The sequence below is a fragment of the Rattus norvegicus genome, chromosome X, assembly GCF_021556685.1.
Source record: "Rattus norvegicus strain SHRSP/BbbUtx chromosome X, alternate assembly SHRSP_T2T, whole genome shotgun sequence".
NCBI classification, from domain to species: Eukaryota; Metazoa; Chordata; class Mammalia; order Rodentia; family Muridae; genus Rattus; species Rattus norvegicus.
The window spans coordinates 160,386,695-160,500,146 of NC_141554.1; the positions used below are offsets into that span (position 1 = coordinate 160,386,695).

Genomic DNA, 113,452 nt, shown 5'->3' on the forward strand with positions numbered 1-113,452 from the left:
CCGTTAAAACTAACAGACCATAAAAGGAAAGGAATACAGAACAGACTAGGAGTACCGGATCTGGCAGGAAGGGATAAGTCCCTAGCCCCCCCGACATTCAGGACGTCCCAGCCCGCACGTACTCTTACCATGTTACAACCTCATTCGAATATGATTCAAACCTGCCAATGTGTGTAGCTATACCTTATTACCTCATCTTGTGAAATAACCAATCATATGTGAACATGTCTATATGCCTCGTTTAAATCCACCAATCCCCGTAACTATGCATCTGCTTCTGTACGCCCGCTTCTGCTTCCCCAAACCCTATAAAAGCCCCATGCTGGAGCTGCTGGGCGCGCAAGTCCTCCGAAGAGACTGTGTGCCCGCAGGTACCTGTGTTTTCCAATAAACCCTCTTGCTGATTGCATCCGAGTGGCCTCGGCTCGGTCATTGGGCGCTTGGGGGTCTCCTCCTGAGGGAAAGGTCCTCTCCGGAGGTCTTTTCAATGAAGAAATTGTAGTGAAAGCATGAACTGACTGTTTTATTGTTACATCTTATTCCATTATGGACAAGAAGGCTGTTAACATTTTTCTGAAATGAGGTGTGGGGTATCATGGAAGCTTTGTCCAGTTGCCTGGAGAGGGATTTGTCATTGTCATTGGTTTTCCGGTTAGAGTCTGTGGCTCCTGGGCCACTGTGCCTTTCAGTTCCTAAGAAAGCAAGACACTCTCTCATTCAGTGAAGCATCCAGGCTGCCCTGTTTCTCTGTGTTCTCTAGAAGTCATCAAAGCCTATAGAACCTTTGCTGAACAATTAATCTTATTCATTAACCTGTGTACCCTGTATAACTTGCATACATCATTATATTCTAGCAACTACCTTTGTATTATCAATCCTGGCAACCTCAATTGTTTTCTGATTCTGTAAGGGTATAAAAACTCTCTGATTGCTTACAATAAACTTGTCACAGCCTCAGTTTTGCTGTGATTTCTGAAGGAGGAGGAGGGGGAGGAGGAGGAGAAAGAGGAGGAAGAGGAGGAGGAGGAGGAGAAGGAACAAAACCAAACCAAACCAAACCCCTCAGTTTGGATTGACTTTTTCAACTTGGATCAGGTTTTGAGGAGTCTAATGCCAGGCAGTCCATTATTAGCATAATTAAAACTCAGTACAATTTGGGGAAAAGTTTCCAAGTAACAATCATTCCCATCCCAGGTTTCCAGGCAACAATCAGTTCTAGGTACACTATAAAGCTTAAGGTGTGACCACTTAGAAACTCCTTTAAAATCTAATATGGTCTCTGAGATAGCACAGAAGTCAGCAGGCCATGAAATACATGTGACATCTCCCCTAAGGATGAGTTTTAGTAACTGGGAGATAAGGAGGGAGAGTCTGGGATAAACATTCTGGGTAATTTGGGTAAGGTCTATAATAAAAGGTGGGTCAGGTCTGCCTTCACAGATAGCAAAAAGGCTATCAGATTAACAAAATCCACTCTCAGATTTCTGTTCAGAAAAACAGGTATTTTATCTCCACTATTGAGATATGTGTATGTTTAACATCCCTGTATGTTTAACATTCCTGGCTTCCTAGTGCTCTGTGGGCTCAAGAACCTTTGTGCCCCCAACAGTGTGGAATGTAAAAAAGTTTAACTTTATTGGGTGTGGTGGCTCATGCCTGTAATTCCTGAATTTGAAAGGTAGAGACAAGAGGATTAGGAATTCAGGGGTATCCTAGACTAAAAAATTGAATTTTTAGACAGGGAGGTGTAGATCAGTGGAAGAGCATAAGCAAGGCCCTGTGGTCCATTCCCAGTAAACAAACAGAAAATTGGATAGTCCCAGAAGTAGGGGGCTGAATGACGGTTGACAGGGGCTTGTGGTGCTGGAATGAGAAAAGGGGAAATGTCAGCTAAAGGGTGAAGTTATTAGATGAACAAGTTCTTGAGATCCACTGTATTGTAATTCTCATTTGATGATGATGATGATGATAAAAGAGATCAAAGGCTAGAGAAATGGATTAATGATTAAGAGCACTTAGTACTCTTCCGAAGGATCTGAGTTAGGTTCCCAGTACCACATCAGGTATCTTCATTGTAACTCCAGATCCAGTGTATCCATTGCTTTTGGGCACCTAATGTCCCATACACACACGTACATACTCACACCTACACATAAAATTAGGGGGTTAAGATCACTGGATGCTTTTCTAGAGAATATAGATCAATTCCAAAGCACTAACATGGCAGCTCACAACTATCTGTAACTCCAGTTCCAGGAGATCTGATTCCCTCACACAGATATATCTGAAGGCAAAAACACAAATGAAAAGAAAATAAAAATAAAATCTTTTAAAAAAATTTCTGGGTATAATGCCACATACCTTTAATCCTGGCACTCTAGAGGCAGAAACAAGAGGAACTCTGTGAGTTCAAGGCCAGCATGGTCTACAAAGTAAGTTTCAGGACAGCCAGGGATGTTACACAAAGAGATCTGTCTCAAAAAAATCATACATACATACATACATACATCTATACATATACATATGTGTGTATTTAAAAAAAGAACAGGCCAAAAGTCTGTTATCACACTAAATATAGTCCATCTGTTAGTTCTGCATTCATATTAGCACAAATAAAAAGCAAAGCAAAGCAGGGAAGAGCTTTGGCTCTAAGGAAAAAGGCCACAGGGTGGCTCCGGGGTGGAGGAAATCCTGTTCTCCAGCTGTCTGGCTTTATTATCATTCCTCAAGTGACTCCAGAAAGGGTTTGTGTTCTCTTTGTGTATTGACAACAAGATGAAAGAAACATATTTACAATTGAAAGCAGATGATCAAGGTTGGGTGTGGCTTCATCCTGGACTGCTTGACTGTATGGAGTGATGGGATTAACTGAGCAGTAATCTACTGCACCTGGTTCTGACCTACTAATTTTTTTCTTTTTTTTTCAGAGCTGGGGACCGAACCCAGGGCCTTGCGCTTGGTAGGCAAGCGCTCTACCACTGAGCTAAATCCCCAACCCCTGACCTACTAATTTTAATCATACTCAATGAATAATAAAAGAAAACATGCCAGTTGTGGTGGTGTATGCCCATAGGATATATTGAAGAGGCTAGGTTAACTGACTTCAGTTCCCAGACCCATATGGTAAAAAGGAAAGATTTTTTGTCCTCTGACTTTGATATCTCTCTCTCTCTCTCTCTCTCTCTCTCTCTCTCTCTCTCTCTCTCTCTCTCTCTCACACACACACACACACACACACACACACACACACACACACACCACATGATAGTTAAAAAATGTTCTTAAGACCTAGGTTTGGTTCCCAGAACCCATATAGCAGCTCACAACCAACTGTAACTCCCTAAGGCACCAGTGCTTTGTTCTGGTTTCTGTGGACCCTGCATGGACATACATGAAGGATATGACTTAAATAAATATCAAACGTAAAGAATAAAAAAATCTTAGTTAATTAGTGTGGTGGTACATGACTTTTAATCTCAGGAGGTAGAGGCACAAGGATCTCTGTGAGTTCAAGTCTAGTATGGTCTACATTATAAGTTCCAGGACAGCCAGAGGTACACAGTGAGACCATATGAAGGAGGAGGAGGAGGAGGAGGATGATGATGAAGAAAACTGAAGCCAGAGTCACATGTGTGTGCCAGTAATCGAAGCATTTGAGAAGCAGAAAGGGCAGAAGGAAGATGAGAAAGAGGACTGAAAATGTCCCTGTTTTTGCCCCATAGATTGCTGTTGCTACAAATAGCTAGGGAGCTAAGGTAAGTGCTGAGTTAAAGAATGTCAGGTGACTGATAAACATCTCTCATGGCTTTTCCTGTGGGTGGTCCCTGGGAAGGAAAGAATGCAGAAAAACAAGTTACTTTACCTTTGGGAACCAGATTACTTAGTTTGGGTAATTTTCATGGTTTAACTAAAATGGAGGAGGTTTAAAAATGGCATGGCCTTGCAAGTGGTCCTGGCTTGAATCTCTAGTGCCAGAGAGAGAGAAAGAGAGAGAGACAGAGAGAGAGAGACAGAGAGAGACAGAAAAACAGAAACACAGAGAGAAACAGAATGAGTTCCCAGACAGTAGACAGGCAAGACTACATAGTGAGTAAGGCCCAGTCTCAGTCTCAAAAAAAACACCAAAACACACACACACACACACAGACACACACACCTCCCCAATATATGCTAAGGTGACTTTTTACAAGGATACTGAAGCTACAAACTAAGGAATGACAGTTTTTTTTAACAAGTAGTTTCAGAAAAACCAGGTACCTACATGCAAAACAATGAAGTTCACGGCTCGTGAGATGACCTATCAGTTAAGAGCACATACTACTCTTGCAGAAAATAGTTCAGGTCATAAGTGCCTGTAATTTCAACTTCAAGTTATCCAATGCCATCTTCTGGCCTCCTCAGGCCCTTGTACTTCTCGCCACATACACAGAATTAGAAATAAAAAAATATTTTTTGAAGAATGAAATTAAGTTGGGTGGTGGCTGTTGTGGATTTGGTTTAATGCTTGCATTATGGGTTCCCAAAATTCTGAGGGTGAGATGCTGAGGGTCCCTGCCCCTCTGATTGGCAAATAAAGTTGCTAGAGGCCAATGGCAAGCAGCGAGCCAGAGGCAGGAATTTAGGATTTGCTGGCAAGGAGGCTGAGGAAGAGGCAGAACCACCATGTTGGGGAAGCAGGAGGACCACGCTTGAGAGCTGCAGAAGGGAAAGCGTATGAGCATGTTAGAGCTGGACAGAGCAGTCCCAGGGACTCCCCTGCCACCAACTGGGTCTGGGATGGGAGGCCTTACCAATGTGGAAGTTTGGGAATGGCCCTGCCATTGAGCTGATACATATTAAATATAAATGTGTGTGTGTTTCATTTGAGATTCCAGAGCATTGGGGTGGCTAAGAGCTTGCACATCTACTGAGGAGATAGAGAAGATTAATTAATTATACCAATAGGTGGTAGCACACTTTGAATCTCAGCACTCGAAAGGCAAAGTAGGTGGATCTCTCTGAGTTTGAGGCCAAGTCTGGTCTATAAAGTGAGTTCCAGAACAGCCAGCCTACATAGAGAAACCCTGTAATTCCCACAATGCACAAATGTGTGTTGCTACTGTTTAATTTTTATTTCATTTCATTGTTTTTATGTGTATGGGTGTTTTGTCTGCATGTATTTCATTTTTTACTTTTTAAAAAATATTTATTTATTTATTATATATGGCTACACTGTAGCTGTCTTCAGACACAACAGAAGAGGGCATCGGATCCCCTTACAGAATTACAGATGGTTGTGAGCCACCATGCGGGTGCTGGGATTTGAACTCAGGACCTCTGGAAGAGCAATCAGTGCTCTTAACCACTGAGCCATCTCTCCAGCCCTCATTTTTTACTTTTTAATGATTTATTTTATATATGTGAATATAATGTAGCTGTCCTCAGACACACCAGAAGAGGGAATTGGATCCCATTACAGATGGTTGTGAGCCACCATGTGGTTGCTGGGAATTGAACTTAAGATCTCTGGAAAAGCAGACAGTGCCCTCAACAGCTGAGACATCCATCCAGCCCCCTGCGTGTATTTCTGTGCACCATGTACATACATAGTGTCTACAAAGGCCAGAAAAGGGACTTTGATCCTGTGGAATTGAAGTTACAGTTATGAGTTGTCCTGTGGGTTTCTAGGAATCCAACCTAGACCCTCTTTTTTTTTTTTTTCTTTTCTATTTTTCGGAGCTGGGGACCGAACCCAGGGCCTTGCGCCTGATAGGCAAGCTCTCTACCACTGAGCTAAATCCCCAACCCCCAACCTAGACCCTCTTGAAGAGCATGCAGTGCTTTTAAATGATGAGCCATGTCTCCAGCCCTGACAGCTTATTTTTGATTTGTACTACTGCTTCACTTTTAAATAGTCTCCTTGTTACTTTACAGCCTATGTGTGCTTATTTCAATTCCTTGAATAAGACAACCAAGAACCTGGAAACAATCCAGACAGTAATCCTTGGTAATAGATTAGTCATTGCTATGGGTCCATGGGGAAGCAGAGTGTCTTAGTGACAAGATTATGAGGCAGAGGAGGCTATTCACGTCATAGTGGCCAAGAAGCAGAGAAAAATGAAGAGTAGAAGACAGGAACAAGTTATATCCTTCAAAGACCCACTGCCACTGACCAACTTTCTCCAACTAGTCTCACCTTCCAGTAAGGGCATCAAATTATAGGTCCATGTCTGGATTAATCCACTGATGATATCAGAAACCTCATGATTGAATCCCCATTGTTCTCAGTTTTTCTCAACTTGATACAAGTTAGAGTCATCTGGGGAGAAGAAACTTCAATTGGGGAAATGCATCATAAGATCAGCCAGTAAGGGGGTTAGGGGGAAGCTAGAGAGATGGCTCAGTAGTTAAGAGCACTGACTTCCCTTCCAGAGGTTCTGAGTTCAATTCCCAGCACCCACATGGTGGCTCACAACCATCTGGATGGTAATGGGATCTGATGCCCTCTTCTGGTGTGTCTAAAGACAGCTACAGGGTACTCATGTAGAATAAATAAATACATTTTAAAAAAGATCAGCCAGTAGGCAACTATATGGGACATTTTATTGTTTCAAGGCTGATATGGGAGGACCAACCTGGGAAAGCGGTCCTTGTTTGTATAAAAAGTAAGCTAAGCAAGCCATGGAGCGCAAAGTAGTAAACAGCACTCCTTCGTGGTCCCTGCTTGAGTTCCTGCATTGACTTTCTTCAATGATGGACTGTGACAAGGAACAAGTTGAAATAAACCCTTTCCTCCCCAAGTGGCTTTTGCTCATGGCATTTATGATAGCAACAAAGAGCAAACTATGACACCTGTCAACCGGCACTCAAGCCTTTAAAAAGATCCCTCAGAAGTTATTTCACATTTAACCGTAATATCATATTAAGTAACATTAAATGTATTTCTTTTGTCCAGTAGATTTTGCCTGCACCGACAAGGCATCAAAACCGGGCGTAAGCCTGCGGGATTAAAAAACACACAGGTGCGGGTTATTCATGTTAAGAGAGAATGTCAATTCTGTAGCTTTATTCACTGAATATATACCCCAAGTTGACCAGGTGGAAAATTCTAGGAAGCACAGTGGGAAAACCTGGCTTAAGGCTTCAGTAACAAAAGACCGAATATGTGCCCCAAATTTACTGGGGAGAAATCCAGGAAGACCAGCCTAAGTCCCAGGAACAAAGACTGAGAACAAAAGACAGGAACTAATGGATCATCACCCAGGTGTATGAGAAGGAAGAAAGGAAGGAAGGAAGGAAAACAGAAAAGAGTGCCTACAAAATAATATGGAAAATACATAGAAAAGTTAGCCAAGTAAGCCAAGCATGATGGTAGTCCAGTACTCTGGAGGCTAAGGCAGTAGATTAATTAAAGACCATCCTAGTGGCTATATTAGAATACAAAATGAGACCCTGTCTCAAACAAAACAAAACAAAAACACCGAAGTACACATACAAGGGCTAAGGATACATACAGTTCAGCAATACTTGCCTGGTATCTGTGAGTGTAGGTTTATATTTTTTCAACCTACTTTAATAAGGGTTCAATCTCTCCTCTAGCCCACCACCCACCAGAGATACTGGAACAGAAAATTTATTAGGCTATGAGAGAAATGGATTTGTTCAGTGCACGGAGCCATATTGGATTTGGGCCTAGCCACTTTTTGACTGCATGGTTCAAAGTGACTCTGGGCTGTTTGGCCACAGAGACTCACCCCGAAGATGACTGCCATAAATCTTAAGATTGTTGGATAAAGCCTCTCCCATGAATTTACGGCACAGGAGTATAACATTCAAGGGATGCCTCAGCTCGAGCAGATACCAGTTATCTCCTCAGTCAACACCCAGTGTCTCCACCACCTGACCTCATCGCCTGACTTCTTTGCCTCCAGCTATCACTGCCTATACCCTCATCTCCCCCTCCTTCATATTTCACAAAGGTCACTCCCCCTACCTGAAAGCCTTAAAAGCTGCAATGTTCATCCCAATAAACGAGACCTTGACAACAGAACTTTTGCTTGGTCTCCTTCTTCTCTTCACCCCCATTTTGGCCCACAGGTAGAAAGCCTCTTCGGGACCCTGAATAACTGGGTCCCCGTTGGCGGGGACAAGTGGCGCCCGAACACAGGGACCCCGAAGCAAGGCCGACTACAGGACGATGGAGATAAGAGAGCTGCAGCGGGAATCGAGGACTCTTCAGGCCGCATCGCTCGTGCGTCGCTGGAGAGGGAGGTAAGGACTGGTCGAATAATTGTCGTCTAATTGCCATGGGGAAGGTATGGATTTAGGAGGCTTGTTTCATAGGAGAGATCAAGCGCTCACTCAGGGAGAGAGGATTAAGAGTTAAGAAAAAGGATTTAATCAAGTTTTTTTGTTTTATTGATGAAAGGTGTCCCTGGTTAATTTTAAGCAGTGTGGGGCTAGCTTAAGTAAAACTTGTAATAAAAAAGGGACAAGGTAATGGTAAAGTGTTTTTGCATATGCGTTCTTTTAGAGTTATATTTTAGTCTTTGGATCCTGACTAGAGATAGTTTACACCCTAGACATGAGAGAGAATGGGTTTGGGAAAAACAGTCCTCCCGGACTCTCCACGGATGCTTTGGAGAAAGAGAAAAACTTTTCAGGGCTCTCCTGGGAACAGAAGAAAGGCAGGAGACGTCCTGCCTCTCTGCTGGCTCCTATTGGAGAAATGCTTATTTCTAGTTCTGGGTTCCATAGGTAGGATATGTGGGTCCCTATCGTGGGACACCATCTAGTTTTTTCCCTCTATGTCTATTGTGTGTCCTTGGTGCACCAAGCTATCCATGTCTGTCAGTTTATGTCTGTGGTCTTTGTTTCTCGTTGTTTAAATGTTTTATGTTTCGTGTTCAAAAGAAAAAATGATAAAAACTTTATCTGCCAGTCGTTCACACCTTGACTTGGTTTTAACTCGTTTCAAGAAGGGAACAATGCATAAAAAACAGTTTCAATTGGCTTTTGGAGCCTACATCTGTAGCTAGAAGCCTAAGTCTGCTGGACAAGCTCCCCAGGGGCTGGCTAAATGTTTATACTAGCTGATCCTAAAGACACCAGGAGCTTCACAGCTTAAAAGGTGTAACATTGGTAACAGAAAGTTGGCTTAAAACTGTAATTTGGATATGAGCCAACCTAGGGAAACAGGTCCAAATTGAGGTAATATTTTTATGGAATTCTTATTCTAAAAACCAGGCTTCTAAAAGATTTTAGGGCAATGTCTCTTTGTTGAGGTATTGGAGACCGCACCATCGTGCATTCATATGTAGGAATTGGCAATCATAGCCAAAGTTGTGGCTTGCCCTAAAGTTACTGTATTTTGATGCTAATTCCACTGCCCCAAGAACAGCTGCCTAGTCACATACTCAGAATTCAGGTGACTTTCCAAAGTTGTGGTTGTGCTCTGGTGTTACAAAGAGATCTTAAAGATTGTGATTAAAGATTGTCAGTGTTACATTGACTAACTCAAACTTATTTGCAATTAAGAAAAAATCAAACAGGTAGAGATTGTTACAAGATTTACGAAGGATTGATGAGGTTTTAGAACTTGTGAGAGCATTACAGCTTGTTTGCTTACTCCAACTGCCATTTCAAGATAGATTTAGAGGATTGTTTTTATGCAGTTTGTTTACATCCTGGCGATTGTGAGTTTTTATTTTGTGAGCTTGCTTATAATTTTAGAGAGCCCATGAAGTGATATCATTAAAAATTTTTTACAAAAGAGTGGCTACTAGCCTTATATTATGTAATTTTGTTGCTTCTTCAATGTAAGAAGTTAGAACTTTGAATCTTTCAGTGTATATGGAAGTTTTTACTACAAACCTTTGCTCTCAAAATGAGCTTTAACATTTGGGGAGTAACTATTGCTCCAGAGAAGATTCAATATTCATTTTTAATATTTAAAACTAATTTTAAGCTTCTAAGGATATGTTAATTGCCAAAGTACCTCACCTTACCAGAGGACTTAACTTTGTTATCCTCATTGGAGATAAAGCTTTTGTCATTAGTACAAAATTGTAGGCTAGAGTCATGGAAGTATTTTAAAAAGAAACCTGGTGAAAGATACCTTATTCCAAACAGCAATCAAATTGGTTATTACAAAATACTGATATTTGGCCTATTACATATACAAATTTCAGGCAAAATTGATAATTTTACTCCTTGCATGCTTTTGTATTTACTGTAAATTTGTGCATGCAACCCATAGAAAATGCACTTAGTGTATTTATAGGTGGTTCATCTAATGAAAAGGCTACATGTATGATTGGATCACTTGTTTATTCTCTTGAGTTTCCCCCGCTTCAACACAGATTATTAAATTACATTACGTGCTGTAGCCACTGTTTTTAAATGTTAAAAATCAAGCTTTCAATTCATACGCTGATAGCCAATGTGTGGCTTGTGGTTTTACAATTGATTAAAAAGTTTTCGTTCTTTTGTTTTTTTTTTTTAGATACTACTAGCCCTCAAATTTTACAATTACTTAATGCTATATTAGAGGCAGGTTTTCTACTTAAAATCAAAGTGATTTCAGTGTGAATTGTCTGACAACTCACTGTCCTTTCAGTGCTCTGGCTCAGACAACTAAACAAAACCATAGACCCAGCTCTTTGAAAATGGTAATGGAGTTGATAACACACCCTCTTGAAAAGAGGAAGACTCCATTTGCTTACTTTCAACTCCCAGCCTCACCTTGCCGGCTCAGGGATTTCTAGTACAGTATTTATAGGATTTGGCATCTCTAATTAATGCTTATGTTTAGGTAAATAAAGCTGGTGAGGGGCTGGAGAGATGGCTTAGTGGTTAAGAGCACTAAGTACTGTTCCTTTATAGGCCATTTAAGAACTCAAATTAGATTGCCTAGACCCCTTAGCAAGGGAGGACAATGATACCAGACAGATTATAGGCCTTACATAGGAACAGTTAGTAAAAAAATCTCATTCTTTATATATCCAAAACAGTAATGCTGGAGACAATAATTTGGTATAAAAGTAAATTTATAAATACAAGTGCTCAGTGTCCTCAATTTAATCCTTAAGGACTTATCTTAATAAATAATATTTTAACAATATTTTAATAAATAAAAAGGGGAGTTATCCCTGTATGCTAAAATATGCTCCTTTTATTTCAATTTTAAAATTTGGATGCCAAGGAACACTCTGAGTTTATGGCACCCTACAGCTAGGCATACTTCTGCCTAGGTGAAATAGAAAGATCCACATATTGGCATGATCCTGTTCAGATATTTTATATGGGGAAGAGGGAATCTTTGTGTTTTTTCTACAGGATGCTACAGGAGTGTGCCAGCTGCCCAAGTGGCTGGTGAGACTTGCTGATCCTGGGAGCATGAAGATTCAGCTCTCCTGGTTCGGGTCCCTGGAGTCATTCCTGTGTCCTTGGAGGAATATGGAGGATTCCCACTCATCTTTTGTCATCACAGAAATTCTGGCGTTGCTGCAGTCATTGTGTTCCGTCCCACCACAGCCTGCGCTCCGACCCTCTGTGCACTGTTGCTTGGTGGAAGCTGCTGTGGACTGGGGAACTCTGCCCTGTTTTGCAGATCTCAGACATGGTCCCATTGCCTGCTGGTTGTTCCAGAGAAGAATGACCGATCCTGAACTGTCCTGGGAAAGACCTTGGCATTTTCGCTGCTATTGTAGCAGCCATTACTGCTGCAGCCATTGTGTCTGCAGTGTCTGGAGCTACCCTCCCCCAATCTATTGTTAAGCAAGCACAGTGGGTGAACTTTCTGGAGTAGTTGCTAACAATTGGGAATTCTAAATTTTATTACAGGAGAGGCTTGACTAGGCCCTTGGTGGTATGGCCATAACAGCTGAGGAGAACCAGATGAGGTGCCTACAACTTATCGGGAGAGGCTCAATTTCCACAATCTCTTATATTAATGCCATCTGGCCCTTGCTCTTTCGCCCCTGGGCTCAAGTGAGAGGAATGAGAAGATGACCTGATGTAGCTATCCTCAGGGACGGGCAACTTCCTCTGACCCTTGACCAATCTAAGACAGGAACCTTGGGGGCGACAAGGTGATCCTATGACAGATAAGGCTGGGGTTTGAGAGGTCGATCCTAAGACAGAGGTGGCTACACCCCGTTTAAACGTGCGGGCCGGTCAAATGCTCCTCTGCCCAGTTTCTCCCCCAATAACACACACGTATAGCCCAGAACGGTGTGTTACAGCATAAGTTCATTCCTAGCCATTGGGGTGCAGTCCTAACTGCAAGAGTGGCTTGCCATGGCCGAGCTGGGCACTCTGTGAGGCATGTCTAATCTCTCTCAGACCACTACTTCCACCTAATGGTTTTTTTTTTTTTTAAAGAAAAATGGGGGAGATGCACGGAGCCATATTGGATTTGGGCCTAGCCGCTTTTTGACTGCATGGTTCAAAGTGACTCTGGGCTGTTTGGCCACAGAGACTCACCCCGAAGATGACTGCCATAAATCTTAAGATTGTTGGATAAAGCCTCTCCCATGAATTTACGGCACAGGAGTATAACATTCAAGGGATGCCTCAGCTCGAGCAGATACCAGTTATCTCCTCAGTCAACACCCAGTGTCTCCACCACCTGACCTCATCGCCTGACTTCTTTGCCTCCAGCTATCACTGCCTATACCCTCATCTCCCCCTCCTTCATATTTCACAAAGGTCACTCCCCCTACCTGAAAGCCTTAAAAGCTGCAATGTTCATCCCAATAAACGAGACCTTGACAACAGAACTTTTGCTTGGTCTCCTTCTTCTCTTCACCCCCATTTTGGCCCACAGGTAGAAAGCCTCTTCGGGACCCTGAATAACTGGGTCCCCGCTGGCGGGGACAGTTCAGCAATAGTTCTGTTGGAGTGAACTCTATCTTCATTATCAGTTTAGTCCAGTAGCAAATACCAAATACCAATCAGCAGCTGCAGTCCAGTCAACTCAGCAGTCACCACACACAAACCAACAAGGGCAGTTCAATCCTGAAGAAATTGCAAGGCTCTCCAACCAGCCCAAGTTGTGGCAAGAAATTGCAGAAAACTCATGAGCAGTTCTTTGGTGAGTTTCCCTCTATGGCATCACCACAAGTGGAGCTCAGCAACTCAATGTAAGGTGAACAAATACATGAATGTTGTTAGTGAAGAATAGTGAGGTGGAGCAAAGCAAACCAATGCTCTATCTGCCACAGTCTGTGGGGTCAATTTATACTCCTTCATGCATTCTTTCACATGTTTGTTATGGCAAACCATCCTTTCACGTGTCTACGTTAGCAAATATCCTTTTACCTTGTGACCCAGCAAAACATCATTTGATATAACTTGACTTTCCAAAGAAACCAGAAGTTTCTGCTTCATATTCCCACTTCTGTTTAAGAATTGTCCTTTTCACTAACATTAACAATCTATATACAATAGAAATGATTATCAGAACCATCACGTTTTAAATAAATGGTTTATGTACAATACAGTCAAACAATAGTCTAACAAAACCTTCAATTTCTATCAATATACACTAATTCAACAAAAAACTTAAATTTCTTTTTTAAAGATATATATATATATCTCCAGCCCTTAAATTTCTATTAATATACACTAATTCACTAACATTGAACTTTTGAGGACAATGTAAGAGAAGTATCTGTGGCCAGATCTGTGGCTGCACTTCCTCCTGTAGCATGTATAAGATCAGAAATACCTAATTTTGGGCTGGAGAGATGGCTCAGCGGTTAAGAGCACCCGACTGCTCTTCCAGAGGTCCTGAGTTCAATTCCCAGCAACCACATGGTGGCTCACAACCATCTGTAAGGAGACCCGATGCCCTCTTCTGGTGTGTCTGAAGACAGCTACAGTGTACTTATATATAATAAATGAATAAATAAATCTTTAAAAAAATTTAAATTTAGAAATACCTAATTTTAATTTTCTTGCTTGCTTGGTACTATCTGACTGACCAAAGGAAGACAGCTCGTATTGTTTGCTGTGGGGCCTCAAGCTGACGGGCCTGTTTCCTGATGGCAAGAGGTTACTTCATATGTCTCTCTTGGACCAGCAATCCATCAACCAGTGTTTGGCCTTTCCACAGCAGCTATAATATCCTGGACGCCTCTGTGGCTCATAGTAACCAGAACCTGTTTGTTCTCTATGATTACCATATTCTCTAGAGTCAATGTACCTGTTATTTTGAGCTCTGAATCTTTTAGCCTTATAATTTCTTTGGAAATACCAAATTTACCACAATTAAAACATAAAGCATTTTGGTTTCTGAAATTTCTAGCTACAATTTGCCCTATGATATTGGCATTATACTCCTGAGAACCAATACCAGTCGTTACCCTTATCCATTCATCTATAGGGACTCTACATGTGCTTTCAATGGTCCGATTGCTCTCTTAGATATGAGGGCCTGGGGCTGGAGAGATGGCTCAGCGGTTAAGAGCACCTGACTACTCTTCCAGAGGTCCTGAGTTCAATTCCCAGCAACCACATGGTGGCTCACAACCATCTGTAAAGAGATCTGATGCCCTCTTCTGGTGTGTCTGAAGACAGCTACAGTGTACTTATATATAATAAATGAATAAATAAATAAAAAGATATGAGGGCCTGGGATCACACACAAAAATATATGTAGAAGCCAGGTGGTAGTGACACATACCTTTAATCCAGCACTTTGGAGGCAGAGGCAGGCAGATCTCTGAGTTCAAAGCCAGCCCAGCCTGGTCTACAGAATAAGTTCCCAGATAGGCAGGACTACATAGTGAGTGAGACCCCATCTCAGTCTCACAAAAACCACCAAAACACACACACGCACATGAACAATTAAGCTGACTTTCCTCATGGGAGCCTGCTGTGCAATGGTTGAAAACTGGCAGGCTCCTTGGGGGTGAATTCACTGTTACCTATATGGATTGCCCGAAGGGAACTTGGAGACAATTTTCTGGCAGTTATTCAAATATGTGATTTCCATGACATCCCCAATCTGGGGTTCAGACAGGTACATGTGATACCTTATGAAATCCCCAGGTCAGAGTGGCCAGGATTCACACTTGTGGAGTTTGATCAAATCCACCTGGATCATGCTTTTGAATAAGGAAGATTTGTGGCTTCAGTAAGTTGAAGACGATTGAACTGAAGACATGGTCACTGAGAAACAGCTCATTCCTGGTGGCTGTGGTGCCAAATATATCACCAATCATGATCCCCTGGACAAGTGGCAGGCTCTGTCTTCTGGAGGGCTTCCACTGTGGTACTCTCCTATATACCACCAAATCATGTTCAGCAATAAATCTTGCATCCTGTCTGATTTAAAAAAAAAAAACTAGAATAAGAAGATGAAGAAACTGGAAGCTAGCCATCAAGCTAGGCCTGGTGGCACTCACTGGTAACCCTAGCATTCAAGAGGTAGGCAAGAGGGTCAAGGATCTTAAGTTTTTGAGATTAGCTTGAGCTACACTGCTGGATCTTGCCTCAAGAAAAACACAAAACCAGTGGGCTGGGGATCCAGCTCATTTGATAGAGTGCTTACCAACATGTCTACAGCCATTGGCTCCATCCTCATAAACTATGTAGTCATGTCTGCTGTGCAGTACTCTCTTCTGTGAGCCAGTCTTTCTCTTAACTTCAGTGCTTAAAATCCATACTTAAATTCCTTCAATAAACTCCAACTCTGCCAGGGATGGTATCAGATACCTTTTATCCCAGCACTTAGAAAGCAGAAGCAGGAGGATTTCTGTGAGTTAGAGGCCAGCCTGAGCTACAGATTAACTCCCAGGCCAACCAGGACTATGCAGTTGAGACCCTGTTTCCAAAAAGAACGTGCTGAATGTTGAGGCTAAAGAGATGACTCAGTCGTTAAGAGCACTGGCTATTCTTGCAAAGGGCCTAGGTTCTTCTGTTCCTAGCACCCACGTGGCAGCTCATAACTGTTTGTAACTCTCCTACCAAGGGATCTCATGCTGTCTTCTGGCCTCCATGTACCAGGTATAAATGTAGAGTACAGCCATACATGCAGGCAAAACAACCATATATATAAAATTTTTAAAAATTAGGGGCTGGAGAGATGGCTCAGCGGTTAAGAGCACCGGACTACTCTTCCAGAGGTCCTGAGTTCAATTCCCAGCAACCACATGGTGACTCACAACCATCTGTAAAGAGATCCGATGCCCTCTTCTGGTGTGTCTGAAGACAGCTACAGTGTACTTATATATAATAAATGAATAAATCTTAAAAAAAAATTAATGCCAAGTGCACTGGTGGTATTGAAGACAGCACATCTGTACAGTGTCAGTGGGATTTGGTAAAGGCAAGAAGTTCATATGTCTTCTGATCAGTCAGTGAGTCGCTTGGCAGCATCTGGAAACCCAGACACACAGTCAGGAGACGGCACCAGAGCACTAAAGGCTGCCTGTCTACTTGTCAATAAGAGTTGCATACAACTGCTCTGTGAAGGACTTGTGTCGAGCAGAGTGACACATCTGCAAAGGAAGCAGTCATGTGTAAGATGTTTGCTCCTGGAGCAAACAGAATTTCCTTTGTATAAGATGTTTGCTCCTGGAGTCAGCCTAGGTCACTGATGTTACCATCCGCATTTGTTCCTGTCTGCTGCAGGTGGGGTAGGGCATAGAAGAAGCCTGAGCAAGACATTCACATGTGCAGTTACAGAGAATGAGGCTGCTTGTCCATAGATGCATTTTCATCCATGAAGAAAGACACTCTCAAAACTGAACTGAAGATGTTTGTGTTTTCTTCTTTTTTTCTCTTCATCCTCCCTCCTTCCTTCTCTTTCCTTTCTCCTCGTCCTCCTCTCCCTCTCCCTCTCCCTGTCCCTACCCCCCCCCGTCTTTTTTTTTTTTTTTGATAGACTATCACTATATAGCTCTGGAACTTTCTATATAAACCAGGATCAGCACTCAGGTCACCTTTTTTTTTTTTTTTTTGGTTTTTTTTTTTTTTTTTTTCGGAGCTGGGGACCGAACCCAGGGCCTTGCGCTTCCTAGGTAAGCGCTCTACCACTGAGCTAAATCCCCAGCCCCCCACTCAGGTCACCTTAATCCAAGCTATCATCTCAAATCCAGAAGGCCTCATTAGCCATTCCCCCTTGCTTGTAGTCTTCATCATCTTTATTCTCACTCTATAGAGAAAGGACATCCCAGGGTAAAGTTCCCATATTCTCCCATCTTTGCTACTTGCACCTATTAAGTAACAGGCTTTCAAGATCTTATGTCTACACCATCAAACACATCTGTGATGTGTTTATTTCTTTCCATGGCCATAACATGTCTGCTACGTACTCTCTGTCTCAGGGTCCTCTGCTTATACATGACCAAATGCAGAGCTGTTGAGAAGCAAGCTCAAGCTCTGGAGCCCAGCAGCTGTGAGGATGATTTTCTGACCTTTGCATCCTTGTAGCCCATCCTTCACAAATCTTATGCTACAGTAAGAGAACAAATACTTGTTTCCTCAACAGAGCAGGGGCATGTTCCCCTCCCTGCCCTATACCTGCCAAGGTTCACATGGCCAGATGGATATAGGTTGACCATTTACTAGCTGTGAAACTTTCTCGCCTTGGTTTTCCCACCTCTTCCCTGGAAGAAATGACCAAAGCTCCTTCTGGAGTCATGGGGAGGACAAAAATTGGTTAATATCATTGCATATTAACCTTTTCTTTTTCTCTAGATGGTCAATGGGCACGTTATGTGAACCTAGGAAATGCCCACCTTGGATGGTGGCCTGTTTTTAGCAACTCCAGTTGTATACCTATTGCCAATCCTCTCATACACCTGCTGAAGCAAGCAAAGGGGATCAAAATCCTGCCTTGTGCCGTTGGGCAAAGGGGTGGGCCAGGATGGGTTGGGTTCCCAACCTGGGCCAGCTGGGATGTGTTGGACTAGGCATGATTGCACTGATGGGCAGGAGAGCTCCACTAGGACAGTTCCTGGAACAGAAGCTACTCCTCAGATCACTGGTGACCCACCAGGTAGGTAGGAGCTAGGGCTGGTGTAGGCACCTGTGTGGAAACAACTGGGCCTAAGGACACTGCTTCAAGGTTGCTAAGAACAGAAGCAAGAATCTGTAGAGCTGACTAAGTTAGAGACAAGAAAAGGTGTCAAGCAACACAGTGATACCTGTGTGATACCTGCAGGCATGATGTCCCCCGGGGGAGTTAACAGTGGAGCAAAAACCAAACTTCTGACACAAATAGAGAGAGCTGGCACCATCCTGGAATAGGGTGCAATGTAAGGAGGCTACCTGCTTGGTTCCCCCACCCCCACAGTCAACCAACTGGCTCAGCCAGATGGCAAGGGCCACCTTCTACTTCACCCTGGAGCTTGCTATTACTGTGAACTGTAGAAGTAGCAAAGACTCTAAACTGAGTAAAGATGTCCCTGTACAGTGGGCCTTTAGGCTAGTTGGCCCCAAGGTGCCCTATGAGAACAGCAAGGAAGCCAGCTGCTATTGGCATTCCCTTCCCTCCTATGGTGGAAGGATCCAGGCCCATCCTGGAAGGACTTTCCTGTCCTATGTCTGAAGCCTAAGGCTCAATTCTGGCAAAGTCCCCTGTGGTCTACCTGCCTCAGCCCTTCCCATGCATTATCCTCTTCTGGCTTTCCCCACTACCACTCTGTACCTGGCACGACTTTGCTAGTCCTTGGGGGTAGAACTGGGTGGGGACAGTCTTCTCTCAGGCCAGTAGGCAGGAGTGGGGAGGGAGAAGGTCTTCTCCATGGGCTGTCTTTGTCAGTGCCTCCTCTGCCTTAGCCTGGACAAAGGCAGGCATTGACAGCTGGGACTGGCACTTCAGCCAGGACTAAGGCTACTGAGGCTGAGGCTGAGGCTGAGGCTGGCATTTCAGGGGCTGAGTGCCTTTGGCCCTGTGGTGGGGGTTTAAGGGTTACCCTGTGCTCTTTACAGGGACTCAGAGAAACTCAGGGAGGGGGCACTCTGTACTGGCATAGGAGCTGTGGACCACATGGGGAAAATTGGCTCAAGGAAACCCTGTCCCTTTGTCTCTACATCCCAGGGAGGTTTTCCCTGGAGACGGGGAGTGGCAGGGAGCTCCCTGGCTAGAACAGCCAGAGTGGGGGTAAGAACACCAGATAGTAGGTCCCTGGCCTGGGCCTCTGGACAGAGGGGACATTGTTGGGGTGGAGGCAGGGCTGCCTTGGCCAGGCCACTATTGACAAAGCTGCCAGCTGTGGAGGAGCCCGGTCTCCAGGCCCTTGCCCCCTCCCCTGCCTCCTTCCTCCCCCAGGGCCACCATGAATGGGGCTGAGCCTCAACTGTCTCCCTCCCACTCAGGACAATGCCCCCCACAGCCATCTTGTGCCTGTTGCCACTGCCCTGAAGCAGCTGATGTGAGGAGACCCCATTTCTGCACTCCGTAGTGGTGGTAAGTGTTTGGGCCCTATGTCCCCAAAGGTGTCCCTGAGAGATGCAGAGAGGGATAAATTTGCCTGGACTAGAGCACAGAACAGCCTCCAGGGAGCTTCTATCTCCTTTGCCTTCTTGGATAACAACTCCCATCTCTTCCATTACACACACCCAACTCTGTCTTTTCTATCTGTGCTCTTGAGATAAGGGGACTTAGGGTCCTTCTGAGTAGCAGTGGGTGGTTTCTAGCTGGCACATGCCTACATGACTAACTGTACAGATCCAAACTCAGTTCAGGATCTGTCACCAGCTCCTGCCTTCTTTCTAGAGCTGTACTCAGGGTTAAATCTGTCTGAATATCACCTAATTAGGCAGTTGGTCAGTGGCTGCTGCTGATTGCTTTTGGAAGAGAGCTGGGGACTGGCACCTGTCTTCAGTGCCTCAGACACAGGGTCTCCTCCGCTCACACCTGGAGCTCTCTGCCCTCTTCCCCTCCCTCTGACCTTTTTCTCATGGCTCTCCTCATCAGTGTTCCTACATTGAGGACCCTTCTACAGCTAGGTTTTCCCAGACTCTAGCTGCTGGGGTCTATCATTCTTGTACCCTGAGCTGCCTCCTAGTGCCTCAGAGTTCCTCTAGAACCCCCCAGGCTGGCTCAAAGCTCTCCTGCCACCCCTACACTGGCCACCCAGTGTTGGTCTAAAGCCCTGGCCCTGGCTACCTGTTCATACTGTTTTGGGGTAGTGTGCCTACATCTGGCTGCATCTTGTCCAGAAGCCAGAGTTCTTCATGTCTTTTCCCATATCCCTCCCTTCTCCTGTCACTGACACTCCTGTCATGCCCATATGGCTTCTCAAGATCTGTCCTCTTTCTACATGCATATAAAGTAGAGGATGAAAGAATTCTTTCCTTGTGTGTGCCCCCATCCCCATTCTGTCCCTTTCTCCATCTCTAGGGCACTTCTTTGTCCTTTCTGTCCTCTTCCTGGCTGCCTCCCTCTGAGCACCACCCACCCTTCCTCTCTTTCTCTCTTCCTCCCCTCCCTACACTGTCTCTCTGGCCTCTTTTGCCTTCCTCTGGTCATGTCTCTTTCCTAATTTAAAAATTTCCACTTTTGCCCGTTGAAGAATGAAGCATCTTCAGCATTCTCCCATCAGGTCGTATGCTGACTGACTTCCTCCAGGCTCCTGTGATGGCTCCCTGGTCTCCCTTCAGCCTCCACCTTCTGCTGCTGTTCCTGCTGTTGCTGCCCTTGACCAGGGCCCATCGCTTCTCTGTTCCGAACGCCAGCTTCAACCACCTGGTGCTGGCACCAGACCAGGGCAAACTCTATGTGGGTGCAGTGAATCACCTCTTCCAGCTCAGCCCTGAGCTGGAGATGGAGTCTGTGGCTATCACTGGCCCTGTCATTGACAGTCCTGATTGTGTGCCTTTCCGTGACCTGGCTGAGTGCCCACAGGCCCAGCTCACTGACAATGCCAACCAGCTCTTGCTGGTAAGCAGCAGGGCACAGGAGCTGGTGGCTTGTGGACAAGTGAGGCAGGGTGTATGTGAGAAGCGGCGCCTTGGGGATGTTACTCAAGTGCTGTACCAGGCGGAGGACCCTGGTGATGGGCAGTTTGTGGCTGCCAATACCCTGGGAGTGACCACAGTAGGCCTAGTGGTGCCTTTGCCAGGCCGAGACCTCCTGCTGGTGGCCAGAGGCCTGGCAGGCAAGCTGTCAGCAGGAGTGCCACCCCTAACTGTGCGCCAGCTGGCTGGGCCACAGCCTTTCTCCAGCGAAGGTCTGGGAAGACTTGTGGTGGGTGACTTTTCAGACTATAACAATAGCTATGTAGGGGCTTTTTCTGATGCTCATTCTGCCTACTTTGTCTTCCGTCGCCGTGGGGCTCGGGCCCAGACTGAGTATCGCTCCTATGTAGCTCGCGTCTGCCTCGGAGATGTCAACCTTTATTCCTATGTGGAAGTGCCCCTTACCTGCCATGGCCAGGGTCTTATCCAGGCTGCCTTCCTTGCTCCGGACACCTTGCTGGGCGCATTTTCAGCAGGCACAAGTCAGGCACAGGCAGCCCTGTGTGCCTTTCCCTTAGCTGACCTGGACGGGAGTATGGAACAAGCCAGGCGACTTTGCTATACTACTGGTGGTCAGGGTCCCAACGGCATGGAAGAAGCCACTGTGGAGTATGGTGTCACATCCCGTTGTGTCACTCTGCCTCCTGTGAGTGGTGAGAGCCTGGCTCCCAAATTTTGACTTGGGGTTCTACCTTCACTTTCTGAGCCTTGCCTTGCTTTGTCAGCCCTTCTCTCTGTGATATGGGACAGAGTACTCTCCAGGAATAGCTACTGGTTCACCTCTTAGCTGAGTATATCATAGGTAGCAGATGGCTCTGTCTCAAAGCTCTGATCTGTTCTCAGCTTTTTGATTTCCTCCCAACTCCTTTTTCACTGGCTGTGGGGTATCCTCTGCTCCTACCCACTTTCCCCTGAGAATTGATTCTCTACACCTTGCCTATCTAGGACTCCCCCGAGTCATACCCCTGTGGTGATGAACACACCCCCAGCCCCATCGCAGGCCGCCAACCCCTGGAGGCCCAGCCTCTGCTGCAGCTGGGACAGCCCATCAGTGCAGTGGCTGCTCTCCAGACAGATGGGCACACGATAGCCTTCCTGGGAGACACCGAGGGTCAACTACATAAGGTGAGATCCTGACCAATGGGAGTGGTTTTGGATGGCCTTTACACTTTCAAGCTAGGCCTGGTAGCTCTGCTATGTGTAGTTCAGAAAGCCTCAGGATACTCAATCTCTCAGCTATGTCCTACCATGGGTCAGAAGGCCTCACTGCACCTGGGCATCTGGTAGGACTCACCTCCTCTGGTTCCAAAATGAGAAACTACCTAGGAACCTCTGCAGGCGGCGGTGCCTTCTCTAACCAATGAGGGTGGTGTTGAAGGTGGCTAGAGATGATATGTAGGTAGGCCCAGAGAACCTGATGCGCAGAAGTAGCCTGGACCCAGGATTCTCTCTAAGGTAAAACATACCTTCCAGTAAACTTTTTGTCTTTATAGCTGCCTTCCCATGTAGTAGAATGGCCTGGTGTTCAAGAGCCTTAGCCAGGGCTCTTCTGTTGCCCAAGTCTTTTACTTCCTGGAGAATGGCTTAACCTTGAAGGTCCTAAGTGGGAGAAAGTGATGTGTTTCTACCTTAACAGTCTATCAGGAGGGGATGTCTGGCACTGGGGTAATAGACTACTTCCTGAGAGTCTTTATGTCCATCTAAAGGAGCCAGGAAAACATGTGCCTTCAATGGCCAGGATTAAGCCAACAATAGAGCTGGCCTTGGCTTGGCAGGGTGGCTCAGTTTTATCTTTGTGCCCCTACCCAGGTCTTTCTAAACAGCTCCCATGGCCAGGTATACCATTCCCAGCAAGTGGGGCCCCCAGGCTCAGCCATCAGCCCAGACCTGCTGGTAGACAACAGTGGAGACTACCTCTATGTCCTGACTGCCCAGCAGGTAAGGCCTATCTCTGGGGCTAAATGGGATGTGCCTAAAAGGCCCAAATCTTTGTAACCACCTTTATCTCTCCCTCACTGCCCATCCAGGTAGACAGGATACTTGTGGCAGCCTGCCCTCAGTTTCCTAACTGCACTACCTGCCTCCAGGCCAGGGACCCACTGTGTGGCTGGTGCATACTTCAGGGCAGGTGAGCATGGGCCCAGGCTTGAACCAACAGGTACTGGGAGTCCAGGAAGCTGTCCATAGAAGCATATGTAGGTGTGATAAGAGGCCAACTTGGCTCAATGTTGCTGATCCTTGATACCGTCTCAGACCATTAGATCACTGTTTACCTCTCACTCCTGTCATCTTACCTCAAATCAGGTCCTAGGACCCATGACTTGCTGCTGATGTCCTTGGCCCACTCTAGCTTTCCTCCAACCTGGACTGTCAGCCCAGGGCTCATTTATGGAAACCTGAAGTATAGGCTAGGTATATAGCTCAGTTAGTGGAGTGTTTGCCTAGCATGCACAAAACTCTGGGTTCAACTCCTAACATATAGTTAGGCATGGTGCATGGCACATGCATGGTGGTGCATACCTGTAATCCCAGCACTTGGGAGGTAGAGGCAAGGACACTAGAAATCCAAGGTTACCCTCGACTACAGTTTCAGGCCCACCTGGCATACAAGAACCCTTGTTGGAAGAGGGGGAATGGAGAAGGAAGAAAGAAAGGAAAAAGGAAGGAAGGAAGGAAGGAAGGAAGGAAGGAAGGAAGGAAGGAAGGAAGGGAAAAAGGAAGGAAGGAGAGGAGAGAGGAAGCCAGTGTTTTCCTCTTATATTTAAGGCTACAACCTGCACCCTGGCCATGACGCCCTATGTTCCTTTCACTTCTCCTTACTGCACTCCACCCAGGCCATCCTCCTAACCCCATGCCAGGAAACCTGAGACTCACAAGGTAAATCAATGGGTCCTCTGCCTGGCAGGTGCACTCGGAGGGCCGAGTGTGGGAGAGCAGTTCAGCCAAACCAGTGGCTATGGAGCTATGAAGACAACCACTGCCTTCACATCCAGAGCCTGCTACCAGCCCAGCACCCCCGTCAGGAACATGGCCAGGTAAAACTGACACTGCTGGTCTTGTAGCTAGTGTGGCCATTCCCTGTGGGAACACAGTGTTAGCTATTGACTGTCCATTTCCGCCCTAGCTGCCTCTGCCCACAGCCCTGGTATGACACACCACTCTGCTGTAGATCCATTTCCCTGTATCTCTCTCACGTGTCACAGATCACTCTGTCTGTTCCTGGGCTGCCCAACCTGGCCATGGATGAATACTTCTACTGTGCCTTTGGGGACTACAACAGTCTAGCTCAGGTGGAAGAGCACCATGTGGTCTGTGCCACCCCTCCTCAAGATCGGATGCCACCTAATCCTCCAGGCTCAGGTGAGTGGACCCTTGCTAGGTATTCCAAGGTGGAACTGCAATGGGAAAGAGCTACAAGATCTTCTCTGCCACCACTGTTCCCTTCCAGATCATGTCACCTTGCCCCTGGCCCTGATGTTTGAGGATGTGGTATTGGCTGCCACCACATTCTCCTTCTATGACTGCAGCGCTATTCAGGCCTTGGAAGTGGCTGCCCCGTGAGTTCCTGGGCCTGGCTCCTGATGGGTGAGGGTGGAAATCCCAGATGGCACCCAGCCTAAAAACACCCCTGCCCTTTCAGGTGCCGCACTTGTGTGAGCAGCCTGTGGCGGTGCCACTGGTGCCCCCAGAGTAGCCACTGTGTATATGGAGAGCGCTGCCCAGAGGGTGAAAAGGCTGTCTACAGTGCCCAGGAGGTGGGTCTGACTGACATACAAGCTCCTTGCACCTGATCAGTCCAGAAGGCAACCACAACAGGACAGTACCTGAGCTACCCAGGAGTAGTCCCATGCAATTTTGAAGAGCTAAGGCTGTCCTTTCTCTAGGTGGACATCCTGGTTCGTGGCCCAGAGGCTTGCCCCCAGGTTAAGGGTCTAGCAAGTCCCCAGTTGGTGCCTGTGGGCTGGGAGAGCCATGTGACCCTGCACATTGAGAACCTTCACTATTTCCGAGTGAGTAGTCAGGTGGATGGGGGAATGATAGAAGACTATAGAATGTCCATAAGACTAACATTATGACATCTGCACCTTCTAGGGTCTGCCTGCCTTGTACTATTGCTGGCTAGAACTGCCTGGAAAACTGCGAAAGCTACCTGCCTTCCTAGAGGAGACATCCAGGAACTCTGGCCTCATTCACTGCCAGGCCCAGCAGGTGAAAGGCTGCTTGGTGCTTAGGCAGCCCTCATCCATTCATAAGAAAACACACACACACACACACACACACACACACACACACACACACACACACACACACACAACTGTGCCCAGTCCCTCTTTCTCTTACCATTAGTTACAAAAGCCCACCCTGTGCCAGGAGCAGTGTGCCTGCAGCCTCTGTCCCTCTATTTAGAGATACAGAGGACTATCGCACCCATTCTAAGGAAGGTATTATAGAGGAAACAGTGGGCAGAAATATCCCAAGTCAGGGGTGAAGCCTGAACCCTGCCCTCTGCCCACAGTTCCACCCCTCTATGTCTCAGTGGGAGCTCCCAGTGCCCATCTATGTAACCAGGGGTGAGATCCAGCGGCTGGACAATACCGGTGATCTTCATGGTGAGCCCAGAGGTGACAAAGCAGGTGACGGGGGGCAGGATGTGCAGCTCATGGGTATGGCTTAGCATGCTGCTCCACCTTCCCTAGTGACTCTATATGACTGTGCCATGGGTCACCCTGACTGCAGCCACTGTCAGGCAGCCAATGGGAGCCTGAGCTGCTTGTGGTGTGGTGATGGCCAGCCTGCCTGCCGCTACGGGCCGCTGTGCCCACCAGGTGCTGTGGAACAGCTATGCCCTATACCCAGCATTGATGTGGTAAGACTCTTCCCTGTAGACTCTAGCTTCCCCACTACCCAAGGTCCTTGCCTCCACTGTCTGATACTCCCCCATGTTGCTTCCACTGTCTGATACGCCCCCATGTCAAGCTGCCTGCTTCAGACTCACAATCTCTAATAGTTTGGTCTAGACATTTTCCAGTAGTTGGCTGACTGGGCACCACCACTGCAGAGTGAGATGTGGGTTTGGAGAATTGTGTCTGCCATCCTTCTCTGCTACAGATTGAACCCCTGACTGGTCCCCCAGAAGGTGGCTTAGCCATCACCATCCTGGGATCCAACCTGGGCCAGGCCTTTAATGATGTGCGAAATGCTGTGACTGTGGCTGGCCAGCCCTGCAACCCTGACCCTTCTCTCTACCGCATCTCTGCCCGGTGAGGCTCCTAAGCAGGCTGGGGAGGAGAGGGATGCTATCCAGAGTAGGCCTTCAGAAATTGGTCACCAATAAGGAGGGGAGGCTTTAAGCCAAGAAAAGTGAGGTCCTGGGTCAGAACACAGAAGGGAAAGAGGCAGCAGAGGAGGAACAGGCTCCAGGTAGCCCCTGACAGGCTGCCCTAGGCTCCCCCAGGGCTTGAGCAGCTACCACACCTTGATTCACTAGGATTGTATGTGTCACATCTCCTGCTCCCAATGGCACTTCTGGACCAGTCCAAGTGGCCATTAAGAGTCGTCCTCCTGGCATCTCGGCCCAGCACTTCACCTACCAGGTTAGTAACTCCTCTTAGGTGGGAAGGAAGAGTATGTAAAGATGTCAAACTGGATCCAGAGGGCAGTAGGAAGCACTGCTGCTGTGTCCAAAAAGGAAGCCACATGATCTCAGTGGACAGCAGCCTGGGGACAGTGTTGTGATGACAAGGACACTGTCACTGGCAGCTGTCCAGGACGCAGGCAGGCAGTGCAGAAACAAGAACAGCAGACAGCCAGGGTGAAGAGCACATAAAACTTGTTCCAACCCTGGTAAGGTATGAGGCGAAAGTGGGGAACCTTCAGATGCTAGCCTGAGCCCTGGGCACATAGACCACTATGGAGTGGAAAGCCACGGGTAAAAGTAGGAGGCAGGGGTGGGTTAGGAGAGTTCTGCTACAGTGCCCGAACTTGGTGACTGGATCCCAGAGCTTAGAGCTTGGGAGGCCCCAGGTGTAAACTGCTCAAGAGGGAGAAGAAGCAAGGACAGAGGTAGACGGGAGGGAAGCTAACCTATGCATAACTGAAGAAGGAAAAGCATGGCCCTTCAGAAAGGAAGATGCAGTTGACTGAGACCCCTGATCAACTCATGAGACCAACTAGTGGGCCTGTACCTCAATGCTGGAGAGCCTTGAGGATGGACCCTGTGTCTACTCTAGCCTACCCTGTTCCCCAGGACCCTGTCCTGCTGAGCCTGAATCCTCAGTGGGGCCCCCAGGCAGGGGGCACCCAGCTCACCATTCATGGGCAGTACCTCCAGACAGGAGGCAACGTCAGTGCTTTTGTGGGGGACCAACCTTGCCCTATGTGAGTATCCAACCCAGCTCAACTATTCCGGGCCTGGCCACTCTCAACTGGAGGACCCTCTCATACAATGGGGCAGTGGATTCACAGTTTCCTTGTAATTCTTAGAGAAGTGGTACCATGACTATCCCTAGTAACCTCTGCCCCTGCTGAGGGAAGCAAGTGGGCCTTTTCCTGGTGGACTGGGCTTCTCACTAGGGTTGAGCCCAAAGTGAGTACATATTTCCTCCTCTGCAGTCAAGAGCCTGTGTGTCCTGAAGCCATCATATGCCACACCATGCCCCAGATGGAGCCAGGAGAAGCAGTGGTCTTCGTAGTCTTTGGCCATGTTGAACGCAAACTGCTCACCACTCCTTTTCGATACACTGCCAACCCCCAACTGGTGGAAGCAGAGCCTAGTGTCAGCTTCCGAGGGTGAGTTCTTAGCCAACTCACAGTGAACTACTTGGAAGATGGGGTACTGGGGCTGAACTACCTAAAATCCTCTTAACTCTTTTGACTTCAATCCTGGTACAGAGGTGGACGAGTGATTCGAGTTAGGGGTACAGGCTTAGATGTTGTGTGGCAGCCCTTGCTGTCTGTGTGGCTGGAGGATGAGTTCCAAGTGAAGGCTTTGGGCGTGCAGGCCCAGGATGTGAACCCAAGGAGGAGCTGTGGTGCCCCTGCTGCAGATCCTCAGGCTTGTATCCATCTTGAGAGTGGCTTACTACAGGTAAGTCTCCTACTACCTCTAGCAGAGAATGGTGCCACACACTAATGCTTAGGGGGCAGGGGAGGTCACCAAGACCAATCACTGATCTGCATCCCTGCCCCCTCCAGTGCTCCACTCTCTGCTCTGTCAACTCATCTAGTCTCCTCCTGTGCCACAGTCCAGCGGTGCCAGATGGGGCCCTCCCAAAGCGAGTCTTCTTTGCCCTAGACAACATGCAAGTAGACTTTGCCAGTGCTAGTGGGGGCCAGGGATTCCTCTACCAGCCTAACCCTCGCCTGGCTCCACTTAGTCATGAGGGGATTACTCACCCCTATCGGCTCAAGCCAGGTCATGTCCTGGATGTGGAGGTAAGTGTGCCACCAGCCAGGTACTGCCTGGGCACTCACCATCCTGAGGAGGATGGGATGGGGTCAGGGGAGGGATCCCAAAGGCTCAGGCTCCTGCTATGTATCCCAGGGCGAGGGCCTCAATCTGGGGATCAGCAAGGAGGAGGTGCAGGTGCATATTGGAGATGGGAAGTGCCTGGTGAAGACGCTGACGCTTACTCACTTGTACTGTGAACCACCCCAGCAAGCCCCTCAGCCCACCAATGGTTCAGGCACCCTGCCACAGTTTGTGGTGAGTGTGCGCCCCTGGTGGATGGGCTGCATGCTGCAGGCCCATGCTCAGGAGCCCTACTTCCCCAGGTGCAGATGGGCAATGTGCGCCTGGCTCTAGGCCCTGTTCAGTATGAAGCAGAGCCCATGATATCCACCTTTCCTGTGGAGGCCCAGGTGGGCCTGGGCATGGGTGCTGCCATGCTGATTGCTGCAGTGCTACTCCTCACCCTCATGTACAGGTGAGGATGTTCCCTCGTCAGCACATGTGGGCAAATTTCCCATGGCAGGCCCTAGGCCAGGGGCCACCCTGGTCTGGGCTTGTGGCTATGCCTGGACTCTTGCTCCAGGCACAAGAGCAAGCAGGCCTTGCGAGACTATCAGAAGGTACTGGTGCAGTTGGAGAACCTGGAGACTGGTGTGGGTGACCAGTGCCGCAAGGAGTTCACAGGTGTGCGGGGATACAGGCGGGAGGACAGGGCATCCACCAGGCCTAAACCTACATCTTGATGGGTCCTGGCCTGCAGACCTGATGACTGAGATGACAGACCTCACCAGTGACCTAGAGGCCAGTGGGATTCCCTTCCTGGATTACCGAACATATGCTGAGCGTGCTTTCTTCCCTGGCCATGTTGGCTGCCCACTGCAGCCAGGGCTCGAGGGGCCTGGGGAAGAGGGTCGCCGTGTCACCGTGTGCCAGGGTCTCACACAACTCTCCAATTTGCTCAACAGCAAGCTCTTCCTTCTCACAGTGAGAGCCACATGGATGGTGGGGACAGGCAGGGCAGGGGAGTCTAAAGTGGTAGGGAGGTGGGGCTGGGGACTGGCCAGACCCAGGTAGAGATATGGTCGCAGAAAGAGGGAGGGTATGGTGCTTTGGAGAATGAATACCAACTCCCTGTTTAGCTCATCCACACCTTAGAGGAGCAGCCAAGCTTTTCCCAGAGGGACCGCTGCCATGTGGCTTCACTACTTTCTCTGGCTCTGCACAGCAAGCTTGAATATTTGACCGACATCATGAGAACTCTGCTTGGTGACCTAGCAGCCCATTATGTACACAAGAACCCCAAGCTCATGTTACGCAGGTTGGCCTTGACCTGAATGTGGGGACAGGGGTAGGGGTAGGGGTAGGGGCTTACCTCTGACCCACTACCAATACACGTAGTTTGGGATCAGGCCCTGAGGTCAGGAGCCAGGAAGTCCAGCATTGGGATCAGAGATGATTTGAGGACAATCCTCACTAGGGCCTTGGGGCTTCTTCCACACAGGACAGAGACCATGGTAGAGAAGCTGCTCACCAACTGGCTATCTATCTGTCTCTACGCCTTCTTGAAGGTGAGGAGCACTGTCCATCATTTAGGAGCTTCTCCCTGGTTGTGGTCTCTAAAACTGATACCCAAATCACTAAGACTTAGGGTGGGCCATCGAATGAAGGTCATGAGAGCCTTTTCTCTGCTCAATGGGCCTATGAGAGGCCCAAGACAAGAGAGTGCTGGAAAGGGAAGGCATTGTGCCCCTTCTCCAGCTCACTGTTAAGCAGAGAAAAAAAGGGCTTAGGGCCCAGCTCAGGGCCCTGTGATGGCTGGCTGGCCTTTGCAAATCCTTGCTATAGGCTGTTAGCTGCCCCTCCCAGTCCCACCAAGCCCTGTACTGGGCCTTGCTGGACTAGTCTTGTGGCCAATGGCCGGCCCATCTTAATGGTTGTAGGAAGTGGCTGGTGAGCCACTGTACATGCTCTTCCGGGCCATCAAGTACCAGGTGGACAAGGGCCCTGTGGACGCTGTGACAGGCAAGGCAAAACGAACTCTGAATGACAGCCACCTACTACGAGAGGATGTGGAGTTCCGGCCCCTGACCCTGATGGCATTGGTGGGACCAGGGGCTGGTGGGGCAGCAGGAAACAGTGAAGTACATCGAGTGCCAGCCCGGGTGCTTGATACAGACACCATCACCCAAGTCAAAGAGAAGGTGTTGGATCAAATCTACAAGGGAACTCCCTTCTCCCAGAGGCCTTCAGTGCACTCCCTAGACCTTGGTAAGAAAAGACAGCTTTACTCCCTGCTCACTCACTGCTCCTCTCACATCTATAGCTGTTCAGCTACTGCTAATGAGGAACTCAGGAAGTAGGCTGTGTGTTTATGGGCTTCTCTGGGTCCTTCCAGAGTGGCGCTCAGGCCTAGCTGGTCACCTAACCTTGTCAGATGAGGATTTGACCTCTGTGACTCAAAACCACTGGAAGAGACTCAACACCCTACAACACTACAAGGTGCTAGTGGGTGGCAACAGGGCAAGGTGGATGGGGCAGGGACTGCCTCTAGGATCAATCTGTGATCTCACTCCCCACCTTCAGGTCCCAGATGGAGCAACAGTGGTACTCATTCCTCAGCTGCACAATGGTGGCACTGTCTCCCAGAGTCTGGAGCAGACTGGCTGCCATTCTGGAGAGAGTGAGTCCCTCAGTCCAGACCTCTCCATCTGCCAGGAGCCCCAGCTCTGCTCAGGTATCCCAGGGTTAGAGTCACTAGAGCCCCAGGCAGGGCCAGAAGAAGTCCTGGCCTACTCTATCTGCCTCCATCTAGGTTTCCCACCCCTCCTTGTCAGTGGGATAGTCAGATCTCCAGCTGAACCAAGATGTGGATATTCTGGAAACGTGGGGCTGAGCAAGTTCCTAAGCCATCTCTCTCTTGTTCCCTAATTTCTCCCTCCTTGCTCTTTCCTTACCCCATCCTAAGAGAAGTGTGGGTTCTGTATCTTTGGTTGCATGTTGAGGGCAGGAGCATAAGACAGAGGCCAAGCTTCTGTGCTTTTAGACACTCCCATGCTGGAAGATGGTGAAGAAGGTGGAGTTCGGCTTTGGCACCTGGTAAAGGCCACTGAGGAGACAGAAGGGGCCAAAGTGCGGCGCAGCAGCCTCCGGGAACGAGAACGAGAACGGGCACGAGCCAAGGCCATTCCTGAAATCTATCTTACTCGCTTACTTTCAATGAAGGTTCGTGTGGCCAGAGTAGTCAGGCACAGGAGTAGGGTTGTCAAGGAACTGCGGTTGACCTTAGGAAGAGGTGTGGTTCTGATGAGGCAGGGGGTAGCCCACTTTACACCCTGCCTTCACATGATCCTCATAACCCACCTACAGGGCACCCTGCAGAAGTTTGTGGATGACACCTTCCAGGCCATTCTTAGCATGAATAGGCCTGTGCCTATTGCTGTTAAGTACCTATTTGACTTCTTGGATGAGCTGGCAGAGAAACATGGCATTGAAGATCCAGAGACCCTGCACATTTGGAAGACAAACAGGTATTTTTCTGTTGACCTCTCTCCTTCCCACTGTGTGGGTGGTCTACTGAATTTCAGAAGGACTAGGACATTATGACAGGGTAGCAGGTCCAGGTTAGGAACCCAGGCTTTATAGCATTACCCTGAGTTTCTGCTCTCACTCTACAGCCTAGACAAATAATAGGAGGGTCCAGGCTTAGATTACTTGTGCCATGAGGACAGCTTCCCATTGAAAACAAAGCCTGAGTTCACTGCTGCCTAGGTCCCCAGCTCCAAGACAAAGATCCATGCTGAGGAGTGGGGAGCTGGGATACAACGGAAAGAGGTCACAATGGCAGGTCAGGCCTCATCCCCACACTTGACCTGTGCCTCCAGCTTATTGCTGCGATTCTGGGTGAATGCCTTGAAGAACCCACAGCTCATCTTTGATGTTCGAGTGTCAGACAACGAGGATGCCATCTTGGCTGTCATCGCACAGACCTTCATCGATTCCTGCATGGTCTCAGAGCATAAAGTGGGCCGGGTGAGGGCAGAAGCAGGACACCAGAGGCAAAAAGAAGAAGAGTTTGTGGGGAAACCCAGTGCAGAGCCTGGGTGCTGAGAGGGATGGCATAATGGAAGTAGGAGATGGTAGTGTTTGTGGTTCTGCTACCTCCCTGTTTACACTTCTTACCTCCTCTACCTGGAGTAGGATTCCCCAGTGAACAAACTGCTCTATGCCCGGGAGATCCCTCGCTACAAGCAGATGGTGGAGAAGTAAGTATCAGAGCCTTTGGGGTTGGGGATCAGAGATGCAGGTCCCTAACCCTGCTGACTTCTCCAGGTACTATGCGGACATTCGCCAGAGCTCTCCAGCGAGCTATCAAGAGATGAACTCAGCTCTGGCTGAACTCTCTGGGGTGAGACATAGCCCAAGGGACCCAGTCCTCCGCATTTAGGGGGAAAGTAACTGGTAGAGCAGAAGTGGAGAGCCTTGGGTCTGAGGTAAGGGACTCACTGCTCCACATGCTACCCATAGAATTATACTTCTGCTCCCAACTGTCTGGAGGCTCTTCGAGAACTTTACAACCACATCCACAGGTATTATGACCAGGTGAGGCCAAAACATTCCTGAGGGGAGAGGGCAGGCACTTGGAGGAGGTGTGTTCAAGACAATGACCCACAGAACCTTCCTGACCATGTGTGTGTGGATGGGATGGTTGGGGGTAGCCCAATCCAGATGGAGGAAGAAAGAATGGAAGCCATCCTGTGCTGAAAAGGGCCCAGGTTAGGAAATGGTCTTGGTTTTCACCCAGTCCTCCCTGGGCAGGTCTAGAGCAGAACCCCTACTCTTTTGCCCCAGGCCCTTGTTGAAATGGAAAAAGAACTGATGGCTCCCAGTTGATGGGTGGAGGGGTGGGATTTCAAGCAGGGTGTACACTGCTGTCCTGACAGATCATCAGTGCCCTGGAGGAGGACCCCGTGGCCCAGAAGATGCAGCTGGCTTGCCGCCTGCAGCAGGTCGCTGCCTTGGTGGAGTACAAAGTGACTGATTTATGAACTAGGGTCAACGTGATCACCTGAGACCTGCCAACTTATAGAACAGTGAGCAGGATCCACTGTATGACCCTGACTAAGCAGTGACTGAGGAGGGGGTCAGCAAGGCTATCTAGAATGCCTACTACCCCCATGTGCTTGTTTCTAATTTATAATGATCCCTACCCTCTTTCCCACTGTATTTATTTGCTTGCTGGAAAATCACATCTGGAAATAAAGTAGAAATACATCTTTTTAAAAACAATCTCAATCTGTTGCCCCTGCCTTTTCCTGTCAAATGTCGCTCTCAGTATTATGTGGAGCTGAAGTGTAAGACATGAATGGGAATTGTAGGGGAAGCATCTGCATCCCTGCTCAGGGGTGCCACTTCTACCAATACCAGGGCTCACTCCCCAGACATGCCCAGGTTCTGCACAGGGCTTCTCTACAAGTCTTTCTTCTATGCACCTTTGCCCTTGGTCCAGTGATCAAATCTGGCACTCTTGGGGAAAGAAGAGATAATTTCCCTTTCATCCTTTGCCCTGTCCCTCCTTTCCTGGACCTCCTAGTCCATGCAGGGAACTGTCCTCTCCATCTGTGCCTGCCCCACCCATACCAGTTCTTTCTTATAACAGGACACTGGACAGAGTGTCTCTCCTACCTTGAGATAATACTGTCACTACCAAGCCCCCTCCACTTTACTCAGAAGTTTCTGGCTAGTCGCCTATCTTCACTTTTGCCCCTTTAGTCTCATCTAAAAAACAAGTAGAGTAGGCTCTCTCACACTTTCATCTCATTTTGTTTTAATATGGGTGTTTTGCCTGCATGTATGTCTATATATTCCTTGTGTGTGATGGCCAGGAAGACCAGAAGAGGGTGTCAGTCTTCTGGTAACTGGAGTTGTAGAAGACATGTAAGTTGTCACATGGGTGTTGGGAATTTAACTTGGACAATAGCAGCCAGTATTCTTTTTATTTTTTATTTTTTTTAGATTTATTTATATGGGTACACTGTAGCTGTTTTCAGACACACCAGAAGAGGGCATTGGATCCCATTACAGATGGTTGTGAGTCACCATGTGGTCGCTGGGATTTGAACTCAGGACCTCTGGAAGAGCAGTCAGTGCTCTTAATTACTGCACCATCTCTCCAGGACATTTTTATTTTTAAAGATGGGGTTTCATGCATTCCAGGCTGGCCTTGAACTTGCTATGTAGCTGAGCATAACCTGGAACTTCTGGGTACTTCTTGAGTACTGAGATTACAGGCACATTCCACCACCAAAACTGGTTTATGAAATACCATCACTCTACCAACTTTAGAAAGCCCAGAAGTTCAAGAATGTATCAGTTATTTTCCCAGCACTCTGTAGCATGCTGGCGCACTGTGCCCTGAATGCTTCTGGGGACATAATGCTTTCTCGTTCCTCAAGATGCACAAGATTCCTCAGTTACCAACTAGCTCATGGACAACAACTGTGAGGTTTTTTTTCTTCTCCTGGTGGACATGGAAGAGTTGGCCCAAATGGGAACCTGCAAATGCTGATGGAGACAGCAAGGCAGAAATGACCAGCTCTAGCCCTAAGGGATGCTATGCAAGTCTGAGGGCCTGTTGCTTCTGATGGGAGGAATGAGTTGCCTTTAGCTCTTGCCCTTGACCCAGCCACATAGAGGAAAGATCTGGGCTCCCACCTGTATGGGGGAGTATCTATGAGTTAAAATAGAGCTGGGATCAGGGTTGAGGATGAGCAGAGCATAGGGTTCAGATGGGATTGGCGGGGGTCACCTCCAAAAGTATACTCACACAGGTTAAGTGGGCAGTTAAAGAATGTATCAAGTACCCTGCAGCATTTGGAGAGAGCTCAGCCTAAAGACCTGGTCACCATAACAACTCCATTCTTTCATAGGAGCCTCCTCTCCCTGTTAGAGCGTTAGAGCATAGGAGCTCCATCTCCATGTAGATGTCTTCCTTGGCTAGTCCTACACTGTAGGGAATCAGCCTAGGAACTGAGTTGCTATCATAACTGCAGCTTGGTGGCTCCCTCTGTCTCTAGAGTGTGGGTGAAAGGGGGGGCAGGGCTACCATCAGTGCACTCCCCCCTCCCTGTGCTGCATACCTTGCCCACAGCTGAGCAGCTGGGAGGCTATTTATAAAGGCGGGTGAGATCAGCGGCAGAAGCTATAAATGCACTGGCCACGGCTGGGCCCCACAGGAACAGTGGTCCAGTGCACCAGAGCTTTGGGCTGCGACACGAGGATGAGTGCCAGTGCCGGTGGTAGTGGTGGTATGGACTGTGGTGGCAGCAGCAGCAGGTATGACCAAGCTGGGGAGAGTGGGGTCACCTGCACCTTGTGAGCTCACTGTCTGCATCCTCCCTCTTCACCCACAGCTCTCAGACTTCCTGTGGGCCTGAGTCCTCAAGCTCTGAATTAGCTCCAGCCACACCAGCACCTCGTTTGCTGCAGGGACTCCTGGGCTCTGATGATGAGGAGCAGGAAGACCCTAAGGATTATTGCAAGGGTAAGTCCTGGCTGCATGTGGCCAGCGAGATTGCCACTGCACGGGCTCAGGACAGCTTGGGTGTAAAAAGTTGCCAAAAGTAGGCCTACATGAGACGGATGACCAGCAGGACATTGATATTGAGGTATAAGGGAGAGAAATGTCCTACTCTGATCTATTGGCTCCCTTCTACAGGTGGTTACTACCCAGTGAAGATCGGTGATTTGTTCAATGGGCGGTACCATGTGGTACGAAAGCTAGGCTGGGGCCATTTCTCTACTGTCTGGCTCTGCTGGGATATTCAGTGAGTGACTGCGATCTGCCCGTGGGTTTGGTTGAGGCTACCACTCTGACCATGTGACTGTGACAAGGTCTGGCAGCCTATGAGGGTCTCCATATTACAGGCGCAAGCGCTTTGTGGCTCTGAAAGTAGTGAAGAGCGCAGGACATTACACAGAGACAGCCGTGGATGAGATCAAGCTCCTGAAATGTGTGAGGCGCCTCCCCTACTGCTCCCGGCCCCTTGAACTGCCTTGGGCCTGGCAATGTGGGTGCAGGGCCTGCTGGGGCCCTGAAGAGTGGGGCGGGGCTCCCAGAGGGGGCAGGCTCCAGCTGGCTCTGCCAAGCAAAAGGACCCGGAGAGCAGAGGCCTGAAAGAGGCAGCTGGCTCTCTTTAAGTGGGCCCCAGCTGGACTGGGAAAGGGGGCCAAAAGTGCTTCAGGGCATATGAGCAGAGCAGCTGTTGGGGAGCAGGTTGGGAGTCATCTGTGGCTCCTTGCCTTTTGTTCCAGGTTCGGGACAGTGACCCTAGTGACCCCAAAAGAGAGACCATTGTTCAACTTATCGATGACTTCAGGATCTCAGGAGTTAATGGAGTCCGTATCCTTTGCAAAATGAGCAATATGGCAGTCAAGGAGCCACAATGCACCATGGGATTTAGCCCTTGCAGGGAGAACCTATTAAACAACTCCATCCCTTTGGGCGCTTGTGTTTCTGAGTAGGGGAAACACAGGTAATTAGGTTGACAGTGATTATCTGTGACTAGCAGATAATCTGTGATTATCTGCAGAGTACTCCCAAATTACGAGGCTACTTTTGAGGACTACTTGGGCAGAAGAGTAAGGCTGGAGTGAGACATCTGTAGGATGACAAGAGGTACCATCCTAACTGGCACATCTTTGTCAGTGACAGAAACATTCTAAATAATAAACTGGGACAGTAGTGGCCACTAAGATGGTCCAGAGAAAGCCCTACTTCCCTGATCTTTGCATTTCTAGAGTCTAGGTCCTCCTCCATGATGGAGGGTAGGTAAGCCTGTGCCTTAGCTACGTGTTGCTGACTGCCCTTCACTCCAGGTCCAGATGTATGCATGGTGCTAGAGGTCCTGGGCCACCAGCTCCTGAAGTGGATCATCAAGTCCAATTACCAGGGCCTGCCTGTGCCCTGTGTTAAGAGCATCGTTAGGCAGGTAGGTGCTGCCCCCATGCTGCTCAGGTTGGCTGGGTATGGTTGTTAGGGTTCAGCTGTAGCTTTTGCCAGGTGCTGCATGGTCTGGATTACCTCCATACTAAGTGCAAGATCATCCATACGGACATCAAGCCTGAGAACATTCTACTGTGTGTTGGAGATGCCTACATCAGGCGCCTGGCTGCTGAAGCCACAGAGTGGCAGCAGTCAGGGGCCCAGCCCCCATCCCGCTCCACAGGTACCAAGAGCATGTGTGGGGACTGACACCAGGACTCTGGACCTCAATCCCTACCTGAATTACTATTCTTTTTTCTCTCCCCACCCCTCACACCCAGTCAGCACTGCCCCCCAGGAGGTCTTGGTAAGTTGTGGCACCCCTTCTTTCCCTGTCTCCGCTTCCAATCCAAGCTAGATGAGGCCATGTCCTCAGAGCTTGGTTCTTCTGCCACAGTTGTTCCATCTTTTGAACTTCTAAAAAGCTGGGTACCTGAGAAGAGAGTGATTAGACAGTGTATCATGTGCTCCAAACTGCCTCTGGTGGCCAATGGGCCCACTACCACCTCAATGGAAGGATATTGTGCCTTCCCCAAATGGCTACTTCAGGCAGCTTCATCCAGGGCTGGGAGTAGACAAGGAGCAGTTTAGGGTAGGCCCACTAGGTTCTCCCCAAACCACAAAGCTTTAAGAAGTAGGATAGGAGAAGAAGCAGAGAAATGGATGAGGGGCTGGGATTAAGGGTGAGACAAGATAGTACCCATGTTCTGATACCCAGGGGAGTTAGTTCTGGGGTTCAGGGCTGGGCAGGGAAACCTGGCAGGTAACCCTGACTCTGGCAGCAGACTGGTAAGCTGTCCAAAAACAAGAGGAAGAAGATGAGGCGCAAAAGGAAGCAACAGAAAAGGCTGCTGGAGGAGCGGCTGAGGGACTTGCAGAGGCTGGAGGCTATGGAGGCTGCAGTACAAACTGAGGGTGAGGGGCCAGAGAGGGCACTGGGCCACTAAGCATGCATGTGGGCTGCAGGCTTCTACTCATGTTCCCCTCTGCCCCTTCTCCTCAGACTCCAGCTCAAGACTAGAGCAGGGCAGTGGCTCCACCTCTTCTTCAGGCTGCCACCCGGAAGGCACCAGGGCTGGCCCCTCTCCAGCCTCTTCTTCCCCTGTGCCCACTGGGGGGGAACGCAGCCTTAGTCCCAGCTCGCAGACCTCAGGCTTCTCAGGGTCCCTGTTCTCCACGGCTTCCTGCTCCGTCCTCTCAGGCTCATCTAATCAGCGTGAGACTGGGGGTCTCCTGTCTCCTAGCAGTAAGTGTGGGGTACAGTGGGCAGTAGACAGACAGAACCAGGAAGAGCTGGGGCAGATCAGTCTCTCTTCCTCCTCTTCTTTCCTCAGCACCATTTGGTGCTTCCAACCTCCTGGTGAACCCCCTGGAACCTCAAAATGCAGACAAGATCAAGATCAAGATTGCAGACCTTGGCAATGCCTGCTGGGTGGTATGCTGAACACCTTGGGATGAGAGGGTATTTGGTCATGTGGAGCCCTACCCCAGGTCTGTCTCCTTTAATATAACTGAGAGCTGCTTCTTGCTGCTATCTCCAAGCAGCAGAGTCCTGCTAGGCCAGAACTGTGCCCTTAGCAATGGTCAGGGGCCACTAGAAAAGGGCTATCTTCAGGTCACCTAGACAAAGTCCCTCCTGGGACATCAGAGAAACTGTAAGAATCAGAGTGAGCTCCATGGAACTCAACTACATGGACAAAAAGCAGGAGTGGGCTGTGGGGGCAGGCTAGCCTGGGACTAGGCTCCTTTTCCTAAGGAGGCTTCCTTTTCCTCCAGCACAAGCACTTCACTGAGGATATTCAGACTCGGCAGTACAGGGCCGTGGAGGTCCTGATTGGTGCTGAGTATGGCCCCCCAGCTGACATCTGGAGCACAGCATGCATGGTATGCTAGTTTAGCTGCCTCCATGCCTAGGACCAGACTCCCTGCCAAAGCCTCACTTCTCCCCTCCTTTCTAGGCTTTTGAGCTGGCCACTGGTGACTACCTATTTGAGCCTCACTCTGGAGAAGACTACAGTCGTGATGAGGGTAGGGGAGGCAGGCCCTGACCTTGGCTTCAGGACCTCCAGCAGCCCCACCCCAACTCCCAACCTTCTCTTTGCCTACAGACCACATTGCTCATATCGTGGAACTTCTAGGAGACATCCCTCCAGCTTTTGCCCTCTCAGGCAGATATTCACGGGAGTTCTTCAACCGTAGAGGTGGGGATTAAGTACGCTAGGAGAGCAGAGGGAAGGTCAAGAACCTTGATTCTGAGAGAACAATAGGTGCCTGTTGTGGGTACAACTACAGGTACCAGCCTATCTGGGGACACTGCCTAATGTTGCTCACCCTCTAGGAGAGCTGCGGCACATCCACAACCTCAAGCACTGGGGCCTATATGAGGTGCTCATGGAGAAGTATGAGTGGCCCCTGGAGCAGGCCACACAGTTCAGTGCCTTCCTGTTGCCCATGATGGAGTACATCCCTGAGAAGCGAGCCAGTGCTGCCGACTGCCTCCAGCATCCCTGGCTTAATCCCTAGGTCCTACTGCAGCTGTGGACAGTAGGGGCTATGCTAGCTTTCAGTGCCTTGAGGGAAAGTAGGCAACTTCTTCCACTCTGTGGGAGCTGTTCTCCCAACCTGCTGGGTGCTACTGTGCTCACCCCCACCCCCATGGTAGGATAAGATGCTGGGGCAAGGCCCATATCTCAGCCTATTTGTGATCCTTCTAGAGGGTCCTGAATGGGGAAGACTGCCTGTTTGTTTCTTAATAAAGTGGGAACCAAAATACCAGTGTCTCGGAGTAAGGGAAGAACAGGGCCAAGTTCTGGAACACAAGTGGCTTTATTCTGGAGCCTGTCCCCAAAGCTAGCTGGAGTGCTAAAATGAGAAGGGAGTCCTACAGACAAACTGAGCAAACTGCAGGGATAGCTAGGCCTCCACAGCCCGTCCATTAATGATGCGGATGTGACGAATGATGTCCTGGATGGCTTGGGATGTGGTGCCCTGGCCTCCAATGTCTGGGGTATGCATCTGTAGGAAAACAAGAAACTTGGACACATCAGGCCAACATCTGCCATAACCCCATGGTGTCCCAGGGCTACCCACTGTTTCCTATAGTTGGAAAGGCAAGGAACTAGCACCAGGAGGCCAATAGTTCTAGATAAGGCCCAGAAACCTTACCCTGATACCACCCTTTCTTTAAAGGCCACACCCAGTGTTAGTCACTGCCTGAAGCATATAGGGTTGGCCAGACCAATATAACATGGGGTAGATGAAGAGAGACTAGAGGTGGGACAAGGAGGGGACAAGAGGAGCCTTACATTTTCATTGTCCATGGATGCTAAGACAGCTTTTCGGATGGAGGTGGCATAGGAATGGAGCCTAGAGGATGAAGAGAACAAGGTTTTGATTCTCAGTGCCAAGGGGCTAGTCAGAGTATTCATGATCAGACATTAGGAACCCACTTACTTGAGGTGGTCTAGCATCATGCAACTTGCTAGCAATGTGGCAGTAGGGTTAGCAATGTTCTTATTGGCAATACTTTTGCCTGTGTTCCTTGTAGCCTGGTAAAGAGAAGAAGGAAGTAGTTGGGAAATATAAGAATGCAGGGTAGACGATTCTACTCATGTACCATATCTAATAGAGGCACATCCCAGACATAGATACAAAATGAAGGCACATTAGGGCTTTAGGGAAATGCTCTTGGGTGTGAGTTTCCTTTAGAAACCTTTAGCCTTTAAACAGTACCAATGGCTGCACAACACTGTGGGATATCAACTGACAGAAGGCTACTATAAGAGAAAGAGAAAGATAGCAGAGTTGTGTCTGGCTACTCACTGTCTCGAATACTGCATACACATGGCCATAGTTGGCCCCAGCCACAAGGCCTGGGCCTCCAACTAGCCCTGCACAGACGTTGTTGACAATGTTACCATAGAGATTAGGCATCACCATGACATCAAACTGCTGAGGCCGGGATACCAGCTGTGGGAAAAGTGAGCTGAGTTGTAGAAGCCATGAGAACTAAGGGTTTGCATAAGGCTATGAAGCCAGCTGGGCTAATTACCTGCATTGTTGTGTTGTCCACAATCATGCTATCAAAGGTGATCTGAGGGTAGCGGGCTGCCACTTCCCTGCAACACTGGAGGAAGAGTCCATCACCCAGTTTCCTAGATGATGGAGGGAATATAAGACACCAGCTTGACCTCTCACTACAGTCAGTTGGAGAGTCAGGGTATACAGAGAGTCACAGAACCTTACAGAATAACTTGTAACTTGTTCTCCAGGTGGAAGAACAAGCATAATCCCGTCTATCTCACCTCCCCTATGGATGCAGTACAGTAAGACATAGAGCCTCAGGGACAACAGGATGCAGCCCTGTGTGTGGCCTTTTCAGCTGCCTTAGAACTGCTCAAAGTAGGCAGGAGAGTATGGAGTAAACATACATGATGTTGGCCTTGTGCACAGCCGTCACTTTCTTACGCCCACTCTCCTGGGCCAGCTTGAAAGCATATTCAGCAATGCGCAGGGACTTGGCTTTGGTGATAATCTTCAAGCTCTCCACCACTCCTGCTACACTCTGAGAAGAGGCCAGGGGACAAAAGGCTTGATGGGAGTACTACAGGATGCAGCCTTATTACTAAGTATATTTGGCTTTTCCAGCCCTTTGAGTAGTGGTACCTTACCTTGTTTCTGAAGTTCTCTCCTCAACTCTGACCCTGGCCATAATCATTGCCACCTACCCAAGAGGGTCAAGTAGCTTTGCCTACCTCATGCTCCAGGCTGCTGTACTCGCCTTCTGTGTTTTCCCGCACAATGAGGATGTCTATGTCCTTGTGCCGGGTCACCACTCCTGGCAGACTCTTACAGTGGATGACGTTGGCATAGAGGTCTAGGCTGGTACTGGGAGAATGACAGGGGAAAAGTCAAAACAGGCCCAACTAACAACTAACCAAGGTCATGAATGCCAGAACAGCCCACCCTAGCTTTCACTGAGCTGCCAGTCTATGTACATGGCTCTCACCGAAGGATGTTGTTCCGGGATTTGTGGGATGGTGGCAAGTTATGATTTGTTTCGATGTTGCCTAGAGGACAAAAGCAAACAAGATTGGCAAGTTAGGGCTGGAGGGATGGCTCAGTGGTAAAGAGCACTAACTGCCCTTCCAGAGGTCCTGAGTTCAATTCCCAGCAGTCACACGGTGGCTCACAACCATCTATAATGGGATCTTATGCCCTCTTCTGGTGTGTCTGAACACAGCTACAGTGTACTCACATAAATGAAATAAATACAGAAATCTTAAAAAAAAAAAGATAGACAAGTTAGAGAGGAATCCTCTGGGCTAAGCTACACTGACATATTCCACCCCCCTCCCCACTTGATCCAGGAAATGTTCACCAAAGGTTAATCCAATTGGAGAAGAACATTTTCAGAAGCAAAATAGTTTGTAGAACTCTGGATGTACCTGCCATTGTGTGTAAATTGGCTGGCCAAGGGACCTTGGTTAGGGTTACTGCCAGGCCCCAAACTATGATGGTACCCATGCCTAGCTCAGAATTAGGTAACCTCCACCTAACTTGGCTATAGCATGTCTGGACCACAGTGGCCCAGACATCTAGAGGAAGGAAACCAGAGGGACAGTGAGGACAGTGAGGACAGTAAGGAAATATCTGTTAGAAAGGTAATTAGACAGTGTCAAACAGAAAAGCCCCAACCCCCAAGTTGTTCCCTGCCCAGACTCACTTCACCCAGAGTGCTTATGGCATCCTGTGGCTCATGTAAGGCCCACTTAATGCCAATACATTCCTTACACAGAGTAGTAGATGGGCTAAAGTTCACAGAATGGTTGATGTTTAAGGATATACAACTTACCAAGGTAAAACCCAGAAAAGATTGCTATAATCCTTAATGTCCATACTATGCCACTTGGTGCCAAAGCAGCAGGCAGAGGAGAAACCACAACTCTGATTTTTTGAAGAAAAATTAGGGGTTAAAGCAGATTCTAACAGAGGCATGGTGAAGTGAAGGAAGAGGTAGGAGGAAGCCACTGAGCAAGCTTATACAGGCTGAGATAAGCAGCGCCATACTGTCAACAGCCCCACAAAAGCCTCAGATGTCAAGAACAAGAGTCATCAATAATCAGAAAATCCCTAAAATTGGAGCCGTGGGGACCTAGAAAAGTCAGTATGTAAGCAAAAGGAATTGTGTATAGCACTCCAACCTAGCCCCTGAGCTCACCCTTTAGAGCCACACGGTTCCGGCGGATGGCCATGATGGCATTGCGGATGTCCTCCTCATCAGCGTTGGAGCTTACATGCACCTCTTCAAAGTCCACTGGCACACATGCATGCCTGTAGTAGAGTCAAACTAAAGATGCTGGCCTAGGGTCTTCTGCACACCCTCCTGAAGCCTGCACCAGTTTTTCCCCTGGGGCTTACTACCTTGACCTAGCTCCAGCTAAGAGGGAACTGGGCCCACCTATACCAAGCAAGAGAGTCACAAAGTACTTGGGGGCTTCCAGCTGGGCTTGGGATGCAATCCTCCCTGGGAAGGAAGGCTAGGTCCAGGCGTTCCATACCTGAATACCGACTTAACATGCAACATGAGCTCCGGGCCGATGCCATCCCCTGGAATCATAGTCACTGTATGCCGCCCACCATACTTAGCAGACGGAGGCTGGAAGAAGGGAAATGGTGAAGGTAAGCCCTTGGATACCCCAATGTGCACCCTGGCTTGAGTCAGTTCCCTTCTTCCCACCAGCACCAATCCACAGGCCAGCCAAGGCAGAGTTGCTGTCCCGAGGCTCCTGATCAGCATCCACCACCCCCTCAAGCCCACCTGGATTTGGGTTAACCCCAAAGCAACTAAGAGCCCCTCAAATCTAATACAGAGAATACTCACAATTGTTTGTTGCTAGAGGGAAGACAGAAAGGAAGAAGACATGGATCAGCCAAGGTTGGAGGAACAAGGCTGTGACTAGGGAACTGGGATATTTTCCCTGGGGACACTGTCTAACACAACTCAGAGAAAGGGGAGGTGTGAGTAACCTCTGGAGACCATGCCTTGGAGGGAAGGACAGGAAGGCCAGGGAGCAAAGACATAAGGCATGTGTGCATGGATACATGTACGCCTAATACACATAGTCTCATGCACACACCCAAGGCAGGTACTTACTGAGGAAATGCTCCTTCGGGGGGCCTCATGGGCAGCCAGAACCTGTCAAAGAGAACCCTGATGTCAATGTTAGCTGTCCAGTCCCAAAAGTTGTTGGCAAGAGCCACCCTAGCTCTTGGCAGAGAGAAACTGATACTAGTAAACAACAGTTCATAATGTGTCTAGGACATTCCAAAGCCTCTATTCTCAACAACTGTCCCACAGGAGCACCAGACAAAGTTGTGCCAATACTTCACTATCCTTGTGGGTCAACATAATAAAAACTGTATGAGCCAGGCATGAGCATTTTAATTCCAGCATCCAGGAGGCAGAGGCAAATAGATCTCTGTGAGTTCAAGGCCTTGGTCTACATAGTGAGTTCCAGACTAATCATAGTAACAGAATCTCTAAAACCAGAACTATTTGTCTCCATCCCACTTTTGTATTGGCTTGATTCTCTTTTGGCCAATTTCTCCTCCTCCTCCTCCTCCTCCTCCTCCTCCTCCTCCTCCTCCTCCTCCTCCTCCTCCTCCTCTTCCTCCTCCTCCTCCTCTTCTTCCTCCTCTTCCTCTTCTTCCTCTTCTTCCTCTTCCTCCTCCTCCTCCTCTTCTTCCTCCTCTTCCTCCTCTTCTTCCTCCTCCTCCTCCTCTTCCTCCTCCTCCCTTTCTTCCTTCTTCTTCCTCTTCCTTCTTCTTCCTTCTTTCCTTCTTCTTCCTTCCTTCCTTCTTCCTCCTCCTCCTCTCTCCCTGCATGCCCCCCTCCTCCTCCCTCTTCTTCTTGTTATATGTATTAGAAGACTGGCAAACTTGACATTGCAAAAGAAAAATCTCAGCAAGCCACCAACTCTGAGCAATAATTTCATGCCTTCCTTGCTTTTCCTTATCACAAGGCCAATACATGATCAGTATAGTAAATGCAAATGGAAAGGTAGGGAAGAAATGATACCCCACTTCCCTGAGGTAAGCTTTGTCACCCCTAGGGAATGGTTCTGCAGAACAGAAATAAAAATCAAATGTCTAGGAATATACAGTCATTTCTGGAAGACTAATGACAAATACTTTTGCAAGGGATTGTAAACTGCTTTGTGGTGTAGCCTGGATGAGTGGTAAATGTCCCTAATCCCATGAGTGGGAAGCAGCTATATTTGGCCATGCTGGTGACACACTCACAGTTTCAGAGAAAAAGCTATTTGGGCCATATGGACCAGGTACTAAAAAGTGACCCACTGTCCTGTAGCTCTGGAGAGGCCATGTCCTCAGCAAAACAGGATAGCTTTCCTCCCCTCCATGCTGTGCTCTACTCACTTAGGAGTACCTGAGGAAGTAGTGGCATGGTACAGCCAAGTTCTTCTTTGTAACTTGAGGATTCTTTGCCATTTACCCATTAGACAGTAGCACAATGTTCCATCAAATAGCTGAGATACTGAAGCCATTTTCTAAAGAGTCATACCTTCTTTCAGAAAGACCAGAAGGCTAAAGTAGAGTCTGACCATTCCCCTCTGGGTTCCCATGGTCCACAGTTACAAGATGCTCAGTTACCTAGGCACTAACAATGCAGGAATGCCACTCAATAGCCCAAGCCAAGAGGTATAAAGACTGACCACTAGGACCGAGCCCTAAGAGTCCCTCAGTATATGCAGCCACATGCATGCTTGTTTTTTTTTCTAGTACTTGCCAATATCAGAGTCATCTTGTCTGTAGGGTCTCCATGCCTTCCTTGAGAAGGTAGCATAGATTTCCCTTCCTCCTAGGAGTCTCCCTAGACTGCTAAGTTCTACTTATACCCTATTCCTACTCCTCTAAGAGACATCACTCTATCTAATTATCATCAACGTGTTCTCTTCCTAGCCTATGAGAACAGAGCACATGTTTGTCTCACCCTCTACTGTCACTCCAAGATCAAGCACAGCACATGGTCCAGAGCTGGGACCACAAGGTACATTTTCTAGGCGAATAAGCACATCAGAAAATGAAGAGACAGATGGAGACCAGGGATATCTGAGACCAAATCCACCATCTGCTACTCTAGAAATGGCTTTGGAGCTACATAAAAAAAATCCATTGAACAGAAGCAAGGCATGGCAGCACACACCTATAGTCCTAGTACCTAGAAGGTAGAGGCAGGAGGATCAGAAATTCAAGATCATCCTTATATACAGAGAGATCATAAGGCCAGTCTGAGCTACATGCAACTTTGCTTCGAAAAACAAAAGGTGGATGGGGGGGAGGGATTAGTCAATCCATAGAATGTTAGCACCAATTTCATTTGACTGCTGAAAAACTTAACCAAACGGAGGTATTCAAGTTAATCACATGCTCCAACAGGATGGAGCTGAGCTAAAAAGTACACCACCCTTCATTCTACCAGCCTCTCAGTCAGAATTCAAAACTAGCATCTTGGGAGATGCAAGGATGACCCCTGTAACTCCCAGTAGTTAATTCCTCCTGGACATTAGCTATGGCAATGATCCAGCCTTCTAAAAGCCTATACCAGGTGTGGCTCAAAATCTGTGCAACCCATTCACAGATGGCAACATCATTGCTAGGGCTGAACCTATCTCACAGCTGCCTCCTATGCTAGAAGTTATAGTGGATGTTTTCCCAGTCCTAGAAAACTTGTCAACCACAGGCCCCCGATCTTGCTGTATATAGACATAGGGGTTTTAGGAGGTTACAAAGTTCTCCCTCTTGAGTCCAGGTTGTCTAATCAAAGGAGCCCAGCATGAAGCAGGCTGAGGAAAGCACACGTCTTCTGCCCAGTCATCATCCTTAGCTAGTCTGCAGAAAGACAAAGGTCCAAAGTGGTTCGATCTCCTGCTGATGGGCTCCCATACTTGATATTTTCCTAAGGTCTCTTTCTTTGTCATGTTTGTGGTCAACTGCTAATAATGATAGCATGATTTCTCAGGGGATGTCAACTAGCAGGACTTAAGACCTTGGGTTCTCTACATGGGTTCCTATAACCAGAACAATCACTCTCAAGGCAAAGCCTTGCCTGGTTACCAATCACTTCACTGCCACCTAGTCCCATCCCAACAAAGGCACACAAACATTCAGAAGGAAAGTTCTTCATTAAGAGTTTACAGAAGCCTAGCTGCTGGAGCTATCAGGGCCTCTGGCAATCCTCTATATACTGCTCATCTTTCCTCAACAATGTGGAAGAAGCCATAGCACACATGTGTGGCAATCAGAAGATGATTTTGTGGGGTCCTTTATCTCCTTGCATTTTACAAGAATTCCAAGGATCAAACTTAGTATTCCAAGCTTGGACACAGGTGTCTTTACCCACTGAGCTACCTGGCTGAACCAGAAGTCCCTATTTTAAATAGAATTTCATATAGCATATGCAGCTCCCTTCCCCAGACAACAGAGGAGATAAAGGGTAAGCAGAAGAGGCTGCAGGCAAAAAACATGGCATTCTGGAAGGTCAGAGTCAGCAAATGCTTTGAGAACATGAAGTCCTCTCTCCTCACTGGAACCCAGAGGGAGAGGAGAACTGGCCTAATGCCATGTTCTGGGTCAGTGGAAGAGCAAGGCCTGGAGGTCATAACTCTTATTCTGCAAAGCTAGTTATTGGTTTTCTGGTGCTAAGCAGTGCTACCCAGGAGCTAAACTACCTAACCAAGACTCCAAAGAAAGGGCCAGAAAAGCAAAGCCCTAGAGCCTTCCAGTCTCAGAACCCTGGTTTACTCTTATTACAGGGGCTTGGGCCTGCTTGTTGGCCTTTTGGCTAGAATCAAATATCAAGGTGCTTGGTAGGCAGGAGATCTGGAGGGATCAAGAATTATTGATAGTCAGATGGTGGCAGTGCATGCCTTTAATTAATCCCAGCGCTTGGGAAGCAGAGACAGGAGGACTTCTGAGTTCAAGGACAGCCTGGTCTACAGTGTGAGTCCCAGGCTACACAGAGAAACCATGTGTCTGATGAGACAGAGACCGGGAGGTGGGGGTGGGGCACAGAGAGACAGACAGAGACAAAAGGGGGTGGGGTTATAAAGTGGATTTTCACCTCCACTAGGAAAAAGCAGTCCTAGAGAGGAAAAACCAAGGAGGAAATGACTCCGGAAACCAGACACAACCAGCCTACGTGATATATGCAAGATAGTCTAGGACACATGGCCTCTTCAAAAGGTCTTCCACAAGGACACTACGGAGTGAACACCTAGCTACTGTGGTCTACCTTCCTAACCCTTCTGGAGGAGCCCCTGTCACCAGTCACAGAGGAGCCAAACCAAAGTCAATTTCAGCCAACCTCCTCATTGACAGCAGAAGCGACCAATGAACCCCAGAGTGCAGCCCTCTCCCCGCCCCTCCTAAGGCTTGCACAGCCAATCGAATCCTGGATTTTCTCAAAGAGCGGTTACCCGACTCTAGGTCTCAATTGGGTGTTAAGTCTCTCTGTGAGCGCTGCAACTGTTCCACCCTCCATTCATCACTCACCTCCCAAGGACGGCAGAGGAGAGCTGGCTTGAATATTGCCTTTGCAGCACTGCCAGCAGCTATCGCCACCTTCAGCGCCATAACGAAAAGTGAGGACCTCTACAGGTCAAAACGTTAAGCACCGTTCTCGCGACACTTCGGCACGACGAGAAATCCGGGGTGCGGGGGGAGGGGTGAGAAAAAGCTAGCACTACGCACGCGCACGGTCACACCGGTTCCTACGTCCCCTTCCGGTGCCTGTAGCACTGTTGCCGCCATCTTGGGGAGGGGAAGGCTGAGAAGGAGGGAAGTGCGACCGGTTGGGACCCTGGCTAGGGAAACGGACACGTCAGTGCCGCCAGCGACGTCACCATGCCCGACCCAGCCCGCCGACGCACGATTGGGTGCTGAGGCCGCTTACGCGTCGCGCTTCCTCGTCTGCTCCGCATGTTCAGGGCGGCTTGCTCTCTTTTCCCCTCGGCAGAGAAGAGGCGATGGCGGCGATGGCATCTTTCGGCGCCCTGGCGCTACTCCTGCTGTCCGGCCTATCTTGCTGCTCAGGTAGCGGCCTGGCCGGAGCTTGTTTCGGGCGTACCCCTGCCCCTTGGCTGGTGGTGCTGGGGGAGGAAGGGTGTGCGCGAGGTGGGGATCTGGTCCTTCCCTGGGCTCGTCGCTACCGGTGTTATCTTTCCCCGATGGGTGTCGTGTCTTGGCGACCGAAGCACCACAAACACGTTTACCTGGCAGCCAGGTTGCTGGAAGAAACTTCCTTGTCTATTTTTGGGAGAGCCCCAAAGTAGCACCATGTTCCGACCACCAGCTCCAGCAGGGAAGGTGCTATGTCCCTGGTTCCTGTGTATGTCAGAAGGTAGTCGCATAAGAGCAGCGCTGGCAGCGAGGAACCAATGCTGCATAGGCCAGGCTTCCCCAAGACAGAAAGCTAAGAGAGGGAACAAGAACACTCCAGGCAGATCAGAGTAAGGGCACGGAGGCAAGTTAGATAGGGAGCCAGGGAAGTGACCAAGGACTTTTAGTGTCCAGAGCCTCGACTTTTCATGAGACTCTGGTATATCCATCCATCCCAACGTTCTTAGCAGAATTGAACTGTGCACAGACCCATTGATACTTGTGAGCCATTTGTAACATCTGGTGGTAGGGTTGAGCTCAATCTGGAGTCTGCCGGGTATGTGTTTTGAAAGTTGTTAGTCCCTCAGACCTGAGAACCTGAACTAAGGAGGATTTGGTTTCTTTACATACTGGTAGATTCTGGCCATCCCTCCTACTCACCCTTCAGAGAATTCTCCAGTCTGTTGCTAACAGTGTCTTAAAAAGTCAAACCTGACTGTAAAACCTATTAGGGGCTCTATAGTGTCCACAGGGAAAGGCATGTCTTAGCAGATCACAGAAGTGTTGGTGGAATATGGCCTTTGAAAACCATTCGTGGCATTTTCCTCTTGCTATTCATGCCAGTACAAGGTCTTCTCCAGCTTAATTGGCCATTCTTTCAAAACACCACATTTGGAGAATAATAGGATGTAAACTTTCCTTCAGAGGTGTTTAGCTTACAGGGACAGGTTTGGTGTTTGGGTCCAGAGTGTACTTCTGTCAGGAAACACTGGGACTAGTGTTGACATTCTGTCAGCTGGATGGGTCTAGAGACTTGAAAGTCCCTCTATGTTGACAGCACCCCATTCACTGCTGCAGAATGCTTTCAGTAGATTGTTGAGGAAGTACATGGCTCTGAATTGAGGCTGCCTTGGCCCACTGGGTTTCTGGGGTACTCCAGAAGCAGGTGAGATGCTTCGTGGCCTCCCTGTCACAGATTCAGATACTAATTTAATAAACAGCCCCCTGCCTGCCTCAAAGACGCCTGCACCTCCCATGTTGCTGCATCAAGGCTCACCTCTGCAGAGCTTTCCCTTCACACTAGCCTGTGTCAACAGCCCTCACTGGCCCCTTCCACTATACTTCTAAGTACTAGGATCCATCTCCCAGACTCCACCTCTGTCAGGAATAGAAGAATTCATTCATGTATCCTCAGCTCACCAGTCTGAGAGGTAGAGTCAGGGTAAGCCCTTTTGCCTTTTGCCTGGAACACATAAATTGGCTTTGCTTCCTCTCCACAGCAGAGGCCTGCCTGGAACCCCAGATCACCCCTTCTTACTATACAACTTCAGATGCCGTCATTTCTACAGAGACTGTATTCATCGTGGAGATCTCACTGACCTGCAAAAACAGGGTCCAGGTGAGACAGTGGGGACTCAGCAGAGAGGGTGCAGGGAAAGAGATGAGGGTGGCAGTACTCGTTCACTGGCAGTTGACAGTGACCTGAGGATCCTATCAACAGGGAGAATAAGGATTCCAATTCACAGGGTGCAGGAGAAATGAGGGCACAGCGAGGCCAGATCCTAGCAAGTACTTCAAGCGCATTTTCCTGACCTGCTTGGTATGCTTTGCCTCCGTGCAGTAATGTGGGTAGACACCCCACTGTTTCCTGGATGAATGTCTGGAATGGGAGAAGGAACTAGGGTCAGGCTCCTCCATCTTTTTTTTCTGGCTGTAGTTCACCTGAATGTGTGTCTGTATGAGTGTTTTGTGAGTTTAAAGTAGAAAAACCCCAGCTTGAACCCTTAACCTGCTCTTCCAAAAATTTAAAAAAAGAAATTGGAACTTTTCAGGGTATAATACTCCTAGGGTTAAAAACTTCATTTGTCGGGTTGGGGATTTAGCTCAGTGGTAGAGCGCTTGCCTAGCAAGCGCAAGGCCCTGGGTTTGGTCCCCAGCTCTGAAAAAAAGAAAAAAGAAAAAAAAAGATACTGTGAACACTTTTTAAAAAAAAAACTTCATTTGTCACCTTCTTCTCAAGCTCCAAGAAATAATGAGGCCATTTTTTTATGATCTCACCCCTGAGTACAGCTAACAGGCTTGTTGTGGCTTAGAATAAACTGGTTATAAGGGAGATGTAGTTCTGTTCGCCTCTAGGGAAACAGATGAAGAAAGATGTGGCTGTCCATGGGTAAGGCCTAGCATGGCTCTGGGTTGTGGTAGGCCTATTTCTTGAGTCTTTCATGGCAACCACTACCAACATAATATAGCCCTCTGCTGGCCTACTCTCCCTTCCCAGTCATAGTACTGCTTTGGGCAGCACAATGGGTGATTCTATGTATGCCCAGAGAAGGGCAGAAAATGTGATTCTTGCTTTTATTACCCTACCCCACCCCATCCAGAATATGGCTCTTTATGCCGACGTTAGTGGAAAACAATTTCCTGTAACCCGCGGCCAGGATGTGGGTCGATATCAGGTAAGATATCCAGGGTTGTTGGGGAAATGGTTCAAAGCAGGCTTAGAGAACAAAGATTTAAGCACTGCTCATGGTGGTATTGTGCCAGCACTAGCAGAGTAATCCCCCATGTATCTGCTAAGCCCGCCCCTTGCCAAACATCCAACCAGGTGTCCTGGAGCCTGGAGCACAAGAGCGCCCATGCAGGCACCTATGAGGTCAGATTCTTCGATGAAGAGTCCTACAGCCTCCTAAGGAAGGCAAGTATTATCTGGAACTACTCTGAGGCCCCAAGGAGGGAGGGTGTGCCCCATTTCTGAAGTCCTCTTTACCCTGGTCATTCTGTATTCCCCTTCTGCAACATCAGCACTCTAGGACCAGCCAAATGGTTGACTTCCTGAGCTCCTGCCCCTGCTTCCTTGTATCTTGCTCATTTCTCCCTTATCTGGGCGGCCCACCCTGCACTTCTTGACCCCAGAACCTCCCTTACAGGCTCAAAGAAATAATGAAGACGTTTCCATCATCCCACCACTGTTCACAGTCAGTGTGGACCATCGGGTAAGTGCCCTTTTCTTGGAAGCAGAGAATACAGGGCATACCTTATCTTTTTGGGTTTTCTAAAGAAAAGCTCTGATCCTCTGCAGCCCAGGTTCTGGGCTGTTGTTGATCTGTGTGTCCTGAGAACAAGCGATTAAGGGTGACTGCTCCATTCCCTGGCACTCCCCTGAGCTGTCTTTTGGTCTTCTTTTTTTTCTTTTTTCTTTTTGCAGGGTACCTGGAATGGGCCTTGGGTCTCCACGGAGGTGCTGGCTGCAGCAATTGGCATAGTGATCTACTACCTAGCTTTCAGTGCAAAGAGCCACATCCAGGCCTGAGGGCAGCAACCTCAGCCCTCCATTGCTTCTTTCAATAAACAGTCACTATTTGACATGAGTACATTCAAGACACGGGGCTCCTGTGTCTATGGGGTGAGCTGGGGATCCAGCTGCCCTTGTCTGCCTGGACAGCAGATAGTAATACTGAGCAGAGCTCTATTTCCCCCAATGTCCTCTGTTTTCTTTGTCCTTGTCCTGATTCTCAGCATGGCTTGGGCCTTGGTCTTCTCTTCTGTAGTGTGTGGTATCTTAAAATAAGACCATCTTGGCTGGGCAGTAGTGGTGCAAGGCTTTGATTGCAGCACTCAGGAGGCAGAGGCAGGTGAATCACTGAGTTCAAGGCCAGTCTGGTCTTCAGAATGAGTTCCCAGACAGCCAGGACTACACAGAGAAACCCTATCTTGAAAAGCAAAAAGGAGGAACTACCATCTTTCCTTTCCTCACCAGTCACCGGGGCAGAGCTGGGTCACCCTTTGGCTTTTGTCAGGACATTTTCCCATGGTCAGCCTAGGGCTGCAGGACCTGTGGGTCTCTTGGACTGCTCTGGGTCCCAGGGCTTTTACTGCATCTATGGTGAATGGCACCTTTCCTAATTAGTCAAACCATCACCAAGTTATAACTAGCCTTGATCTTTGTGGTGTCTCCTGTGTGTGGGCTGATCATAAGCTGCATGCAAGTGCTCATGCACTTCAAATTGTCACACATAACACCTGCCCTAAGCATAGGGGAACACTACTTCTGGACTCTATACCCTAACCCTAACCACTCTGTGTTTCTTCTTGGTCTGCTGCTACTCACAGCATCCAGTTTAATTCTGGATTTTTGAAGAACAGCCTCCCACACCTCCCAAGAGTATCCTTCCTGTTCTCTACTGAGGTGTCTGCTCACTAGAGTATAAACCAGGAAGCCCTGCTTGCAGTAGTGCTTCATGTTATCTTTTTGTACAGACTGGACACCAGCTACTTGATTAGCACCCCTTAGTACTATGGAAGCCTAGTTGGGAAGAGGCTGGATGCAAGTCCCAAGTAAATGCTAGTGCTTTCTTCAGGATAGGTCATTCAAAGACCTTACCATACCCTAAGAGTAGTGGGTGCTCCTTAACTTATGTGGGTGTTGGCTGGGAGATTGAACACATCTTATGATTCACGTTCATCCAAGACAGGGTGTCTGCCATCTTCATCTGGGATGCACTAGGGAGTAGTACTGAGACTATCAGAATTGGACACTAGGTAAGCAACAGGCTCAAGAAAGGCCAGGAATGGCCTTTTCTTCTTGGCTACTAAGGAACAAATGGCACCTAGCTAGATGGCAATGACAGCCAAATGTGAAGTTGATATTCCAAACTATCAGTAACCCAGTACTGTCAGCTGCCCTGGTGCTACCTCTTCCTGAGCCAGTCAGCACAGTATATCAGCCCACCTCCAGGTCCTAAGAACCCACTGTCAGAAAACAATGGGGTGACTCCAGAAGTTCCCAAGTAGCAGAAAGAATGCTCAAGGAATACTTGACCTTCGTCTCCTTTACTGAAAGGACCAGGGAGCTAGAGAGCATAGCTATCTTTTTCTACTTTTATTTCTTTCAGTCCCCTAATACCAGATAGCAGAGGGGGAAAAAAGGATAGGAAGGAAAGGAGGCAATCCCTTGGGGAAAGTTTGATCAGGTTAATTTGTTTCTTTGCAGTGCTTAAATGTAACTTGACTAACCAACAACCCACCCAGTTCTTGGCCCTAGCAATTCTACACCCTTTGAAAAGTCCCCTTAATTCTAAAGGTCACATAATCACAGAAACTATCTGCAGCTGGCAAAATCATGCCTCTGCTAGAGTATGCATCAAATCATAGTTGCTATGGGCAATCTGAAGTAGCTCTTTACTCTGCTCCCGAGATTGAAACGAAAATATGTAGTAGTTTTGTGTTTTTCAAAGAATCCAAAGCTGTTAGTATAGGAAAGGTTCCCAAGAGAATCTGGAACTAGTATGTAGCCTCTGCTTTCCCATTCTCAGCATTCCCTACAAGTTTTCTCTCCCTATTCACCAGCATGACTGTCATGTGTATTCCCACCCAGACCTAGCCTTCCCAGCAACAGGACTCTTCTAGGAATGGGCCCTTAAGTTTCCTACCCACATCCATCTTGGCACCTGGCCCACCACCAATTTGCTGTAGAAATCTGGGCATTCAAGAATTAATGTACTGACATTTCCCGGCACAAATAGCATGATGGCAATGAACACAAGTACACATCAACAGAGTAAAAAGGCAGCTTGCTTTATTCTTGGGATGTAGGTGGGGATCAGGGGCATCCTGTAGCATCCAGTGAGCTTCACCAAGCCTGAGAGGCACCAAACAAGTGGCACATTTAAGTGGGTCCTAGGCATCTCTTAGCCCACCTTCCTTTCATTGGGCCCAGGCCTCCCAACTCCCACCAGATCATCCCTAAACTAGGTAAGGTCTTCTGTGTTGCTCATTTGGTTTGGCACTCCTTGCTTTAGGCCACTGAGAAGAGTGGCTCTGTCCCAGTTGACATAGAATTCTTTTGCATGGATACTGTGCCCAAAATCCCTGTGATCTCACTCTCCTTCAGTCACTGGTGAGAGTAGTGGGCCTCATGGTTAAGCCTTGAAAGCCAAGGAAGAGCCCCCTTGCTACTCCTCAGGGTAGAGGCCACCAGGACAGCTGCTTTTTATTCTAACCCATCTTCTTCCTTTCCCTCCCACCCAGCCCTCCCTTTTTTTCCTCCCCCCAACCTCCTTCTCAGCCAGCACTCAGTGGGGTCCACCTTTGCCAGGCTACCTAAAGGAGCTGCCAGCCCCCAGAGCAGGTCCACAAAACAGAAAACAACTATTGGCAAGCACAAAAAAGAAGAAAAATCACAAAATTCAGGGTTGCCTTTGTCTACAAATAATTGCAGCTCCTAGGAGGGGAGAGGTCGTTCTCAGCATGAAGCTGGACATTCTCTTGTGCTTAGGATAGTTCACCTCACCTCTCTGCACTGACTTCCCTGTCTCCAAGAACATAGCAAGAATACCATGTGTACGCACACAGAGGTGCTCTTTATGGGTATGCCTCTATGCTGGTTGTTGGCATAGCTTCTTGGGGAGAAGGAACTAGGTGTAAGAGAAGTGTCCCTTCTTGGGGCTTTCTATTTACCAAAGTCCTGTGCACACATACATATACAGGTAGGAGTGTGCATGAGCACATCGTGCAAGCACACACATCGACACACACACTAGATTCTAAGGGAGGGTGAGGGTCAGGCTCTCTAGGCCTGGGCTGGGCTCCCGCTGGAGCAGCTCAGACAGTGGTGACAGAGAGCAGAGGGTTGTAGATCCTTTTCCCATCAGCTGAGCGGGCACCATGGGCCAGCATCTCCTGGATGGTGATCCAGTTGTCCAGAATCTTCTTGTTTCGCTTCTTCATGGTCTTACGGTGGCTCAGCGCAATAATGTTGAGCTCAGGTTTGCTGTCACCGTTCTGCTGCTCCCTTAGACACTCCAGACGGCTTTGCATCATGAATTCACGACGCTTCCTTTGTTCCCGTGCTCGAATCAGGTGTTGCTTCCTCTCTTCTTTGCTCCAGTAGCGGCCCATCTTCATCTCACTTACTGCATCATCATCAGTGGTCATACCACTGCGCTCCTCTCGGATCTTCAGGGCTCTGGCCTTCAGCAGCCGATCTCGTACAGGCCGCTTGGCCACATAGCGGGTCCCATCACTTCGCACCTTCACTTTCCACTCCATGCGGGGTGCTTCAACAGCTGCAGCCACCACCCCGCCCACCCGAGAACCACTAGCCAAGCTCAAGGAGCCATGGCTCAGATCCTCCAGGGTACGTGGCGGGGCCAACTGCACACAGCTGTGGTACTGCTCGATCTCCTGGCCACGATGGCGCCTAGAGAGGTAAGGGCTACCTTCAGGGCCCACACGCTCCAGAGTAACACTTGTCTTGGTGCTGCGGCGGACACGCTCTTCTGTGTGTTGTCTACGACCCACTTCAGGATCCCGAGAAAGTGATCGGAACTTGGCTGGGCTCCCTGGTGAAGGAGCAGCCTTGAGGTGGGTGGTGACAGGAGGGCCAGAAGGGGTCCGGTTCAAGTTGGAATTGCCAGCAGCAGATCGCTTCAGGGGGCTCTCAGGCAGAGGCTCCACAAGCAGTGGAGTGCTGCGGCAGCTCTCCCCAGTGTTGTAGGCGCTGGTACTATCCTTGTCTGATTTCTCTGGCAGTTCAGAGATATCAGACAGCTCATGCTTTTTTGGCTCACTGGCTGCCAGGTCATAGAGACTCTCTTCCTCCAGCAGCCAGGCCTTCATACAGCGCTCCCGCAACTGCTGCATCTTCTGTGCCCGCAAGATATTGCGACACTTGAACTCTAGGTGCCGAAGCTCTTCCTCTAGCATGGCCATCTCATGGCCTAGGCTCTCATTGCGGTTGACATCTAGGGCACTGTTGCCACTGGAGGCCCGGGAGAAGAGGATACCCAGCTGGTTGCCATTTTCCAGGTGGCACTTGATCTCTAGCAGCTCCCGGTAGCGTTCATACTCCTCATCAGTGAGCCCAGGCAGGTCAGCCCCTCCCAGCCCTGCCCCCTCAGCTAGCAGAGAATCCATGCTGAAGTGGAAGTCCCTGCTCTGTAGGGCATCCCCTTGTAGACCGAACTTGCGCAGGCTTCCAGGGGTGTTGGTGGTGCTGGGAGGTTCATCCCCGAGCAGGTCATGTTCAGAGCTCTCTTCGTTGCGGGTACTCTCATCTGTCCGGCCTACCCCGCTGTCCAGGTCCTGGCTGTTGCTCAAGCCAGGGCCCCCATCAGGAGCCCCCTTCTCATCATTTCCAGTCTGGGACAAAAATGACAAACATAGTCAGTTAGGTTCCCATACACAAGTGTGCTGCAGAAGGACTAGAAGCTCACAGCTTGCTCCTCTCCAGGCCCATGCTAGAAGACGGTGAACAGTTTTCTCCTTCCTCCCTCTCTTTCCCTCCCCACTGAGTAGGCCTTCTTCCTTCCTTACCTGCTGGACAGGGGGGGACTTTAGCTTCCGGGTACGAAGGTCCCCTTCATTCTCAGATCCAAAGTCATCTAGGAAGTCATCTCTGTCACTGTCTTTCCACCGCTTTGCTAGCTGCAGAAACAAACATAAGCTAGCTAACACTTTAAAGACCTCACCAATACCATCCACCTTACCCTAGGCCCTATGCACTCAGTGAAGCAAAACACACCAACAGCCTTCAAGACAGAAAGCCTATGAGGGGCCCACCTTGTGCCACCCTTTCAGATAGACATACACACCTGGCTCTCAGGCCGGGCCACCAGCAGGGAGATGTTGGTGTTCTCCTCCTGGCTCAGGATGGCTACTGCCTCTTCTCGGTTTTGGACATCCATTCCATTAATCTGCAGGGTTTCAGCGGACAGTCAACAAGAATGCTAATGGGGGACTCTGTGCTAAGGATAGGGTCTTGAACTGTAGGAAGGCATAAATTAACAGAATGCATTAGGGGAAAGGATGGCCTAGCCTGTACAAGAGCATATGTGCTCAGAGAATGGAGGAGGAGAAGTGGAGGGTAAAGAGGGCAGGGAGGTGCTGGCAGGAATACACGGAGCTACTCAGGGCAGTTGAGCAGAACAGAGATGAGATTTGGCCTAGGACATGGTAGTTTTCAAAGTAGAAGGCCAAGTTCTCAGCAGAAAAGATCTAGGAATGGGTTGAGGAGAGGGAAGGGCAGGCATGATAGCCTGACTTCTAGTGCTCACCTGGATGATTCTGTCTCCCTCACGGATCCGGCCATCTTTGGCTGCAATGCTGTTGGGATTTACCTGCAGGACACATGCATCTTGGGGACTTGGGCACCTATGGTGCCCTTTTCACTGCGCACGCGCGCACGTGAGCGTGCATGCATGCATGTGTGCGTGTGCGTGTGCGTCTATAAGTGGGGGAAATAGCGTCAGCTTGGGATGCTTCCAAGGCAAATGCCAGGCTTGCTCACTTTCCCACTTCACCTCAGACTAGCAGCTTCTAAGCTCTAGGAAGCAGGGGTGGGACAGTAGGCCCAGACAATTTGCTCCCTCAGCTTGGGAGATATAGGGTGACCAGAAGCAGCTCCCTAACCCCTACTCAACACTTCAGTGATTTTGCTTCTATCCCTTGTACTGTTGTACTCTGTGCATCAGTCTTTTTTTTCTTTTTTTCTTTAGTGCTAAGGAACCTATAGCCTTATGTATGCTAGGAAAGCACTTTACCACTGAGCTATATCCCCCAACTTCATTGAAGCTTTATTTTATTTTTTCATTTTGTTGGGTATTTTTGCATGTATGTGCACAACTGAGTGAAGGTACTGGTGGAGTCCAAAAGAAGGTATTGGATCTTCTGGAACTGGAGTCAGAGGTGGTTGTGAGACATCCTATGTGAGTTCTGGGAACTGAGCTCTGATCCTCTGGAAAAGCAGTAAGAATCATCCTTCTAGAACACTTCCCACATACATACCCCCTTTTAAAACAGTCTTAGTATATAGCTCTAAGAAACCTCAAGCTCACAGAAATCTACCTGCCTTTGCCTTCTGAGTGCCACACCCAACTTGTTTTAAATAGGGTCTCAAGCAGTTCAGGCTGACTTTGCACTATGTAGCCAAGGGTGACCTTGAACTCCTGACACTACAAAGTGCTAGGATTAAAGCCAGCTCAGCTCTTTCTTGGGGGGGGGGCGCACACCAGGAACTAGGCACTGGCATGTGGCTGGATACTTCTTTATAATGAAAATACATCAAGTGTTGGGGTTTTGGGCAGTGGGATTTTTTTCCACTTGGAAGAGTGGCTTTAGTAGGATATAGCATACATACATCTGCCAAAGGGAAGAAAATGGGGAGAGAAGGGGGAAAGGTGGGCCCATTAAATCCTTGATGTCTGGGAACAGGTCAGCAGGATTGTCTCCTTGGATATACTGAAACCATAGCCACCCTGGCCTTGACACCAACAACGTACTGTGACACCTAGGGGGTAGTTAGGACCTCTGGATAGCCCTAAATCCTGGACAGGCTTTGTGGAAAGACCACAGAGCTGGACTAGAACAGCTCTGGGGCTCTGTGTGCCAAAGCCTGCTGCAGCACCTCTCCATACCTCTCCAACGTAGATGCCTAGGTCCTCCTCATCATCTGTGCGATAGCATACCATCAGGCCCAGCTTGTCTTGGTGGCTGTTTTTACACAGCTCCACCTCCTGCCACAAGAGGTAGGGGAGGAAGTAGAGGTATAAAAAACTGAAGTGTATAAGCAAGGACGCCTGCAGCCTTGGCCCAGACCCTTGCCCCTAGAACCCCCTTGCCTTTTGCTTCAAGTTACCTGAAATGAGTGTGTAGCCCTTCCCTTTTAAGGGCTCCCTTTTCTTACCATCCTAAATGTGCGAGTGTTCAGTGGTTTCCCTACCAGGAAACGCCCAAGACACAAGATGTACAGAACACACAGGACACAGACATGCGTGGGACACAGAGACAGAAGGAACACACTACCTCACCCACACCCTCCCTGACTCAGGCTGCTCTTTACTGGGAAAGGTCATGAGGACCAGCCACCAGGGGGCAGCAGGAGCCAAGCCTGGGCAGAGCTGCAGAAAGTGGGCCTGCACAGACTCTTGGTGGCTGCAGGTTCCGGCCAGGCAGGCCAGCCACTAGGCTCACCTCGTACTCCAGCTCGTCCATTCGCTCTGCCTCCTGCGGGCCGCCCTCCATGAACTCCGCTGGGTCATAATACTCATGGCTGATGGGGGGGCTGCCCAGGAGAAGGGGGGGTCAGATAGGCCATCTGCTTCCTTGGCACCCTAGCCCTAGCTACAAGCTGGCCAGTCCCAGTATAATAAGCAGAGAACCCTGTTCTAGATGTACTTTCTAGAAAAGGTGGCCAAGCTACTGCCTCTAGAACCTCCTGTTGTGGAAGGATTGGGAATGCTCCTCAAAAGAGCTCACAGGGGTCCATCCTAAGGACCTAGGCAGGCACACCTAGCTCTCTTTCCACCCCAACTCCCAGACCAGGGGCTGACTTTTCCAAAGCTCTAAGTGCCTCTGGCACTGTATCCACTCATGCAGAACCCTTAGGAGTTACCCAGGTCTCCTGCAAAGCAGCATTCTTCTGCCTCCAGGGAGGGGTTGCCCTCCTTGCCCCAAAGTTAAGACTCAGTGCTCACTGCTCTATGGCCTACCTCTGAACAAAAGGGTTCCCAGGACCACTTCCCTACAGCCCTGGTAGGATTAGCAGAATGAGTGCTGCTCACATGGTCACAGCCACCAGGCCAGGATGAAAGGCCCTTCTTCTTAGAGGGCCAAAGAAAGAAACGGAAGAGATGGAGGAAATTCAGAGCAAGTGGAAGAATGGGACAGACAAGGGATGCGAGAAGATTCAAGGAGAGATGCTTGTGAGGAGGCAGAACAATGGCAGCAGAAGAGGAAAGAGGATGAAGGAGCAGCCAGGTCCCAGGCACATAGGCTTCCCCTCAGCCTTTCTGCCAGCTGCTGCCAAGCTTGAGGCCAGAGGTCTGTAGGTTTTGAACCTGAGTGCTATGGTCAGCTGTAGTGGTCAAGCCTGCTGCCTGCCCAAGAGTGGCAGCTGAGTTGTATCTCCCCAACATGGCTAGAGCTGCAGAAAGCCGCCTGTGGGTCACATGGGGACAGCTGCCCAAGTGGTATGTCCTCTCTGGAGGCAGGGCCCAGGCCCTCCTGAGGGCAACTCACAGCTCAGAGAGGACGTACGGCTCCAAGATGCCCATGGGTGGGGTGGGCGGGCGCAGCTTGCCCAGCGCCATGATATGCTCGAAGGTGATGTCGGTCTGAGTGCCACTGTCCACCAGCTGAAGGTCATGGCAGGAGCTGTCCCCCCGCAGACGGGGGCTGCGTCTTAGCACCTGGATCACCAGGGGCTCCTTGGAGGCACGCAGGGCCTCTAGGGTTTGCTCCTGAGACAGCTTGGAGAGCTCCTTCCCGTTCACCTGTGGCAGAGATATGCCTCTGTGAGAACCCTCAAGAGCTGGCTTCTCCCCTCTGGAAGTGAAGTCCAGCAGAATCCTGAGCTGCTAACCAGCACCCAGACTTGTTCAGCCAAGGAATGTGCTCTCCACCCACAGCCTTGACTACCCCTAGTGCCCTCCTTCCTAGGCATATGCCATTTGTCAGCTTTCAACCCAAAGTTCTGTATGTTGCTGAAATTCCCTCAAAGCCAGGTGATTGAGTATCTATACACAGTATGAAACTCCTGCTATCACCTTGAAATATCTGCAGTCCCTCCTCTACCAGGAGCCATCCAGAGATCTGTGATCCTCTTATAGAATCTTCCTCTCTTCTGGCTGCACCAAGGCAAGAGCTAGTTCAGAGTTAACAACTAGAAGACTGCAGAGTTCCTTGATAATAATGAAGACAAACTAGCCAGTCTCAGTGACTGCCAATTTGTACCACCCAACATTGGGGCCAGAGGATGGCTGAGTTGAACAAAGCAACAAACACAGGGAAGGGGTAATGGAGAAAACAGTAAAATGTACAAGACTGTTCCTTCTGATGACAACTGACTTGCTAGACAGAAAATGGTCTCCTGACATTAAAAAGGTCTGGAATTGCAAAGTGTCCTTTAAAAGGTGCCAAATGGTGGCCAACACAATTTTTTGGGCACTTCCCATACACCAGGTTGCAGTCAGGGCCCAAACTTATAACCCTGACAACTTTAAGGGAGACACAGATATTGCCTCTGTTGAGCAGATGAGGAAAGTGAGGCTCGGCCGGTGACCAAATTAAGTCAAGTAGAGCCTGCCCAATGGCCAGAAAGCCCATAGAAGGAGGATGCCTAAGGCAGAAGCAGGACTGGGAAGAGCAGAAGAATGGGGGTTGGAGGGGTGTCTTCAGACAGAAGCAGGCTGTGACTTTAGGTAAGAAAGGAAAAAGCCTATTACTGAGTGGGCAAGCAGGCAGGCAGCCTCGGCTGGGTGTCAAGCAAGTGCCTCTAGGCAAAAGGCTGACCTCGGTCCAACCAGAATCTGTTAAGTTCTGGAGCAATTTGCTTTATTCCTTAGGTCTTCCTTGGAAATTGACAAAAAAAAAATAAAAAATTTAAAAAAACTAGAAAGAAAGAAAAAAGAAAAGAGAGGGCTGGAGGATGGCTCAGTGGTTAAGAGCATTGACTGCTCTTCCAGAGGTCCCGAGTTCAATTCCCAGTAACCACATGGTGGCTCACAACCATCCAATGCCCCCTGAAGATAAGCCACAGTGTACTTATATATAATAATTATGTAAAAAAAGAAAAAGAGGAAAGAAAGAGGACATAACAAAGGGATGCTACCAGAATTGAGGATATTTGTCAAAGAGCAGTCAAGAAAGAAAAAGAAAAAAAAATGAAAAGAAAAGAAAAAGCAGGAAGCAGTTTCTAGAGGTGGCAGATGCTGAAAAACTGGACTGAGCAAGAACACACGGATTGGTCCCCACTGGGATGGCATGGAGTCAGCATCCTTGAGTTGGTGCAAAGAAAGTGATGGGCCAAAAACAGAGGGGGCACTTGGGAGGCTAAGGAGGATTACTGTGAATTTGAGGCCAGCCTGACATATTGCCCTACTCACCTCCCACCCCCAGGGGGGTGGTGGTGGTGAGGAAGAGCTGGGTATGGTATCGTGGCTTGTGACTTTAATACAAGATCTCAGAGTTCAAAGTCATTCTTAGCTACATAACAAACCAGCATAGGTTACAAGAGAGCCTGTGAGACATAGAAAAAAGAAGAGGGAGGGAAGAAAAAACAAACAAGTGAGAAGGCTAGTTTTCTTAGGACACAGAACAAGGAAGAAAGCACTTGGAAAGGATTAAAGATAACCCCCTTGCTATGACTGTGGTTACATGCAATTGTAGAAAATGCAGTTAGTTGAAAGTCCTCTGCTTTGCCTAGTTGCCCCAACATCTGCAAAGATCCTGTGTCGTGCACTCATAGCATCAGCACCTGCCTTTTCCTTCTTTCTTCTGCCCTTTCAACCCCTAACACTAGATTAGGGAGAAAAAGGATAGAGAGGAAAGAATAGAGGATCAGGGGCCAAAAAAGGCGCGATGTTACACTGCTTCCTGCTGATCAGGGCAATCAAGTTCCTTGGGGCAAGTTTGACCTTTGCCATCAGGATATCTAATTTCTTCTTCTTGTTTCTTCTTAACAAATCAGGACCAACAACAACCAACCAACAACCCACCTATGAAGGCTCTAATATTCATATACTCTCTGAAAGGTCCCCAGAGTACCAAACATCACACAATCGCAGAAACTATTTGCAGCTAGCAAAACCGCAGCCTTGCTAGAGCAAGCCGCAAATCATAGTCAGCTGTTGTGGACAACCGGAAGCAGGCCCACTGCTGCAAGTTCCTTTAATACCCTCCACCTGCTCCCAGAGTCTTTGTCATTGACTCTGCACCACCTCACCTCCAAACCCAAAAGACAGGCAGGGCCCTTCATCTGGGATTAAAGCAAACCGAACCCAGGGTCTTTTGCTTGCTAGGCAAGCGCTCTACCACTGAGCTAAATCCCCAACCCCTATTTCCGTGTTTTTTAAAGAAAGCAAATTCTCACCATATCCCCCCCCCTTCATTTTAAGCCATCAATTGTGCTGTGTGTATCGGGAAATTATAAACAGAAGAAATTATCTTGGGTAATTGGTCCAGTAGCAACCCTTGCCTCATCACCTGCACACTCCTGCAAGCCTAGGCCTTCTTTCTGGTTTATATTTAGAAAAACTATTACTTTTAGAAATGCTTTATTCACAAAGCACTGCGCATTTTGAGATCTGAAACATTTAGCAGCTTGGTCATAGTCTCTTCACAAATGATCCTATTTCCTGAATTGATATTGGAGACCTCTAGCTATATCTTGACATATATATATATATATATATATATATATATATATATGTGTGTGTGTGTGTGTGTGTGTGTGTGTGTGTGTGTGTGTGTGTATGCATGGTACATGTTAGAGCCAATATCGGTTGTATCCCTTATCCTCTCATACATAGATTGTGCTTGCTCCTCGAACAGTCTAATAACTTTTTTAATTCAGTATTTACATTTTCAGATACCAAGATCTCTATCAACACCTGTCTTGAATCAGGATCTGATACAGCTGAGACTAATTTTTGTTTAAAAAAACGAGTAAACTGGGGTTGGGGCTTTAGCTCAGTGGTAGAGCTCTTGCCTAGCAACCACAAGGCCCTGGGTTCGGTCCCCAGCTCCGGGGGAAAAAAAAAAAAAAAACGAGTAAAGGCTTTTCCAAAGTCTTGTATAATCTTTGTAAAAGAGATGGATATCACCATCCCTCAAATTTGTCCCAAGCTTGTAAAGCCACTAATCAACATTGTTCTATAGTACCGTCATCAAATTATATCTCTTCTGGTCTTGTATATCAGAGTACCTCCCTTCACTTAGCAACTGGTCTTTTACTATATTCATTCCCCTATTTCACTGTTAAACATTCAAGGCTTCTTCCCGGTGCTATTTCATGATGTCCTTGTAGATAAGTTTGCTTCCTCTCTTCCCGGTGCTATTTCATGTTGTCCTTGTAGATAAGTTTGCTTCCTCTGTCTCCTTTCTCCCCTGAACGTTTTATTGTTGTTGTTGTTGTTTGTTTTGAGACAGGATTTCTCTATGTAGCCCTGGCTAACTTGGGACTCACTCTGTAGACCAGGCTGGCCTTGAACTCACAGAGATCTTCCGCCTGCCTCTGTTTCCAAGTGTTGGAATTAAAGGTATGTTTCACCATGCCTGGATTCTTTGAGTACCTTGAATTTTCATGTTCTAAAATGTAATTTATAAAAATCTCCATTTTTGTTGCAGGTCATACCTATAATTCCAGCATTTGGGAGGTGAAAGCAAGAAGATCAAGAGTTGGATGTCAACCTGGACTACAGGATACATTAGGCCCTCAAAAAAACCAAAGCCCAACACAACAACAAAACTTCCACTTTGTCTGAAGAGGCACCAATCTATTGTGGAACATTTTAAAACTATAAAAAAAAAAATCAAAATTTCTTGTGATCTCAGGGATGTATGTTATACTGTGGCCCTGCAGGCATACTCCCAGTCTTTTCTTTATATGTACTATGAGGTAGTGGTAGGTCCTTCAAACTCTCCTGGCCTAGATCCTAATATATATATATATATATATATATATATATATATATATATATAGCAAGATGACCATTTCCAGTTGGCAAATATAAAATAGCAAAGATCTATTTGGGGGTATTTTTTGTGTATCTGTGTAATCTGTAGTTATCCCACTAGAAAGTCTTTCTTGAAGTAGAATTATTGAAACATCTTCAAGGGAAATAGCTTCTTTCTGGAAAAACATTTTTCTAGAAAAAGTTTTTTAAAGATTTTATTAATATTAATTATATATAAGTACACTGTAACTGTCTTCACCCACACCAGAAGAGGGCATCAGATCTCATTACAGATGGTTGTGAGCCACCATGTGGTTGCTGGGAATTAAACTCAGGACCTCTGGAAGAGCAATCAGTGCTCTTTACCACTGAGCCATCAATCCAGCCCAGGAAAGTTTTTTTTTTTTTTTAAAAATAGATGGATCTGGGTTTGGTGGCACAGAGCACTCATGAGGCAGAGGTATCAGGACTTTGAGGTTAGCCTCCTCTATATGGGAAATTAGATATTAGTCTGGGCTACATGAGATCCTACTCAAAAAAGGGGGTGGGAGGTAGATAGAGAGGAAGAAAGGGGAGGGTCAGAAAAGCACTGCATCCGCTACTGTAGACATCATAGTTAGCAGGCAGGGAAGGGGCTATATGCACATGACACCAGCCAAGATGTGTTGGGAAAGGCCTTTGACAAGGATATCAGGAATGGTCTCCACAGCAGTGGCCAGAGCCAGTGATTAAAAGCGGACATTAATATCAGCATGTGACTGAGAAACTTGGAACTGAAAACAAAAACAATAAAGACTAAAGCCTTCTGGCTCTCTAATGGCTTTCTTACACTTTGCTGTCATCTGTGTGCTTGGCATTATTTTCATTCTGTGTGTCTGGAAGTAAACACTCGATGGTATGTGGCTGTACATTTCTTCACCCTGCTCAGTGGTAACTCATAGTAGTGTCTTGAAAAGGGGTATAGTAGAGGATACACCACGGAAATCAGCCAATGTTCCAGCTCAATACTTAATTTTGTTTTGTAACATCTGGTAGCTCATCACTACTCAAGTGGAAACAAAGAAGCAGATGTCAGAGATGATCTGGGGATTTCTGTGTGGAAGAAGTTACCCTGAAAATCCCAGGGCAGGAAGACAAGCACAAGCACAGGCACAGGGTAAGATGTTCAGGTAACACAGAACTGCAGAAATGCCTTTCTCTCTGGAATCATTAAGTTACCCAGCAGCAGTGTTTCTATGGAAACCAGACCCAGGCACTGGGAAGAGCTTACACAGGCAGGCATGTGGGGGCTGGGAACACAGTCTAAGCACCTTAGAAAAGGAGCCAGCCATCAGAGAGACAGGCCACAGGGCTTTCCCTGACCCAAGTGGTGGTCGGTCATACCCACTGGACTCTTCTCCCATTTCTTCTTCAGGTCATGGTGATTCTTTTTTTTTTTTAAAGATTTATTTATTTATTTATTATATATAAGTACACTGTAGGTGTCCTCAGAGACACCAGAAGAGGGCATCAGATCTCATTACAGATGGTTGTGAGCCACCATGTGGTTGCTGGGTTTGAACTCAGGACCTCTGGAAGAGCAGTTGGTGCTCTTAACCACTGAGCCATCTCTCCAGCCCGTCATGGTGATTCTTAAGAACTAGTGAAGGTGGATAGGAGAGAAACTGTGACAAGGAAGAAGTCCTTTTAGAGTGAGCATGTAAAGTTCCTAATGCGAGGGAGATATACATGAGACACTGCAAAGTAGTATAGGGCCAGGTACATGGTCAGATGTAACAGCAGTTCTTATCCTGCATGGAATCCTGCCTGGTCCCCCAACTGTTATGAGGCATTTCTGATTTTCAGAGTACTATTCTGTAGAAAGTATTCAGGCTTAGAAGTGTAGCTTAGCATGCACAGGCCCTGGGTACCATTTCCAGGACTGGAACAAAAATGGCATAGAAACCCAGTCATGCTTCCACCAGCCTCCGCTTTGGCCTCACAGTCAACAGTATCCATGTGGTGGTTTAAATAAGTGGGCCCCACAGGCTCATGTGCTTGAATGCTTGGCTCATAAGAAGTGGCACTATTAGGAGGTGTGACCTTCTTGGAGTAGGTGTATCACTGTAGGGGCAGGCTTTGAGGTCTCGTATGCTTAAACTAGGCCTAGTGGGGCAGTCTCCTGCTGCCTGCAGATCAAGATGTAGATCAGTTCCTTCTCCAGCACCATGCCTACCTCCCTGTCACCATGTTTCTTGCCAATGACAATAATGGGCTAAACCTCTGAACTGTTTTGTTTTCTTTTTTCTTTTTTTCAGAGCTGGGGACCGAACCCAGGGCCTTGCGCTTGCTAGGCAAGCGCTCTACCACTGAGCTAAATCCCCAACCCCTAAACCTCTGAACAAGGCAGCCTGAAATTAAATGTTTTCCTTTATAAGTGTTGGCGGTGGTCATAGTGTCTCTTGACAGCAATAGAAACATAAACTAAGACAGTCCAAATGCTGGAAATCAGCTGTAAGACACTCAGGATGCCCTCTGCAGGCACATATCTCTTGCTATCACCCACTACAAGCTCCACTAAACAAATCAAAATAGACCAGAGATATAATTGGGGCAAGGCAAACACCCTACATTGGGGATAAGTAAATAGTGTATATGGTGTGTAGGAAAGAGAGGACACTCCAAAGATGAAAACTAGGGGAACAACGGTAGAAACAAAAGGCTGCATAAGACACAGCAGTAAGAAAACAAAACTCAGTAGCTACTTAGCAAAGGACACCAAAGGGCAGCAAAGCTATTCAGGGGAAAGGTGGGTCCAAACCAGTCTAGTACTAGATAAGGATGCCTGTTAAGATCCTTAGGACAGGGGCACCAAACCATCAAGAGCATGTATGTATTCCACATTCCAGACTAAAGCATGTGTGGTCTAGACTGAGCATTTATATCCTGGTCACAGGAGCCAAACAAGTTGGCCATTGGTAGAAGAGGCACAGTACACAGACAGGAATTGTGCAATTTATGGAAGAGCATGTGTTTCCTTTTGCAAGGGAGCTAAGACATAATCTCACTAAAATACTTAGGCTGGTCTCTTAGCAGCCTAGAAATCTTTTTCATTTTCCTGCTTCTACCAAGTTCTATCATTATAGGTGCACACCACTATCTGATTCACACCTAACTTCTTAAAGGCATCAGCAATAGAAAACCTACATGAAAATCACTACACAGAATCCCTCTTCAACATGTGCTTGTCACTTCTTGCCTCTCATTCTGCAACATCATGTAAGCTAAGGAAGTAATGTTCCATTGTTAAAACAACTAACCTGTCTGTTACCCAAACTGCTATGGGAAATAGGAAGGCAAGTGGGTTGAATGGACACCTGACAGCACAGTAAAGAACCTATCCAAAATTATGCAATATAAAGGCTACACAACATGCCTCACCGGGATGGGCCACAAAGGCTGGGGAGATTGCTCAGTCTGAAAGTGCTTGCCACATAACTTTGACAGCCTCTAGTTCAATCACTAGAATACTGTTAATTTTGTGTCAACATGACAGAAGTTGAAATCATTTACCAGATTTGTCTTTGGGCAAGCCTATAGCATATTTCTTTCACTTATGATTGATGCAGGTGGGCCCATCCCACAGGGGACAATGCTACCCCGAGCGGATAGTTCTTGGTATAACAAGAAAGTATATTAAGAAAGCTATGGGGGGTTGGGGATTTAGCTCAGTGGTAGAGCGCTTTAAGGCCCTGGGTTCAGTCCCCAGCTCCGGAAAAAAAAAAAAAGAAAAGAAAAGAAAAGAAAAAAGAAAAAAGAAAGCTATGGGAGCCGGTCTAGAGAGATGGCTCAGTGGTTAAGAACACTGACAGCTTTTCCAGAGGTCCTGAGTTCAATTCCCAGCAACCACATGGTGGCTCACAACCATCTGTAATGAGATCTGATGCCCTCTTCTGGTGTGTCTGAAGACAGCAACAGTGTAATCACATATATAAAATAAATAAATCATTAAAAAAAAGAAAAAGAAAGCTATGGGAGGCCAGATAGTGGTGGCCCATGCCTTTAATCCCAGCACTCAGAGGGATCTCTGAGTTCAAGAACTGCCTGGTCTACAGAGTGAGTTCAGGATAGCCAGGGCTACAGAGAAAACCCGTCTCAAAACAAAACAAACAAACAGAAAAGAAAACCACGGGAAACAAGCCATTAAGCAGCATCCCTCCATGGCCTCTGCTTCAGTTCCTGCCTACAGGTTCCTGTCCTGACTTCCTTTGATGATAGACTGTAAGGTGAAATTGTAAGTTGAAATAAACCATTTTCCTTTAGATCACAGTAATAAAAACCCTAAGAAAAACACATTTTAAGAAAAATGTGGAGACTTCAGAGAAAGAGGCAAGTTGACTGCTGTAAGTTGAAGGTCACTTTGGCCTATATATCTCAAGTGCCAGGGCTGTATAGTGAGGCTTTGACTCAGGGAGTGGTGGTGGACAGAGACAGACACATAGAGACAAAGAGAAAAAGAGAAATAAGAAAAATGCTGGAGGGGGCTGGAGAGATGGCTCAGTGGTTAAGAGCACCGACTGCTCTTCCAGAGGTCCTGAGTTCAAATCCCAGCACCCACATGGTGGCTCACAACCATCTGTAATGAGATGTGATGCCCTCTTCTGGTGTGTCTGAAGACAGCTATAGTGTACTTATATATAATTAAAATAAATAAAATAGTTAAAAGAAAAAAAGAAAAATGCTAGAGTGTGTACACTTGTAATCCCAGAGCTGAGGAGGTGAGATAGGAGGCTGGCCTGGGGTTCACTGACAAGTTTGCATAGTTAAATCAACAGTTGAATATCAAGCCAGATGAAATCCTGTCTCAAAAACTGAGGTGGAGGGGTTGGGGATTTAGCTCAGTGATAGAGCGCTTGCCTAGCAAGCGCAAGGCTCTGGGTTCAGTCCTCAGCTCCAGGAAAAAAAAAACTGAAGTGGAGGGCTAGAGAGATAGCTCAGTGGCTAAGAACACTGATTGAAAACAAAACAAAAACAAAGAACACTGCTCTTTCAAAGGACCTTGATTCAATTCTCAGCACCTACATGGAAGTTGACAACCAACTGAAATTCCTGTCCCAGGGGATTCAATACACACTTCTGGCCTCCACAGATACTGTTACACATGTGGTACACAGATATACAAGTAGGCAAAGCACTCACACAAATAAAATAAAATTTGAAACAAAATAACAAGGGGTTGGGGATTTAGCTCAGTGGTAGAGCGTTTGCCTAGCGAGGGCAAGGCCCTGGGTTCAGGTCCCCAGCTCCGGGGGAAAAAAAAAAAAAAAAAAAAAGAAGGCAGTAGCACACATGAACAATGACGAAAGCAGAAGGGTACACATGTTAGAAAGGTACAACAAAGAGGACAGGAAGATGGGGAGAACAAAGAGAAAGAGAACATTGAATTCTTTGAAAATTCTGTAATGAAAGCTAATACTATATGTGCTAATTTAAAAAATATTTTTAAAGAAATTGCTTCTGAGCCCAGGTATGGTGACTCAAACCTCTAAATGCCAGTACTTAGGAAGTAGAAGCAGAAGGATCAAGAGTTCCAACCTAGCTGGGCCTACTTAGCCTTTAATCCTAACACTTAAGGCTAAATAGTGGGGCTGGAGAGATGGCTCAGCGGTTAAGAGCACTGACTGTTCTTCCGGAGGTCCTGAGTTCAAATCCCAGCAACCACATGGTAGCTCACAACCATCTGTAATGAGATCTGATGCCCTCTTCTGGTGTCTCTGACGACAGCTACAGTGTACTTATATATAATAAATAAATTAAATCTTTAAAAAAAAAAGGCTAAATAGTGAGTTTGATGGCAGCCTGAAATACATGAGATTTTGTCTCAAAGGGAAAAAAATCAAACACCAAAAAGTTTCTGAACTAGGATTGTAGTTTAGCAACAGAGCAATTGCCTAGTAGCATCTCTATTACTGAGGGATGTGGGAGATTAAAAAAGTATTTCCTTCATTAAATGCAAGCCTTCCTCTCCTTTGGAACAATGTTAAAGAAATCTACTTTGTTTCCAGTAATAGAAAAGTGGCACTTGCTAAAGGAAGCAATTATCAGAAAACAAAAAATTGTTAACTTTATCAAGTACATTCTTCCTACTTTATAACAATTCAGAAGAATACTTTACTTCCCAACACTTCCTATACTTCTAAACCCATTGACCAATGCAATTCATTGTTTGCATTCCCCAAGGCCTGCGTTGGCCTTAGTGTGCACTGGCCATAGCTGATGCTGAGTGTTTTGTGTCAACTACAAGTCTCCAGGTTGTTCACACCACTTGCTTTCATCCTACACTGAGCACCACTGGTTTTTGTGTACAGACAGGTAGGTCTTTCTTGAAACAATAGAAGAACTCAAAGCAATACACAGAGGATACAGACATCTTAAGATCTGTCCTTAAGGGGCTGGAGAGATGGCTCAGCGGTTGAGAGCACCCGACTGCTCTTCCGGAGGTCATGAGTTCAATTCCCAGCAACCACATGGTGGCTCACAACCATCTGTAAAGAGATCCGATGCCCTCTTCTGGTGTATCTGAAGACAGCTACAGTGTACTTATATATAATAAATAAATAAATCTTTAAAAAAAAAAAAAAAGATCTGTCCTTAAGTCCCCAGCAATTACCACCCAGAAACACCACTCCCTGGCCTACCACTGTTTCCTTTGGGTGACAGAGTCATTTCAAGTCTTCTCATTCCCCAGTTTGTTGGTTGGCTGGGATTCGAAGCGCAGTAGCCACTTCAAGACATCACGGCGCTGGGAACTCCTCATTCCAACCTGATGTAGTATCCTCTCCAAACACACAGTCAATAGAATTTTACCTCAAAGTATAAAATAGTCAACTTTCTGTAAAGTAACTAGAAAGGCCTTTGAGTAAAGAGAACTATTATTCAAATTTAATTGCAAGGATATTTGCATCAGTGCTATTATTATGGAAAAATATACCTATCAGAAAATTAAGTACTTTTTAAATATACAACCAAGCTGAACATAGTGGCACATGCAGTTAGTTTAAGCATTTAGAAGGCCGAGACAGGAAGATCTCTGTAAGTTCAAAGACAGCCTGATTCACATAGTGAGTACCAGGCTAGTCAGAAGTACCCAGTAAAACCCTGTCTCAAAAAATAATAAAAAAAAATTTTAATGTAAAAAGTTTTTTGTTTAAATATACAACCACAAAATGTTCAGAGAATCTATAATGCTATACAGCTACCTGCATAATACAAATACTATTATTTCAAATTCAAATTTAAATTACCTACAGCAGATTTTTTTTTTAATTTTCAAACAGGGTCTCAATAGTCCAGGCTAGCCTTGAAGCCTTGACCTCCTTGTTGCCTGTCTCCACCTTCCCAATGCTGAGATTGTGCTTTGTGAATAGAGGATAAGTGAAGAAAGTGGGGTCCTGTCAGAGGCACCCAGACTGGGCATCTTGTGAGAAGAGTAGCTCATAGTCCCAGGGGAAAAGCACTGGAGATTCCTGGTAGAAGCCTGGAAAGTCCCCCGGAAGATGGGAAGGAGTTCTGCTCCCACCCTAGACTAAAAAAGTGGAAAAGTAAGGCAAAGACCAGTGGCAGCTGCTTCTCTGTGAGGCAGAGGGCTTGGAACACAGTGCCCCACCCCCATGCTCAAGAGTATAACTGGAAGAGGCGGAGTTGGCGGAAGAGGCCCAGGAGGCCGGGGAGGCTCTGGAGGCAGAGGAGGCTTCCGAGGTGGCAGAAGAGGCGTGGGGGGGGGGGGGACGGGGGACTTCAAGCCACAAGGAAAGAAGACTAAGTTTGAATAGTTCCTCCATCCCATTCTTTCCCTCTTCATTTTAAAGAAAGGACTCTGGGGTTTTTACTCTGTTACCTGTTGAATGACAGAGCCTTTTAAGGACATTCCAAGACAGTAAAGATCCTAAACTCTGTTGCCAGAAAAAAAAAAAAAAAGAGTATAATTGGGCCAGGCAGTGGTGGCCCATACCTTTAATCCCAGGAATCCGAGGCACAGGCAGGCAGATCTCTAAGTATGAAGTCTACAGAGTGAGTTCTAAGATAGCCACAAGGAAACCCTGTTTCAAAAAAACAAACAAACAAACAAAAAAAAACAAAACAAAAAAACCCAAAAAGCAGTACAACTGGAAGTGAAGGGATGGGGCAGACAGTTATATCTAAGACTACATTACATGGCAAATGGACATGACTCTAAGTCAGCTGGGGTCCCCTGAGTAGATAGGGCCAACAGATGAATATGTTGTGATCCATGGAAAGTGGATTATTATTCTACCACAAAATGGAAAAGGAACTGCTGAGATGTACCTAAACACAGACCTTAAAAATGGCCTATATTAAGCAAAAGAAAGCAAACACAAAAGGCACATACTGTATGGCATTCCATTGAAATGGAACATCTCCATCAGTCAAATCCATCGGGACAGAAAACAGTGTAATGGTTGCCAGGAGCTGAAGGAAGGTGAGTGAGGAGTGGCAGTTTAATGGATCCGTTTTCTTTGGAAGTAATGAACGTGCTCTGGAATGACAGTGCTAGTGGTTGAACACTGTGAATAGATGAAAAAAATCACTAATAGCACATTTTACATTATGTGTATTTTACCACAATAAAAGTGAAAGCTATTGCTGATATCCACAGAGACCAGGGATGTCCTTACAAAGAAAAGAAGGCTGAGGGACACTCCAGGGTTGAGTCTTAACTGGAAATGAAAATGCTTGCTTCCTTTTCAGACAGGATCTTGCCTATCACGTATGTATTCTCTGTGTAGTGGATATTATCTTTAGTTCTTTTTTTTTTTCCGGAGCTGGGGACCGAACCCAGGGCCTTGCGCTTCCTAGGCAAGCGCTCTACCACTGAGCTAAATCCTCAACCCCTGGACATTATCTTTAAACTCCTGTTCCTCTTTGCCATCTAAGTACTGAGATTACAAGCTGGTTCACCACATAGGGCTGTGTGTTTCCTTCATTGCAGCTTGAAAGTCCTGAGACCCACAAGTGTCTCCGACGCCCCATTACACCTATAGTTCTAAAACAAGAGCCAGCAAGTTGATTATACTGTAAGCATTGTTGCTGGGGTTTGTTTTTTGAGACAAGGTCTCACTATTACACCTCTGCCTGTCCTGGAATTCACTATATAGACCAGGCTGGCCAAAAACTCAAGAGTGCTGGGCTTAAAGGCCAGCATCGATACACCCAGATGTTGCTGAATTTAATCACAATAGTTCTTGAGTTGAGATCATAAGGAGGCATCCAGGAAAAGGAAAAAAGAATGGAGTCCTTTGACATTGACTTGTTGGAAAAATAGAGCTATAAAGTCATCAAGAGAGAGAATCAAGGACAAGAAACCAGACTTGGGAGGGGACAAGATAAATGGAGAAGAAACTGACCTAAGCAAGACAGACCATAAAGCCCAGTCTAGGTAGGCATAACCTTTTTTGGAAGCTTTTGCAGGTAGACAACGACAACCCAGGACACCTGCTCCCTTTGGTTTTGAGGTTTGTTTTTTTTGGGGTGGGGGTGGGGGGTGAAGGGGCACTTTGTGGGGTAGGGATTAATGCTAATCATGATTACTGAAGGAAAAATTCCTAAAGCCAGAGGTGGGGAATGACTAGGAACCAAGACCTTGAGAAGGTGGGGCCAAGCTGCAGAGGCAGATATGCAGGGGCCTGAGAAGTACTCGCCCCGCCTTCTGAATCTGAAGCTGCAGACAAAGGGAGCGTGGCGGCGGTAGCGGCGGCGGCGGCGGCGGCGGCGGCGGCGGCGGCGGCGGCAGCGGCGGCGGCAGCGGCAGCAACAGGGAGGTGTAGGCAGGCGCCTGAGGACCCCAGCACCAATCCTTCACCAGAGAGTAAGGTCCTACCTAATGGCACCTCCAGCACTGTGCGCTGCTTGCTTGCCCTGACCTGGTTGCACACTGGGCTGGACTGCCTTCCTACTAGTGTGGGGTCTCCAGAAAGGCAAGGTAGAGGTGGGGCCAAAAGAGGTTGGGATATCCTGCAAGGCCTGAGACTTGCTATATGGCTTGAGAATGGTCCTTTGCATTCTTATGAATAACACAAGGGGTAGCTGGTGAAAATACATCATTTCTAGGGAACCCAAGTGCCACAATCAGTCTGCCCTCCCCATTCTTCAGATGAGAACTCTGTGGCTGGGGAAGAAAAGAAACGGAAAGTTAGCTTCCACTTCCCACGGACTATCAGTTCTGCTTTCTGGGGTATACTGGAGATAACTTGGAAGCAGCTTCCTAGGCTCAGACATGTTACTGGAAGATCTAAATGTGATCAACAGAGTGAAAAGAAATCCCAAGGAAACACAGCGGGTCTTCAACATTCTGAGTTTATCTGCCACAGTGGCTCAATATAAGTTCCCATTTATGTTTTCCCAGCTTGGGTTTTGAAGAAAACAGTCAACTTCCAAGGATAAACATTTGCATATTTCCTTTACCCAGATCTTCCCAGAATGTACATCTGCTCTCACAGGTTTTCAGAAGCATTTGAAAACCCCAAAGTACCACTACATTCACCTTATCATGTAATTTACCACAGATCCCACCTGGCACTCCTGAATCTCCAATTGTACCATGATGTCCTGATTATTTCTTCTATCATGAATCAAATTAAGGAACATACATCACTTTTGTCCCTTATCTACTTTTGTCGAAAACAATCTATCTAGTTTTTCTTTTACACCTTTCATGATATGGGGCTCTTGGCAGGGTCCTTATAGAACAATATACCAGAATCTAAACTTGCTGACTTGTTCTCTGTGATGAGACTCAGGTTAATCATTTTGGCAAGAGCATCAGCCATGTGATTGCAGTGTCCTCTCTTCTACTCCACTGTATTCCAAGGTTAGAGATGCCCAACTTCATTACATAGTCTAAGTAGTGGCTTCGGATTGCTCTTATAAGATGCACTTTGTGACAGGGTCTGTCTTACCATAAAACCCAGGCTAGCCAGCCTCCTGCCTCTGCTTCCCTAATCTTGGGATTATATGTGTGTCATATGCCCATCCTTCTTATTCACAGAAACAGAAGCTGACCCTTGCCTAAGTGAATTTCACTGGTGGCTATGAAATAACTTAATTTCTAGTACAGACACAGCACACATTCCACCCACATCTGCCAACCTGGGAAAGGGTGTTGGCTTCTCGCCATTCCCAATCTCTCTGTACCCATTCTTTCTATCCATCTCTCTAGGGCTGGAAGCACCTGTAAGACCTTTTTGAGTAGCTGGTGAAGTGGTAACTTCAGAGATGCCTGTATGTTCCAAAGGAATGTGGGTGGTGGAAAGAAAGCCAGCTGCACATGGCACAGAAGAATAGATTGTGCCTCTTAAGGCCTGGCTTTGTGATTTAATAGGTCTGTGGTGAGGTCTTAACACTTCCTCCTGATACTGACATAACTTGAAGCCCTTACATCATCAGGAAAGCAACTTCCAGTTTGTGAGAAGGAAATAAAGACTCCAGAAACAGCCACTCCCATCCCACTTAACCCCACCTCCCTTAATGTGTATTTACATTTGAACAAGGATCTCCGTCTGGTGGGGGGTAGAGTCTGGCCTGGGGCCTCAGAGGGGATAAACCTGGGAGGGGGTCATACAATGAGAAACAGAGACAGACATAGAAGACTCTTCCACAAAAACTTCTTTAGAAACTTGACCAGGCTCCAGCACCTTTCTTCTCCAAAACAGCAGTGTGGGTAATGCTAGCTCAGAATTGGCTGAGATTCCCCTTACCCTCTGCCTTTTCAGAGGCCAGCTGCCCCTCCACAACTTTGTAGTCCTGCCTGAGAAGCAGACCGGAAGAAGGAATGCCCTATAAGGTCGATAGCCATCTTTCTGACCATACCTTTTGGGTGTTTGTTCAGTTTTCTTGTGCACAATAAATATTAGTGGCCAAGAACCAAAGCCCCCTACCACCTCCTGCCAGCCTGGCAAATTGAGGGCAAGGTCCACAGCTAGCCATAACCAGAATATTATCTGTTCCAAGCACTAGTGAAGATCACACAGAATGCATTATGAAAAGGAAAGTATTTTGACATCTAGTCCTGCAACTTCTTAAACTGTTCCTTGTGTGCAAAAAGACACATTATGCCTCTACTGTTTGTTGTCTCTGTTCCTCTCCTAACTCACCCTGCATGCTATATGTCCTCACAATTTTGGAGCCCTTTTCTGTTTTTTTCCTCCCTTTTCTTTCTCATTAGAGAAACTCAGAATAAAGTAAGAGTCTTTGGTCACTGGATATTAAACAGGTCTTGTTCTATGCCTAAGGAACAATTGAATGAGCTGCAGCAACAATGACTTACTTCTACCTCTGGTACCCCTGGGACCCAATGTTGACCATGGAAGGAGATATACAGTTATCCACTATAAACAAATGCTTTCACTCATACATACCAGCTGGGGAAATTGTGGCACACAGCCATACAGGGGCTTGCCCACAGGTAAGAATTAGGGTCAGAACTACTCTTACTTACTACCACAGCAACCGGAATTAGACCATGGAAATACACCCACAGGTCACAGGGCTGAACAAAAACACATATTCTGTATAAAAATGAAATTCTTAGTTTTGAAGTTTACTGAAGTATGATTACCATATGGTAACTGCATATATTTGGAATGTGAAGTAAAACAGGTTCTGTATATTACATCTACATACCTACAACTGCTAATGTGTTTCTGTCACATTTTAATGGATGATCTGTGCCTATAATACACATTTTGTATACTGTGATAAAAATTTGGGGCCTCTACTTCATAACATGATCCTGTATTATTATTATTATTATTATTATTATTATTATTATTATTATTATTACCACCAAGGGATGGAGAAATGGCTGAGCACTTGTTGCTCTTCCCAAATTTGATTCTCAGCACCTACATTTTTAAAATGATAAAAGAGAAAATCTTGGGATAATGGTGCAAGGCAGGTTAACTATGTATGAAAGATAGCTGTTAAAATTAAATAACCCGGGGGCTGAAGAAATGGCTCAGTGGTTAAGAGCACTGACTGCTCTTTCAGAGGTTCAATTCTTAGCAACCACATGGTGGCTCACAACCATCTGTAATGGAAAATGATACCCTCTTCTGGTGTGCCTGAAGACACCCACAATATGTTTATGTACAGTAAATAAATAAATCTTTTTAAAAAATTCAATAACACCTTTTCCATTCATTCCCTCCAGTGATTTCCCTCCCTCAGGAAAGGATGCAGGGTGGGCAGGCAGATCCAAATTTCTTGAGCAGAGCAGTGGAGGACAATCTCAACCATATCTGACACCTGGACGGTGGCTGTCACAACAGAGACTTAGTAAGCAGATACTAGAAGAAAGCCTTCCAAGACTATCTAAAGGTTGTCCAGCCTCAGGAGGACTCAGGAGGCAGAGGCAGGTAAAACTGATTTCGGGGCCAGTCTGGTCTACAGAGCAAGTTCCATGACAGCCAGCACCAAGTCACAGAGAAACCCTGTCTCAAAAAACAAAATAACAATAACAAGACCTGTCCTAAAGTCACCCTTCCTCCTAATGTAATAGCTGGGCATAATGTTCCCAGAAGGAAAGCAAGCTAACAAACATGTCAAGATCATAGAAGAAACAACAAGTTTAGGAAGACCAGGGTGTACAATTTGGGATCTGATTAGAAAAGTGCATGCTAAGAGAGTCTGTCTCTTCATTTAGAATGGGGGTGGCAAGCAGAAGCATTGGGAAAACCTCTGGGAAGGTGCTTTGTAGCATGGTCCCGGATACATGTTGTTTCCAATCTGTCCACCTTTCCTTGCTACTTCAACATACAGTCTTCCTTTTTATCAGGGGGAAGCGTTGTATTTCACAAGCATATTCACTCCTGCACTCCATTCAATCTGAAGTTCTGACAGCCTACACTACAGGGCCTGTAAGAGAACTTATCAAATAGTTTACAAAAATTACATAATCATCTCAATATCAACAGAAAAAGCATTTATCAAAAATAACAATCTCGGGCTGGAGAGATGGCTCAGCGGTTAAGAGCACTGACTGTTCTTCCAGAGGTCCTGAGTTCAAATCCCAGCAACCACATGGTGGCTCACAACCATCTGTAATGAGATCTGATGCCCTCTTCTGGTGTGTCTGAGGACTGCTACAGTGTACCTATATACATAAAATAAATAAATTTTAAAAGAATGTCTATGAGCAATAAATAAACTTTAAAAAAAAATAATCTCTCACTATAAAAAGTTTTAACAAACTAGGGGCAGAAGGGAACTTCCTCAACCTGCTAAGCCCAATGTGGTGGTACACACCTGGGACTCCAACACTGAGGCAGGAAGATCAAAAGTTTGGGGCCTCTACTTCATAACATGATCCTGGATAATAATAATATAATAATATTATTATTTATTAATAATACCAAGGGATGGAAAAATGGCTCAGCAGTTCAAAGTATTTGTTACTCTTCCAGAGAACCCAAATTTGATTCTCAGCATCCACATTGTGGCTCACAACTGTCTGTAACAAATTTCCTAGTTCCAGGAAATTTGATGGATGGCTAGGGGAACAGCAAGGAATGAATATAGCACACAGATATTCAAGCAGGCAAAATACTCAGACACACACAGTAAATTGTTAATTTAATTAATAATTAAATTAATTTCTCCTTGTGGTAGCAAAGTGAACACTTTTCCCCACCTCCACCACTAAAAAACAAAAAAGTATTTATATGCTTTGGCAATGACAAAGACAAAATGAAACTTAGAAAACAATTCCAAGCCTGGCATATTGGCTCATGTACTTGACTTGAGGCAGGAGGACTGTTATGAGTTCAAGCCCAGCCTGCTACATAGTAAGTTCTAGACTAGCCTAGAATACAGCTACGCTGCCTTAAAACAAAATTCCACTTACAATAGTATCAAAAAGAATAAAATACTTGGGGCTGGAGAGATGGCTCAGTGGTTAAGAGCACTGACTGCTCTTCCAGAGGTCCTGAGTTCAATTCCCAGCAACCACATGGCTCCCAACCATCTGTAATGGGATCTGATGCCCTCTTCTGGTATATTTGAAGACAGCTACAGTATATTTGTATATGATAACTAAATCTTTAAAAAAAAAAGAATAAAATACTTAGGCTGGAGAGATGGGTTGTCAGTTAAGGGATTGGCTGCTCCTGCAAAGGACCCAATTTCAGTTCTCAGCACCCACATGGCTCATGAATGATTGTAATTCCAGTTCCAAATGGGCCTCCAGTTCTACCAGTCTGTGGCCTTTTAGGGAACCAGGCACCTGATATAAACATGTTCATGCAGGCAAAATGCTCACATACAATTAAAAATAATAATAAAATTCTAACATCAAAAATGTTTAACCTAGCATAAATTTTTTAAAAAAGGAAATACAAGCCATATTTGAAATAAAGACTTGGCCCAAATAATTAGGCAATAAATACTCTACAATCTGATTTAATGCTACCCCATCAAAATTCCAGTTGATTTTCAGAAAACAAGATGATCCCAAAATTCACATGGAAAGAAACAAAGGACCCAATAATGCCAAAACAATCTTTAAGAGATAAAATTGGAAGACTACTTCCTAATTTTAAAACTTCCTAGAAAACTCCATCATAAAGACAGACACTTCAGCAAAGCAGGTATGTAAATGGGCAATAAGCATAAGAAAAGGTGCTCTAAGCATTTAGCCAATAGATATGGAAATCCACTTAGAGCTTGGGGGGGGGGGGGGCAGTATGGCTTCTCCTAGAGCTCTGGTCTGGCATTTACAAGTCCACAAAAAAAATGCCATTTTATCACCAGATAATTACAAGTGTGGACAACCATGAAGAAATTGGAACCCTTACACGTTGCAAGTGTTAGTGTTAGATAGCGCTATCACTGAAAAGTGACTGTACTGCTGTAAGTTACTGTATAATCCGGCAACTCCATTTTTAGGTGTTTCTCAAAAGAATTGAAAGCAGGCATTCAGACATACCAATATTCATTGTAATATTATCCACAATAGCCAAAAGCACTGGATTGTATTCTTGAAACAATATATTGGGGCTGGAGAGATGGCTCAGTGGTTAAGAGCACTGACTGCTCTCTTCCAGAGGTCCTGAGTTCAATTCCCAGCAACCACATGGTGGCTCACAACCATCTGTAATGAGATCTGACGCCCTCTTCTGGTGTGTGTGAAGACAGCTACAGTGTACTCATAATAATAAATAAATCTTTTAAAAAGAGATTCTCGCTTATAAAAAGAAAAGATATATTGTATGGCCTATGATTTTGATGTCAATAAAGCTATGATTTTCTTTGAAGTTGTAGTGTGTCATGGTGACAGAGTCTGCACTGGCAAGTCATAGAGGTCATGAGTATGCATGCATGAAGTCACTTTGAAAGATACAAGGCAGGGGCTAGACAGATGGTTCAGCAGTTAGGGATGCTACCCAGGTTCAGGCCTAGTGCTCATGTAGTAGATCTGGGTGTCTCATAGATGCAAGATCTGTAACTCCAAGATCTGACACTGTCACATAGATATGCATACAAATTGGATGCCAGTGCACACAAAATAAAAGTAAATACATTTAAGAAAGAAAGAAAGTGGGTTTGGGGATTTAGCTCAGTGGTAGAGCGCTTGCCTAGCGAGCGCAAGGCCCTGGGTTCGGTCCCCAGCTCCGGAAAAAAAATAAATAAAAAAGAAAGAAAGAAAGAAAAGGAAGGAAGAAAGGAAGGGAAAGGAAAGGAAGGAAGGAAGGAAGGAATAAGAGAGAGAGACAGGGAGAAGAACACTCAATATGGAGGAAGCACACATGTTTAAGGATCTCAGGAAGCAGAATAGGGATACTGGAAACTACCAGTGTTTTCGGGACAAAAACTGCCTTCTGCTCTGAAGAAAACTCTCCTTGAGGCCTATATGAGCATCCATCTCCCATAACTCCTCACCTGGGCTACCTAATAGATTTCACTGCTTTCCCTATATTGTTTCTATGTTCATTCCTTTTGTTTTTACTTAGTTTGAAAGGATAGTTCTGTCTTTAAAAACCATCTGGTCTCCAATTGGGCCAAGGAGAACCAAGAAAATGAAAGTTTGTGTCCAAACTTTTAAAAAGTAGTGTCCCATGGGAGCTGAACACAGAGGATGGAGGTTGCTCTGCAGCAGCCAGCTTTCTAGTCAGCCACCTAGTAGAGGGCAAGTTCTTTCTGTAAGAGGTTGGTCTCTCTTTTAAGTAAGAAATCCAGCAAGGACTCTCTCATCTAGGGTCACCTCAGCCTTCCTGCCCATGGAAACCTAAATGGAGGCAGTCCTAGTTCTAAAATCCAATGGGTTCTGCTGAACCTATTTTGTCAGTATCAAGCTAGGTCATTCCAGATTGGTATTCTACTAGGTGTGGCAATGGACAGGTTAGAACTCCAAACAGTGGGAACAAGAGAGGAGAAACAACAGCCATGTGGTGGGTTTGGTTGAGGGCAGATAACAGGAGACCACACATAATCAAATAGAGGAGACCAGAAACGCCAGCAGGCTTAGACGAGACCTCCCCCAATCTGGCCCTCTATGCCCACCCTCTCTTGCCCATTACCTCCTATTCTTGCTAACAGAGAAGGTAAGATCACAGCAAAAATGATGGGCTCCCAATGCCACTTCAACACTACTATGATTGACACAATCTCTCCTGCTACTCCCGCCATGTTCCTGATGGGTTGTTTCCTCTATTCATCCAGGAGCCCACAGGTTCTCTCCCAGCCAACATCTGCGTGCACTAATTCCCAGGTTTTGATCAACAAGTTCAATAGCTGAGGCACAAGTCACTAGACTCACCTGTCTGCTCCCACTTTGGCTCCTGGTCCCGACTCCCTCCCTACACTCAGCCCTAGTACTTCTCAGTGCACATCATCAGAGACACATTTCACTGAAGTAAAAATCGGGGTGTACACACAGAAAGTATACACACGCGGGGCTGGCGAGCCTCCGCGCACACACAGACGGGGCACAGGCACGCACTCACGTAGTCACGCCACGCACAGGCAAGGAAACCTCACTCGTGGCTGAGGAGCTGACTCAAGGTGCAAATGGGCAGCAGGGTGTCTCCTCCCACCCCGCACGCGTCGCTCTCAACGCCCTCCTTGTCCTCAAGGCCCAATAGGCCAAAGAGGATGCCAACAGGCAGAGCACGTGCTGGGCACCACCGATCCCGGCGTCACCCACTCACCCAAAATGCCTGAGGCCCTGGAATCGACAGTCGTGACTGAGTCAGACTAGAGAGTGAATGCGAGAATGGGTACCCAAACCCAGCTCCATTGACGACGTTTAGAATCTGGCCTGCCAGGACCAGGATTCAGCCTCTGTTCCGCGGGCACTTCACTGCTTCTTTGGTTCTGGGTCCAACCAGGGCAGCAAGTGCCCGAAATCCGAACCGTTGCTATGCAACCTCCATCCCGCGCGGGCTACGGCATGCCTCGCTGTCCCAGGACAGAATCTTAACTTCCCACCTGGGCTGATCTGGACACTCTTACGCACTCGGGATGCCAGCTGATGTGTCTTGAACACCTATCTTCTTCACCCAGTTCCTTCCATCCCTGGATGGTTCCCACAGGGCGCCAGCACCCAGCAACCCATAGTCTGAGGGCGAGATCAGCTTCCTACCTTTTTCTCTCGAGCCCTCTCGCCCTCCCACACCTGCCTCTCTTACTTCATCTGGCTCTTCCCCTAGGGGTTTACAATTTTCCTAGGTTCGGCTGTGCACCTCGCCCCAGCAGCCCAGGCGCCCTACCTGAAGCATCACTTTGTATTGCTCCTCCGGTTTCTGGACCACGCACATATTACATCCCATGGTGCTGGCCGGCGAGGGAAAGAGGAGAGCGGGAAGAGGAAGGAGTCTTTCACTGGTCAGCGCGTGGGACCACGGGTCCCGGGCTTGGGCCCGGGGCCATACCCTACCGCGGGGGGCCGAGCCGCCTAGCGGGGGAGGGGGGCACGCCCCCAAGAGGAAGGCAGCTCCACGCCTCTCGACTTAACTCTTTGCTGGCCGAGGCCAGACACAGGCATGCTCCTGCGCACCCAGCCAGGGGAAAAAAGGGCGGCGGGGGATGGGCGGGCGCGCCGGGCGTTGCCTGGCTACGGCCCCCCCCCACCCCAGGAGGCGCGGGAGCGCGCTTGCCCGCCGGGGCGGTCAGGGACTGTCAGGGGCCGTGGGCCACACGGCTCCCCGCCCGCGGGACCGGCCGCTGCCGCTGCCTTTGCCGCAGCCGTCTCCGGCTCCCGCCCATGGCTATCAGCCCAGGGAGTCCAGCCTCCGGGCTTGGCGACGCGGCCCGGCCCGCCGATGGAGAGGCGGCCAGGCCCGCGCCAGCTGTAGCCTCGCAGGGTCCCGCTTCTCTAGCTCACGGCGCTCTCTGAGCCTGGCCCACAGCCGGTCGCTTGTCTCTAGCTCCTGCCCGGGACACTGGGAACGCGCGCACGCGCGCGCGCCCGCAGCAACAGCGGGGGAGGTGTGCGGGAACGGGGCGCACGCGCGTGGGAGAAGCAGAGACTGGGTGCGGGCGGGAGCGGCAGGGGTCCTCAGGGAGCTGAGGGCGGGGCCTGAGTCCCTGGGACCAGATAACGCATATGTCCGATGGCGAGGTGTCTAGCAGACCTGTCTGCTAGGTGTATCCCTGAAAAAGAGGGTCCTGTCTGAAGGAGCTTCCCTGGACTCCTGGAGAGAGTTCAGGGCCCTGGTCTCAAAGAGAGGCTATTTCATCCTTTTTCCAGGTTCTGAACGTATCAGCCCCAATGCCTGTACTCCTTCCTCTCTTTAAAGATGGGTTCCCTGCTTTAACTGAGCCATTCTCTCGCTGTCTTTGAAACCGATACCTTTGTTTAGAGGAAAAACGTAGGGTGCTGTAGGTGGCAAGAGGAGAACGACAGAGAAGCCTCGTTCTTTGGGGCCTTTATGGGCATCCCCCTTCCTTGCCCTGGAACTGCTGTTTTTCAGCTCCAGCCTTCGCTCCTCATACCTCTCCTTTAGCCTCTCCATTTCTATCTCTTCCCTCCCACAGGCCGCTCCTCTTCTAGGATAAGCCAGAAGAAAAGATAGCCTTTGGCTAGAAAACAATGACCGATTGAAAGCTAGGTTCCCAGAGGCTGCCTGGGAGAGCTGCTCAGCCCTCTTACCTGCAGAAGATCCGTTGATGAAATTGTCTGGTACTTTATCTCCAGGCTCTCGCAAGTGAGGGAATTTAAAACAGCATTGAAATGTTTAATTAAACAGTTTTCTTTCCATCCCCACTTTGGTTCAAAAGACAGAAATAGGAATAGCCTGAACTCCAGAAAGGAAGTATGAGTGCTTTTAAAGTGTCTTTCCCAGAAAGCAAAGCTTGAGCCTTTCAGGAGATGACCAGTAGATCTTCCTGATGAATACCCTTTTTGAGAAGTCAGTACAAGTGTCTGTGGATGGGAGGTACTGTGTGCATGCCAGGAGCTTTTCTTTAGAATGGCTTGTTGGCCACCAATTAGAATCCATTTTCTTTTTTTTTTTTTTTTCATTTTTTCGGAGCTGGGGACCGAACCCAGGGCCTTGTGCTTGCTAGGCAAGCGCTCTACCACTGAGCTAAATCCCTAACCTCCCATTTTCTATTTTTTTTAAAAGATTTATTTATTTATTATATATAAGTACACTGTAGCTGTCTTCAGATACACCAGAAGAGGGCATCGGATCTCTTTACAGATGGTTGTGAGCCACCATGTGGTTGCTGGGAATTGAACTCAGGACCTCTGGAAGAGCAGTTAGTGCTCCTAATCACTGAGCCATCTCTCCAGCCCCCATTTTCTATTTTTTAAAGATTTATTTATTTTATGTATACGAGTACAGTGTAGCTGTCTTCAGACACACCAGATCCCATTACAGATGGTTGTAAACCACCATGTGGTTGCTGGGAATTGACCTCTGGAAGAGCAGTCAGTGCTCTTAACCACTGAGCCATCTCTCCAGTCCCTGAATCCATTTTCTTGCTAAGACTAGAGATGTTTTATTCTTGCAGTAATTTTGAAAATCCTAACAGGTTCTGGAGAGATGGCTCAGTGGAGAGATGGCTGAGTTCAATTCCCAACACCAACATGGTAACTTACAACCATCAATAATGGAATCAGATTCTTCAGGTATGCATGAAAACAGAGTAGTCATATACATGAAATAAATATTTTTAAAAAAAGAAAAGGGGGTTGGGGATTTGGCTCAGTGGTAGAGCGCTTGCCTAGGAAGCGCAAGGTCCTGGGTTCGATCCCCAGCCCCCCCCCCCAAAAAAAAAGAAAGAAAAAAAAAGAAAAGAAGAAAACCCTAACAAGTGTGGCAGAAGTGGGGGATTGCAGGATACCTCTACAAGTTCAAGGCTAGCTTCATAGCAAATTCCAAAAGAACCAAGACTACACAGTGAGACCCTGTCTCTGAAGTATATAATATATGAGGCTGGAGAGAAGACTCAGTGGTTAAGAACGCTTGCTGTTCTTGCAAGAACCCAAATTTGGTTCCCACCATCCACATGGTAGCTGACAATCTCTAACTCCCATTTCCAGGGAATCCGACTTCCACTTCTGGCCTCCACAGACATCGGGTACACACATGGCACACACATATACCTGCAAGCAAAACATCTATACGTGTAAATAAAAAAATCTTTTAAACACATACACATATAGCCTCACCCTTCATAGAATGTGAGGGAAGCAAGTAGAAGCAGCCCAGAGCTCTTCTATTCCTTATATGAACATACCTTGTTCCCTTGCTGAAAAGAACACAAGATTTGCTTTTCTGCTCTTTAAGTTTCAGTTCAAAGACTCAAGTTATTTGTTAATCATCAGTATTTGTCTGCCCAAAGTTCTCTTTCATTTTATTTATTTTTCTTTAAAAAAGAAGTTGCAAGCCAGGCATGACTACACAGACCTTTAATGCCAGTAGTCAAGAGGCAGAAGCAGATGGATCTCTGTGAGTTCAAGGCGAGCCTGATCTACATAGTGAGTTCCAGGACAACCAGGGCTACAATAGTGAGATCCTTTCTCAAAAATCAAAACAAGAAAGAAAAGAAAAAAAAGCTGGAAGGAAAACAAGGTAGACTGAAAACTCAGCACTTGGTAGCCAGAGGCAGGAGGATCACAAAATGTTAGAGGTCAGCCCACTCACTCTATGCAGCTAGTTCCAAGCCAGCCAGAGCTAAATCAAAACCCTATTTCAACAAAACCCCAAAGATAAAAGAATAAGATCAGTGGTAAAGTGAGTGTTTAACATAACTGAGATCCTGGGGTCAATCCCTAACACTAAAAATAATTTTAGTTTTTTTACATAAATAAAATAAGGTGGAGAGTAATTGAGGCAAACAACTGATGTTGACATCTTGCCTCCACATACATAAACACACACCATGCACACATAAACAGGTATATATACACACCACATAAAACAAACAAAAAAAAAACAGAATTGCACATGCATGTAATCTCATTATTTGAGAACTGAGTTTGAGGCAAGACTACTTTAAAAAAAAACAAATAAATGAACTTAAAATAACCTGGTGAGGGACTAGAAGATGACTCAGAGGCTAAGAGCACTTGCTGCTCTAGCAGAGACTCTAGGTTCAGTTCCCAATAACCACAGTTCAGCTCACAATTATCTGTTATCTGTAACTCCAGTTCCTGGGGATCTAACATCCTCTTCTGGCTTCTATGGGCACCATCTGTGCACACACACACACACAAACCCACACACATACAAATATAATTAACATCTCTCTTTTATATATTTTTTGTTTTGTTTTTGAAAGACAGAAGAATTTCTCTGTATAAGAACCCTGGCTGAACTCACTGTGTATACCAGGCTGGCCTTGAACTCAAAGATCTGCCTACCTCTTCCTTCTAAGTGCTGGGATTAAAGGTGTGTACCTTCATGCCCAGCATAAAAATTTTAAATTAGTCTCTTGTTGGTTGACAGGTGAGAATTTAAAAGAAAGAGGTACATAAGATTTTGTCTCAAAAACAAAAAGCTTGGATTGGTGGTCAGTAGAGGCAGGCAGATCTCTGTGAGTTCAAGGCCATACAGGTTTATATAGCAAAGTCCAGGCCATCTAGAGCTCACAGCGAGACCCTGTCTCAAAAATAAATAAATAAATAAATAAATAAATAAATAAATAAATAAATAAATAAATAAATAAATAAATAAAAAAGTTGGAGATTTAACTCAGCAGTAGAGCACTTGGCCTGAAAGTGCACAATTCTTGCTTCAGTTTCTAGCATAGGGCAGAATTAAAGGAAACAAAAGAAAGGTGTGACAACTACCATTTGACAACATCCCCAGCCCACATTTCTAAATAAAAATCAAGTAGATTCTGGGTGTTAGAATTTCTTTTAGGTGCCACCCAACAGTTACCTAGCAACATTCAGGTAAGAGCCTGGGTTGCTGTAAAAGGATTGTTTTCCCTCTCTCTCTCCCCCCCCCAACCCCTCCCCTCTCTCCCTTCCTCTCTCCTCCCCCTCCACTTGTTCCCAGCCTGCCTCTTCCCTTCTGTCCCCTTTCTTTCTCTGCATTCTCAACCCCACTTCCAATGCCCCAAAATAAATTTCATTTTATACTACACCCATCCTATGGCTGGCTCAGGGGGGCACGCCCCAGCATGAGCCTGATAAGGTACCCCCTCCTGACACATCATGCCACCACATTACAAAACATATATATGGGGGGGGGGGAGCTGTGATATAAGACCAAGAAGAGTGTATTTCAGAATTACGATGATGATTCCACATTTTAAAAAAAAAGTCACAACTGTCCTATAGCTCCAGTTTCAGAGTATCCAACACCCTCTTTTGATCTTTCAGGGTACCAGGCACAAACCTGGTCCACACATACATGTAAGGCAAAACAACCAAACACATAAAATAAATATTAAATCTTTCTCCAGAGTTTATTAGTGCAATAAACAAATTATTGTGGTTCATTTTCAGTATGAGGTGCTTTTAGAGTTTTTCCCAGTTAGAGATAAGGAGGTGTTAGGACCTCCCCTCCCCCAGCTGTGGGCTGACACCTGCTGTTTTCAGAATTCTGAGAGTTTCCGGAAGTTGCTAGCAGCATGTGACTGAGCCCAAATCTCAAACCACAGAATATTCATTAAATAAAGCTTTGTGTCCTAAACCAATGAGATGGGGAAGTTGAGAACAAGGCAAATCCTGGCTTACAGAAGAAGACAACAGGAATTTATCATAATAAGGGGACTTAAAAAGCCAGTCTTGCCAGGCAGGCTGAGGTCACCAAAGCCTTTAATCCCAGCACATAGGAGGCAGAAGTAGGCAGATATCTGTGAGTTTGAGGCCAGCCTATTGTGGATAGTGAGTCAAAGACAGCTATAATTATGGAGATAAAACCTGTCTCTAATTAGAGTACATGTAGCAGAAGACCTGGGTTCAATTCCCAGCATAGGCTTGTTGGCTCACAACCGCTAGAACTCCAGTTCCAGGGATCTGACACCCTCCTCTGACTACCATGGTACATACATGGTGTACAAACATATATGAAGGCAAAATATCTATACTCATAAAATAAATTTAAATGTTTTCCAAAAACTGCTTTGCTTTCACAAATCCCTTGAATTATCTTTTTTTGGTTTGGATTGTTTGGTTGGTTGGTTTTAGGAGACTCAGTTTCTCTGTGTAGCCCTGGCTGTCCTGGAACTCATTCTGTAGATCTGGCTGACCTCAAACTCAGTAATCCACTTACCTCTGCCTCCCAAATGCTGGGATTAAATGTGTGTACCAAGATGTATTTTACTCTGTGTCAGAATAACTCCATGGCACTGTTATAGTGACAACTTTGGAATTTTGGTTTCTTTGATTAAGTACAGAAATGTTATAAGAATGTGTGTTCATTTTAATCCCAGATGTAGGGATGTGGGGCTGCTTCCGGTTGTCCACAACAGCTGACTATGATTTGCGGCTTGCTCTAGCTGCAAATAGTTTCTGCGATTGTGTGATGTTTGGAACTCTGGGGACCTTTCAGAGAGTATATGAATATTAGAGCCTCCATAGGTGGGTTGTTGGTTGGTTGTTGTTGGTCCTGATTTGTTAAGAAGAAACAAGAAGAAATTAGATATCCTGATGGCAAAGGTCAAGCTTGCCCCAAGGAACTTGATTCCCCTGATCAGCAGGAAGCAGTGTAACATCGAGCCTTTTTTGGCCCCTGACTTTTTTCAGGGATCCTCTATTCTTTCCTCTCTGTCCTTTATCTCCCTAATCTAGTGTTAGGGGTTGAAAGGGCAGAAGAAAAAAGGATGGAGAAGGGTGGAAGAAAGAAGAACCCACAAAGACAGCTACTCATCGTGCTGAGACAAGTTGAAAATGCTTTTCCATTCCTGAGACAGCTACTGGGACTGACTGAGAATGTGGTTGTCAGTTAAGACCACTACAGGTGGGGCTGGGGATTTAGCTCAGTGGTAGAGCGCTTACCTAGGAAGCACAAGGCCCTGGGTTCGGTCCCCAGCTCCGAAAAAAAAGAACCAAAAAAAAAAAAAAAAAAAAAAAGACCACTACAGGTGTGCATGAAGAAGGCTGGGATCTGTCAGCTTTTCTCCATGGAAGACTGGCTGTTCTTTTCTGAGCAGTGTTTATGGTCCCATTATAGATCCAGCTTCTGTTTTCTATTACATCAGTCCTTAGTTGGGGTCTCCTGCTAGATGTTTAAGATGGTGAGTACAAGGTCAGGGTTTCCATGAGACCTTATTGCCAGCAAACAAATTGGGGTAGGCATTGAAGTTTGTCCCTATAGCCCTAGCACATGGGAGGCTGAGGCAGGAGGATTAATATGACTTTGAGGCTTGTCTGAGCTACAAAGTGAGGCTTGTCTCAACCAAAAAAAAAAAACAAAACAGAACTGAACTTGGAAGCCTCTCAATGAACAGTGAATTCCTTTAACCACTCTCTAGCCTCACTGGTTCTTAGTTGTTTTTTTTTTCTGATCCAATTGATAAGATATAATTTGCTCATTGAGACACACAAAGCCTTGTACACGTCCATCCCTTAAGAATATTCATAACAACGTTTAAAGGTGCAGAGAGGAATCTTAACATCTGCCTCCATGTTCTCCTGGCTGCTTCTCCTTAAAGTTCTTTATATGTTTTAGATAGTAATGATCTGTCAAATCTGTAGTTGGTAAAGTTTTTTTTTCCTCCATTCAGTAGTATATCTTTTCTATCTTTTCACTCTTGTTTTCTTTGGTATGTAAAGGTTTTTTGTTTTTTGTTTTTTGTTTTTTGTTTTTTGTTTTTTTTGGTTTGGTTTTATCAATTCTTGCTATTATTTCCTGAACTACTGGAGTTCTTTTTTAGAAAGTCCCTATCTATACCTATATCTTGAAGTGTTTTCTTCTAATAATTTCAGAGCTTCAAATTTCAGATTGAGGTATTGAGAGACTAGGAGTTAGTTAGACTCCCCTGGTAGGCAGAAAAATTGGGAGATGGGCCATGGGTGGTAAATTTCCAAGGTGGCAGCTTGCTTTTGTTTCCCATTAGCAGGCCTCTTGTTGATAGATTGGCTCAACAAGTTCAAGGCCTGATCAGGACCTGTTGCACAACAATTGCCTTTTAATTCTACAATTGGCTGTGAAAATGAACCTGATCAAGATCCCTAGATTTTATCAGTATCAGCTTGAATACAGTTTGAATTCAGGTGTGGCAATACCTCCAGCATTGTTTTTTTCATATAGAATTATTTTTAACTATTGGTTTTCTCGAAAGTGTGTCCATAATATAATTTGAAGAGTCAAGATACCCTCATGCACTGGGTGTGGTGATACATACCTTCAATCCCCGCACTCAGGAGGCAGAAGACAACCTGGTCTACAGAGTGAGTTCTTGGACAGCTAAGGGCTATAACAGAGGAAACCTGATTTGAAAAAAAAAGAAAGATACTCTCAGTATGCTTGGACTCTTACATCATCTTGGACCTATCATCAACTTCCTGTTTGGTCTTCGTCATCCAGCCCCACATTTATATTTGCTACAGCTGCTTTGACTTTGGCAAAAGTGTGCCTGGTGTCCAGGAAAGAAGAGATGACACAGTAATCAGTGGAAGAGTATTGTTTTGAAACAGGTTGACTCTGTGACAGGCTTCAAATTGGCAGTTCAGGAGAGTAGGCCCAAGAACTGGATGATTCCAGGCAGTCCAGACCTCAGAAGCTGCCCTGCCACCTGGCCTGAGCCAAAGACAATGGGTTAGAAGCAGTTTCCAGACTTTCTCAGCTACTTCCTCAGCAACAGTTTCCAGCCCCAATACCCTGGTAATAGAATGTCCCTATAGGTGGAACAAGATGCCCTGGAATCTCTTAACTAGTCTTAGATCAGGCCTGAGAACTCACCTGGTTGTCTTTATTTTGATAATGGGAGACCCTAGCATGATGGACTTCTGAAGAATTAAAAAAAATCACTCTTTGTGTTTACATACTACTTGGGTCTGGGGTATCATTCCCCAGTGGATCATAGACCCTTATATTTGGGGGCTCATCCGGGATTTGCTGGAAACCTCTCTACCCCAGTGGCCAGTAAGTCTGGGCACCTGGTTATCTTTTGTTTTGTCTATCTCTGTGTTTCTGTTTGGGTTTAGTCTGGAGGCCAAGAGGGACAAAGCAGATTCGTATTTTGTCAACTGGCCAGGGGCAATGGAGGATGCTCCCAACTGCCTACCAGAAGCAGGAGAACTTGTTATTTTTCATTTGGATTCTGAACTGGCTAGGGAGCTATGGGCCTCCCAAGCACAGGGAGGAAGACTGTCTGGGGCAGCCTTTTGCTTTTGTTTTTGTTTTCCCAGGAATGTCCTTCTGTGTCTGTCTGTGTGTATTCTGTTTGTGTTTTTTTGTCCTCTCATACAAATTTTTCTTTGATTCCTAGGATGGGACAGGAGCAAAACAACCCAGTGGGCCTGGTCCTAAACCATTTTAAGGACTTTTGCCGAGTCACAGAAAACTCAGGTCTGGTTTTTCATCCCCACAAACTAACCATCTTTTGCAGGAATGAATGGCCCACCTATGACCTGAGGAGAAGACTTTCCATCTCCCCATCATTTACAGGGTGAAGGTTTAGTTTATGAGGGTTGAGGCCATCCAGAATAAGTGCTATATATCACCCATGTCTTAGAGTTCTCTAGAGTCACAGAACTTATGGGTAGTCTCTATATAGTAAGAGAATTGGTTGATGACTTACAGTCTGTAGTCCAACTCCCCAACAACAATCAGCAACAGTTGTGAATGGAAGTCTAAGGATCTAGCAGTTTTTCAGTCCCACAAGGCAGGCAGGCAGGCAGGCAAAAAAGAGAGACTCTTTCTTCTTCCAATGTCCTTATGTAAATCTCCAGCAGAAGGTGTGTCCCAGATTAAAGGAATGAACCACTACACCTGGATCTGGGACTTGCTTGTCCCAGGTGACCTTGAACTCAGAGATCTCCTTGCCTTAAGTTCCTGGGATTCATAACCACTTTGCATCAAGATCTCCATACCAAGATCCAGGTCAGAAACTTGTATCTCCCAGCCTCAAGATCAGAATCAAAGGTAAGCCTTCCAATTCTCGATTATAGTTCATTCCAGATATAGTCAAGTTGACAACCAGGAATAGCCACTACAACCCACATGGCAATACCTGGTAGAGAAGTTTTCTGTTTGGATGAGACCTTTTATGTTATGGGCCTCGCCACTCCCCATCCTTCTTCCTCTAAAAGAGGGTCAGCCTTGGTCCTTGCTCCTCCTTTCTGCTCTTGAGGAGGATCTCTACCCCCCTCCTTATGTTGCTGTTCCTGCCACTGCTGCACCTGCCCAGCCAGCACAGACGGAGGGAGCAGCAGCCCCTGACTCTCCTGATTCCACTTGCAATACACCTCACACTAGGGCCCATACTGCCCAAAGGGCCAACTCTACAATGGCCTTAGCCCTCTGGGCTACAGTAGGATCCCCAGATGCTCAGGAGTCAGTTTGTGACCTATGTGTCATTTACCAGTAATGATCTTTACAATTGGAAGTTGCAGAACTCAATTTTAGAAATACTATTAGCACTCACAGGTCTTCTATATTCAATCATGCTGACTCACCAACACACCTGGGACAATAGTCAGCAACTGCTCCAGGTCCTCTTCACAACAGAGGAGAGAGAGAGAGAAGATCATGGGAACTGCCCAGAAATTGGTTCCAGGATCAAATGGGTGATCCACCCAAGTCAAGGCTGATATCAATGCAGATGCAGCTTTTCTTTTCTCCACCTGAAGGTAAGGAGAGGCTCCGGACCTACCACCAGATTCTGATTGGGGGCCTCCAAGAGGCCACCAGATGACCCACAAACTTATCTAAGGTGAGCCAGGTGATACAGGAAAAGAATGGGAAATCCAGGGAATATCTAGAAAGACTTTTTGAAGCCTATAGGACCCACACTGCTTTTAACTCAGAAGCCAGAGAGCACTAGTCAGCTGTGAACATGGCTTCTGTTAACCAAGCTGCCCCCAACATCCTTTGGAAGCCTCTACCACTGAATGGCTTTGCAGCCTGCCTCTGGCACCCAAAGTCAGCCTCTATTTGCCTTTGAATGGCAAGACTTGGAGAGAGGTTTCAAGGAACAACTGACTTGGACATGCCTGTTTCAAGGATTTAGGAACTCACCCACCACCTTTGAGGAGGCACTGCATGAGGACTTCAGTGAGTACCAATGGGTTCACCCCCAAATAATTGTACTCCAATGTGTATTTCAGAGTCGCTGACTTGGAGACACACCAGAGGCCACACAAGACCTCCTACAGAAGCTGAGTCAACTTGGCTACCAAGTGTCGCTAAGAAGGCCCAGCTTTGTCAACTTGAGGTCACCTATCTGGAGTACATATTCAAGGGGGCTGGTCAATGCATGCTGTTGGATGCCCTGGAAGCAAACCATCCTTAGCATCTCAGTTCCATCAACAGGCAAGTATGGGAATTTCTGGGATCTGCCAGGTTTTGTAGACTTTGGGTGCCAGGGTTCACCGAGATAGCCAAACCATTATATTAGGCCACCAGAGGCCAAGAAGACAACCTAGAATGGACCCCTGATATGGACATGGCTTTTAAGACTCTAAGAAGAGCCTTACTGGAGGCACTGGCCTTGGCCTTCCCACTTTTGAATCCCCCTTGCATAAGATATACCCCATCATCTGCCCTAAAACCTAGCCACCCTGCTACCTGATCCATCCTCAGATGTGCATGCAGCATGATTGCTGTATAGTTCTAGGGCACATCCAGAACATCATGCCAGATTTTACTGACATATCCTGGTCAGACACAGGAAGTATCTACTTGATGGATGGGAGCAGCTTCATCAAGAATGGAATCAAGTTTGCAGAGATGGTGTTATTTGGGTAACTACTTTGCCTCCGGGAACTTCAGCCCAGAAAGCTGAGCTAAAGGCTCTAACCCAGGCTTTAAAACTGGTTAAAGGAGCCATAACCAACATTTACACTGACAGCAGATGGGATTATTGACTGCTGAGGGAAAAACCATCAAAAATAGGGAAGGAATACTTGCTTTATTGGCAGCATTATGGCTTCCTCGCAAACTGGCCATAGTTCATTGTCCCAGGCAGACATCAGAAATAGCCTGAGGGAACAGGCTAGCTGATAAAGCTGAAGGGAAGGCCACCCAAGCTTCCAGTGCTAACTCCTGGTAACTTTGTTGCCCTCTGCGCTCCTAGCCATCCCTGAATATACTGCTGAAGACAAATAACATCAGGCAAAACACCAAGGAGTTTACAGAAGAGAAGGATGGTTGCTGACCTCTGAATGCCACACCATCATCCTATCTAAGAAGTTTGCTAAGCTATTCATCCATCAGATTCATCAAGCTTCACACCTGGTCACCGAAAACTGAAGGAAATGCTATGAGGGACAAGGTACAAAATATTTGACTTAGGACACTTGGTTGATCATGTAATCTCAGACTGTGCCACAGACTGCTAGGCTGTGAACCCCTCAGGCCCCAATCCATTGGGATGCTCCAGAATCAGGGGTCAATGGCCAGGGGCCAATTGGGAAATAGATTATACAGAAGTAAAACCAGGAACATATGAATATAAGTATTTGCTATTTTTTATAGATACCTTTTCAAGATCGATAGAAGCCTACCCTACAAAGAAGGAGACTGCCAGCTTAGTGGCCTTTCACCACCCACCACCAAGGTCGTGCATGTGAGGTCTATTCGCCACAGCCGACATGCACTAAATCACCTCTTATCTGCTGGCATTCGGGGAGGGGGAGTGGGTGGGGCAGGGGACAACTCCTTTCCTTGTGCGAAAGACATCAAGAAAATACTAGACAGCGTGGGCATCGAGACGGATGATGACCGGCTTAAAAAGGTCAACAGTGAGCTGAATGGAAAAACATTGAGGCTTCCATTGCTCCGGGTGTTGGCAAGCAGGCCAGTCTGCCTGCTGGTGGGGCTGTGGCTGTTTCTGCGGACCCTGGTTCTGCAGCTTCTGCTGCTGGTTCTGCCACCACCACTCCATCACCCCTCACCCCCCTGCAGGAGAGGAGAAGAAAGACAAAAGAGAAGGAGGAGTCCAAGGAATCAGATGACAACATGGGATGGGATTTGGCTTGTTGATTAAATTCCTGTGAGGAAGAGGAGGAAGAGGAGGAGGAGGAGGAGGAGGAAGAGGAGGAGGAGGAGGAAGAGGAGGAGGAGGAGGAGGAAGAGGAAGAGGAAGAGGAAGAAGAAGAAGAAGAAGAAGAAGAAGAAGAAGAAGAAGAAGAAGAAGAAGAAGAAGAAGAAGAAGAAGAAGAAGAAGAAGAAGAAGCAGCAGCAGCAGCAGCAGCGGCTTCTGGAAGACATTATACCCAGGTATAGTTTGCATACCCTGCTTGGGTCTGACAATGACCAGCATCCATCTCTCAGGTAACTCAATCTTTAGCACACAGGTTCTGGGGATAAATTGGAAATTACATTGTGTATACAGACCCCAGAGTTCAGGGCAAGTAGAAGGGATGAATTGGACCCAGAAGGAGGCCTTGACCAAATTAACCCTTGAAACTGGCAGTGAGTGGGAATCTCTCCTACCTTACATTTTATATAAGGCTAAGAATACTCTATACTCTAGGTCCCTCCTCTCTATGAGAGAGGCCCCCTTCCATGCTACCCAACCTCAAGTCTGATATCTTGGCTAAATATGACCAGCATAAGTTTTAAAAATCCTTGGAAGCGGGCTGGAGAGATGGCTCAGCAGTTAAGAGCACCCAACTGCTCTTCCAGAGGTCATGAATTCAATTCCCAGCAACCACATGGCTCACAACCATCTGTAAAGAGATCTGATGCCCTCTTCTGGTGTATCTAAAGACAGCTACGGTGTACTTAGATATATAATAAATAAAATAAATCTTTAAAAAAAAAATCCTTGGAAGCCCTCCATAGGGTCTGGAAGCAACTCTAGCCTACCATCTGCCAGGTTTATAAGTCTGCTTCTCCCCAGCCCCCATTGCTTTGAACCAGTCTGGATTAAGAGACATAAGCACAAGACTCTGGAACCTCTCTGGAAAGTACCTCACACTGTGATCCTGACCATGTCTATGACTGTTAAGGTGTCCAGGATCAGAACTTGGATACACCACTCTCACAGTAAGCCTGCCAGGAGATAGACAATCCAGCAGTTGAGGTCCCAGAGGAGGAGGCTTCTAGGCAAACTGTCATAAGAACAATGGAAGGTCATCCTACACCCTGTCAATCCACTAAAACTGTGGCTCCAGTGCTTCTGATCCTGCCTGCTTGCTGCCTCCTCATTTCAGCACCAGCCACTAGCCCCTTACTATCTGGGTAGCCCCAGGGCGGGGCAGTGAAACAACCTTGTCATCAAGTTCACATTGGCTGACCAGAAGGCCGGTTGGACTGCTGGTTCTTAATTCCTCTCACTCTGGACTTAACACAGCCCAGAAAGGTTGCTTACTGGACAGGGACTCTGCATTGGAAATAAGGTACACTCAGCCAGTTCCCACCTCTGCAACCGCACTGTAACCCCTGCTGTTTCAGGATACATGCTTTCCCCAGAGAATGCATGGTGGGCTTGTACCTTGGGGGTTATTTCATGCATTTATGCAAAAGCAACTGAGGATTTTTATGATCTAATACAGCTTGTAGCCAGAGTGACTTATTACTCAAGGGAGGATTACTTCAACCACCTAGTACCTCCAAACAAAAGTGGCCATTTTTCACTGTGTTTCTAGATTCTCTCCTTGACATAGGGCTAGCCAGAGCTGTTAGTTTAGGGGCCTCAGCCCTAATACGCCAAGATAAAAATTACAAGGCCCTGGGCATGGCAATAGATGCAGATAGATACACAGGAGATGGAAAAGCCCATCATGGCCCTGCAGAATTCCCTATCCTCCCTGGCAGAAGTAGTCTTACAGAACAGAAGAGGCCTAGACTAGCTGTCCCTCCCACAGGGAGGACTCTGTGCAGCCTTAGGTGAGAAATGTTGTTTCTATGTTGGCCAGTCAGGAGAGGTCAAAGAATCCATGGCCTTAGTCAGAAAGAGACTACAAGACAGATCCTACTGATCTTAGCTTTGACTTATGGTCCCTGCATAATCAATGCTTTAGTTAAGTTTATTAAGGGACGAATTTATTCTCAAACAACAATACCAGCCCATAGAAACATCACAAGGATTTGAAATGGCCCAAAACTGAAGGGGTAAATCAGAAGGCTAGGATGACTCCATGGCAGACTTCAAATTAGCAGTAAAGGAGACTAAGTCTAATCTCTGTTTCTAAGAACTGGGCAAGTCCAGGCAAGTCCAAACCTAAGAAGTTGCCCTGTCACCTGGCCTAAAGCAAGGACAATGGGTCAGCAGCAGTTTCCAGACCTTCCCAGCAATAGTTTCCAGCCCATGGTAATGGAATGTCCCTAGAGGTGGAGCAAGATAAAGGTAACCTACCCTGGAATCTCCTAACTTGTCTTAAATCAGGTCTCTGAGCTCACTTGGTTGTCTCTCTATTTTGATAATGGGAGTCCCCAGCATGCTGGATTTCTGAAGAATAAAACACACTTTGTGTTTACATAGTATTTGAGTCTGGAGTATCACTCTTCAGTGAATCATGGACTCTTACAGTTTGAGACCTTGGGTTGGGTCCCCAGTACTTCCCTGAAAAGGCTTTACCACTGTGTTTTATGAGGTTTTTATTATTTCCATTGAGGCAAGAGGTATTTATTGTAGCCCAGGCTGTCCTTGAACTCCCAACCTTCCTGCTCCCATGCCCACTGTCTTGTGGAGCAATATCAGAGGCATGTACCACAATACTTGGGTTCAATTTGAAGAGTGCACTTAAGTAAGCATTTCCTTGAAGAAAGTTTTCCTCCTCAATATTGATGCTTAGATGATACAACTCCATTTATGGAAAGTTGCTTTCTTCCGTGTGTGTGCCAGCACTTGAAAGCCAGGTGGATCTCTTTAAGTTTGATGCCAACCCAGTCTACATAATGAATTCCAAGACAGCCAGACTACATAATAGAGAAATCCTATCTTAAAAAAAAACAAACAAGAAAAAAAAAACAAACAAGAAAGAAAGTTGCTTTCTTTATGACTATGAAGACCTCCCACTCCTACCTCTTAAAACCTCTTCACAAATATAGATGTGAAAGCAAACAGATCTTTCTAGTCAGAAAATGGGGTCAGGGAAATGAAATTTGGAAGTCTGCCTACCAGTATCACACCTTCTACAATGAGCCATTATTACATTTCAAAGAGCTGGCTCTAGGTTCCTAAGGAGAGGAAATCTCCCTCAGTGGGAAAGTGAGCATAGCCTCTTTAGCCATTAAAAATGATTTACATAGACTGAAAAGGATGGAGAAAGGAATTCAGTAAGGGAAGAAAAAGAAGGAAGGGCAACTTTTCCCTTCTTTTCAACCAAGATCTTAAGCCTCTTGGTTTGAATTTGTATTTGCCTTTAACAATATCCTTCCTGGGTTTTTATAAAATAGAAACTTCACAATATTTCATTAGGTCCATTGTTGCTCTTACCTTTTCTGGACAAGTTGCAGATGCCTAGCTCTGCAACCAGCCTGTAAGATATCCAAGCAAAGCAACGATCAGAATTTCGGTTTTCAATTATTCACAGAACTACACCTGTCATGGGAGAGCTACATTTAAACACATCACAACCATAGGAAGGGCTAAGTCAGCCACTAAGACTCTTGGGCTTTCATCAAGAGATCAGTAGTATCATATTTACAGGAAAATCTAGACGCTTCAGTGATGGCTTGATTTTTCTAAGCAACAAATCTTTATGTGAACTCCAAAGGTCACTAGGCATTAACTCATATGGAAGTCTGCCTATGTTCCAGGGCAAAGACTGAAGTACAGCCTTTAACAGGATTCATTTTGGGTATTAAAGAGCCTACTTCCCACTTTTTTTTCTTTTCTTGAGATCAGGTTTATCTGTGTAGCCCTGGCTGTCCTGGAACTTGCTCTGTACTTCAGGCTGGCTTCAAACTCAGAAATTGACCTGCCTCTGCTTCCCTAGTGCTAGGATAAAAGGTGTGTGCCACTACTGCCTGACTACTACTTTTTCTTGTATCAGTCTTTCCAAATGAGTATTCAGTTTTATGACAGTCAATTAAATCTGTCTGAATTACAATCTGTGTCTTGCCACTGTTAATCCCACAAATGACAGGAGAAAAACCGCTGACCCAAATCATGGTCAAACTAATTATAGCAAGCAATTAAGTCAAGTTTTTAAGTTCATATATAAAGGCTGCCTCCTCCTAAGGTGGGGTTCAAGAGATTGGCATTGGATATGAGGAAGATGAGTGTTGTTTGGCTTGGTTATTAAGATAGCGAGTCTCGGGGATGGGGATTTAGCTCAGTGGTAGAGCGCTTGACTAGGAAGCGGAAGGCCCTGGGTTCGGTCCCCAGCTCCGAAAAATAGAACCAAAAAAAAAAAAAAAAAAAAAAAGATAGCGAGTCTCAGGGGGACTGGATTGATGGCTCAGTGGTTAAGAGCACTGACTGCTCTTCCAGAGGTCCTGAGTTCAATTCCCAGCAACCACATGGTGGCTCACAACCATCTGTAATGAGATCTGATGTCCTCTTCTGGTGTGTCTGAACACATCGATAGTGTACTCACATATATAAACTAAATAAATAATTCTTTTTAAAAAAAGATAGGGATGGGCTGGAGAGATGGCTCAGTGGTTAAGAGCACCGACTGCTCTTCCCAAGGTCCTGAGTTCAAATCCCAGCAACCACATGGTGGCTCACAACCATCTGAAACGAGTCTGATGCCCTCTTCTGGTGTGTCTGAAGATAGCGACAGTGTAATCATAATATATAATAAATAAATAAAATATTTAAAAAAAAGATAGGGATTCTCTATGTAGCCTTGGCTGTTCTAGAACTCATTTTGTAGAGCAGGTTGACTTTGAACTAATAGAGATATACCTGCCTCCCAAGTTCAGGAATAAAGGAGTGTTCCACCATCACCAGGCAAAGAGAAGTATTTGTGTAGTTCAGAAGTAGGGAGTTTCTAAATGTGGAATTTGGCAGGCAAATAGTCAGGGTTATAGAATCATAACATGAACACAACAAATTGGTCATAACAATCTCTTGTGAAACAAAGACATGGTTGTAAGGTGGTCATTATAATCTTTTGAAACAAAAGTATGTTTGCTATTTCCAGGAACAGACAGTGCAGAACCATTTTGTAGTTAAGGTTATATATAGGTGGGACAGAAGCCAAACAACATAGCCCTTGAGAAACAGAGGTTTAATCATAAACAGAATTGAACATAGTTTGTCTTTACTATAAGATGACTTTCAAGCCTAAGATGGGGGCCCACTGGTTCATCACCACCCAGAATGGACTAAATAAAACTTGTTTCCTAAGGTGAATCCCATGACATAAAGTTGATCTCCTGAAGTCCTATATAAAAGTGCCTGCTTTCTAGCGGTCTACTAATTACATGCTTTTTATTTTTACACAGAGTCTCCTCTCTATGGAGTCCAGGCTGATCTCTAACCCAGGGTAATCTTTCCTGCCTTTAATTCTTTGAGTACTAGAATTAGAGGCATGCACTGCCTCACCCAGTTTTACTATGCTTTTCTCTACCATTCTTCATCTCTATGGATGTGATTCCCATAGGTCTCAGATGCTGGGATAGTGATGACATTGTCTTTGGGCTAACTGCTAACTGCTACTGGACTTCACTAAGCATCAAAGACCTATTGGTCTACGAGTCTTCAGCACAATCCATTATTGAGGGAATTCAGGACAGGAGCTCAATAGAGCAGAGGCAGGAACCATTGAAGAAAGCTACTGCTCCCAGGCTAAGTAAGAGTCAGCTATCTTTCTTTTATCTCTCAGGACCACCTGCCTAGGGAGGGCACTCCCCACAGTGGCCTAGGCTTCTCCTCATCAAGCGACAATTAAAATGCCCCAAAGCCAGGCAGTGATAGTGCACACTTTTAATACCAGCAGTAGGGAGGGAGAAGCACGTGGATCTCTGTGAGTTCATGGCCAGCATGATTTACAAATCGAGTTCTAGGACAGTCAGGGCTACTCAGAGAAACCTTGTATTGAAAAACAAACAAAACTTACAAGGCAAATTAAATTTAAGCCAGGCAGTGGTAGCTCAGGACTTTAATACTCTGGAGGCAGAGGTAGGTGAATCTCTTTAAGTTTGAGACCAGCCTGGTCTACAGAGTAAGTGGTCTAGGACAGTTAAGGCTACACAGAGAAATCCTGTCTTAAAAGACAACTCCCTCCCAAAAAAGAGAAAGAAAAAGAATGCCTCACAAAGACAATTCCTCAACTGAAATTCTCTATTCCTAGTTGACTCCAGTTTGTGTCAAGTTTACAAAAGTCAACCAGCACAATGGGGAATTATTTTTTCCCAACATTAAACTATTTCAACAAGACTTATTATTTTCCATTTATTTCTTTATTATTTATTTTGTTGAATACATGGTGTCATGCTTCAGGTACATATATAGCTGAGGATGGCCTTAAAATCTGGAGCCTTCTGTTTACACCTTCTAAGTGCCAGGATTACACGTATGCCCCACCATAACTTGACTTTACTTTCAAATTTTAACAAAACTAGCATGTTAGCCTGGAGTGTGGCTTGTAGTGCCTGCCTACCTAACATGTGCAATGTCCTGGATTTTCTCCTGGGTATAAACAAAAACTATTGTAAAATAAGCATGCTGGCAGCTTCTAACAATCATGAATTTTCTGGAATACCTTTTTTCATTTATTTATTTTATGTACATTGGTGTTTTGTCTACATGTGTGTCTGTGTGAAGGTACTGGATCCTTTGCAACTGAAGTTACAGATGATTGTGAGTTGCTATGTGGTTGCTGGGAATTGAACCTAAGTCTTCTGGAAGTAGCCACTGCTGTTAATCATTGACCCATCTCTCCAGCCCTGGAATACCTTTAATAAAGTGTAGGGAGCTGTATTGGATTTGGGCCAAAGCCTGGCCGCTTTGTGACTGTATAGCTCAAGGTGGCTACGTGACTCTGGGTTGTATGGCCACAGATGCTCACCCCTAAGATGGCTGCTGTAAGATTATGAGATTGTTGGACAAAAGCCTCTCCCAGGAAGATTCAGGGAACAATCACAGGATGTTTCAGCCTGAGCAAAGCTAGTGCCCTGCCCTGAGCAGATTCCTGAGAAGGGCTCGACATTTTCAAAGAATATGTCCCCGGAAGACTGTTGCCTCTTTGTTTAAGGAGGATATCTTACAGTTTAGTGATTCACCTTATATCCTTGGGTACTTCTCAGTACTCCCCCACCCTAAGCTTCAGTTCCTGCTTCAATTCCTGCTTCAGAGCTTTAAATGCTGTGCATTCCTCTCAATAAACAAGACCTTGACAACAGAACCTTGCTTGGTCTCCTTCTTTTCTCCCCCCCCCCGCCCTTGACCCTCAGGTAGCGCCTCTTTGGGACCCTGAATAACTGGACCTGCTGGACGGGTCAATAAAGGGAAAATCTGTTGTAAGCAAGGGGTCCGAGGAGTACCTGGAAGAGAATGGGGGACAAGAGACACATGAAGAAGGACGCCAAGACGCTGATCAAGGCGACAATTTTATTTTTTCCCAAGGCTGAATTTGTACCATAACATGGGTAACAGAGGGAGGGGGAAGTGTGAAACATTTATGCAGGCCAAGGACACAGTATTCATGTGGTCAGGGAATGGGCTGATGTTGACAAGATGTCAGGGGCTGGGGATTTAGCTCAGTGGTAGAGCGCTTACCTAGGAAGCGCAAGGCCCTGGGTTCGGTCCCCAGCTCCGGGGAAAAAAAAAAAAAAAAAAAAAAAAAAAGGACAAGATGTCAGAATGTCAGAAAGGTTATAGGTTTGTCATATTATTAGTCATCAGAAGAACTTTATCATATTATTATTTATCTTGACCACCAGATTTGTATTAGTATTCTGCAGCTGGCTGGGGATTTTCCATAAACCTAGTCATACTTAATTCTAACTATAATAATAACAACATCAATAATGGAGGGCTTCAAGGGCATCGCTCCCAACAATCTGTGTACCTCTTTTGAGGTTTTTAGTGTTGTAAAAGTAACTTTTATTCTACTGATGTAATTATTGTCTTACTGCCTCCATCTGGTAACCTAGGCCTAGTCCTGGAAGCTTCTAGCCTCCATACAATCTAATCTAAGCCTAGAATATTTTCAGCCTCTGAGACTTACTGCTGAATAAGCTCACCCTTTCTTGTTCTTTCTTGACTCTAGCTGGCTGGATCAACTCAGCTGTTCTGAGTTAAACTCCCCTCCAAGCTGACTGACCCAATCTGGCTTCTCTTTCTCAGCCTCTCCTGAATTGCTCTGCTTGGCCTCGTACTAACTTTGGCAATCTGTTCTAATCTGGGTCCTTTTTATTCCCTGGCTCTGTCTTCACCAGTTTCTAGTTTGTCCACTCTCTTCAACCTGTCTCTGTACGACTCTCCTAGTAACAGCTGCCTCCTACTTCCTGTGCTGCTCTTCCTTAAGTACCTCTCTTTGCTCTCTCTCCTCGTGAGAGCTGGGCAGATCCTAGTCTGTCAGATCTCTCTCTGACTCATCACTTTCTCTGCCACTCAATTAGCCATCACTTTCAAATATGGGTGCTTCCTTCTGCAAGCTAACTTTACATTCACTGTTTGGGATTAAAGGTGTGTGCCCAAGATGTGTCTGTATTCCAGCCAAAGCAATTAAAGGTGTGTGCTAAGGGGGATTGGGGATTTAGCTCAGCGGTAGAGCGCTTGCCTAGCGAGCGCAAGGCCCTGGGTTCGGTCCCCAGCTCCGAAAGAAGAAAAAAAAAAAAGAAAAGAAAAAGGTGTGTGCTAAGGTTGAGCCACACCACAACCAGAAACAAATTTTTTAGTAAATAATACAATCTCAAGGTTCATAGTTTGACCAAATATCCTGTAACAGCACAGGCAAGATGTAAATCTCTGCTACCACAAGGAGAATGGAAGAGAGAAGGGGAAAAAGCCAAGCTATTTAAGCTGACATGAAAGTCAGACACATGTTGGGAAAGCAGCCACATGGTGGGAAGGGAGGCATTAGGAGTTTAAAAGAATAGGGTTTTGACATCATTCCCATTGTTAGTGGAAATGTAAAATGGCACAGCAGCTATGGAAACATTTGTTGTACACACACTGAAAGACCCCCAGAGTGGGAAGACCCTCACTCAAGTCTCGGGATGATGCGACCCCCCAAGAACTCACGTAAGACCATCCTTGCTGTAATTTACACAAGGTTTATTTATAGGAACCAGTGCACTGGGGTCGAGACTCGTATCCCATGCAGGGGCAGTGAAGTTTGACCCCGAGAGGCTGGGAGAAAGGGTATTTAAAGGGAGAAACCACAACCCGAGGGGGCAGGGATGGCGTCATTGGAAAGTGTGAAGAATACCAGTGAAAAATCACAAGGAGAAACTCTGTGTTTCTCAAGATTGTTTAACTTTATGGTCCGCTAGTTCTTGAGAGGAGCTGCTTCCTGCTTCTCAAGATTGTTCTCTAAGGTTCTAATCTAACTTCATGGTCAGCTAGTTCCTGGGAGAAAGCTGTTGAACCAGCAGATGTAATTACCTATTCTATAGCCCTAGGAGGGGCTTCCTGGAACATATAATTCTGGGGCCTAACCTGTTTCTTTCTTCTGCTCTAGGGGGGTAACTTTAAAACTTTTACCTTGGGGTTGGGGATTTAGCTCAGTGGTAGAGCGCTTGCCTAGCAAGCGCAAGGCCCTGGGTTCGGTCCCCAACTCCGAAAAAAAGAAAAAGAAAAAAAAAACTTTTACCTTTCAACACAAAACCGGGTAGTGGTGGTGCATTCCTTGAATCCCAGCACTCAGGAGGCAGAGGCAGGCAGATCTTTGAGTTCAAAGTCAGCCTGGTCTAAAAAAAACCCGTGTTTTGAAAAACAACAACAGAATGAAAAAAGCAAAAAAAAAAAAAAAAAAGCAAAAAAGAAAAGAAACGTGTGAAGAAGCCCCAAAACTTGGGGGAAGTTAAGGAAGGTATGCTTAGAAGGAAACATATAGAAGTGTGAGGTTTGAGTTGGACCTCTACGGGGACCCCTTGAATGAGACTTACAAAGGTGGTGATCAATGCTAAAACAAGAGGAGTTTTATTGTTCCAGTATACAAGAGGGAGATGACCCTGAGCAGACTCTAACAGGGAGTTATATACCTTTGATAAGGGCAGATTTCAATCAGTACGGGCAGAATTTAAATAGTAGTGACTATTGGTGGGGCAAAGCGGCCCTCAGACTGACACGTCGTGATCAGTGGACCCTTCCAGGCTTTCCAAGGGGTTCGGTTGGGAGTCACAGGTGGCTTTGTCTGATAGTTGGCGTGTAGTTGTTCCAGGAACTAAACTAGTTCTACCTTTCCTGGAAGGGAGAGGTCCTTGTGCTTGGAGGCTTGTGGTGGAATTTTCCCATTGGCTTCAGATTGACCCCAATCTGGCTCTTTCAAAAGTATATAATAATTACTTTACCAAGGCCCAGTAAACTAGTGCTAGGGCTAGGAATTCTGGTAAGGAAAAGAACAGCATTTCATTAAAGAAGTCTATGCCACCTATTCCTATAGCATGACTTAATGTAAGCCTACCTTCCTAGAGGTGATACCTTAGCTAGGTGATTGACCCAGCCCAGCTGGGATGTTAGTACTTTTTTTCCCTAGGCAAGAGATGTTATTTTCTTGACCAGAAGGAGAGTTTCCCTCCATCTGTGAACTATAGTGCAAGTACCAGGGGCTCTACAGCAGCCTTCTGTGGTAGCCTCAGTCTAGTCTTCCTTAAGTGGCTGTCTTCCTTGGGCAGAAAAACTGATATTCCAGAGGCCACCAATTGGGCTGGCTGATGTTTTAGGAATATTTCCAGATGCTTCTGACTTTACAGTTTCTAGGGTCTCATTGATATGCCTCTATTTCAGGGTCTCATTGATGATCCAGATATCAGCAAAGTTTAATTTTATGGAGGCATTTTTTTCAATTGCAGTTTCTTCACAGCTTATGTCAAGTTGACAAAAACAGAAACAGTGTCTTAAGATTTCTATTGCTGTGAACAGACACCATAACCACAGCAACTCTTTTTTTTTTTTTTTTTTTGGTTCTTTTTTTCGGAGCTGGGGACCGAACCCAGGGCCTTGCGCTTCCTAGGTAAGCGCTCTACCACTGAGCTAAATCCCCAGCCCAACCACAGCAACTCTTATAAAAGACAGCATTTAATTGGGGCTGTCTTACAGTTCAGAGGTTTAGTCTTTTATTATCATGGTGGGAGCATGATAGTGTCCAGGCAGGCATGGTGCAGGAAAGGTAGTTGAGAGTTGTACATCCAGATCAGCTATGAGAGGATAACATTGGGCCTAGTTTGAGAATCTAAAACCTCAAAGACTGTTCCCAGGGACCTTTTCCAACAAGGCCATACCTCCTAATTCTTGTCAAATAGTTCTACTCCCTGATGACCAAACATTCAAATATATATGTTTATGGGGAGCATTTGGAAACCTACCACTAACCAGGACACCCCCTCATGCCTAAACCTAAAAATGTCTCATTTTAGCCCCTAGACAATGACTTTCAGTGAGTACAGATGTGCAAGGAGGCCAGAAGCATTGGATCCCCTTGAAGGTAGAGATTGTGAGATGTCCAATGTGGATCATCTATACAGGAGCTCTTGTTGCTTACATTCTCTTAAATTCTCAGCTATAATGGTATAATGAACTCATTTCTAAAGCTAAACTTCCGCTTATCCATGAACTTCATTCTTCCAGTTCCTAATACAACATACATAGAAACCACTAGCCTGGGGTGGCTTAGTAAGTACTGATTTTCCAGGACTCTAGTCCATCAAGATTTTGCCCATCTGTTCTCGAGAACCCCCACTTTCCCTTTGGATCAGTACCAAAAATAAATGAGCTATTGATCCATAAAATACATGTAGGAGACTCCGATGCATAATACTACATGAAAGAAAGCAATCTGAAAAAGCTGCAGACTACGTGACCTTATAGAAACAAAACAATGTAACAGTAAAAAAAAAATCAGTACTTATGAAGAATTTGGAAGGGAGAGATGAGTGGATACAGTACAGAGATGTTTCAGGTTGCCGGAATGGTGGGGACATATAACTACCTATGTGTCTAAATGCATAAAGTTTACTACACTAAGACAGATCACAAAGGTGAATGATGGGTTATTTCGATAATGAAGAGCCAATGTTAAGTTCATGGATGCTAACAAATGTTCCAGATACTGCTCATGGGAATAACATACTGGGCTCAGGTGATCGTTGGAAAAATCTCTGCCCTTTTCTCTCATTTTTGCTGCAACCCTAAAACTACTAGAAAAAGGAAGAGTTTTTTTTTTCTTTTTTCTTTTTTTCGGAGCTGGGGACTGAACCCAGGGCCTTGCGCTTGCTAGGCAAGCGCCCTACCACTGAGCTAAATCCCCAACCCCCAAAGGAAGAGTTTTTAAGCAATATTTTATTCTTTAAATTTTTAGTGTGTGTGTGTGTGTGTGTGTGTGTGTGTGTGTTGTCTGCTTATGTGTCTATGTACCACATTAGTGTGTGTGTGTGTGTGTGTGTGTGTGTGTGTGAGTGTGTGTGTGTGTGTGTGTGTGTGTGTGTGTGTTGTCTGCTTATGTGTCTATGTACCACATGGATACCTGGTGCCCTTGGCTCCACTGGGACTGAAATTACACACAATTTCAAGCCACTATATGGGTGCTGAAAATTGAACTTAGGTTCCTGGAACAGCAGCCAGTCCTCTTAATTGCTGAGCCATCTCTCCAGTCTCATATTTATTTTATTCTTAATTGTACACATGTGTGTATGTCTGTGACTGTGTTTGAAAATGAATGGTGTTGGGCTGGAGAGATGGCTCAGAAGTTAAGAGCACTTGACTGCTCTTCCAGAGGTCCTGAGTTCAATTCCCAGCAACCACATGATGGCTTATAACCACCCATAATGGGATCTGATGCCTCTTCTGGTGTGTCTGAAAACAGCTACAGTGTACTCGTATAAATAAAATAAATAAATCTTAAAAGAAAATGAATGGTGGCTCCTGAGGAGGCTAGAGGAATCAGACTCCCCGGGAGGGGTTGGAGTCAAAGGAGGCTGTAAGCTTCCTTATTTAAGTCCTCTACAAGAACATTAAATGCTCTTAACCACTGACCAATCTCTTCAGCCTCAGGAAAGTTTATTTTTAAGACCTGAAGGATTAGAGATGGAAGAGAGAATCTCAGGAGCAGAAGATTCCATAGAAATCATTGACTCAACTGTCAAAGATAATGTAAAGCGGAAAAAGCTACTGGTCCAAAACATACAGAAAATCCAGGACTCAATGAGAAGATCAAACCTAAGGATAATAGGTATAGAAGAGAGTGAAGACTCCCAGCTCAAAGGACCAGTAAATATCTTCAACAAAATCATAGAAGAAAACTTCCCTAACCTAAAAAAAGAGATACCCATAGGCATACAAGAAGCCTACAGAACTCCAAATAGATTGGACCAGAAAAGAAACACCTCCCGTCACATAATAGTCAAAACACCAAACGCACAAAATAAAGAAAGAATATTAAAAGCAGTAAGGGAAAAAGGTCAAGTAACATATAAAGGCAGACCAATCAGAATCACACCAGACTTGTCGCCAGAAACTATGAAGGCCAGAAGATCCTGGACAGATGTCATACAGACCCTAAGAGAACACAAATGCCAGCCCAGGTTACTGTATCCTGCAAAACTCTCTATTAACATAGATGGAGAAACCAAGATATTCCATGACAAAACCAAATTTACACAATATCTCTCTACAAATCCAGCACTACAAAGGATAATAAATGGTAAAGCCCAACATAAGGAGGCAAGCTATACCCTAGAAGAAGCAAGAAACTAATCGTCTTGGCAACAAAACAAAGAGAAGAAAAGCACACAAACATAACCTCATATACAAATATGAATATAACAGGAAGCAATAATCACTATTCCTTAATATCTCTCAACATCAATGGCCTCAACTTCCCAATAAAAAGACATAGAATAACCCTATTAAAAATGGGGTTCAGAGGGGTTGGGGATTTAGCTCAGCGGTAGAGCACTTGCCTAGCAAGTGCAAGGCCCTGGGTTCAGTCCCCAGCTCCGAAAAAAAAATGGGGTTCAGAGCTAAACAAAGAATTCACAGCTGAGGAATGCCGAATGGCTGAGAAACACCTAAAGAAATGTTCAACATCTTTAGTCATAAGGGAAATGCAAATCAAAACAACCCTGAGATTTCACCTCACACCAGTGAGAATGGCTAAGATCAAAAACTCAGGTGACAGCAGATGCTGGCGAGGATGTGGAGAAAGAGGAACACTCCTCCATTGTTGGTGGGATTGCAGACTGGTACAACCATTCTGGAAATCAGTCTGGAGGTTCCTCAGAAAATTGGACATTGAACTGCCTGAGGATCCAGCTATACCTCTCTTGGGCATATACCCAAAAGATGCCCCAACATATAAAAAAGACACGTGCTCCACTATGTTCATTGCAGCCTTATTTATAATAGCCAGAAGCTGGAAAGAACCCAGATGCCCTTCAACAGAGGAATGGATACAGAAAATGTGGTACATCTACACAATGGAATATTACTCAGCTATAAAAAACAATGACTTTATGAAATTCGTAGGCAAATGGTCGGAACTGGAAAATATCATCCTGAGTGAGGTAACCCAATCACAGAAAAACACACATGGTATGCACTCATTGATAAGTGGCTATTAGCCCAAATGCTTGAATTACCCTAGATGCCTAGAACAAATGAAACTCAAGACGGATGATCAAAATGTGAATGCTTCACTCCTTCTTTAAAAGGGGAACAAGAATACCCTTGGTAGGAAATAGAGAGGCAAAGATTAAAACAGACACAGAAGGAACACCCATTCAGAGCCTGCCCCACATGTGGCCCATGCATATACAGTCATCCAATTAGACAAGATGGATGAAGCAAAGAAGTGCAGACTGACAGGAGCCGGATGTAGATCTCTCCCGAGAGACACAGCCAGAATACAGCAAATACAGAGGCGAATGCCAGCAGCAAACCACTGAACTGAGAATAGGACCCGCGTTGAAGGAATCAGAGAAAGGACTGGAAGAGCTTGAAGGGGCTCGAGACCTCAAATGAACAACAATGCCAAGCAACCAGAGCTTCCAGGGACTAAGCCACTACCCAAAGACTATACATGGACTGACCCTGGACTCTGACCTCATAGGTAGCAATGAATATCCTAGTAAGAGCACCAGTGGAAGGGGAAGCCCTGGGTCCTGCTAAGACTGAACCCCCAGTGAACTAGATTGTTGGGGGGAGGGCGGCAATGGGGGGAGGATGGGGAGGGGAACACCCATAAGGAAGGGGAGGGGGAGGGGATGTTTGCCCGGAAACCGGGAAAGGGAATAACACTTGAAATGTATATAAGAAATACTCAAGTTAATAATTAATAAATAAATAAATAAATAAATAAATAAATAAATAAATAAATAAATAAAAATAAAAAAATTAAAAAAAAAAAGACCTGAAGGATTAAGGATATAGTTCAGTGGTAGTATGCTTACTAACTAAGCACAAGGTCTTACATTTAGTTCTTGTCACTGAGAGAAAAAGGAGTCCAGGAATTGTATCGCATGCCTATAATCT

At 46.4% G+C, this 113,452-nt stretch overlaps 5 protein-coding genes and 1 pseudogene across 25 annotated transcripts; 4 read left to right on the forward strand and 2 right to left on the reverse strand.

Moving 5' to 3' along the window:
• Positions 1-14,824: 14,824 nt before the first annotated feature.
• On the forward strand, positions 14,825-14,948 carry LOC120099443 (small nucleolar RNA SNORA70; annotated as a pseudogene).
• Positions 14,949-18,816: 3,868 nt separating this feature from the next.
• Plxnb3 (plexin B3) lies at positions 18,817-33,691 on the forward strand. 7 transcript variants are annotated; one of them, XM_087600381.1, is made up of 36 exons: positions 18,817-19,096; positions 19,312-19,402; positions 20,541-21,601; positions 21,901-22,080; positions 22,765-22,893; positions 22,983-23,083; positions 23,861-23,990; positions 24,159-24,315; positions 24,404-24,512; positions 24,596-24,710; positions 24,840-24,965; positions 25,048-25,164; positions 25,472-25,565; positions 25,653-25,822; positions 26,065-26,216; positions 26,444-26,549; positions 27,203-27,333; positions 27,568-27,744; positions 27,847-28,042; positions 28,150-28,389; positions 28,499-28,660; positions 28,729-28,880; positions 28,989-29,089; positions 29,166-29,389; positions 29,545-29,723; positions 29,907-29,973; positions 30,346-30,673; positions 30,801-30,904; positions 30,989-31,085; positions 31,449-31,627; positions 31,772-31,932; positions 32,287-32,434; positions 32,603-32,667; positions 32,735-32,810; positions 32,930-33,004; positions 33,346-33,691. In XM_087600381.1, the coding sequence occupies exons 3-36, from the start codon at positions 20,546-20,548 to the stop codon at positions 33,448-33,450; spliced, it is 5,709 nt and encodes a 1,902-aa protein (XP_087456507.1). In that variant the 5' UTR covers positions 18,817-19,096; positions 19,312-19,402; positions 20,541-20,545; the 3' UTR covers positions 33,451-33,691. The 7 variants fall into 7 exon arrangements, with proteins under 7 accessions (XP_087456507.1, XP_087456505.1, XP_087456506.1 ...); XM_087600379.1 differs by lacking the exon at positions 18,817-19,096 and having other exon boundaries at positions 19,189-19,402; positions 30,989-31,139; XM_087600380.1 differs by lacking the exon at positions 18,817-19,096 and having other exon boundaries at positions 19,189-19,402; positions 28,735-28,880; positions 30,989-31,139.
• Positions 33,692-35,635: 1,944 nt separating this feature from the next.
• Srpk3 (SRSF protein kinase 3) lies at positions 35,636-40,217 on the forward strand. Of its 4 annotated transcripts, none has more exons than XM_087599240.1 (15): positions 35,636-35,737; positions 35,815-35,945; positions 36,120-36,228; positions 36,329-36,416; positions 36,716-36,803; positions 37,280-37,392; positions 37,464-37,629; positions 37,727-37,752; positions 38,228-38,360; positions 38,449-38,691; positions 38,780-38,880; positions 39,222-39,329; positions 39,404-39,473; positions 39,554-39,646; positions 39,784-40,217. In XM_087599240.1, exons 1-15 carry the CDS (start codon positions 35,682-35,684, stop codon positions 39,966-39,968), a joined length of 1,710 nt encoding a protein of 569 aa, XP_087455366.1. In that variant the 5' UTR covers positions 35,636-35,681; the 3' UTR covers positions 39,969-40,217. The 4 variants fall into 4 exon arrangements, with proteins under 4 accessions (XP_087455366.1, XP_087455367.1, XP_087455368.1 ...); XM_087599241.1 differs by having other exon boundaries at positions 38,231-38,360; XM_087599242.1 differs by having other exon boundaries at positions 37,286-37,392.
• A 35-nt stretch (positions 40,218-40,252) lies between these two features.
• Idh3g (isocitrate dehydrogenase (NAD(+)) 3 non-catalytic subunit gamma) lies at positions 40,253-49,139 on the reverse strand. 6 transcript variants are annotated; one of them, NM_031551.2, is made up of 13 exons: positions 49,020-49,139; positions 44,602-44,643; positions 44,329-44,340; positions 44,006-44,103; positions 43,666-43,778; positions 42,454-42,514; positions 42,200-42,332; positions 41,876-42,009; positions 41,497-41,599; positions 41,268-41,414; positions 40,899-40,993; positions 40,751-40,811; positions 40,253-40,460 (listed from the first exon to the last, which is right to left on the reverse strand). In NM_031551.2, the coding sequence occupies exons 1-13, from the start codon at positions 49,098-49,100 to the stop codon at positions 40,359-40,361; spliced, it is 1,182 nt and encodes a 393-aa protein (NP_113739.1). In that variant the 5' UTR covers positions 49,101-49,139; the 3' UTR covers positions 40,253-40,358. The 6 variants fall into 6 exon arrangements, with proteins under 6 accessions (NP_113739.1, XP_087455291.1, NP_001418482.1 ...); XM_087599165.1 differs by having other exon boundaries at positions 44,602-44,658; positions 49,020-49,110; NM_001431553.1 differs by lacking the exon at positions 44,329-44,340.
• A 124-nt stretch (positions 49,140-49,263) lies between these two features.
• On the forward strand, positions 49,264-53,222 carry Ssr4 (signal sequence receptor subunit 4). 2 transcript variants are annotated; one of them, XM_087599262.1, is made up of 6 exons: positions 49,264-49,559; positions 51,128-51,243; positions 52,226-52,300; positions 52,450-52,539; positions 52,772-52,837; positions 53,050-53,222. In XM_087599262.1, exons 1-6 carry the CDS (start codon positions 49,493-49,495, stop codon positions 53,152-53,154), a joined length of 519 nt encoding a protein of 172 aa, XP_087455388.1. In that variant the 5' UTR covers positions 49,264-49,492; the 3' UTR covers positions 53,155-53,222. The 2 variants fall into 2 exon arrangements, with proteins under 2 accessions (XP_087455388.1, NP_058895.1); NM_017199.1 differs by having other exon boundaries at positions 49,335-49,559; positions 51,125-51,243; positions 53,050-53,207.
• Positions 53,223-55,393: 2,171 nt separating this feature from the next.
• Pdzd4 (PDZ domain containing 4) lies at positions 55,394-85,730 on the reverse strand. 6 transcript variants are annotated; one of them, NM_001414724.1, is made up of 8 exons: positions 85,057-85,711; positions 61,860-62,113; positions 60,813-60,903; positions 60,257-60,355; positions 58,898-58,960; positions 58,436-58,537; positions 58,158-58,268; positions 55,394-57,983 (listed from the first exon to the last, which is right to left on the reverse strand). In NM_001414724.1, the coding sequence occupies exons 1-8, from the start codon at positions 85,114-85,116 to the stop codon at positions 56,445-56,447; spliced, it is 2,319 nt and encodes a 772-aa protein (NP_001401653.1). In that variant the 5' UTR covers positions 85,117-85,711; the 3' UTR covers positions 55,394-56,444. The 6 variants fall into 6 exon arrangements, with proteins under 6 accessions (NP_001401653.1, NP_001129308.1, XP_087455369.1 ...); NM_001135836.1 differs by having other exon boundaries at positions 61,878-62,113; positions 85,057-85,116; XM_087599243.1 differs by lacking the exon at positions 58,898-58,960 and having other exon boundaries at positions 55,398-57,983; positions 85,057-85,730.
• Between the last annotated feature and the right edge of the window lie 27,722 nt (positions 85,731-113,452).

Excerpts from the sequence above, each read along its gene's own strand:
- Ssr4 (NM_017199.1), top strand. The coding sequence starts at position 49,493 with ATGGCGGCGATGGCATCTTTCGGCGCCCTGGCGCTACTCCTGCTGTCC. Across the intron at positions 49,560-51,124 it reads CGGCCTATCTTGCTGCTCAG|CAGAGGCCTGCCTGGAACCC; the intron begins GTAGCGGCCTGG and ends TCCTCTCCACAG. Across the intron at positions 52,301-52,449 it reads AGGATGTGGGTCGATATCAG|GTGTCCTGGAGCCTGGAGCA; the intron begins GTAAGATATCCA and ends ACATCCAACCAG.
- Srpk3 (XM_087599240.1), top strand. The coding sequence starts at position 35,682 with ATGAGTGCCAGTGCCGGTGGTAGTGGTGGTATGGACTGTGGTGGCAGC. Across the intron at positions 35,946-36,119 it reads CCCTAAGGATTATTGCAAGG|GTGGTTACTACCCAGTGAAG; the intron begins GTAAGTCCTGGC and ends TCCCTTCTACAG. Across the intron at positions 39,330-39,403 it reads TCTGGAGCACAGCATGCATG|GCTTTTGAGCTGGCCACTGG; the intron begins GTATGCTAGTTT and ends CCTCCTTTCTAG.
- Pdzd4 (NM_001414724.1), bottom strand. The coding sequence starts at position 85,116 with ATGGGATGTAATATGTGCGTGGTCCAGAAACCGGAGGAGCAATACAAA. Across the intron at positions 62,114-85,056 it reads AATACAAAGTGATGCTTCAG|GTGAACGGGAAGGAGCTCTC; the intron begins GTAGGGCGCCTG and ends TCTCTGCCACAG. Across the intron at positions 57,984-58,157 it reads AGTCCCCCCCTGTCCAGCAG|ACTGGAAATGATGAGAAGGG; the intron begins GTAAGGAAGGAA and ends TTTTTGTCCCAG.
- Plxnb3 (XM_087600379.1), top strand. The coding sequence starts at position 20,546 with ATGCTGACTGACTTCCTCCAGGCTCCTGTGATGGCTCCCTGGTCTCCC. Across the intron at positions 22,894-22,982 it reads ATGTCCTGACTGCCCAGCAG|GTAGACAGGATACTTGTGGC; the intron begins GTAAGGCCTATC and ends CTGCCCATCCAG. Across the intron at positions 27,334-27,567 it reads GGGGACCAACCTTGCCCTAT|TCAAGAGCCTGTGTGTCCTG; the intron begins GTGAGTATCCAA and ends CCTCCTCTGCAG.
- Idh3g (NM_031551.2), bottom strand. The coding sequence starts at position 49,100 with ATGGCGCTGAAGGTGGCGATAGCTGCTGGCAGTGCTGCAAAGGCAATA. Across the intron at positions 44,644-49,019 it reads TCCTCTGCCGTCCTTGGGAG|GTTCTGGCTGCCCATGAGGC; the intron begins GTGAGTGATGAA and ends TCTCTTTGACAG. Across the intron at positions 43,779-44,005 it reads CATGTTAAGTCGGTATTCAG|GCATGCATGTGTGCCAGTGG; the intron begins GTATGGAACGCC and ends ACTCTACTACAG.